At 43.9% G+C, this 144,179-nt stretch overlaps 2 protein-coding genes and 1 long non-coding RNA gene across 3 annotated transcripts; 1 reads left to right on the plus strand and 2 right to left on the minus strand.

Moving 5' to 3' along the window:
- Positions 1-7,393: 7,393 nt before the first annotated feature.
- On the minus strand, positions 7,394-15,561 carry CDCA4 (cell division cycle associated 4). The gene is given in 5 exon segments (XM_065839610.2): positions 7,394-9,364; positions 9,519-9,616; positions 9,619-9,796; positions 11,602-11,682; positions 15,435-15,561. Coding segments are annotated over 4 exon segments (1,071 nt in total). The 5' UTR covers positions 11,641-11,682; positions 15,435-15,561; the 3' UTR covers positions 7,394-8,608.
- A 15,075-nt stretch (positions 15,562-30,636) lies between these two features.
- Positions 30,637-111,836, minus strand: GPR132 (G protein-coupled receptor 132). The gene is made up of 2 exons (XM_071809721.1): positions 111,577-111,836; positions 30,637-32,026 (listed from the first exon to the last, which is right to left on the minus strand). The coding sequence occupies exon 2, from the start codon at positions 32,000-32,002 to the stop codon at positions 30,899-30,901; it is 1,104 nt and encodes a 367-aa protein (XP_071665822.1). The 5' UTR covers positions 32,003-32,026; positions 111,577-111,836; the 3' UTR covers positions 30,637-30,898.
- On the plus strand, positions 45,533-75,628 carry LOC139828030 (uncharacterized). The gene is made up of 3 exons (XR_011739198.1): positions 45,533-45,606; positions 72,944-73,138; positions 74,444-75,628. It is a non-coding gene; the product is annotated as an uncharacterized lncRNA (long non-coding RNA).
- Positions 111,837-144,179: the final 32,343 nt, after the last annotated feature.

Below are 144,179 nucleotides of genomic sequence, written 5' to 3' on the forward strand. Positions count from 1 at the left end.
ACGGGGCGGCACGCGCCGCCACCCGCGGGCAGGGAACGGCACGGCCCGGACACCCCCGCGGGGACAGCGGCCAGCACCGAACCCCCGCCCTTGCGTTTTGAGCTTTAAACTCGGAAATTGCCACATTTAAAGAAGAGGAGTCGCGAGGGCCTCCGTACAGCCGCATTCCTGCGCTTCCCGTTTCCAGGGCAGTTGGGAAACAAGGCACACACGTCTCTGAACCAGCGATAAAGCCACATCAAACATTGCACAATTCTTCCACCTGATTTTTTTTCTTGCTTTCTTTAAAGAAACCTCTAGTATTTGCTTTTCACGGGTGTTTGCGTAATCAAGCTATATTGGCACAAAAGCTTCTGCAAACCAGATTTCAAAATCTGACATTCAAGTAATTGTAAAGATTGATTCTGAGCCTTTGTGGAACCCTACCATGGGTTACCTGATGAATCCACCAAAAAGCTGATCAGGTCTCTCAGAGATGGGTTTAGATTAATTCCTAGGACAGTAAAAACAAACAGAAGTCGAGCACATTTGCATAGACAATGTTTTTTCTACACTGAATGCCAGCACAGACCAAATTCACACACAGATGTTGGTCCAATAAATACTTCAGGAACACCTGCAGTTGTCCGCTGGAGGTAAACTACAACTTAGATGAAACTTGAGTTGCTTTTTGCAGTTACCCAACTGAAGGAAACTGATGGTTTTACAAAGCCCTCCAGGTCCAACAGATTTTAACCCTTGTGTCTCTCGAGTGGCATTTGTGAAGGGGTAGGAGCACACAAGACCCATGACCTGAAGGAAGAGGTGAGGAGCAGAGGTGCAGAAAGCTGTGTCTGGCCCCGGCAGGATCTGTGGGGTGCAGGGACGTCTCTCCTGGCCCCCTCTCTCCTTGCTGCCACCGATTTCTGGGCCACAGCTGTGCCCTGACCTTGCTGCCAGGGGTCGTGGAGCACAGAAGGGGAGCGAGCGCAGCCGCAAGGAGCACTAATGAATCCTTTTTGACACGCTGCCAAGGCTGTGTCAGATGGAGGGGGTGCCTGCCCGAATGGCGGAGGGGTGACACCTCTATCCCCATGGCCCATCTGCTGCACCACACGTGAGCGACAGAGCGGTGGCAGCATTCAGGGGGAGTGGACCAAGTGTCATAGAATCATTTTGGTTGGAAGACACCCTTAAGATCATCAAGCCCAATCATTAACCTAACTCTAGCACTAAATCATGTCCCTAAGAACCTCATCTACATGTCTTTTAAACAGCTCAAGGGATCGTGACTCACCACTGCCCTGGGCAGCCTGTTTCAATGCTTCACAACCCTCTCTGTGAAAAATGTTTTCCTAATATCCAATCTAAACCTCCCCTGGCACAACTCGAGGCCATTTCCCCTTGTTCAATCACTTGCTAATTGTGAGAAGGGACCAGCCCTCTCCATGCTACAACCTCCTTTCAGGTAGTTGTAGACAGCAATATGGTCTCCCCTCAGCCTCCTTTTCTCCAGGCTGAACAGGCACCAGTTCCCTCAGCTGCTCCCCATCAGACTCCTGTGTCCCCCCATACCCCCTCCTTTCCCACCACACATTGTGGCTTAAGCAGAAGGGTAACTTGGAAGATGTTCAGGATTCTGCTGTCTGCCCAAGTCAGCCAGGGACACCCAGGGGTGTCACACCAGGACCGACCCCTGCCATATGCCAGAGATTATCTCTGAGGAATAGGAACAGGATAGGTTTACAAAGGCAGCTGCTGTACACGGGTCATATCTGGAAGGATAATGTCTAATGCAGCATATAAAGAAGTAATTTAACCAGCACCACCAGCAAAATGTTGTAATAACTTGAGCAAAACTTTGTTTTAGAGTTGACCCCAGTTGGCCAAAACTGTATGTTCTCCATGCAGTCCTGTAGCATGTGCACAGTGGACAATTCACACGTCTCTACAGCTGCAGAGAGTTGATGCAAGACCTGAGCCACCTGCCTTTCTCCTCCCATTGAGCAGACACCCATCACCCTGCTTTCCCCACTCGTTCTTAACTTATTAACCTAACAGCTGTTTTGTAATCAATTTTTGTTTTGTTCAACAGAAAAAGGGCGAGCGTGCTTTCTACAGCAAGCGTTTTTAGAAAGATCAGTTGTGTTTCATACATGCTCTGACAAGATCTATAAAAAAAATTAGCATGGAGTTGTTTAAAGGCACACATCAGAACTTTGGATTTATGGCCTAATATTTGGAGAATAGAAATTTCATGAAGTACACAGATGATTTGCAAAGGTTTTTGTCACTTTTTCACTTGTGTTAAGTATCAGCGGTGGGATTCATAAAAGAGAACTGAAATCTAATTCAGTTTAGCAGTGTTTATGTGCTGTGCAACTCACACCTTAAGCTAGAGGAGCTGTGTTTGTCTCACAGGATTTATTAAGAATTCAGAGGTCTGAGCTCGTTATATAACATCTTTTTTGACAAAAACTTTCTTTAAAAGGCCCTTACTGTCTCAAATGAGGTTGTGTTCTAGGAGTCTGTAATGCTCTCCCATTTTGCCCTAAACTAACCTCCAGGCAAACAGTGGACTTAACAATTTGATTTTTTTAAGATTTAAGCATGGTCTTTCAGTATGATTATACTCACCGCAAGAAGCCAGGATACCATTCTCAGGAGCAGCATTTTGCTTTTGCAGTAAATTTCACATGAACCAGAAAAAAACCCTGAACCTCAAAACCAATCGGGGTCTCTATATAACTCATCTGAAACAATTACTGGAGGTCTGCTACTCCTACTTACCTTTGTACCAGGCATCTATTCAAAACCATGATTCCAGGAACACAGGAACTAATGAAGACTGCTTTCCTATGGATTTATGCCTGTCATTAATTACCTCTGTATACAAGGTACAAGCTCTAATTGAAGCTGGTTTTATGTCTGAAATCTTATAAATGGTTCTGCCTTATCTGGATTACTGAATAGCAGTACAGAATGGAGTTTTCTTCTATGTTCTTCTCTTTCACCTGCAAACTTAATTAAAAAACAAACAAACAAAAAACACACCTAAAAATGTAGTGACTAAGATCTGCCCGATTTGATTAAAGTTAATTAGCTGTTCTCAAGCTGAATAACAGAATGACCATGTATGTTGTATTTTCATAGGAAGGGGAGAAAGGATAGTGCTTACTGCATCAAGCCTCGGTTGGTTTTACCAGCTCTTTTTGGTGGTAAAGCCTCTGTGAAGTACTAACTAATCCTACACTTACTCAAGTTTCTTTTTAAAAAAAAACCCAACCAACCAACCACATTATTGAGCACTTGTCAGAGTACTACACAAGCCATTATTCTATTTTGTCAAAAGAATCACAATTCACAAGAAAAATAACTTTCTCCTCATACCTTTCAAACAAAGCAGAGACACAAAAGCAAACTACGTTACTGGGCTTCAATTAAAGCAAATAACCATTCAACAATTTTATCTTCTGTCAGCTCACTGGACAAAAAAAACCCAAAAATCCTAACACCCAGTACTTCCCGTATCTGGCATTTCTCTCAGTGATGAGCTCAAAACACAGAAAAGTAAATTTGTTGTAAGTACTGTTTTTCTCCTCTGAGTATTAAACACCCCCTATAACTGGCACATGAAAAATACGATACGCCGTTCCTTTGTTGTAACATTTTACTATTGCAGTACTTACTTGCCCCTTCCCATATGCTCCTAGGAGAGTTCCAAATACAGAAGATATGTGGATACAATTTCTTTTTAATTCTATTTTTGCAAGAAGTCATGTAATCACCTGTATCTTCAATCGTTCGTCTCTAAAAAGATGACAGTTGAAATTACTGAACGTTTTCGCTGCAACAGAAAGTCGCCTCTGGATTTGTATCTCCCTGTTGACATGTTGGTCATGCATCACCCCTTACCTCAGTAATGTTTCAGGTTAGAAAACACTCAGTTTGGGGGAATCCTGGTTAAGCAACGGAGTAACTGCTGAGATATACATACATACATACATGTACTTAAGCTACCATACAAACTTACAAAAATCATGTCAAATAATGAAATTTCAGTACTCTTAGAAAAAAAAGTCAAATCACCACAGACATCTGAAGTATCTTTCCTGACAACTTAAATCATTCAGCGGGATTTCATCTCTTTGTGGAACTTCTTTGAAAAAATAGAAAAATTTATCTTAACTGTTGGTTTTGCAAAAGACACCAAAAGGAGCTTAGAGGATCCTTGTGAAAGCTCATAGTTATCGAGCCAAATTGACGAAAACATGTATTTTCCTGAGATGTATATTTCATTTCTTTGCAACTTGGTGGTTTTGTACTTTTAGTATTAGTCAGATAGTGCGAAATCACACTCATTTAGGAGTTGATGAGCAATCCAAATTTGTCATGATCAGTCATTTTTTTTGCATATGGGACTATACATCCTAGGCCTCAGACATAAACATACTTTCACTTTGAACAAGAGTCACTTTTGAAAGCACTTTTATTTGTCTTATCCTAGACATCAGCAAATAGTTGGATTCTTTTTTCATCCTTGCTTTTGACAGTTAGTTTGGTTATATGGGAATACGGAACATGCTGCAAACTGCAAAGCAGTCATGCATTCAAATCAATATTCTGAGGCACAAGACATCCATAATGGTCTGATAATTAAAATATAAAACTGTACTATCAGCTAATTCGCAGTAACACTTTTTAAAATGCCTACTAAAGCAGTCCAGACATACCTGAGACTTAAAAACCAGTCTAAGGACAGCTTTGAAAAGTAGGTAATTGCTGGTGTGCATGAAGCCCTAACCTGCTCAAGGCCGAACCCCCTCAGTGCTGTGTCTCTGAGCCAGTCTGGAAAGGTGCTTTTCACCCAAAGAAACGGCTTCCTCTTCATTTACCAGATTTGTCCTTTAGGCAAATAGGGCTCCATTCATAGAGACACACAACATCTTTTGCTAGATCAACTCAGAGCTACAGAAGAGAGAGTAGATTAAAAAAAGCCCACAACAACGAACGGAACGGGGAAGCGATCAGCAGATGAGCCATTGTTCACTCAGCTGGATCCTCGGGCTCCTGCCTCTGCTGAAGGGCCAAGATCCAGAAGCTTCACATTTTGGATTTTCTTGCAAGAGAGAAGAAATAAAACCACAGGTATAGAGGCAGAAGCGGACAGATAGTCAAGGTTACCTGAGAAGGAAGCAGATTTGATGTTAGCTGTTTGCTTGGAAGTACTCTCTTTTGTGTAAGTGTACAGCTGAGTTATATCATTCGGATCAATGGCCTCGTTTCAGACACGGTGCTGAGTGCCATACAAGTTTCACCACTCTTTTCCCTAGGAGCACATAAAAGAAAAAAGGCTGCTAGAAGTGGGAGCAAAAGCTGACAGAAGCCTTTCCTAATTTAACAGGTTAAATTATTTCCCATTTATATGTAGAAATTAAGAAAATCATCACCAGCAATTAGCATCTCTTGCCGTTTGTAGCAACAGTTCACAAAATAAATAATTCAAAATTCACCATCTAACAGGTACCCTCTAATTTCTGATGTCTCTCAGTAACTTATAGGAATACATGGAGGAGAAATATACTGTATTAACCTTTAAGTGATACATATTTAATGACAACATGAGTTACAAAATAAAGCTCCTTTAAAAACCAAACCAGCCAAAAAAAAAAAAGAAACAACAAAAACCACCACAACAACAAAACCAGGAGAAACTACCAGGAATGAGCAGCTGAATTAGAGTGAGACACACCAATAAAGCAGTAGGGACACAAGCTGATTTTACACTGACTGGTTCTTGCAGAGTCAGACCAGCTCCAGTCACACATCAGTTCTGTGCAGTGACACTGCAAGTTTCAGCAATACAAATTCTTACATCTGCTGAAAACTTGAGCCAAGATAGCAGGCATGTAAAAGCACATAGGATTTGGCATTAAGTTGTAACAACATAATAAACCAGGATATTTCTGTTTAAATGCTTAATTTAAAAAAATGCATACTTACCTAATACCTTTTCTGTTAAGCCACGTAGTCTCTACAGATGGCTCTAACTAGGCACAGCTTCCTCAGAATGCACCCAGCTAGATACAGATATAAATGCACACAGGTGCATTTTACATATAGTTTAAGAGTTACGAAGAAATTATACTAATTCCTACCTGTAACATGGAGACTGATGCACACTAAGGAGGTGGGGGAGAACATCTTTTTAAATATCTTAACATGCGTTTCCTCACTTAATGAAAATGGAGGGTGAAGCAGGGCACAGAGGGGAACACCCAGTTGTTCAAAACTGTGGGTTTTTAATGACAGTTCAGAGTAGTTTTGGGGAACTTCCACAGAGGGAAAGAAGATACTTAGTTTTAACTGCCCATCTTTCTGCTTTACTCTACAGCATCTCCTGTCCCATTCAGCAGACCTATTTACACACAGAAAAGCATCAAGAAAATTCTACCATGCATTTATGATTTTGAAGGAACCTCTAATAGTACAACAAACACTGCCAAATAAAACATACTGTTATTTCACTGTGAGATATGACTGTTCACATCAATATTTGTCTCCTCCCAAAGCAGGATGTACTACTGCAACACCTTTTGAGTGATTTCTCTATACATTAAGACATCAAGCATTGGTTTGTTTCTGTGGTCCAGCTATATCATATTGACTGAACCTAGAAGCCATCTATATGGTATTTCATTCTTTAATATGAAGTTATAAATCAAACTTTGATTGAGGAAGTAATGTGTAACTACAACAGAATCTATGGATTCTCTCATGCCAAGTTTAACACAAGAAACATTTTCAAATTCACTAAAGATGCCAACTGCATGGTTTCATGTGACTGAGCTAATACGCATTCAACTATTGAGTTTGAAAAATTTAGCAAAGTGATATGATTTTTCCCCAAACCAGATGCTTCTAACGCATTTGTTGAAATCATAAGCTCAGTGGTCTCTTTTTGTGGAGGTGACACTGGAATGTCTCTAACACCTCCCTGCCCCCACCCTCCCCATTTTAGGGGTTTGAGAATCTGAAAAGGATAGTGTGTAGTAGGTAATGTCACTTGTGGGCTGGCAGAGTCTGTCAGATGCAGAAATGTTCTGTTTTCACATTCAGGGACTTGCTCGGTTCAAGTCTACAGAAAACTGAGTTACTGGCACGTGTCTTCCCCTGGCACAACTGATGCCAACACTTTCCCAAAACCAAAACATATTTTCCTCCTCTTTTTCCCTGCTAGTTTAGAGCTCTTCCCAGTACCAGCTTGTGAAGGTAAATGTTTGTCATTTTATAACAAAATCGTGCACCATACTTGATCTATCTCTCCCCCCCAACGAAGTTGCATAGAATTAAGCTTAATTACATACAATCTAAAACAAAAGTGAAGACTTGAAGAAAAGAACACCATCCCACATTGTATTATCTTTTGTTATTAAAAAAAGCCAAGAGGAAATCCTTGGTAAGAGCGGAGCATATTAGTTATGACAAGACATCATGACATACCAGTTGAGAATTAAAGGCAGCTAATAACACTTTTTGTAGTAATTAGTGCAAGAGAGTTATCCCATATAAACAAATATTTGATGGTAGACTTCACTGATAAACAATTCACTTGATGACATTTACATATAAATACACATAAATAAAAACCTACGTAATTTAGGTTTGTAGTTAACAAAACAATGTGGTCTGAAATGAATTAGATGTAACTGTATCTATCTGGATCAAAGCTCTTCTAATGATACTCAAGTATACGGGATATGAAAAGCGTAATTGTACAATTCTCAATTTAGTAAAGTACTACTCTATAAAACAGAATCATGAAAACAGCTCTTACATTTTAATGTAAAGTATAAAATAGTATATTTACATTTACATACACTTTACTGAACTACATTGGGTAGCTCACAGTAAAAAAGATCCCTTTTTGAAAATCTTTCAAAAAATACATCAACTGCAGGTACTATCAAAGGTTCCTAAGTTAGCAGCTGACATAACATCTGTAGTAAAAATATATTTTAGGAAAATACCTGGAAAAATCTAAACACCAATAAACACTTTAAAACTATTTTTGAAGTAAAAATTGTAGCAAAAAACAGAATAAGCTAGCTAGGATAACAGGAACTATTGCATACTGCTCTTTAAGAGCCATGTAGCGACTTAGAACAGAAGCAGCAGATATGGTAAGAGTTATGTGGTATAACAGTGGAAACTGGTGTGAAATAGGAAACCAGTTATCCAACTTCTCTCTGTGTTTATTACCATTTTTACTGTGAGAAGTATAAGAAAAAGATGAGAGACTCCCTCTCAGTGAACATATCCTCCATCAAAGGCTAAAACAAATTGGTAAAAGGAACCCAATTTCAAGAGCCTTGGACCCCAAACTTAAAAACATTTACCATATGTACTTACAGTTCAATGGACAATAAATCGTATTATTACACTACAAGTTGCAGGTTAACTTTAAGAGTTAACACTATTTTGCAATATGAAGTGCTTTTTTAATATATATATCTATATAATATATAGATATTTGTAAAATACACGTGCAGATTTGATAAACTGTGGAAATAGCTTTCTCGAGTCTTTTTTCCCCATTAACAGATCTTTATCTCCTATGCAAGGAGTTTCAGGATTCAACAAGAATTTCTACAATATGATCAAGCTCATTAAGATCAGATTTACAATTAGAATTAGAAGTTGTAGCTGATGGAGAAGAAAACGTTTCAAGCCCATCACAGTGTCCCATTTTTGTGTTGCTCATCATGCCTGTTAACATAGTATCAAGATCATAATAAGAGTTGTCAACTTCTGAAAAAAGCTCTTCAACCGAATTAGGACTTTTATTGTCCAGCGTCTCAAATATTTGATCTAATGATTTTTGAAAGTTTCCTTTATTTTCTTGCGGATTCTCCATTTCCCACACATTGCTCTGCAGGTTTCTTGGAGCTTGCACTGAAGAGGCTGTTGACATAGTTTCTGAATTATCTTGTGCCTGATCACCCTCGAAGTCTTTATTGAAAGTACTATAGCCTGGAACATGCTTTCCCTCAGCTTGTTCCCTAGATGAACGACACAGGATATCTGTTGAAACAAGACGATCCAGGGATGCCTGCCCTGTACTCTGTGTATTTATCATCTGCCAAGTCCCATCTTGAGTCATTTCCTCTTGGATCTGCCGTACCGTGTTGGCTATAAGTACCGAACGACACAGGTTAGGTTCAACCAGCATGTGACACAGCTGAAGTTTAACCAAGGACATGTCTAAAAGTGACTGCCGCTGAAGATTATATGAAGGAATAGCCTTAATACCAGCTAGAGTTCCTTCAATATCTTCTTCACCATCAAAACATTTTCTTTTCAATCCTCGCACAAACATCGTGTCCTGTTTAAAAAAAAAAAAAAAAAAAAATCTTGTACAAAGTAAACAGCTCAAGAAGGAGGTGGGAAAAAAAAAGACTAAGCCAGAAAACAAAATAAATTTAATCTTAAATTTATACAGCAAATTCTTTAATAAAGAAACATCAGAATTGTCATACCAGGTTATAGAATGGCCAGTGTGGTACAACAGGGGTCAGGAACATATGGACCGGGTCCCAAAGACGGCACTCGGGAACCAGGCGTGAGCAGATCCACAAGCCGTGGCATCTGAGAGAGGCAGGGGCTCCCAGCTCTCGGCTCCCATCAGGCTCCACACTTGATGGAAGTCAGGAGCCGCTGCTTCACACAGAAGCAAACATCTCAACAGCCGTATTTCTCCTACTGGAGAGGCAGTTTCTCCTCGCTCCTCCCGAGTTTCTACTGGCATGCTTAACCTCTAATTTTGGAAATAAAAATACAACCTGGCATACCATCTTTAAAAGATTTGACCCCTCCAGAACATCAACATGTCTAACAAAGTAACACACACAAAAAATACCATGGGCAGCGTACTTAAAAAGGTTGCCTTATTTTGGCTACAGGGAGAGTAAGATCTAGATTTGTTCCCTACAACTTGAGACATTCAGCTGAGGTCCCTAAAGCAGTCTGTCCGGTTCCCTTACTCAGGTGACTAACTGAACTGTGTCATTCCAATATGAATTGTGCAAGTCCAGTAAGGACAGGCACAGTCATCCTCTGTATGGGCTTCTATGCATCCTTCCTAGTTGACTATAAGAAAGCCAAATTCCCATATTCCTTGTTTAAATTCACCGGTTAAAAATAAGTGGGGTGCATCAAGGCTGCTTGTGATTTACATTGAAAAATCACTTGCTGAATTTTCCAAGGTATGACTTTCAAACACTAGCCTCCAGATCATCTTCTGAATTGCACCAATTTTGACCATAGTGCTTCACGCAAATATCACAGCTGAGCTCTTAAAATACAGAGAAACTTTTTTTTTAAATCCAGTAGATGCCACTTTTTTAGTCTTATAAAAACTGGGGTACAGATGAAAGCTAGTACCTGATCTTCACATTTATGCAACTTTGTTATGTCCCTTCAAGTCTTCTGTCCTTAGAATTCCTGTTTGCCCAATATTTGGGCATTTTTTTAACGCAGTGACCCAAACAAAGTTTTTCAACTAAAAGCTGATAAAACCAAAATACTGTTGCAGTGTCTTTATCATTTTCCATTTCCCTTGGTAAGCCTTAACCTCTGCCTTGCTTTTCTGGTTGCTATGGAATGTTCCACATTTTCACAGAGCTCTCTCTCACCTTTTTCAGAACCACTAAAATTCCAAAGTGCAACATTGTTCCTTTCAAAATACATTACATACTTATCTGCTCTGAAAACCTGGGGATAGCACAGTAGCTAGATAAACATTTGGTCTGACTTTGTACAACACTTCTTACATTGCTGTATATATCCATGAAATAACCTTTTTTTAGAACTCTTTAGACATCATAATATGCAGAGGCTACAATATAGAATATATGAACTTGGTCTTGTGGTCATTTTTCATAGAACACAAAAGCTATCCATTGATTACTGACATATAAAATGCTTCGGAAGTTTCTTTTAAAACTTTCTCCTGTAACCTAACAATTTGCATTATTCCCACCAAATCAAATACAAGTTTTTCCTTGATAGTGTCTTTTCCAGATTTTAAATACTCTTGCAGCTTCATATTGGAGGATATACCATTTAATTTTTCCTACAAAGTTGTATGTACAGTAATTTCTAAACACATATTCCTCGTGTGAAACTTGACCTTTAAAGACATCTTTTGGGACTACTCATCAACCATGGATGATTATGTCACCAAACATTAAACACTCTGTGCAGAGTTTGAAGCTTCTTTTATTTCAACTTATATTCTTGTGAAGAATAATTTTAACTTCAATTGCAGGTTAACCTGCTTTCCATACATCTACTATTCCAAGGCACAGCAATAGAAGAATAGAAGGCAGCAGAAAACCTGAAAACCTCAATACATCACACACGCCTGGGTGTGTGGAAGCACAGGAAAAAATGTTTACAGATTTCTAAAGGTAAACCTTTCACAGCATTCACTGGATTTTTTTTCTGTAACACTTACTTAACAATAAGTATCTTACATCATAAAAACAGTTGTCACTCTGCTCCCAAGACTGCACAAAATACTACATTACAGTTTCATTTAAGAAGCAAAAAATCACATACCAGTAATTGTGTTTGATGTATTCCTTCCTCTTCTCCCATGCTACTGAGCAAGAGTCCATACAGTAAAAGTTAGAGCACCACCTACCAAGTACCAGGAAGTAACATGTCAGCCAAGTACAGGAGATGCAGGACAAAATAATTCCCCATTTTAGAAACTTATACACATCTGTATTTTGTCACTTGCTTCAGTATCACTATCCTCACAACATAGAGCACAAAGGCGATTTGCCCAACAACACACAGAAAATCTGTGGCAGGAGAAGGAAACTGCCAGTTTAAGTCCAAGTCCTGGGCTACTGTCCTGACCTTTGGACCAGCCTCTCCCTTGTCCCTACGCCTTTGCTATCTAAAAAGCAAACAAAAATCTTTAGCGATCACCTACAAAATTTAAACATGCACAAAAGCATCCTGAAAGCAAATTGTCATTACTTTCATCACAAAACTACAGTTTTCACCTTTGTTGTACAAAACTGTGTATCTCTGTAGCATCTAGAGAAAAAGAGCAAGCATGCAGAAATACAAAACTGAAACATGGCAAAAACAGGGAAAATTTTTCTTTACCAACACAGAAACTTTATGACTAAGATTTATTTTGCGAGATGACAATAATGAAAGTAATGACAGTAATTACATGATTTTAACTCTTAAGGCTGATTTTTTACAACACATTTAAAGCAAAATAAGATCGGATATACCAAATACAAGTAGCAAACTAATGCAACAATTCCTTTAATTACTGAAACCTAAAAGAATGCTTGATTTTGAAAGGCTACAAAAACTTATATGATAAAATATGAAAACAATTCAGATACTTTTCTAGACATGTCTGTACAGTACAAGACACTTTGGTGTCTGTGACTTAAGTACATACCTAGAAAAGAAACAAGAGGATGCATACGGACATCTATTTTTGTTTTCTAGTGTGGCTGGTAATAAAAAGTTTTTGAAGAGTGGTTGCTCTCAAAATCGAGTGGGGAGAAGATGCTTGACAAAAGACCTGGGAGGTAACTGGGGGGACAGAAACATGTTTTCCTTAAGAAGCTGCAAACTTGTTAAAATACCACAACAGAAAAAAAAAGCCTACCTTAAACAGTCTCAAGCCAAAATATTTTTACTCAGTCCCAAAATATTCAGACTAAAATGCTGCCATGTCATAAAAACCGTATTTCAACCAGCTCAGAGTCTCGTTCTTATTTACAGATTGAGCTCACAGCAACATTCAAGACAGCGTTGTGAGGTATATGAACTACAGCTCCAGTGAGACACCACAATATCAAGTCAATAAAGTATTTCTTATTTCTGTCCAACACCTTATGGTACTATAGAAGTTCAGAAGTTTTTGCTCCCTGGGTATACTTTCAAAACACTCTATAAATGAAGGGCAATCTCTTTGAGAGCCTACATACAGTAACTATTTGAATCCCTGAATTCCTACTAGATACACTTTTAGTTTAGGGTAAGTGACAAGGGTGTAAAGTTTGTTTAAAGAAAATCCAACCAAAGGAAAACCCACAAAAACCCCCACAACAACTATACATAAAGATGAGGCAGTCATGAGAACAATATATGAAAATATTTTATTGTGCTATTTTGGATATCTGACAATTTTAGAGGAAGAGGCTTTGACCGTTTACCTCTCAAAATAGCAGACTGATACAGGAGAGGACCGTTGACGGGAATGCATGAGTTCTTGGTAAAATAGCCATTATCACATCCACAAACAAAAAGACATGGGGGATGTTGGCAGACCAGTCCAGTCTGTAATCTGTTAACATACTAAAGAAGGAAACAGTTTTCCCATGCAACATAATAATGCATGAAACCTGCTGCATGTGATTCTAGGTTCTTCCCTAGAGCGATAACAAACCTTGAGGATCTCTCTTAGCATAAATTTAAAGAATATGCCCAGCACAGAAATAATTTCTTCAGATGCTATTAACTGATATATAAGCATGCCTCAAAACCTAAGTTCTCAGTAAAAAAAATAACTTCATAGCCATTATCAGATGCAATTAAAACCTCGCAAATAAACAACCTTCCCCAGACTGCCCTGCACTATCTCCAACAAACACTCATCTCAAAAGAATACTAAATTTAAAACCAAATTAATTTAAAAGTAGGCACATTTCACTATTGATTTACATATTAACATACTCAAAAAGGTGCCAGTCATTGTGTAAAACCTCTTGGTACATGAGAGTAACACTACCACTGCTTTAGCATCAAGGTGTTCAAAATTTCCAGATAATTTCAAGCAACATCTGTCTCTGTCCAAGAGGCAATACCTAGACTAGCTGTATCATCTCCTCCTTCTTCCATTGCTATCTGAGTGTCAAGAGCCCAAATTTAGTGTGTTAAACATAATCACTGTTTGAAATAGCTGTACAAAGAGAACTGTCAAGGAGACAACAGCTAACTGTAGCATTGTGTTGTGGGTTCTGATGTGTGTGGTTTGGTGTGTTTTGGGGTTTTTTTTTGTTTTTTATTCCACCCCTCCCCCCCCAACAGTAGCACAGTATTATGTAATTCATTAAGAGTTTTGCTTTGGGGATATCCAAGTCTGCTTTACAAACAAGGTGCTTGAAATTTGATCCAACTCTTACCAGAGCATCAACTTACACATTCCAGATTCACACTTAATGCATATTCATACAGTAATATGCTGCCAAAGATATACTTAAGGGAAAAAGTTGCTTCCTCAGAGTTGGAGTAACAGTGCAGATAATCGATTTCAGGAGAAAGCAGACAAGAACTACCAAGGCCAGTGCTGGAGGTTCACTTCAGAAGAGTGCTTTTGCTTTTAGTACAGCCATAAGCATAGCGATGATGGTTAGCGTGGGCAGGTAAAAAGGTACTGTATCTCCTCTCTACCTCTCTAATCCTCTCCTCTCCAAAACTGTCCTTTATAACAACTGTGTAACGGTAAAAAGAAGATGGAAAGCCAGGTACTCCTCTTTTGGCATGTATATGCATGCATACGGTGATGCTGAGTGATAAAGGTGGGCTGCAGACAATAGCAAAGGGCTGGTAGGGCTAGAAAGATCCCCATTCAGAACGGGACAAAGGCACCTACAAAGCACTGGGGTTTGGTGCACCCTCCGGGCTCAGGGGGCTGCTAGGCACCTCTCCAGGAGGCGAGGGCTTCGAGAAGGATCAGTAGCTCCCGAGGAAGGGCAGGCTGGGAAGCTAAGGCAGCCGCACGCCCAGGGCAGGGGCCACGACAGGGGGTGCGAGGGGCAGAAGGATCGTGGAAACGCAAAGGACGGAGGCCGGGGAGGCTGAGCCGAGGCAGGCGGCCACCAGCGCCGGCGAGGAGAGGCGGGACCGGCGGGCGCGGCCGGGGCGGGGAGCGAGCCCCGGCGCACGCAGGTTGGGGATGCAGCGCGGCGGGGGCCGAGGCGGAGTTGAGCCGCGACGCGTCGGTTTGGGAGCCAGGGTCGGACCCCCAGCCACGGCGTGCGGCACAGCCCGGTGGGTGCCCGGGGGAGGAGATCTGGGCAGTGAGGGTGCACTGCCGAGAACGGGCCGAGCGGAGGAGGGGGACGCCCAGTGCCGAGAAACAACCTCCCCAGCCCGCCCGCCCCGGGCCCCGTCACCACTCCAGGGACGCGCGTGCTTGCGAACAACCCCGGGCGGCGGTTACTCATCGTCCCGGCAAACGGCCCGCCGCCATTTTGAATCGGCTCCCTCCTCCGCGGGCTCCCGGCGGCACCGGCTCCCCGCCCGCTCCGTCCCCACGCAAAGCCCCAGGAGGGGGGAGGCAGGCGGGCCCGGGGCTCCGCGCCGCGCCCGCTCCAGCCCCAGCCCAGCCCGCCCCAGCCTTCCCTACTCACCACCTCGCCGCTGCTGTCGTCGCCACCGCCTCCCAGCGCAGCAGTCCCCTCTCCCGCCTCACCGACCGCTCCGCGCTTGAGGGAAGGGGCGTGGCTAACCGTAAGAACCAGCCCCGCCTCCCCCCGCCCGCCATCTTATTGTCAAAGCCCACAAAGGAACTCGCTTCCTCCCTCCCGTCCCCGTCTTTCCCGCCTAGCCACGCCTCCAAGTGAGCGGGCGGCTGCTATTGGTCGACATGAAACCAGGCAGCCGCCGCTCACCGTTGCGATTGGCGGCGCCGTTGCCATGGCGCCCAGCCTCTCCCGCCCACCAGGCACCGCCCACGGGAGGCTGCGGGGTTGCCATGGCGCCCGAGCCCTCCCCTCGGCCGCCAGAGGCTGGCGGGAGGCGGAGCCCCGATTTCAAACGGCAGCCAAAGCCCCGCGGCGTGTCTGGGCTCTCAGCCACAGGCTCCGGCGAGAACAGGTTCAGACCTGGCCGCGCTGCAGCCCGCGGGGCGGCCGGGTGAGCCGCAAGGAGGAGGGAGAGGGAACGGCCACCCTGAGGCCGCGGCGCGGCGCGCCGCCCCCTCTCCCCCCGGCCCGGCTGCCTTCTGCAGTCGGGCGCCGTTTCCCTCAGGGCCGGGGAGCCCTCGGCGCCAACTGCTCCCGGACCCCCCCCCCGCCCCTCACAGTCGCTTCCCCTCCCCGGTGCTGCTGCCCCGCGGGGGTGCCAGGCCTCATGACTCCATTAGCAAGGCTTGTGGCATTTCCTGTTTGGGCCCGGCCTCCCAGCCCAGGCCTCGTAGTCAGAGTACGGGGAAGCCGCTTCCCTGGCCGGGGGGTGGGGAAGGGAAAGGGTGAAGCTTCGCACCCCTCAGGAAGCTGCTGTCCCAAAAGCTCCAGCAGCCCCGCTGAGCGCAAAAAAAAACAACCCCGAAAGCTTTGAAGGCTGTTGTGACTTCCAGCTTGGTGCCGCTGCACATCTGCAAGTACTTAGGCCAACCGAGCGTTTCTCGGTCGCTTTCCCGGTCTTGCAGCTACGTGCCGGCTGTCTCCAAAGGAGGCGGGGGAGCCGGGCTTGTCCTGGCTGCGGCTGCCGGGAAACAGCCGCCGAGACACGGCAGCTGCTGCCCCGGCCTGCGGCTCGGGCAGCGGGAGGATCTGCTGCCGCCTGGGGCGGGGAGGAGGGGAAAGGGAGCGAGGGTGGGCTGGGCAGCGGGAGGGGGCGTCAGCTGGGGCTGTGGTTCGGTAGGAAAGGCTGTAAACAACAGGGAGTAGGAGCTTGATACGAGAAAGCGGCAGGAAATATCATTTCCAGAGCAAAGCAAGGTAGCTTTTGGGACAGGACAAGTTACAAAGTGCAGTAGTTCTCCATGGTTTTTTTAACAGCTTCTTTCACCGTGCTTATGACCCCGTGGTGCAAAAAATACGAGTCAAAACTTTGAAAGAGCAACACGACAAAGAGAGGTGCTCTCAGATTCTGTTCAGCTTGACATTGGCTCCTTCTAGTCTAGCTGCAAAGAATTCAAATAGGTAATCCCACAATAAATCCTGCAGGAACCTTTGAGTCTGTCCCTTTTGAGGCAGCGTGGGTGCTGTTCCCTGCAGGATCACTGCTGGAAGAGTTTATTGGCATTGTTCTTTCTACTGATGGCATCATCTATATACTGAGGTACATAAGTCCCCTCTCCCTTTTTCTTTTTTTTTTTCTTTTTTTTTTTAAATTTTTTTAGGTACAATGGTCTTGACATTTTTAGTTTTGTTGTTGTTTTCCAATAAATTCTCCGATGAAATTAAAGTATGTCTGGCTTAAAAACTACATCACCTATGTTTCTGATTAAGCCACTGAAAGACAAATGGTGAAAGGTTCTCAGGACTCTGTCCTCTTTGAAAAGCTGAGAAACTATGTCTCGTCGAAGTATGACATGATTTCATTATTCTCAGGAGGAAACAACTCTCACATCACACATGTGAGAAACAAAACTTGAGAAGTCAAAATGAAGAAATCTGGAGAAACCTATGCAAAACAATATAGCCCGAAGAATTTTCTAGAAAGCAAACAATCCCTGATAGGACTGAAAGAACATTATAAATAATTTAATTGAATTGTAAACACAATGTGATAAAAAATTAACAAATTTTAGCCACATGCTGCAGTTTTTCATTGTCCTACTGGTTTCAGTAAATAACATTTTAACACCAGAGTTAAAAAGAACAAGTGAAAACCTGGTAATTTCCTAAACAGATTTTTATATATTGAGGAAGCTATCTCGGCCCATGAAACTTATACAGCTAAGATAATCTGCAAGCAAAAGCAGAAGTTGAAGTTCTAGGGGCAAAGCTTGGAGCAGAACTGGGAAGAAATGTCCGCAAAGCAACCTGATAGAGGAAGCTGAAATGAAGAAAATATCTTCATAAAAATAAAAAATGGGGGGGTGGGAGAATTGCTGGTTAGAAATGACAGGAGACTTAAATCGAAAGGTGATTCAGAATATGTCCTAAAGCTTCTAGACAACTGAGAGGAATTACACCTTGTGAGACACGGCAGAGCAACCTGCTTGCTGATGAACTGACAAATATGGGTGACCAGGAAGAAAATGATGCAACCAGCTCAGCAGATTTCTCCTGGGAAGATAGGTCACCAGTGGCACCTGGCAGAATCCAGAACGAGTGGCAGCCCTGAGGGGATTTAAAAGCACTGGCAGCTTTTATGAAAGTGTGATCACCAGAGAGGGGTGAATATGATGCATTTCTTGTGTGAAAACAGGAGGTACAGGGCTGGTTAAGAGGAGCCAGCATCACCTCAACCTCTCCGAGCAGGTCCAAGGTGCAGATCCATCCTTGGCACATCATGGGGCTTCTTTGGTCTGGAGCCAAGTGGAGCTGCCACCCTGAGCCCCTTCCCTGGGCTGGGCAGGGGTTTGTTAGTTCTCGGTGTGGGTGACGGAGAGGCCTGGCTTCCATCTGTGAGAGCTGCTGAGCGCAGAGGCTCCGGCAGCGGCTGCAGAGCTGCGCTGGCAGCTCCGGCTCCCCCCATACCGCAGCCAGCCTGCTCCGGCACAGAGCCGGCTCTCCCGGGAGTCCCGGCTTCTTCCTCCAGCGGTGGCTGGTACCGGGTGGTGTGACCTGCCTGCCATGCTCCCTGGAAATCAGCCACTGTTCCTTCCCTCCCCCTGTCCCTCCCAGCCCCCTTCCTTCCCTTCTGGAGCAAGCCTGTGCTGGGCTGTGCTTGATGCTTTTGCTGCTCCTTTCTCAGAGCTGCTCAGCCCCTGCTGAGCTGGCCAGACTTTTCACACATCAGCGGTGACGGGAAAGCTGGTTTAGAGTTGGATGGTGCTTGTAAAACCGCAGAAATTAATAGGAACTCAATGGCTGGGAGCAGGGCTGAAACTGCTCTTTTAAATTATTAAAAAAAAAAAAAAGATGGAATTTCCACTTTATTTCTGCAGTTTCAAGCTGCACAAACGATCTCAGTCTATGACATTTCCACATTACCAATGATAGTAGTAATACTGGGTTTTAATAGTTTTAAAGGGCTAAGGCAGGTAACCTTTATGTAGATGAATAAGACACAGAAATACATGCAGAGTGAAGTTCCTCACTTTCCACTGGATCCCTGCACTGGTATTATTTCCAGCCTGTGGCACGGTCTCTTGGAAGGAGTGTTTCTTGGGCTCTGACAGGCACTGTCTCTTACTCGATGTTTGTATGAGGCTTAGCACAGTGTTTCACAACCAGTGGCTTGCAAGCCCTCAGATAAAGAGGCTAGGAAGATTAGTCAGGAGGTTGCTTAAGCTTTGAAACAAATAGTTTCAACAAGATAGGATGGGAGTCCTGTCTCAATAACAATACTGAGTGGACAATGAGGCACTTTCCACTCTGCGCTCCTGCAGTGTGTTCTGTTTGAGGGCCCTGGGGTTTATGTAGCTGGGCAAATAGCTCAGCGTGTGCCCGTGCAGAGGCAGGAGAACGTGTGCTGGCGCTGCTGGTGCTTGGAGCCAACCAGACATGACTCAGCCCTGAGCTGGCAGCTGTAAGCAGTCGTCAGGGCAGAGCTGTGCTCTGGCCAAGCCAGGCTTAGTGAGAGACAAGGTGTGTTAGCTCAAGCTCTGTGCTGTACCAGCAGGACTGCCTGAGGTTTGGAAGAGTTTTGGCTGTGTTCCTGATGATTCAGAACAGGAGCAGAGTTTGCTTGCCTCTGCCTGGTAAAGGCAATGTGGACTTGCTCTGAGTCTGTATTATACAGTTTCCCTCGTAATTACCGTTTGATTAAAACATTTAAGATATGTTTGTCTTTTTAATTTGGCTCCAGTGTAGGGCAGGAGGCCCACTCGTAATGTACCTGTTTCCTTTAAGCCCAACCTGGCAAATTCTGATTACCTCTGAGATAAGCAACGTTATTAAACAGTCCTCAGTGCTTCTGCAGACGAGCACATTCCTGCAGCAGAGCTAGCCTAAAAAATCCAGAAGCAGATGGAAGAAAGGCTAAGGAGGGTCATTAAATGTGACTGTTCCCTAAGAACTAAGCCTGTTGCAACAGCTTGGCCGGGCCCCTGTAAGCCAGGTACAGGGTACAGTTGCATTGTGGGCAGTCTGCAGTCACAGCGCACTGAATTTGGGAGTGTTTTTGTATCCTTGTAGCGTGTTAATGTGTGGACCACCAAAGATGGCTGAAAATTCTGCTCAACCTTCAGTAAAGGTAAGCTTCTCCTTCGCTTCTCCGAGCCCAGAAAGGCTGTTTGGTTGTTGGAGGGGGCTGGACAAAGAACAGGGGGCATCTGGTGCTGGTAAAACAAACCAAAGCATTCATAGTAAATGAGTGAGTATTTGTGGGCTAACTGTAGCTTGATGTTAGATTGATAATGACACTGGCGTCAAATGTTAGCGGCTTACAAAATGAGAACAGCATAACCAGAGCACTCATCACACCAACTGATCTCTGCACCAGCTAATACATGTCTGAATATGGTAACAGTTGGCTGGCTGTGTTGGCTCTGCTGGGCATTTGTGCTGGCAAAAATCTGCAGAGCAGTAGTAAACAGGTGACGGAGGGCATGTGGCTGTCAGGACAACAGTGGCAATGCACATCTGTTCCTAGGCACAAATCCGTCTGCCTCAGGCCACCAACCTCAGGCCTTGGGTTTTATGGCTGTAGGTATCTGATCTATCTGCTGGGAGGCCAGGGGGATTAGGGATGACATGAACTAAGAAACAAGCAAACAATGGGCTAAAAAGAACCTGTTCAGACCAAGAAACCTTGTACGCTAAAACTAGCACCAGTGTGTTTATCCAGATCAGCTGGTGACTTTATGGAGCCAATAATTAATTGATAAGAAGGGGTATTAATATGTTTCAACTGCAGATACAGTGGAAGCAGGACACAGGAAAGCTGTTAGGCTTGTACTAGTCTGCAAACTCTTCCAAACACCTCATCTCCCCAAGGGAGCAAAGAGGCACAAGACAGAGAAGCCCAAAGGCCAACTGCGAAATGGCAGAACAGCAAAAAGCCATGACCCTAATGGAGTGGAACTCCTGGACATAACTAATGAGCAGAAAAATCCAAATGGAACTAACTGGCTGAAAAGCCATCTCAAATTATGTACAGAGCATGATGCTAATGGTAGGAAATATTTCATTGATCAGTCTGGATGTCGTTCTAAGGTGCTGTCTTGTTCTGTTCCCTCCCAGAGGCTATCTTGCACCTGCAGCTGGATGGCTGGAAAGTCCTTCGTTTCTCTGACAACAGCCAAGATAGCAGTGAGTTCTTACATTCTCTTCATACCAGCTCAAAAACACAGCTAGCTACTGAAAGAAAAAACTCTGTCCTAGGGAAGAGCAATGTTATTTCATTATTCTTAAAGATAATTTGAAACAAAAGACACTGCTAGCTGTGAAAGATGAAAAGTTTCTAACTGTATGAAGAAAATTAACTCCATCTCAGTCAAAACAGCACAGCTCCTCAACCACCAGGATGTGACAAAATAAAAAGAAAAGAAGTGGTTTTGGCAAGATTTACAGTTGCCAGCTGGTTCAGAGGAATATTCTCTGTGGTGGGCGATATGCAAAACTAAAAAAGCCAAAGAGGCTACGAAGCATGCTGGAGGAATTCCAGCCATGAAACCACAAATAATATGTATTGCACACTGGCAGACAAGGGCCAAGAGCCAGTGTGTGGCTTTGTGTTGGTGATGGCCATCTGTGGTAGGAACAAAGCCCAGATGATATGAAGTTAAGACTTTCAAACGGTACCTTACCAGATAAAAACTGCAACAGAAACCTCCGGTGGTAAAGCACTATGCGCTGTACCAAAAGCAAAAGTCTCCAGATTATGCAGTAACAGTCAGCAAAGATTTTAAAGTGCTGAATATTTTTGTGGTTTTATTTTAAGGCATCTAAGCCCTCTTCTGGATTATCATGATAGTTCTGGTTTATCTTTGTGAGGGACAAGATTGTTTTGTTGTTGCAGAAGTGTTGTGTTATAAAAGTTTTCTAATAACTAGAGGAACACATCTACTTCCTTCATAACAGGGATTTTCTTTTAAACATACGTTTTGGACACTTGAATGTCATGTCGTCTGGTGCTCCTTAAAATACGTGTTCCATATCTAAGCATAAATACCACAGGGTATGACAGTTGCTATAGCAACTAAGCATCTACTATTAAATAGCACCCGCAAGCTCAAAAAACATGTGCAGCCTGTCACTACACAAGGTATTCCTTTCTTTGCAACAAGCAAAGTACCATATTTTAATCTTGGGAGTTAGTCTGTTTCTGATGTATTTGTGCTGTGCATATGAAGGTCTCTTCTCCTTCACCAGTTCTATCTTCCTTTGAAAACTGCAGATACTGTAAGAGCAAAATAGCCTGAAGCGGTTGCAAGCTGAAGAAGTTAATGAATAATTCCTTTTTCATATATCCTTGAACATACATTAGAGTGTGGCTTTTAGATCTTTTAGGCCAGATTTGAGGCTTACACCTTTGCTGTTCCGCATCTTTTGATATTACAGTGTTCTGCTCTTGAAACCAGCCTTTTGGAAGGCATTGTGCTGTTTCCAGAAGTCGTATCCCTGAAAATTACAATACCAGTGAGAAACTAATTTCTGCAGTAGTAGCAAACTGGAGAGTTATAATTTAAAAGCACAGTTAAAGCTAACAAAACTTTTAAGAATATGTAGGTCAGTTGTTTAAGTTTACCTTAAAACTGTTAAGCGTTTGGACCATGAAAACCAGGGGGGGAAAGCAGAAAAATAAGAACACGTACTTCTAACACAGTAATTTAATTGTAGTGGTTGAGACTTTAGTAACAAGCCATTGACAGCATTAGTTGTTCTACATTTTTCGGAACAGAAATGTGGTTTTCCTTAGACCCATCATTAATAACTAGGAGAATAAAGTTAAGCATCAGTAAGAGAAATATGCTGGTGTGGAAGTTAACACTGTATCTGCAAGCTAAATTTACCCTCTATGCTCCTTGGAAGAGTAGACAAAGGCTGCGGTGGCTTGTTGGAGTGTTTGAATTGTTTCCAAATTCTGTTTTAGAGTCTGGTGAATTGATAGGTTAAACTGGAAAAGGTACTGTATCCACAAATTATTGCTGATATTGATTTGATTGCAACTTACCTGAATTACACAGTCTCTAAGAAAAAATAATAATAAATTATGGTAAGAACATAGCAATTACAGTTTAGGGATGACATCCAAAAATAAGCATAAGAAGTAGGTAAGCTAGGGCATGAAAAGGCATGTTAAAATGTGGGGGTTTTACCCTATTTTTTCCTAAGAGAACGATTGCTAGTGCCTGTCTGCCTTATCTGGTTAAAGGGTTAACCCAATTAGAAGCACGACTGTGAACACAGATAACAGGCTGTGTGCTGGTTTTGTTCTCTGCTCCCGTCCTGTGCCTTGATGGGAGTGACAGCTTTGACTTTGGTAGCAATAAAGGAATGTTCACTCATGTCTCCCAGTGCTCTGTCAGTAGCCAGCGGTTTCCCAGCAATCATTTCAACGTCTGATGTTAACAGAATAATAAATCTTTAATTGGCTTTCCTCAATCTGCCTAACCAATAGCATCAAATGCCAATGGACTTGGGATTAGGTCCATGGAGTTGCAGTGAGCAGCAGTGCAGGATGATGTACAGGGTGGTTTGCCAAGGTAGAGAGGGGCTCTTGAAGGAGTTGTTAAGGATTTCTGAGTGTTTCCATACTGCAGGGTCTGGCTCATTCCTTAGGTGGTGTATTTGCCTCCTGCCACTTACATCCTCTCCAGGGAGTTGCAAACAGATCCTGGCAAGTTCCATCATCCTCCGTTTTTCTTGTGTTTTGCAAGGGAATTGTTGCTCTCTTTTTCTCCCCACGATTTTTTTTTTTTTTTCTTGTTTTCAGTTCTGTTTGTTTGTTTGTTTTTCCCGTTTGTAGCCACTGTTTGAAAAAAGATTGCGTGTTTCTGCCATAGCTGGATCAACATCATAACCCAATCTTGTGTCTGCCTCAACAGCAGTCTGTATGGTAAGCATGAGCACACTTACACACACTCATCTGTACAGAGTGTTTTACTGAGCAGCACGAAGTCTTAAAAATTTGTGATTAGAGGCTGCAAACTTAAGAGATACGAGATACTAATAGTTTTTACCCACTGTGAAGTCCACCATAGCCAGCGGGAAAAATAGGCTGGAGTCTAGTGCCCTCTTGTGACCACGTTAAACTTCTGGAAAAACAGTATTCGGTGTCTTTAAAAGGGACCAGGGCTTGAATTACACTGAAAAACATACAAAAAAATATAGAAGACAAATGCTGGAAGTACAGAAAAGAGGATTTAATCTCTCAGAGTAATTTATGAAATTAAACTTCTGCTGTGTGGTTCAGAATAGAGACAGTAGGATCATGATTACAGTTGACTGGTGTGTTGCATATTTTAATGTTATGATCCTTTCATAAAAGCTTTTCTTCATGTTAGTCGATGAGATATATGATGCTGATGCACTGACAAGTCAGGATTATAAATTCATGTTGTTTTACATCATGGAAGGATATGTCCAAGCTATGGTTCTACAGCGAAAAAAGAAAAATAAAAAGAAAAAAATATTTTCTCCAAATTCTGGAGGTTTGAAGTTGCTATGATCTGAAACAGCAATAAAGTCCAGATTCACATTCAATCTTCCACCACCTTCATGGGAGGAGGGCTGCTTTAACTGCTTTGGTTTAACTTAAAGTTGATTTATTTGTAATGGTTTTCACTATCTCTGGAGAAAAAAAGATTATTTTCTGTGAAACTTCCTTCTACAGAATTATTTTTCACCTGGGAATTTGACTAAGAAACCGTTCTAGTATCTGAAACTGAATGCTAAGAAAACAAAAAGACAAACATTCAATATAATTTCCAGATCCTCCGCTCTCATGAGAGGTGAACATTTCTGGTCAGGAGAGGGAGTGACTTGTCCTCAGATGAAGCAGGGTCCACACAGCCTCTCATTGAGGAAAGCCCCTTGCTGAGTTATAAAATCACACATGCCTTTGCACTCTGCTTTTGTGGAGCACTGAAGTCACCTGCTGACCTTTCGTTTCACACCAAATCTTTGTTGTTATTACGTTACTCTCTGTATCTGCTGCGCACCCCTCGTGTACAAAGGAAGTTCCCCATTCACCCCCGTTTTCTCGTTTCTGACAGAAACTTGAGGTTTGTACTTGGCCTGGTTGGAATCTCCTGCCTGTTGTTGATGTGCCATTCCCACAGTAACAGTCAAGAAAGCAAGAAGTCAGTCAGAGTTCTGACTTCCCTTGTTATTTAATTTACGTTTTTCTTCCCTTTTGCACATTGCTGCGTCCAGTCCTGAGTTTGGTTTGAGCCTTGTGCATTTGTTATCTTTGGGATGCAGCTATTCCTGCAAGTGGTGCAGTTAAGTGCACCGTTCCATTGAGAGCTATGGACTGTTCATTTCCATAAGCCTTATTTAGGAAAGATTTGAACAAAGGAGTTAAAGGTGGACAGGAACCACACAGGCAGCTAAATGGAAAAAAGGCTGTTTTTTTTTTTTTTTTTAATAGCTTATCAAATGTCTTTTATCCAACATATAGTGTAATCACCTATAAGTGTAAAACATACAACAATAAAAGCTACCTGTAATGAGTAGTGTGGGCCCAGTCTTCTTGACTATATTTAAGAAAGACAAAAGTAATGCTAAGTCAACTGAATCAGTAAGTAGTAGTGCTGTTGCCTCAAGTGTATCAGATTCACACTGTCAGAGACCCATTCCAGAAATCTGATGCCAAGTGCTTCCCAACCCAAAAAAATTGTGCCAGAAAGGGAAGAGCTCGAGAAGCAGCGTCCACATAGGTAGGTCTCAAAGCACGAAGGATTTCAGAGATTATTACTGGTGGGCTGCTGTGTACAGAAGCTTAAACACCAAAAGCTATTGGTGTTACTGGTTTTCAGTCCTATACCTGGAGAGATACTATGAGCTTGTGAGTGCTTGTCCCTCAGTGTTTGCAGTCAGGAAGTCAGCTCTGTGCATCAGTAAGACTCTTACCTTTTGGAAGCAACAAAGCACCTTCAAACGCCAGAATATCCCTGTGAGGAAAAATCCCACTGAAGTCCACAAGCATCTAGTGCTCATGTTACCAGAAGGAGACCCAAAGTTAAATCTGCATACTTTTTTTTCTCTGATGCCCCAACCTAGATAGAAGCAAATGAAGTGCTTTGAATCTGATCGTGAAAGTGCTGACCCATTAGAATTTGTGCTTTACTACCTCATATTTGCCTCCATACCATTCACTGCTCCATTGCAGTAAGCTCTGAATATGCATACGATGCACCTGCTTACTCTTTCTAGTATCTCCTGCAAGGGCTTGTATTTTAAACTGAGAAGACAGACGATGCTCAAGGGAAGAAGTGTCCCATTTTACAGATGGGGAACTGTGATACAGACTGGTGCATTTCTAAGCAGCTTTCTGAACATGCAGGTATTTGCATAGTTGTTCAGAACATCTGCAACTTCAGGTTTATAAGGTTTTTCAGGACTTTGTATATCGTACAACACCCTTTTCCCACAGTATCTCTCTTCTCTTTGATTCTTTATCTCCCTCAAGAAAATATTACAATAAAGACAGACCTTTGAACATACAGGGGATGCTCTGTGATCATGGGCTGAAGTGTGTGGGCCCTGTCGCAAACTGAGGCTGCCAAACAGGACGGATCATTTCATGGTGTACTGAGAAGGCCTATTTTGACATGGCTTGTGTAGATGATATTCCTGTGAAGTTTTGTGAAATTATTACCGCATAGCTTCTCATCTCTCCTCAGCAGACTTTCCATCATTCTGCAAGGCTGGTTTTTGCCTCATTGTCTCTGAGCATTTCTTAAAGGACAGAGTAAACCCCTAGAAGTTATCAGCGGTCTGAATTCCAGCAATGAGACATAATGAGTTTAGAGTTCTACTCTTTCCTATCAGTGGTTCACAACGGCAGCAGCTAACATCTTTTACCAGAATGTCAGCATTAGTCTGATTTGGGATAACAGGTTTCTCTCTTTATGGTTCATATTGCTCAGCTGCAGATTACATGATGCCATGAGGCCACGCTGCATCCCAGATGCAAACAGAGTATAAGAACAACTCTCTCTTGTGCAAATGTTGATTGTGCAGGGGAAAGAGGGGGTGCAGCGGGATGCACAGTACTGGTAGGTATCACATCCTTGTCTCTAGACACTAGTTGCAGAAGACATGCTGGGAGATCCAGCTTTGGGGATGCTTCTATTTGCAGGCTTCCCTGCATCCAAAGAGGTTAATAAAATGATGCAATTCCCCGCCCCTTATTTTCTACCTTTTGTTTGTGCCAGTTTGAAAATAGGACAGGTATTCCAACCTATGAGGAAACTTCAGTGTCATTTCACTATCTAGAGAATGTTTCCTAAAAGATCTGTCCCACAGTGTGACCTGTAGGACAATAACATGCTCACGAAGAAAAGCTCTTAGATTATGGATGTTGTTGACAACCTGGTTCTGAGTTGAGTTTCATTACTCACTTCCCAACAGAAGTTTGTCATTGGGTTGTTTGTACATGACAGTAGGGACTAAATCGGACCAGCTACCAGGTTGCCAGCTGTAGATGAAACTTCATCACACATAGAGAGTCTGAGTTCATTCGTATCTGGTTTTGCCTGTTTCGTAGAACTATCCTCTTAAAGAAAAATCTAATACTGAACATGAAAGCATTTCCTAGACAGGAATAGAGTTTTATGAGTTACCCTAAACAATTATTTAAAAATGTAGTCTTTAGAAATGACTTAAAATTGATGAATAAACAAACAAATCAGATATATTGTCTGCAAAAACTAGTTTGGCCAGTTCTAGTTCATAGGCAGAAATCATTCACTTCATGCTTCACAGTCATACTTGAAATAATCAGCAGCCCACTTATCTCCCAGGTATATTATGAATGTCTGAGACACTTGTAAAAATAAAACAATGTTTTATTTATTAAATAGCCCACTCTTCTTTAAATCAAATTATGGAAGTTACACCTGAGCAAATACTGAATACAGAGGAGAGTAAAATATTTGAGTCTCGCCTCCATTACACTGGTGAGCGACTGACCCGCTCTGAGCCATCCCTGTGGAGACCTGGCCATCTAGAGATCAGACTGGGAAGCATGGCCCCTGTGTTCTCTCCAAGTCATCTTATAGCTTAAGCTGGGTTGAAAAAGTCGGGGAACAGAGCAAAACGACTGGACTGAGAACTGCAGATCTGATGTAGCCGTTCTTCACAGCATGAAACAGTCCCTGCGGGCTCACTGGTACTGTCCTTGCAGGAGGAAGGGATGGAGAGACCCACAAAATCAGTCTATCCACTCCTCAAATCTGCTCTGACCTGAGCAGTGTCCTTTGCTATGTCTCTAGCAAGTGCTCCAGTGCAGACACCCTTCCTTTGCCCATATGGCACATTCAGCTACTGAGTGACAAAACATCACATGCTTCAGTTTTTTGGATGAGAAACAGTCGATTGATCTGATGGGATATTTTGACAACTCATAAAAAGCATTTATATAGAGTGAGATATATATATAGATATATATATAATGTCCTGAGTTGGAAGGGACCCACAAGGATCATTGAGTCCAACTCCTGTCCCTGCATGATTTCTTGATGTCCTCGCTTAGACATAAAGCTGCTTTTTCATTTATCCATAGAAGCCAGGATTTGCATTTTTCCCATGTGGATACATTGCTTGGTACCTGGCTCCTAATCACTTCAGTAATCTGTCGCAGAATATTTTAGTTTGGAAAGCACTCTGGAAATCATCTATGTCATCTTTAAAGTTAGGTCAGGCTGCACAGTGCCTTGTCACCCCTAAGGCTTTTATTTCAGAATGCCTCTGAACAAAGAAGCTCCAAAGGTTTTCATTAAAAGAAATGATGCATAACGATATAGTAATTTAGAACAGCATGTAGATTAGGCAGGGCAAAAGAATTACAGATGTTGCATCAGACCCTGCTAATCTCTGTCCCCTGCACCTACGACACTGGGCTCCAATATTGGTTACTCTAAAGACACTCGCATTATATCAGAGGAAAAATACCAGTTCAGAAGTCTGTAAATTCACTGAATTCACAGAAGTCTAAATTCACTGATATTATTCACCCGAGTTCTACATTCAGACTATGAAAATCCTGAGGTTGGGGCAGTTTGCATATGTGTCTTCAGAGATTAATCACCCTGGCTGACTGGGCTGTTACGAGCAACGCCTGCAGCTGATTGTTTTAGTAATGGAAAGTTTGATTTTCGGCAAAGATATAGATATTCAGCCCTTTGCAGATGTCTCCTTGATACCTTCGAGCATTTGATCTCTGGGATGCATATGAAAATACAGAACCACAGTTTGTTAATTAGCATCACAAGAGAATTTCGCATTTTTTCCAATAAACATTCTCCTATTCAATTCAGTATTATGTGAACTACTTTTGAGGACACAAGCCTCTTGTAGGTAGATGCCAGAGGAGTCATTAAATAATACAAAAATTAAATATGTCATAAATACAGTAACTTGAGGAAATGCAATTTTGGCACAATGCTTTTTTTTTTTCAAAATGTATAAGAATAAAACATAATATACAGAAATACTTATGACAATTTGAAAACATTAACAAGATTGCATTTACATTAACATTGGCTAATGGTAATTTCATGCAGAAATGTCAAAATTAATGACAATCTGAAAATATTACAGAAATAGATCATATTAGATGAAGTAGAATGACAGTGTGAAACACTTTACAAATTTGTACTCAAATAAACACCCAGCTGGTTCATTATCTTTGTCTGTTTTACTTCGCTCACATAAAAATATGAAGAAGCTGTTTAAATAAATCTTGCCAGATTTGTATCGTGTTGTTTTTGGTTTTGTTTTTTAAATTTCTAGTTTAAAGGCACAGGAAACTACCATCAATAATTTATTCATAGTGGAAGTGGCAGCAGCAACAATGAAATCTGTCCCAGCATAGTCCCACGTGTCCCCACCAGCGTGTCGCAGGGAGGTCCCGTCTATGGGGAGAAGGGGCTGCGTTCTCTGTGCCACCAGCCCTTCCTTGTCAGTGAGGCATTCAATGCTTGTGCAGGCTCATACACACCAAAACATGGATCGATAACAAAAGGGAAGCGTTAGCTTCATCAGAAATGAAACACAACTTCAACACACATTTGGAGATGGTGTAAAGCCAGTCCATGACACCACTTGGAAATGTATAAATATTTTATATATTTCAGTGCATTCCAGATTTCACTGCAAAATAGGTAAAATCTACTAGCTGGAAAATATTAAGCGTTAGAATTGTATATTTTAAGAATTTCAGGATAGTTCAGGATCTGGACTAATACAGTAGAAGTACTGCTGGTCTGTGTTATCAAGTCACTTCTGTGCCCTTTAATTCTCCCCACAATGTGCAAGGTGGATAAAGCTGCATACTGAACTATTAGGAACATTTCCAAACCTCTTGTTGAAAGACTTCCTCATTTTTTTGTATTTTTCACTTGTTAACCACAACCGTTAAGAGCAGTACATGTATAAGAATCTGAACGTGTACCTCTGCAAGAACAAATAATTTCAACCTTAAGAATGGATCCTAGGCTGTTCTCCTCAGCAGGGTTTATTTTTTTTTTTTTCTGTCTAGCTCAGATGATAAAACTGGTTCTGAACTGAAAAGAGCAAAAGAACTAGTCTAAAAAATAAGCTGTTAAGATTTCAATTTGAGTCAAATTACCCAGTTTATTCCACATGCCCTTAGCAAAGCAATATTTTCACCAGTGATACTGATGGGCAAACTTTGTCATAGGAGACAAACAGAAACAAGAAATATCGCTCATGTAGTGTCCTCAAGGAGTTGCTGGCCCTGTGACAAAACTTCCTACAGACGTCAGCAAGCAAACACTTGTGTGCTGCAGCCTGCAGCCCCCGCATGGTATTGGGAACTTCTTATGTGCGTCAGGAGCTCGCTGCTAGCTGCCGCCTTCTTGGTCTTTGCTATTCTTACAGGCCTTTTGAATGTCAGATGCATCTGGTATTTCTTTGTTTTCTTCTCTTAGCCCTCCTTCCTGTGATTCTTTTGACATTTTCAATTTTATGCTGTCAGTCTTGTGATTAATGGATGAATTCAGGCTGCATGGGTTCAACCTCCATCTTCTCAGAGTCCTATAGAAATCTTTTCTGACGTTTTCACTAACCAGCACGTAGATGATTGGATCGGCAATACTGTTCGCAGTGGCTAAACACAGAAACACCGTAAAAATTGAATATATATCTTTTTCAAATGGGCATGAGGAATTCTGATGAAACATAAAGTATATGGATCTTATTATGAGTACCACATGGTAGGGAGCAAAGCAGATCAGGAAAATGACAATAATGGTGATCGCCAGATACTTCACTTTGGTTTTTTGACGGCAAGTCAAACTGCTGCTTGTTTTTGCACTTTGGAAAATCTTGTAGTTTGTGAAAATGAGGATTGCGAAAGGTATGGCAAATCCAAATAGGAATCTGGCAAAGCCAAAAATAGCCAGTTTTATGTCAAGGGGCAAAGCCTCAAAGCAAGTCTTCTTATTAGTATGTTCTGAATTATCTTCCATGGAAAATACTGGACTGTGGATTATTGCAACCACAGCAAAGAGAATACACACTATTATGATTGCCTTTTTCTGTCCTCTTCTCCCCCTTGATTCCAGAGCATACGCCAGCGCCACGTAACGGTCCACAGAAATGCAGCACAAAAGCAGAATGCTGATGTATATGTTGCAGAAAAAGATGAATCCTGTTATTCTGCAAGCCTTTACACCCATATTCCAGTGGTGGTCATTTTGCACGTAGATAATCCAGAGAGGCAAGGTGCTTAAATACATCAGCTCACACAATGATAAACTGAAAATGTAGATGGCAATTACTTTATTCCTTTGAATCTGTAGAAATGTGAGCACAGAAGTTAAACAATTGGCTGGAAGTCCTATGGCAAAAACGATGCTGTAAACAGCAACCAGAAGTGTCTTGCTGTCTTTGTAGGGAATCCCTGTGCAAGTGGAGCTGTTATTTGTGTCTGTACAATTTTCCATTATTCTTTTTCCAGCTGGTGTTTCCTGAGAATCAGAAGACAAGGAAGAAAGTTAGCGTTTGCATTACTCAAAAATGTTGTCAGTAAAGGTCCCATAGGTGTCAGAAGGTGTCAGGGGAACAAGTGGGATGCTTGTCTTGGGGAAGCATCTAAGATGGGCAGATTCTCCTGTAGTGTCCCCTGGGAGTTAGGTCTGATTTACTTCCAGGAAAAAGTGCCTTTCTTCACAAGGAATTTCTTGACTACAGCATTTCTATTCACTAAAACTGGGTATTGGGAACTGTCTCTACACCAGGCTGCTGTGTAAATGAAACAGAGCTGTTGATCAGTTACTGAAGTCACTTCCTAGAGAAAATTAAAGGCATTAGTCTTAAACTCTTTTTTTTTTTTTTTTTTTTTTTCCCAAACTGAGTAACCAAAAATGCAAACAGTAGAGACTTCAGAGGCAGACTTCCAAAAGAAGCTATCATTTATGGTTGGTCAGATGGGAGAACTGCCTGAAGCAGATGGTGGTAGTTGTGTCAGAGACTACCCAGTATACAGGAACCAGAATCTGACCTCTGGTGTGTACATCCACATTGTATTGCAACATAATGGTCTGGATCTAGCTAATTCATGCTTCTCTCCTCTCCCCTCTTAATGAATGAATAACTGCAGCTGAAGAACGTGATTTGTGGTTCTATATGACACCCACCATAGTAAGCCAGCAAAACTGCCTACCACATCTGTTCGATGCCTGTGCTAAACAACAAGAAATAAGGGTAGCTAGAGGAAGTGGATGAGAACAAAGAGAAGAACATACACACATTTAATAAATTGAGGTGAAGAGAATTAATGCTCTTTGAACGGGAGTGATTACGAAAACCTCCACCTTCCCAAGATGACCGCACACAGAAGCAGACCTGGCATTTGGTTCATATTAAGTAGTGCCGGGAGAAGCATTTCTTGCAAAACCACTTGATGATTTCCATGCAGAAATCTTCTCCAAGTGAAGAGAGGAGTATGGAGATGGGTGCACCTTAATGGTGTTGTGTGCCCTTCCAAATTGTACTTTGCTGTATTTATGAATTGAAGGGTCCACTGTATAACATCCTTGATAACAAAAAAGATGTTGTCTGACCTAGTCTTTTGGGCATTCTCTTGCGGGGTGGACACCTTGCTCCAGGCAACAGCCAGCTAACTCGAGGAGGAGATGTGTTGGCAGAGGTTGAGTCCCTTCAGACAGAGCACAGGCATGAGCTTTCCTGGTCCACACTATGCACGAGCAATTCCTTTAACCCTGAGCTCATGCAGGGGAGAAGATAGCTTTTAGCAGCCTCTGAATATTTGTTTGTTGCTTTTTTTGGGCCCATCTCAAGCAGATCAAGGGGAAGCAGTGGAATTGTACTCATAGAATCATTTTGGCTGGAAAAGACCTTTAAGATCATTGAGTACAACCATTAACCTTAACACTGTCAAGTGCACCTCTAAACCATGTCCCTAAGAATCTCATCTATACATCTTTTAGACATCTCCAGGGATGGTGATTCCACCACTTCCCTGAGCAGCCTGTTCCAATGCCTGACAACCCTTTGGGTGAAGAAATTTTTCCTCATATCTTCTGCATTTCTGGGAGGGTAACAAGCTGGTGGGGCCATTCCTTTCTTTCCGTGTGGGCAAGAACAGTCCCTGGGGTGGCACAAGCAGCTCTACCCTGAATGCCTAACAAAGCACATGCCATGCAAGATCCCAAGAGCTTGAAGGGCAGTCAGGTCCCCTGACTTAGTTTAGTTACCAGATGATAACAGTATAAGAAAATGAATACAGGTTGCCCCAGGCTGTCAGACCCTCACAGCAGTGCAGTGCTTACCACAGCCATAAACAACAAGAGAGGATCTTCTGGCCCATGCTGAGAGATATTCATGTCCATCAAGAAAAAAAGGCTCTTGGGAGAACTTATTGCAGCCTTTCCATACTTAAAAGGGAGCTGATAAGGAAGATGGGGACAGACTTTAGCAGGGCCTGTTATGATAGGACAAGGGGTCATGGTTTTAAACTAAAGGAGGGGACATTCAGGCTGGATATGAGAAAGAAGTTGTAGAAGGGAACAGGTTTCCCAGAGAGGTGGTTGATGCCACATCCCTGGAATCATTCAAGATCAGGCTGGATGGGGCTCTGAGCAACCTTATCTGGGTGAAGATGTCCCAGCTCATGGCAGGGGTTGGACTGGATGAGCTTTGAAGGTCCCTTCCAGTCCAAACTATTCTGTGATTCTGATTGCCCCAAGGCAATCAGAGCCTGCATCTGAGTGAAGACATACTGACAAACAAGCATATGGGACTGAGGCAGCGGTACCTGCTGTCCCCATCCCTGCCGGCAGCATAAAATGTTCCCTGGGGCGAGGATAATTGGAAGGTGCCTCCACAGACAGAGGAACTGAGAAAGCGCTGTGTGTAAGCACACTCAAGGGTGCAACTGTTCTCAGCCAGTACTTTCCACTTCCCGCAGCAGCAAACCGTGCTCCGCTGGTGTGCTGAAATACTGTCGAGCGTGGGCAGGCAGCAGTCCCTGTGCTGCTTGGGTCAAAGTATCTTGTCAGAGGGCCACATCCCTCTAGGTCTGACAATGGGACTGGAGTCTGGTGGGTATGTTGAAGCCCTCTCAAGGGAGATATGAAGTTTCCTTTAGTTTCAAATGTCCTGTCTTAAGAATGACTGGAGAAGAGGATCCTCAGTGCTGTGTGGGGCAGACAACATGGTGCTCAGCAGGGTTTTTGTGTGAGACGGTGTATATTTACTTTGCTTCTTTCCTGGCAGTGAAAGTGTACTGATAGCCAGTGTTAAATTAAAAAACAACAGCTGTGGCAAGGCCCATGTGACTGGAGTTTTCTGCTGCCTCCGGACATCTGCCACCCTTGGTGAATTAGGTGGGGTCTTCTCTAGGCCACCTATTGTACTTCCATGTAGAAGGGATGAAACCGGTGCTTGGTTTCAGGATGAACACCTGGGATGTGACATATGGGAGCTTGTCCTCCACTAAGATGTGTCTGACCAACGTGAGAGCTGCTGTATGCCACAGAGCAGTCTTGGAGACCTCCCCTTCTAAGCTAAAGCACAGCAGGTGAACACAGCTTGTGCATGAGGCGGGTGGTGACAGCCCAGGCAAGGATGTGGTACAGTCGCACACCATCTCGGTTACGCAGTGGCTGTCTACCTCACGTGCCTTAGCATTAAAACCGTGAAGAGTGGTTGAAGGTGTGCTCTCCGCCCCTTGGGCTTTGTGTACTCCTCTTGACCCTGTGTTTGTCTGAATATCCTCCTTTCTGCATGGCCCACGCCTATGTTTGCTGCTCATTGTGTGAAGGCAAGCTTCCCCCCCAGGCACTTGTCAGACAGCGAGAAGCTGGTAATGGTGCAGACAGGAAGGAAGTGGTGGAAGAGTTGTAGACACGTGGGTCCCAAAGTTTCTTTCACCTCTTTCCTTCACCTCCTCCCTTCCTGTTCTGCTCCAAGTCTCCTCACACTTAGCAGTCATGAGTGAGCCTCAAGAAGGAGGTGCCTGTGACTTTTTAAGCTGCCTGCATGGGGTATGGTTTTTTTGTGGCTTTCGGTGTAGGGCTTAAGCCACAGGGCTGACAATGAGCTGGAGAACTTCACCCTTAAATGACTGCCAACTGCCAAGCGCAAAACCTCACCTGGCAAAGTGCAACCATAGATGTGAATTTACACTCATAGAGAAAAGTCATGTTCTGGATGCTTCTGCTGAAGGTCTGGCCTGTCATCTCAGGAGCCTGGATTCTTCCCAGCAGTAATGCTGTCTCAGCCCATTTCAGGAAGGAATAGAGGAGAACATCCATTTGCTTCTCTCCCTCACCTTCTCCTGGCTCTCTACCTTGTCCAGGGAAGAGTCCTCTGGCCCTGGCCACTGCATCCAGCCCCAGTTCTGAGCTTCACTTGTCTCTGCTCAGGTCTCCAGACATGCAGAGGGGTTTCCTCCTTAAATTGAAGATCAGAAAGCAGCACTCAACAGACAATTTATTAAATTTCTCCCTGGGACATTGCCCCTCTCCAACTGAATGCACATTTTCACCCTTTAGAGTCTGCTGTTCTGATAATGGGCTCATCCCAGAAGATTTCCAGTTCTGTCACCTTCTGTGGTGGCTGGGCTGTGATAGATGCATTCCCACACCTCTTGAATGTGGCATTCATAACTGTACTGCTTTATCTAAAGAGGCAGCTGGTTACCTGTGAGCACTCTGTTGTCCCACACTGGTGCAGAACTGATGCAGGCTAACCTGCATCTCACGTAGTCATTCAAATAAATAAATTAATATCAATGTCAATGTCAATGTCAATGTCAATGTCAATGTCAATGTCAATATCTATATCTATATCTATATCTATATCTATATCTATATCTATATCTATATCTATATCTATATCTATATCAATAATAACATAACTGAAAAAATACACTATTTCAAGGTTCATTTTCTGCTAATATTTGATGAGCAATTTTAGTGATAGAAGCGTTAGAAGAGAACAATTATCACATCCAGCAATTTTGAAGCACTTCTAAAGGATCAAAAGTATCTATGATGCAAATGATGAGTGATATCAAAGAACGCGTTTGTGAGAGACAAACTGTTTCAATGCATTAGGTTTCTTGACTGTCTTCTTGTAGCTTTCAGTTGAGTAAAACATGTCCAAAGTAGCTTTCTCAGCTTTCTGTGACTTACCCTGTTCTTCTAGGGCTCACCAACCATTGCTAGGTGCTACGTCAGCTCCTGGCTGTGTTTTGCATCAACAACTCAATGTATATTTATCAGCTCTCTGAGTTTTCTTGCTTCATGAAAAACCACAGTGAACATGTTCATGTTTCTCACATTCAAGATGTGAAACATCTCATCTTCCAGGACAGAGACATTACCTCTGGCTCAGGAAGCCCGTAAGCACAAATCACTGGAAGATGTCATAATCCACTAAGGAAGATTTGCAATGTGCCTGCCCTGTGTTTATACTCTTTCCTGGACATTTGTTCTTGGCCTAGGTTATAGCCACAGTATTGGGTTAAGTAGGCTTAACATTCCTAATGTTGTATTATGTTCACACTGTTAGATGAATGGATAATTACATTTCCTACTCCTAAAATGGAGTGCCTACATGCTCTAATGCATTGCGACCTCATGGAGAGAAAACCCTGGAAAAGGGCAAGGCATCTGGAGATGCCTGAGTAAACAGTTGTGGATGGAAGAGGCATGATGGACATGAAATCACATTTTCTGGATTGTGCTGAGAAAGCAACAGAAGTGTCTTGCTGCAGATCTACCAAGCAAGGCTGAGAAACCAGATCAAGATCGACTGCTCTTTCCTCACCTTCTCTTTGACCCAGTGCACCTTGCATTCCTTCATGGCAGGTGGCCTGGATTTACTAAGAGGAATGGGAAGGTGCTCTTTCTCAGGCTTTCCTAGAAACTGGAAGAATTCAAATACTAAAGTGAGGTCTGGTCTAGAAATCAGATCCTTCATCTTTTGAGCAGGGGCGAAACCACTGCTTTGTTGTGCAGAAGAGCCTGTCAGGTCATCTGTCAGATCATCTGTCCTCTCCCGTATCCAGCCTAAGGGAGCACTGAACTGTACTACAGAGGTGCCCTCCCAGCTCATGGGAGATGAGACCATGAATGTAGGATGCTGTGAGGATGCGATTTCACATCACAGCCGCACCAGAATAACATCCTGCCTGTCACCTTTTTGCTCTCTGCCTTGTCCCTGACCACCGGGTCGCCTGACCCTGAAGTAAATGCACGCAGAGTGTTAAGGTGACAAAAAACTTGTCTCATTTTTATGTCTGGGTCTGTTGTCCACCAGATGACCTTTCTGAAGTGACTCACCAGGGACAAAGCAGCACCAGGGCTGACACAAGGGCATTAACAGTAAGTAGCACGTGGCCAGGAGTGGAGCAGCCAGAGGCAGGTGGAGGGAGGGTTGTGAGGAGAACAATGGGACCATAGTGTGACCTGCACCCTCCATCTTCTCCAGAGGTACTTCCCATTTCTCCTGACTATTTTGAGGTCTTTGCAATCACATTACCCAACCAGGCACCTTCTCTGTGGATACAACAAGTGCCAAGCAGAGCACTTTGGATCAGCGGTGCTTCTGGGTGTTGGAGTCACCTAGAGGTGGACGGCAGCTCTAACCACATCACTCTCTTCAGCTCTTTTGCCTTGAAAATGTAACTGCTGAGCCCTGAAAAGTGTGTGGACATTTGTGAGCCTGTTGGCCTAGAGCTTATCACTTCAGAGTGAATGTTAAAATCTTAATTGGAGCCTGACCCTTAAATGAAGCAGAAAAGGGTCCTGGGAGGTGCAGAGACTTGACTGGTGGCTGCTGCTGCTGCTCATTCAGGCCAGTTGCATTAATGTCTGCTCTTCCCTCAAGAGATGAAGTGTTTTTGCAAACACTGAGATGTAAAGAGGGAAGTGAAAGCAAAGGGGAAAGCAAAAGGCTTTATTTTGCCCTCTTTTTTTATTTTTCTTTGTTTGTCTATGAACTGCTGATGTAAAACTGTTTCCATTTCTAATAGAGAAGTTGGAGTGACCAAAATAACGCCTATAAGGAAAGGTAAAAAACAAAATTGCAGACACAGTTACAGGGAAGAGAGGGAGAATTCAAAAAAAGCACAATAGTTGAGCAGAGCTTCACCTGAGATACGGAGGGACAGAAGAGAAAAAAGACACAGTGAAATCCATCACATGAATACAATTAGATCAGCAGAGTGCATCATTTAATGTACTTTTCATTTTCTAATAATTTTCTGATCATCTTTCTATGCCAAGGATTATTGCTAGTTCTGAAAATTTTGTGGGATTTATGTGGATACTAAGAATAATTTTTTAAAAGTGCCAATAGTTAAAATAAAACCAAACCATCCTTTCACACCATCCTTCCTGCTCCCGATATTTAGAAAGGATGACAACCTTCGTGTTTTAAAGCATAAACTTCAGTGGAACAGGACCTGAGTTTCTCCTGAGGGGTTTTGTACTTTCCTTAGTGGTACCGTAACTGTGTGACACAAGATTACACTAACAGCATGTTGGTCTGACCACTCATATCTAGTATCGTAAGACATCAATTCCCAGATCTGACAGATACGCCACCTACAATACTCATCACCAGCAATATCAAATATCACTCCTCTTCTGAACCTGGCCTTCTCTTTCTCATGCAGAACCTACATTACTTGTCTGTAAATATTATGAACTACTAAACTTCCCAGCTATTAGCTTTTGTGTCTGTTAATTTTAATAGAAAGTAAGAAATTGCCGAGGATTATTTGCTCTGCTGTTCTTGAAAGCAGGAAAAAAATATTTGTGGTATCTTTGGGGATAAAAATAGATTATGACCCACTGGCCAGCAAGCCAGTGAACTGGTTTATTTTTTTTCCATTAGTAATAAACAAATTAGTAGATGAAGTCACTCCTATAAGCAAGTCTCAACATACAAAAGAAAAGCAGCAATGGCTCCACTTAGTTACCCAGCAGACCAATCATTTTTACTGACACACACAAGATAGCAGGATTTGAAACTACACAGTTTCAAATTTGAATATATGAATAGAATAGAATAATATATGATTTTAAAACTATATAACTTCAAAGCTGTGTAGAGAAAAAAGGGTACTTTAAAGCTACAGGACTGTGCTGGGAATCCAGCCTGAGCACAACTCCATCTTAAAATTTCTGCCTCCATCCTAGCTTGCTCAGAAGGAAACCACCGATGGGATTTGAATGCAGAGACAGATAAACACCGTACAAAGCAGCTTTAATGCCTAATAAGGAAAAAATCCCCACATGATTCCTGAAAGATGAAAGTGGCAAGTTTATTGTATTTGCTAGGTTTTGGTTGGAGTTTTACCCTCTGTTGAACACTCCTTGACTGCTGCAGCTGTGGAAAAGACTCTCAGGAAACAAGACAGACCTTCTTCTGAACCGAGGCATGGCATATGCTTTCTTTCGGCCAGCAAATGCAGTCATCTGAAGTTCGGGCAGGCTTTTTGCTACAAGTAACCACTTCCGCATGGATGGTTACATCTCCAGCTGTGATACATGGGCCAGAAAGTGCTGTGGTTGAAAGCAGATCATTCACCTGTTGACCAGTGCTGGTTAAACCGAGCTATGGAACATTTGTAGGCTGAAAATAGCTGCTGTAAGGAAGTAGCAGGACCTTGAGATCAGTCATAAAGCCTTAATATTCATCTCTATATTGCAGATATAAGCCATCTTATTAAAAAAAAAAATTTTGTTGGAAGATATTAATCACCTGCTATTCAGGAGAGAGACTCAGCAATTTCTGATGAGAAGAAGATGTTTGATTGATCTCATGATACACTGTTCATAGATGTGAACTCTCAGCAACTAGAGATTTTAAAAACTTGTGTGTAGGTGTTTATGTAGACCCACGCCTCCTCTTCCTCCTTCCCACAATCTACGACTAAACATACTCTTTTGCTAAAAGAAGCAGCTGTGAGTGAACTATCACATAATTCAGGGTTGAAAAAGGACCTGCCTTAAAACTGTGATCCTTCCATAAACTGGGTGTCTTAATGCCATGTTACACTGCCTGGTGAGGGGCTACAGAGGAGAGAAGAATGCCAGGCAGGTAAGAGAGAAATGTGTAAAGTAAATCTCCTGCTATTTAAATGCATCTTAATTAAACACATGTAAAAGTAGGTAAAACTGCATACATGTCATATGGAGTAGATAGGGGAAGTTCACAGGTGAAAAACAGACGCCCAAATCTCCCCATACCAGTGGACTTTTTTCCCCAGTCTCATGATTCAGAGGCCATGACTCATGACGTTGGGACTTTTGGACCTGGCAAAATTTCTCAGTCTTTTCTGAAAGCATCAGAAAGCAGCTGTTGCAGGGCAGATTTACTCCCTGATACCTACCAGCTTGTCTAGAAAAGGTCTCGCAGCCAGAGGAATGGCTCTCCTGCAGCATCAGTACTAAAGAGGTTGCCAGGGAAAACAGTAAAAAGATGTCAAAAATAATGTAATGATCTGTCAGACTGGGGCTCACTGACGTGCTGCTTGTCACTGAGAAGTCTAGTTTGTCTTCAAAATTATTTTTTGGCTAAAGTGAATGTGTCTCAGCAGGTGGGATCTGCAAAGCCTTGTGAAAAGCACAGTGCCGCCTTTACTTGAAACAAGACTGTTTTAAACAGAGCAGTTAAATATGGTATTTACAAGTGCTCTGAACTCAGACATCAATATTTCCTCCTTTTCCATTTAGCATGAAACTGAATTTCTTTGTTCCTTCTTGTGCTATGATTCACTCTCAACTAATTGGAGAGCTACCATTTTCCTTTCTTTTGCCATCTGGGTCACCTAGTTAGCTCACATACCAGTGGCAGGGTTTTCCCCTTAATACGTTACCTACACCAGCAAAAACTGTGAAGTGCAAAGATATGTCCATGCAACCACATGTGTCTCTGACATCTCTGTGACCCCTCTTATGTCTGCTGAATCTCCTGTGGTGTCTTGTCCAAATCCTCAGCTGTGATCTCTTCCAGCTGTGTGTTCAACAACCACAATGAGCATCTCATTCTTGGTTGAGACCCTTAGAATCTACAGTGGAAGATATTGATGTTAAAATCCCACCTACCAGATGTTCTCCGAAGTGTCCTTCTTTTGGGATATCAAAGTCATACATTGTTTCTGATAGACCCTGTTCTGAATTTCCCACTTCTCTTGGACTTTTCCACTCCAGTCAGCCACTGCTCACCTGTGCAGTGATACAACCCACTTCACTTTCCACTTGAGTTTCAGTACTGAACTCTGTGTTTATGGGCTTCAAGACTGCTGCGGGATGTTTGGTTCTTGGAGAATGTTTCTGTCACACACTCTGCTCCACCACCAGCAGCAGCCAGGTCTGAGCCTTAGATGTATTTGGCAGAGTGGATCTGCACTAAATACTCTGCTTTAAAAATAGCCTTGATTCATGAAAGCAGGTAAGATCAAAGTAGCAGCAGTCTGAGAGACAGAAGCTGTCAAGCCTGACGTGCTTTACAGAAAGCAGCTGTGAAGATGATGGGATTTCTGCCAGTATGGTGAGATCCTTGACTAGCTCGTCCTCCACTGCTCCGTTATAGCCGCAGCGTAGGAGGCAGGGCTAAGCGAAAATAGCTATTTCCCCATCTACATTGGCCCCAAAAGGGTTCAGTTTAAAGCTGTGATTTTCACACAGCAAGGTACACCCCGCTCAGGAGGAAATAACATGTGGCAGAGGGATGTCAGAAGGTATCCTGTCTGCTAAACCCTACCAGACCTGCCCTGGCTCCGTGCATGAGACACGCACAGCAACCCCAGAGCCAGGAGCCCTGTGAAGATGTCAAAATGTTTTTGGACAGGGATTTGAGTCTGCACAGGGAGGGAAAATGGATGAAAGGAGAAAAAATCACCCCAAGTGGAAATGGGGCATCACTAGTTTCAGCACTGAACTGCTCATTTCTAATTACACCACATGGCGCACTGAGAACACAGTAGGTTTTCACTGAGTATCAGGGAAAGGCAAGCAACACCTGAGCTTGTGCTGAGCTCAGGCCAGATGTAGATACACAAAGTCACAGAGAGCAGCCCCAGACTCCTGTCCTCATGTTGTGTGTCGCAGCAGTTACTGCAGTCGCGTTTCTGTTGGGTGGAGACGACAACTGCTAATGTGAGCGGTGGCACAGCCCTTTGCAACTGCAGCGATACTGCTCTCTGCTTCCCCGCTCCCAGCCCTTTCTGTTTTGGGAACCACTGATGTACATGCACCTTTATAGCCTCTTGTATACAAAAATAAAGGAAACTGTCTAGGAGGGCAAAATTATTCTGTACAAAGCTGTGAAATATCCATTTCAGCTCCCAAGTGACACTGAGCTTTGTTAGGGCAGCCTGAGAGAGTTGAAATGCTACCCTCGGGCACTTCTACTTCGACAGCAATGCTATTTGTGCGATCACGATGAGGATATAAGATTGATGTCTCACCAAGAGGCATGGGAAATGCTGAACCTGAAAGATCTATACACAGCTTCAGGCAGAAATCTGTACAGAGTAGGTGCTCAATTTAGTGAGTTTTTGTTTAAATGGAGTGTCCTGTGGACAGAACTGTTGAAAAGTCCTCAAAAGAAAATCAGCCAGAGAAATAAGTCAGCTCCCACCCCCCCCAAAAATCTTTACACTCTCCACATTTCTGAGTGCCAGAGATCAGCAGTACTGTGCAAATAAAAGATGGAGGAAAAGAAATATACTGTATCCAATTAGTCACTATAGACCAGCAGGTAAACATCACAATAAAATGCCTGTCTTGCTTTTCCAGCAGAATCAGAATGAGAGGAAAGGCTGGATGTGAATTCTCCTTATGGTCTACCAAAGGAAGCCTAGCATTTGTGATTCTAATATAATTCTGTATTCATGCCTCGTGCTCTGCAGTGATAATTAAATCTAACCTCACAGCAACATGCGTCCTGCGAAAATCCTTCAATCCTAATTATCATCTCTCCCTGACTGGAACTAAAATTGTTTTGTAAGAAAGAAATATGTGTTTTATAGGAAAGACAATTTATAAGGAAGACAGGTAACAAAGACTCTATCGGCTGCAATGGACTCTAATACAGACCCAACAACGCTTTATGTCTGTTATATCAATCACAAGGAGATTTAGACTACAGCAAAGCAACAACAGTCGGCATTTCTGAAGCACAAATGCACAGTATGGAGAAAGAGTAACCAAAGCAGAACAAAGCAAAATACTGCCAAGTAGAAGTAACGTCTTGCCTCAGGGGCAGAAATCACTTACTTCTTTTTTCTCTGGCTTTTGTAAAGGAGAAGATACGAGTGCTCCAACTCGTGCTGTATTCACAGGCTGCTCTCTACACACTTCAGGAAGTTGCTAACGGTACTGTGTACAGTCATAAGTGGCGCGAGTTAGGAGAAAGTAGATTGCTCATTACTTCCTCAGGGTCCCCAAGTGTGTCACTTGTAGCTAGGAGCACACTTATAGACAGGAGGCTGCCTGGAATACCCCAGCCTTCAAAGTCTTAGTTTTGTCATCACTTGAGAAAGTAATTGTAAAAACGCATCTGTGGCAAGGAATAGCTGTGGGGAAGATCCGCTTCTGAAAACACACTGAGAGAGTGACAACAGGCAGAAGAAACTATTTACTAGTTACTGTAAGTAGAGGATAATCAGAAAGGGGAAAAAACAAATGGTTAGGACATGAACATGTGGAATTAGCAGGAACATAGAAGTAATAATCAGTACTGTGCTGGTGGGTCTGCGTGCAAGGGCAGCCCAGGGACTGAGGGCTGAAAGATTTCTACAGAGCAGAGCATGCAGGATATCAGAGTTTCTGCAACATTGCTGCAAAGTCAAAGATTTCAAAAAGCCATCTGAAACAGTCTGTTCTCATTTCTGACCTCTGTATTGCTTTCTGATACAAAATAGTGCCCATGCACAGGACTGCTCTTGCACACTGGACTTGATGTCAGCCATGCATGGCTGCTGCCCTTCGCAAGTCAGTGGCCCAGCACCCAGGGTGACGTTTTAGGAGAGGGCCTGTGAAAAAGGCCGTGCTTCTTGCCTCTCAGTGCCAAACCAGACAGCACAGCTTGGTTTGGCGGAGCTTGAGACATTGCTTTTTGGTTCCAGGCTCTGTTTAATTTATCCTTCGTGCTGTACCGGTACGGCTGTAAGACATGCATAGGTGTAGCTGTGGCACCATGAGCTGATGGAGGAAGCAGAGACTGACCAGTACAGTCAGAAAAGCAGCTAAGAGAAAAGAAAACCTTAACAAGGGAAGTGATTTCTTTCAGATTCTTTCACTTGCACAGGCATGAGAAGATGCATGTTCAGCTCTTCTAACTGCCAGACTCCATTTGTGACCAGACATTTCACCTCTTGGGTTCATGGTCTGAGTGTGCAACTTAATCATTGTGCTAACGTGCCATGGAGGGACAAGAGACAAACAAACTGTTCCAAACCTTACTGGCTTGGCCTACCAGGCTCTGGCAGAGCAATGAGATGCCTGCAGTAGATGCTTGATCTGTATTTATACAGTGGAGGTAATACCCACTCTGAGTGCCACACATATTGACTTGCATATGTATGAAATGGCTAAATATTTAAATGAATGAGGAACTGTATTAGAGCACAACTGAAGGGAGTCGTGACATGAGGGAAAGACCATTCTGGTGCCAATCATGCTAGAAAAGGCTGAGAATGCTAAAGAACATGAGGTGGTGGGTTAAACAGCTTCGAGAAGCAGCATAGATTTGCAGGAGTTCCTTAGTGGCAAAGAGCCTTGACACGAAGGAGTGTATGAGCTTTACCAAGTGCCCTAGCTCAGGCTTTAAGTGACAGATGAAGAACAGCCCAGTGTTACATCGCAAGTCTAGACTTTGTTTGTGAGACCTGTTCCACGTGTCATTCCAGATGCTATGTGTGACCCTGAAAAAGTCAGTTATGACCAGATTTATTATGTTTTCAGGCAACTTCTCAATCCACTTCCACCAGTTCCTGCTGCGGTGAGGTGCCTACAGCAGCCCATGAGGGTCTGTCAATGCTTGCAGAGTGCTGAGCACTAAGGTAGGACAGGGGGGGACTGGGTGGCAACCTAAGGCAAGCATTTAACTGAATTTACTTTTAATAGCTGCATCAAAAGTGAAACAGTTCCTCTGGAGAATTAAAGAACTGCTTGGCATGTACTTTCATTTTGGGGTGAAAAAGTTACTTTTGTTCAGTTCTGCTGGAGAGGGTTTCTGGGAAAGGGTCTTATTCTGAAGAGCAATTCATTCTCAGAGTCCAGAAGGAAATGGGAAAGAGGAGGCTGAAGACAGCTTGGTAGACATCATCTGCAGAGGAGAACAGGTCTGTACGAGATCAGCCGGGCCGGGCATAGTGCTGAGCTTAGTCTGTCCACTGCTCCAAATGCAGGATTTCATCTTTGCCTTCCTCTGTGTAGATATCAAACCCACAGGAAGCCATGAAGAAGGATGGGAATAATGTTTCTGAGATGGCTAGAACAAATTTCTCTATGTAATGACCAATCTTCATTCAGGGATGTGGGACAGAAGAGAGGACAGTGCTCTCTGTCTCAAAGAACTGGGGTTTCTGTAGAGATCAGTGGGCTCCTCTGTGGTATTTTTGATGTATCAGATCACAGTTTTCACTCGGTTGCAGTCAACTGTGCAGTCAAATACCTGCCTGATTATGCTCTCTGTGATGCTTACTTGCACACACTGGTATTGAGTTTAGGATATCCAGAGGCACATATGCATTCGTCAATTAGATTTTGTGGTGAAACATTGAAAATTGCATGGCCCTCTATAGAGGAATGGAAGACAACCCGTCTCTGTGCCCTTGAATCTTTTGGACAGACCTGAAAAACATTACTATTTAGAGTCACTGCTGCTTCTCTCAGTAATATGGCCCCAATCAACATCACCCACAATCATTGCCCTAGCAAACTGGAGACAGATGCCAGGATTTCACATTGGAGGACGCTTTCAAAAACTTTTGACAAGATGTTCTGTGACTGGAGATGAAAGCCGAGCTAGCACTTCCATGGGTGGCAAAAACAAACCAAACACTTCAAGTAAGTTTAGTCTGTGTTCAGTAGATATAATACAAGGAGTACAGCAATATAAATTTTGGCCTGAGTTGTATTGTACTGATGTCATATTCAGGCAGAAAAAAGATCAGACAGAGAACCATTTATAGCAGAAGGCAGAAGCCCTCTGGCCTCTGTCTACATCCAATTGAAGTAAATGGAAATGTTTCTTTGAGCCTCAGTGAGTTTAGTTGGGGCATTTTGACAAGCTTTCTTTCTGCCTTTTGGTTGCTGGGTGCTATTTAGGTAGTTACCTTTAAGGTAGCATGTTTAAGCAAGTTAAACTGCATATAAGTTATCTTCTCTGCCTTCTTAGTCATTTTCCTACTGGGGTACAGCGACTGTCCAAAGAATTAGGGAGAAAAGAGTTCAGCATTGTTTTAGTTCACTGCTGCATAACACAGACGTTTTTTGGGGATTTTCACAGCACTCTGATAGAGAAAATGCTGGTGCACCATTGACCAGTAAGCAGAAATAACCATGGAAAATGTGGAAATGAGAACAGCTCCCTGAAGTATGTGTCTCTGTAGGAAAAAGCCAAATGTCTGGCTTCTCTTGTTACCAGACATCACATTGTATAGGGACTGAGCTGCAGACCTGTCTGGGGAATGCAACATGTCCAGGATGGCAAGAAGGACTTTCCTAATCACTGAAGCATTTTGGTTGGGAAAGACTCTCAAGATCATTGAGTCTGTTAACCCAACACTGGCACTAAACCATGTCTCTAAAAACCTCATCTACATGTCTTTTAAACACCTCCAGGGATGGTGACTCCACCACTGCCCTGAGCAGCCTGTTCCAGTGCCTGACAATCTTTTCTGTGAAGAATTTTTTTCTAATACCCAATCTGAACCTTCCCTGGCACAACTTGAGGCCATTTTCTCTCATCCTATCACTGGCCATTTGTGGGAAGAGACCAACATTCTCCATCCCTCCATGCTACAACCTCCTTTCAGGTAGTTGTAGACAGTGATAAGGTCTCCCCTCAGCCTCCTTTTCTGCAGGCTGAACATCCTCAGTTCTCTCAACTGCTCCTCATCAGACTTGTGCTCCAGGCCCCTCACCAGCTTTGTTACTGATAAAAGCAAGCCAGAAAAGTCCTCAAGAGCCTTTCCAGAACAGCAATGGCCAGAGTGGGGCTAAAAAGCATTGAGAGCTGAAGTCTGCTGAGCTGTGTGTCCCTCTGACCAAGCACAGCATGGAAGTCTGTCCCTGTGCAAGGGCCCCTGCACTGGTATGCTATATGACTATGCCTAATAAAAGAGTCTCAATAGCTTGTGGTTCAACCTTGTTTGATCTGAGACAGTAGATGGTTGATGCTGTTGATCTGAGACAGGGACAAAAACCAACTGTGATATTTTTGCGGTTGATATCAGGATCAATCACAGGTCAGATACCTTAAGCTAGATAGTATGGGATGAGCTCTGTGCTAAAACCAAAGCTCACCTTCCTCCAGCAACTGCCTGCCTGCAGCGTCTTCCCTTTACCCATGCAGTGCAGCTCTGCTCCACCCCAGCAATCAGGCCAGCTGGGTGGCAAAACCATGTCGCTTAGCCCAGCACAGAGCTCACACGGCTTTCTGGCTTCCCATTCATGTCCAGTTCATAGCATGCAGTCTGCAGGGAATGCAGAAACCTTCCTGTTCTGCTGCTGGAAATGAAATGCAGAAGTGTCAGCTGCTGAAATTTTTGATGCATTTGCTTTTCTACATGTAGTGCATGCTGGGCTATCACAGGCCAGCAGGACACAATCAGATTCCTTTTGGTTTGTCAGGTTGCATAAATGCATACATCTCTGCTCTTGAAGGTCCACTTGCTTTTTTGCCCATTTTTCTGAATGGTGTGTAGAAATTGGGTCATCCTCAGTTTTCACTGATGCGGTGATGTACTGTGTCCCTCAGGGGTGGAAATCCATGAAGTCAAATATGTGATTGATCATTCCATCAACCAGGAAAGGTCTCTCACCTTAAAGATAGAAGCCTTATCATGTTTGACAGTCCTATCCCTTCATGCACTGAGATTAATATCTACCCTGCCAAGAGCTCCCTGGCATAGAGCAGCTGATGGTCACAGGGTGCATCTGAGAGACCTTTGACTGTACTGACTTCTCTGGGGCAACGGCAGATTTGTCTTCTGTCTGGTAAGAGTAAAGAAGTGGCAGTCTGTATGTTGGGGTCCTTGAAGTGAGGTATACATCTGTATTTTATCTAACACGAGACCCTGCTCCGCACCCACAGCCCAAGCTGAGACTGGTCCATGCTGCAACAACAGATTTGACTCCACACTTTGAACTCGATCTCTGAACATGCATGTCCCCAGACATCCCAACTCATCCACATCATTCTTTTGTTCAGCTCAAACTGCTGGAATAAAAGGCAACTGAAAACTACAAATAGACTTGGATAGCAGATGCCAATCACTGCCGTGCTGCATCACCGGCTCAGCTCTGCCGCTCAGTGTAGCTGGGGTTGTAGCCTTTTAACGGATGTGTTGCTTTTTTTTAAATAAAAGCTTCTCCTTGTACTAGGAAACTATAACACCCACAGAGTTTAAAAGGTTACAGCTGTTAGTGCAGGAGGGAGGAAAAGGGTGCGGTTCAAAAAGCACATGTTTCTGGTTTTTTTTTACAACCTTGAATTAGCAGCAGTGGTGGGTCAACACCTGAAGTCCGTTTAACCTTTTCCAACTCTGAGGGAAGAATCAATTGCACATCTATAGCATGGTCTACCTGAGCATAAAACTGAGCAACCAGTTTTATCCCGTGGTGCAAATATGTAGACATTCAAGCTGGCTTTGCACCTTCTACACACAGCATTTTGCTTTCAAGTCTGACTTTGTTTTTTAACTTGGAAGGCTTCCATAAAAGAGCCAAAAGCTGATGAAATTGCAGTATTTAAGAATGCATTAAGAGGGTGATTTACTGAGGAGAAGCACCTTTTTAATGTGGCTACCTAGAGCTCTGTGCTGCTGCCTGATTCTTTTGCTTCTGGCTGTTATACCTCAGGTTAATACAAAAACTGTGTCAACCATGGAAACAAGGTCATAAAGCTTGTCCTGTCATTCAAAATTGCCAGTGGGCTGAATGGCCGAAGGACTGGGAATTGGCATACAAAGAGTAAGTCACCATCCCTGGAGGTGTTTAAAAGTCATTTAGACGAGGTTCTTAGGAACATGGTTTAGTGCTAGAGTTAGGTTATGGTTGGACTCTATGATCCTGACAGTCTCTTCCAACTGAAATCATTCTATGATTCTAAATGCCTTGGACAAACTTGGGTTTTGGATCAACCAAATCCCACCCAAAAACCTCCGCCACATACCCAAAATTCTTTTTACTCTTACTCTTTTTCCTGCAATGGTCTGCTTTGCACCTGGGCTTGGCCAAGCTGATGCAGCAGAGATTCAAAGGGCTCTGGTGTTTACATTGCATCCTCCTAGTATGGTCAGGGAGCCTGGCTGCAAAGACCCCAACAGTCTGCCTTGGAGACCGCACTAAGCTGTCAGAAGGCGAGTGGATTTAGGAAGCTTGTGTTCTGCTGTGGGAAACTGCCACCGAAGTGGCAGGTGACCATGGGTTACCCCTGGCATGTCTGTGTGGAGACTTCATTGCTGACGGGCACCTTAGAGGAGTGCCGCAGACAGGAAAGCAGGAAACGTTTTGCAGAGCAGAGATAACATGGAAAATAACAGTCTGTAAGTGGTTTGATTTACTGATTCGCGTGTACAGGAGCTGCCATGTAAGCATCTCAGGAAAAGGAAATGGGACGGAGGAGGAATGGGAGGAAAAAGGCAGGACAACAACAAAACAGGTTGGCAGATTTCATTTGGGACAGGACTTAATGTCGTGGGTTTTCTACTGAGCACAATATGTTGTGGAGGTCTGTGGTCACACATGAGCATTGGGATTGTGAGTCCTTTGTTTTGAAAGGAACTGTCTGAATTTATTTAAACGGCATCGTCTTGGGATTCTCCTGCACCGGGAGTTCCCTCTTGTATACTGCTGGAATCACCCTGGGCATGCTGACTTTTACCTAGAGCAAACCAGTCCCTGAACCACTGATCTGAACTACAGCACCTTTGTGCAATGGAGAAGTGGTTGAGAGCAGCCATGTGCTGGTAGGGTTGTCACCCCTGTGCTCCATTTCTCAGATTTTCTCAAAAGCCCCTTTTGCAGAAAGACCTCAGTGGTCTGTGTGACTTCATGTGAGTCAAACCCCCCACATGATGTAAGCCTCAGCACACAATGGGAGGCGCACCTCCTGCCAGCAGCACATTGTCTCCATGACAGCATCAGGGAGAACCTGTCTGCACAACTTATTTTCTTGAGTCTTCCCCAGATATTTTGTGATCTACCTGACTGCATCTCAATGGAGGAGCTCACAGAGCTGCACAAGCTCTACTTTACAATTACTCATTTATTAATTTTGTTTTACATTCTTTGTGTCCCTGGCCTCCACTGGGGAAACTGAGGCTCATGTGTGGGTGATGATCTGGGTGATGATACCACTCTGCAGTAGCCAGGCCATGGAACCACCTGCTGCAGAGCTGGATGGTGCACACTGATGCCTTTCTTGAGGCATCTTCTCTGAGTCTTGAGGGATGCTGATATACATGAAAGGCCCTTCCAGTCTCTGCTGCTGTATTGTCATGAGCAGCTTAATGTTTTGGATGAAGTGCCTGATGAAGGTATGACATTCAGCCTTCAGTTAACATGAAAGATTTAGTGGGGCACATATCTTGAGATATTTACTTCACCTTTTCTCAAATAAATTCCTGGATACAGTCTGAAAAATTAAGTATAGTCTTCCTTGAGATGTCTAGATATGTATACACACTGAGGGGAAAAACTCCAAGTTTTTTACCATCCTTTCCCATCAGTTTTTCAGATCCTCTTACTCCATCATAAAGATGGAACCGACAACAAAAACTCTACTGGAATTCACCCTTGAAAACACTGACACTTGAGCTCTGGCACGGTTTTCTCAGTATAAGTAGATCTTCCTATGAATTTGTCTTCCTATAAACACCTGGGATTTTGGCTTGTGCTCAGCAGTTTCCATTCACTTAAACAATGAATTTACAGCATAATTTTCCAAACACTGTTTCCATGCCCAACTTGGTGATGGGAATGTATTTTTTTGGAAAGCAACCATACTAATTGGAAAGATTCTTGAACATGAAAAGATGTTCCTTCCACCATCTTTTCTTCTGGCACTATAGCAGCTTCAAACATTGTATAAAAAGAGCTAATCGTGGAAAGATATGTGGTGTATCTTTACCTGGTGCTGGTGTATTACAGACACATTTTAGCACATGAGACTGGAGATGGGAAGTCTGTCTGCCCTGCAGTCTGTGGTGTCTGAGAGTGATACCCAAGTTAGCTTTTCTAGAGCAAGTTTGCGGAGTGGAAGCAGGTGAACCCTAACACCACAAAGCTCTTTATACTTCAGGTTACCCAGATGTGGGATGTTTTTGCACAAAAATTCAGTGCAGGGAAACCTGCAGGCTCCAAAGTTTTAAGAAATGCAAATAATTTTCGGCCAGCTTTGGTAGAGTACTTGGCCAAATAATGGGAAGGAAACAGATGCAACTCAGTTCTGGACTGATCTTGTGGGCTCTTTTCATTAATATCATCTCTGTCTGAGTTTTTGTTTTCTCTGTTTAAGAAGGCAGCTGTAATGTCCACTTCCTTTGAAGATATTTTGAGATGAAGTGGCTAAAAGATACTGTATGAGACCCAGGTATTATCATAAATTTAAAAAATTATAGATACCTACATGTAATGAGCATGCACAAAGTTCACAGAACTCTAGAGAACCAAATGCCAAGACTACTCCTGACCTGACTGGGCAGAAGTGTCATGGTGTGCTGTGCCATCACGGCTCAGATCCCAGGGAAACAGAACCCAGCTTGGAAGGAGAAAGGCAGGTCTCAGTCCATGTGCACCCTGGAGCTTCAGCTTATGGAATATGTACAACAGATTTATGGGTGAAAATAAAGCATGTCTTCCTAGGCTCCAAAGTACTAGATAGCCAAAAAAAACACTAATACAAGCACACCTGTAAAATCTAACCTCCATTTCTCTGCAAATGCCCTTTCTGGTCCCATTGCCTTGGGTGACATCCCAGCACTTTCAGAAGCAGGAGGCAAGAGCTGTGAGGACAAAAGAAGATGGTCTGGAAAGGATGCAGTGTCTTTGCTCTGCTTGATTTCAAGATGCTTGAGATACCCAGATGTCTGCAGACAGATGAACATGAGTATCTGCAGGTACCTGTAGGAGCAGCCATTGATATCCTATTAATACATTTTTTTGGATGCCCTGGAGAAACCTGACACAAAATTACTACAGCCAGGCAGTCCTTTTGCGCAGGACTTCTTTAAAGACCAAGAAAGCAGCAGCCACAGCAGAAGTGTTGCTCATCACCCTCTTGTTACCCACCTCAGGAGGTTCTCGTTTCCTATATTTTGCTTTGTGTGGAAACAGGCGCCTGTGCTCTCAGTTTGCTCCCCTGCAGACCTCCTGCAACAGCCACTTAGGCCAGCAGTTTCTACTGAGCCCAGTCTGCAATATTTTTATTTGCACTGTTGCAGCTGATACCATGCCCTATGGACCAGACGCCCTCTCTTACAGACACATGCAAAACCAGCATGAAGGGAAACCAGAATACTGTCAGCTGCGATTTCACGTAGCATCTAAATAACTGCTCGAGGGCACAGTTCCAGGAGGCAGGGCAAGCCAGCATCACAGTCCATCTCTATCCAAAGGAGAAGGTCCAGCTCTCCTTGAAAAATAAACAATAGGATCGTTTTCTGCCATTTTAATGGGAAGAATTGGCCCAACCAAGGCTCTGACAAACGCCAGAGATGGTACAAAGGTCATTGGCAGCAAACTGCTGTGTTGGCTCAGCTGCCTGCAGAGCTGCATCTTGTATCAGTCTGAAGCCTGTTCTTAAAAATCTTTTAGCTCTTATTACTAGACCTGAGCTATGAACTTAGATCTGGGCTACTTTAGTAAGTGGATCTCTGTTAGAATAGCATCAGGGTCCCAGTGGCTGTTCCTATTGGCACATGGCAGCACAACTTAAAAAATGTTCTGCTTCTGTCTGCTGACTGGTGAAATAGCAGCCAGGGATGTAGCAGCTAATTGTGTTGCTTTGAATTTTTATTAAAATAAGTATTTAATAAAATGAAACTATTTTAATTACGTAAAATAAATTTGTTAATAAAATGCACATGGTAGATAGCAGGCCTCTTTCCCTAGAAAGCTTCTTAGTAATTCAAAGGCATAAAAAAGGGAGGAAAGAATTAAGGCTGGCATATTATTTATAAAAATGATGTCTTCTGGTGTTTCCTGTGATTATTCTGTGGTTCCCCAATAGTGGTTTGTTGTAGCAAATTATGAGTATGTCATGGTGATTTAAAATTTGTGTACCTATTCCTAGCAATACTGTTTTCTGTTAGGATACCGTCTTTTATCTCCCTGTCAGAGGGGGTCTTATTAGAAACATCAGTGGTAGGACAACAAAACAATAGTTGATCATCTTATGATACCAAGATCTGTTTGTAAAATGCTAGCAGCATGCTGCTATTTACTCTTCAAAGTCTAATCCATTATTTGGGAATGAAGAGAAGCACTCTCTTGTAGTTAAAAACCTTATCACACTCAATCACAAAATCAAATGAAAAGCTGTATTCAAATGCAACATGCTTTATAAGGTGAATTATTACCTCATTGAATAAGAAATTCAAAATAGTCTAAAATGAAAAATCAGATTCTATCTGCTCTCGGTCTCATTTTGGTAACCACCAGATTACAATAGTCCCTACTTCCATGTCTGCTGTTGAATTTCAGTTCACTTTACTTTAGCATATTTAAGGGGAGTTGATTTACAGTATAACTAAAGGGAATTTCCAGATGGAATGGAGTTAGTACATACAAAGCCAGACTATGAGCTTTTCTTCTAAGCTCTGTTTTTTTTCCTGAGAAGGGAAAAACAAGACAACAACAGTTCCCTTTAACTGGTGCTTTTTCATCTGCCTTTGTAGGTGGTATGTTGAAATAATAGTTTGGTGGAGATTAAAGAAGTTTGACTGCTATATAACTTGCTTCAGAAGGGGGAATCCCAGCTCTCCACAGAGCATGTGCAACTAGGCATGCGTACTGCTTTTTAATGGTTCAAAAGGAAAAACAGCCAAAACAATCTCCTTGTCCTAAAACCTCCCTTAGATATCCAGTATGAGCAGAAGTGGGCCAGGCCCTGGGCTGGGGAGACTTCTGCTGGCACTGGTGTGTGGTTGCTGAGCCTGGCTCTGAGTCTCACCCCAGTTTCACCCTCTTGCTCTGTGTTGAGTCTGAAGGTGTCCCGCTGGGTTAAAGCATCTCCTGCAGAGATGTGCAGCCTTGCTCTGGTGATGCAAAGAACAGAGACCTCACCAGTCCCTGTCTGTGTTTGGTCACTTCCCATGGTATTTTATCCTGGTTGTCAAAGAGCATGGCTGAAAACTGACTCCTTTCTTCCAGGCTCCATGTGTCTGGACTCAGCAGAAGCCAGCGCATCATTTATATTCAAGGAATACACCTGTTCAATATAGAAGTAACACATCTATTTCAACCTTCTAACCTAAAGTAAAACAGTCTTTAGTTCCTGTTATTTCCTTCCATGTAAATTCAAGGTACAAAAAAAAAGGCATAACTACCGGAAGCCATTCTTAGTAGAACAACAGACACTTAACATGAACCCCCCTTTCTGTTTAGCCCAAATCTAACCCACAATCTGTTTCCTCTCCTTAGAAATCATGCTTTTTAGCACCTGTGGCCCCTAGATACGTTCATCTGAGTCTTCCCACGTGCCCAGAGCAGGGCAGTGAAGCACCTAATCTGGTGTGGATTCAAAAATGTGCTGAAATCGTGATCCTTCTCCCCAAGAGTCTCAGAACAGCAGATCTGCACTGTGGACAACCACCTCACATCAACAGGTCCTTCCAGAAAATGCTGCTGCACACAGGATTTACTTTTAAAATCCTGTTATTATCTTTAGTATACGGCAATCCAGCAGCTGTAGTCCTTGACTTCCCCACCCAATGACAGGTACCAGTCTGTGCCTGTCAGTTCCTATGAGGATCTTGGATGCCCTGGATAAACGATGTGATGTAGAGAGGAGGGGTGGAAAACAGTGAGGTCTGTACCTTTCCCACCAAAAGCAGGCCAATTATATGGAAAATACATTTAAGTTTCGGAAGAAAAGTGATTGGGGAACTGACCTGGTGACTGGGGAACTTGACTCTCAGAAGGAAGTACCAGTCCCTGCTGCCAGGGCTATTTTTGTCTTTTAACAGAAAGCTGGAGTGGATCTAATGCAGAAACAGTCCTGATAGCTGTGTCCAAAACACAACTGTTGCCCACGCAATCTGCCAAAGGTCATGCTCATGGCCAGACCTGTGCTGGCCAGGCTGTAGTAATAGCTAGGAATTCAAGAAACGAGTCTTTTGTGCAAATATTTGTGCAATTAGCCTGCGCGTGGTCGCCGGAGACTGAGAAGTGATTTAATGTGATGAAAAAGGACCAAAGCAAATAAAAGACTGAAAAGCAGAGAGAGCCCTGAACTTCATTGCATGGAGGACCTTTGAAGTTCCCTTTCAACCCAAACTATTCTATGATTCACACAGAATGATGTTTGCTGTGGTTTTTGAGCTGTTGCAGGTAGTTCAGAGTTTCTTTTTTTTCAGATTGCTTTGAAGAGTGCACACATGGGAAGTGTGCGGACAAGATAAGTCAAAAAGAGTGGTATATTGAAGGACCAAACATCTGTGTAGCTGGAGAGCTGATGCCCAGTGGCGGCTCAAAGCAGTCCCTGGGGAAAGCAGTGCAACAGAGGCAGCACATGGAATCCTCTCCCACGGCTTCTCCCTGAGTCCACGAGTCTGCAGGTCAGGGCTGTTTCAGCATTGATCTCTCTACTGCTGTGCATGAATGTGCAAAGATAAAATAATTTCCCTAAGTTTCTGTCTACATGTAACGCTATATACACACTCTCAGTTGCTCTATTTCCTTATGTTATAGGACCGTACTGGGACCCTATGCTGTGGTGATTAATTTGTATTCATTTCGCCAGCTCTCATATCAGTCATGAGATAATTTTCAGTGTTTTACGGGACATGTTTTTGCTTCCTGGTACAGCATCCAATGCCTTGGAAAACTTTGAATCCATTATGTCTGGGCCAGATTCATAAAGGCTGAAACTCAGCCTGGCAAATAAACCTTGTTGTTCCTTGAAAGATGCTTGCTAGCATTTGCGACTCTCCCACCCTGAGCTCCCAGTTTGCATCTGTCACTTCTATTTGACTGTACTCACCCAGTTTGTCCTCTTTACCCTTTTTGAGTTTTGATGCACTATAAGTACTTCTTCAAATGGAAGTAGGAGAGAAATCAAGTTATCTCTTTCATAAATACTACTTAGACAGAATGCTCATTTTAAATATTTTTCCTTAGTAGATCTAGTTTATCATCCTCCTGATGCAACTGAGCAAAAAAGTCCATCAGCAGCCCCATGTTATACATGCACACAATCTGTCTTCTTTGTGAATACAGAAAAATATTTATTAAGTAATCTCCTTTTTTATGTTACTGTTAATTTTACTACCTCTCTCTAGTGACAGTCCTGCAGTATTGTTAAGCTACTTTTGTTCTTAGTAGATGTTAAAATACTTTCTTTGCTTTGTTCTGAGGTGTTTGCAGATTGTTCTCATTTCATTTACTCATTTCTCACACTTAGTTACTTCTATTTCATATTAATTGGCAGCCATTTCCCCCTTTCACATCTATGATAAGTTGCTTTCCTGTTTCACGGTCACTGAACCAGGATGAGATTTTTAGCATGATTTTTGTACTCTTGACTTGGAAAATCTGACATTTTGACCATCTGATAAACTCTTCACCAAATGACTCAACTTTCATTCAGATTTTTCTACCCACATTTTTTCTGCCAACAAATCTGGATAGTAACTTTAGACAAGTTAGAGAACTTACCTTTTTAATGCTGAGTGTTTAGGTCAGTCAACACTACAAATAATCAGGTCACAATCATGAGGGTTGGTTTTCAGAGAGCAACAACCAGCAACTAGTTCACCATGGTATGTTGTAATGAATGAACTCAACTTGAGTGTCATACCTGATGTGTTAAAGAATTCACTTATATCACTTAAATGCTATTTTTTTTATTGGCTGTGTACATCTCTAGCATATGTGTCCCACTCTGAAGCCCTTCATGCATACAGAACTTTTCTTTCCACAAATTGGCTGAGAGTTTAATGACTAATGGGTTTGAGGAATGTCCTATCCTGCTTTTTTGTTTCTGACTCTGTCTGATGATCTGTAGCAGATCATTCTGCAGATATTCCTCCTCTTGTGCTCAGCATCTCATAGATCTGACTTACCACCTCACAAGCTGATATGATGATATAGAGAACCACTGCCACTCTGCCTTTCATAATCAACAGCTTTATTACAGTAATCGGGAAAGTCATCTCATCAGGGTCCTGTGGCATTAATTACGTCAAGTTCCTTCGCAAGTAACAAAACTTCCTGTTCCTCTCGTTTGTTATTGGCCTTTCTAGCACCAACACAAATGACTGCGGTTCTTGCTTTTTCTCATGCAGTCTTGTTGAGTAGCTGTCTGCATTTGGAGTTGCATGACACTCACTTTCCACCTACACCTTATTCCAAAGTTGTTCTGTTTTGCCTTGATATGTCAGGATATCAGTCAAATACAAATCTTTTACTTTCTGTTCAGGCTGTTATTTCATGTCAGCTCTAGCTGGATGAAAACATGAAAGACCTGGATTCTCGTAAGAAAATATTTAGTTTTAGGAGGTTGCGAGATCAGTTTTGCTGATCTGTCAGTGTTCACATGAACGTTGATAGGTGAGACTGACTCTAAACTGCTGTTGCAGCAATAAAAAATGGAACATCATCTGTAATGTCTGGGTCAAGGGAAGGTGCTTGTGAGACAGGCTGTTGTGGTGGGGGTGAGGGAAGAGAGCACGAGACAGAAATGGCAAGTGAGTGCGTATTTGAGAAAGTGAGAAATGTCGTGAGCCACAGTGTATCCCATGTTGGGAGCTGCTGCAATATGTGACAGGACCACATAGTGCCCACCAACATAGTCACAGCTCCCAATTCCCACCTCCTGCCCCATAGCAGGGTGGCCAGGTTCTCCCAGGACTTGCCCAGGTGGAGGAGATGCCCTTGTTCCTGGTTGCAGAGGCTAGAATGGGTTGAAGGAATATAAATCTTGAGCCCAACGAAGGCACCTTCTCCATAAAGACAGAGGGCTACCAAGGCAGGTAGATGCTACAATCCCTTGTAGTGTGAGGAAGGTTGGAGGGAGCCTCCTGAGAGTGGTAAGGAATGTAAGGATGGAAAAGAGTCATCGTTTTGTCAAGTCTATTAGGTCAGGAGAGGCCTTGAAGGCATTACAGTCAGAACAGGCGCAAAAAAGAAAAGTCAGGAAGAGTGCGTTCATGCAGGGAGAGCATGGGGGATTCTATAGCGGTTGCATTTTGGATAGGAAATCAGGGGAGAAGAATTTGTGCTGTTGAAGGTAGGGGATGGTGAAGAAGATATGGGAAAGAGATTTTACTGTAAGCAAGATGAGAAAAACCCCAGAGTCTGGTGATGCTGTCAACAAAGGCAGAAGGCACTGGGAACTGCAGGGAGAGGCTTTAAAGTTGGCATAGGGGATGGAATGGTCCAGGTACAGTTCCATTTCGCCACCTAATTAGCAGTGCAGCTACCATATTTTACCTGTATTTTCACCAATTTGCAGGGAGAGAATAAGAAGACAGGAGAAGAAAAGGAGAGTGAATTTGGCATGAATGTGGAGGAGGGAGTGAGAATGAGAATGGGTCTAAAAGAAAGGGTTATTGTAGGAAGAGCTGGTGAGAGGTCAGACTAACAGTACAGATGATAATATCCTTCTCAGAAAAATGGTTTCTGTGGTAAGTTTGCCAGGGGAGGGACTCTGCAAATGGTGATCTCTGCAAGGCCTGCAGACATGGCTTGTAGTACAGACACCAAGGGGTTAAAGTCCAGCTCCTGGAGCAGACAGGGCTGAAGGTTCACCAGGGAGGATGTGGATGGAGTCAGCTGTACCACCACCAGGTCCGTTAGCTTCTTCTCAGAGATGCAAGCATAAGGAGAAGCTCAGGAGCAGAGAGTGGGCAGATGAGCAGGCAACATCAGTTCTCCTGAGAGGTGAAGCATGAAGCCACCACTTTTCTGAAATGAGACTTGGCTACAAGAGAGCTGAGAACAGCAGCCCAAAATAGGGAAAAATACTGGAGACCTATTCCAGGGATTTAAGGAAGAGAACCCTGGAGTTCCCACCAGGGGCAAGCAAGGAGGGGATCCAGTGATGACCCAGAGAATCACTGGGTTTTCCCTCAGTCCCTTGTGCTGGTGGTACCTCGGTGCCTTCCCATTGACTCAAAAAATTTCCTCAGGCTGTGCTGGAAGTCCTCTCTCTGCAGGCATCAAAACTGCTTTCTGGGGTTTTTTTGGGGGGGCAGGAAGTGAGTCAAAATGTACATGAGGCTTTCTAACTCTTCTCTGTCTGTCTGACTGGGAAATAGAGTAAGTCCCTGGGAAAGCATGTGTCAGAGGGGGAACTGGGTTGCCTGTGTGTTTGCCTACTTGTCTGTCCCCAGACAGGACCTCCTGGATGGCTGGACAGATGGCTAGGGGTGCAGAATCATAACTGCTACAGACAGAGCCGTCACTGCCTGGGCACCCCACCAGGGTCACAACTCCAGGTCCAGAAGCTGACATGAGAGGTGATCTGAATGCAGTCCTGGTTTTGATAGGAAAGGTAATGTTTAATTCTTAAAAGTAAAAAGTTTAACTTTTACTTCTTAAAAGCAAAAGTTTTACTCTAGTTCTTAACTGCTTTGCTATTTCTGTACTGCTCATGGATAGCTGCTGCAGCCCCTCTCTCAGATGCAGGTGCCTCTTTCCTTGTGGACACACATTTCCACGTGTCTGAAGGACGGAGCCTAGACACCCGTGGGCGGAGGAGTACAACTCTGCCTATGAAACCACTGGGGAAGAAGCCTCATGCTGGGCCAGGAGCAGCTCAACAGAGCTCCCTGCTGCTGATACCAAGCTGCTTTTGAATTTTCTACTTGGACATTTATTACAGAGACCTTGGTGAGCAGCCCATGCACGCTCTCTGTGTGTCAGCACTTAGTGCTCATTTACATTTTGCCTGTGTTGTGTTAGGCTGGGTACCTCGATAAATACCTTCAAACACATGTTGCCCATGCAGAAATCTTCTTGTTCTTGCATGATGGAAGAGCCCTCACATGCTTTCACGCAGAGGACGAAGAGGTGGCACAGAAAAGCCACCACAGTTTAGTGATCTGAAGAGAACCTTGCAAAGCTTATGCAGTCAGGGATACCTGCTTGCTTTATTTTTTTCTTTTTCTGGGTCACTCATCATAAAACTATTTGAGTTACTCAGGGACGGAGAAAATTATCAAAGAGTTTTAAAGAGGCAAATTCAGACATGCCTTGGCTGTGCAAGCTGCACATCCAACCTCTTTGCTCGAAGAAGGAATGCAGCTGTTTCCACGTTGTAAAAAATAACATGAGTAAGATGTAGTTAATTTGAATAATAAAGAAACCCAGTCTAGGCCCCACTGAGTGTTAAAGCAAGACTCAGCTTGTAACGTGAGGCTTTGAAGTATGTTGTACCTCTAACTGATAGGTGATTTTTTGTCTGAACCTCTCAAACCAGGGGAATTCAGGAATGGCCCAGGCTGACTCTATAGATACTGGTCCTGCAGAAGGGATGTCATCCTCGGGGCATGGGGCATGACTCTGTTCTCACTGAGATGCTAGTCTGTTCTCCTGCTCCACTCCCCACGGCTGTAACTCCTCTTGGCTACATCTGGTTGGATGACCCTGGTCTTGGAAACTGCTCAAGACTTGGCAGGGAAAACATCTGAGAAAACTGTGGGTACAATAAACAAAGCTGGAGAGGCCTTTTTGAGCATGGGAGCACAAAAGTGGGGTAGAGAAGAAAGGTTTCACATGCTTCTGTGGTTGTCACTTGAGCCAATGATGACAAAAATGTTAGGAAGAGGAGTGCCAGCATTTAGACTTCGAGACTATTGTAATTCTGACCAGGTGCTTTGAAAATTATGGATAACACTTGGATTCACTGCTTGGGGCATAACTTTTTTTCATTAGTGTTTTGGAGAATACCAAAATATAACGGACACAAACTTAAAAAAAAACCCAACAACACAAAGCTGCAAATGATTATAGGAGGCCACTTTCAGCTGCCATTAAAAGGTTTTTGAACAGATGTTCCTCATCCCTGGAGAACAGTAGCTTCAGCTAAGTGACACTGGTCATATTAAAAATGTGGATCAGTGGGGACTCCATCTCCAAGACTGGAGACTGTTCCCCTGCCCCATGGATGAGCTTTAAAATCATAACCATGCATTGTCTTCCTGTGGTTTATCCTAGGTTTTTCTATGCAGAGCTGGTAGGTGGTCTTATCCCACCTAACATTTTATAGAGACTTGATTTTTGCCAACTCAATTGATGTATTTTCTCCTGAATCACCAATATAAATAAATAAATAGATAAATAACATTCCTGCATCCCAAAACCAAATCAATTATTCATGGTGCTTCCTGGGTACATAAGCTCTGGAGCAGTGACATTTAGGATGCTGTGGATCAGCTACTTTGCAGTGTCATGAAAATTTCATGCTCGCTTGGCAAGGAAGTTGGTGAGTCAGGCGAACGAGCTCTTGTGCCGTCTGCTTGACCTGGATGCCAACACACACAGTTTCAGATTACTGATGTGGGTGTAAAGCTCAGAAAGAGAGAGAGACCCAAGTGCTTTTAGGCCTTTGACATCCACATCCAAGGGGACTGAGTTTCAGATGTACAACACCCTCAGGGATATTTTTCTTTTAATTTCAGCCCTGGTGATGCTCAAATGTACCAACCTTACAGGTGGATTATTGGCTTCTAAATGTAAAAGTTCGAGTAATGCACAGAACATCCATTTGAGATAACTTCAATGCTCTGCTAGGACTTGGTCCTGCTGTGGGCCACTCCTGCTCCAGCCAGCAGCACTGTCCCACTACTGTCTTTCATCTGACCTCTGAAGGGTGGCCGGAGAGGGCAGAAAACAGGAAAGAGAAACTCTCTCAACTGGTTGCTGAAATTTGAAAGGATCAAAAAAACCAAGAGTGGGGAAAATGAGGGAAAAGAAAGAATAAAAAAACCAGTAGACCCAGCAGACAGATTTAGCCACAGCAGAACCAATTAATATAAAGTGAGAATCTAGACTTTTGAGTTGCTTACAGTTGTATTACACCAAGTTTTCTATACTCAACTGCTTTATTTGCTGCAGTCCTGCCTGTGTTCCTGCCTGTCACACTCCCACTCTCTCCTGGAAAACATCAGGACCAGCTCATTCACCTCCCTAATCTTTTCTGCTTCTCTGATGGGCTCCTGGCAGCCCAGGGATGCTCCAGCCTTGAGCTGAAGGACTCGTACCAGCTTTCACCAGACGGTGTCACACTAATCCCACAGATGCTCTGCAGCCAGGAGCACTGCAGTGGAGGATGCCTTTCACCCTGCGTTAATGCTTTGTCAAGCTCTCCTTCTTTGTACCAATCATGCAGTACAGAAGGCACCATTAAGGCTTTAAAATTTAATGAGCTCTAATAAAGTCTCTCCCTGTGATATACAACCTAAGCAAAGGCTATGCTGCAGGAAGGTCGCATTTGTGGATGCCTGTACATCTTTCCCTCCTCCTTGTTTTAGCTATGTGTTCCCGATCACTTATATAGGATTTCTGCCACTTTATGTTGTGGAGTTGTTGCAGATTAACTCCATAAAGGTAGGCAGGTATCTAATTGCCACTTTGAGCCTAACTCTAACCCAGGGGTATCTGCCCCATCTAGCTGCAGTGTTTGCATTTCTGACATGTCAATATATGCAAACCTGCCTAAATCTTGTCTTGGGTGAAAAGATCGTGCCTAAATCCTGCCTGATGGCTTCCCAGCCCACAGAAACAAATGGGAAGTCTGTCCTCTTTCCTGATTTGACTAAGATTTCATGATCTAAATTTACATGGCACAAGAAGCTCTATACATGGCTATACCCTTTAAGCTTTCTCAGCGCACCAGTAATCTGCACTGAAAAAAGATGCCACTGGGTTAAGCCTTCTCCCACGCTGTTGGAAACCCCTACTGAACCTCTATTTCCAATGGTTTATGCAGAGCTTCTCATGTCCTGAAAAAGTACTGTGAGCATCCAGCCGATAGATCCTCTGGGGTTTAGTCTCAAAGTCTCCTGTTGAAGCTGTTCCATGTTGTATAAATAATTAAACACTCGTTGGCCCAAAGAGAAGAGGTGGAAGAATAGTCCCGTAGTCAGGACACTCATGTGTGATGTGGGAAAGCCAGGTTATAGGTTCCTGCTCCAGTGAACAGCTAACTAGTGGCACAAACTGGACCAGCTCCAGCAGCAGAGGCTGAGATCCCCCTTCACAAGACCATCCAGAGCTTGTCTGGGCATTTTCCTGAAATAAGGGAGAAAGGAAATCAAGAACCGCCTGCAAAACCTGGAATCATTTTAACTGCTGACATAAGAGCTGCGATGTCTCTGTGGGGAGAACCTGAGGTAACTCGCATGAAGTCTAAAACATGAGCTGGATCAGAAGGATCCATCCAGCTCCATGTCTGTCTCCAGCCTTGGCTGAAGGCAGTTTGCTTGTGAAAGAGCAAAAACACAGGGTAAATCCTTAATGATATAATACCCCCCAGGACACACACTGGGTTACCGTCAGTGAGGACTTTCCCGAGTGGATATAAACACCTGATCATCTCTTCTGATTCCCCATGGGTTATTCTTATGCCTTATCCAGTTATCTCGTTTCTTAATGATCTTAAGCCCCTCATTTTTCTTATTCCCCGTGGAGGAGGGATGGACACCTGACTCTGAGCTGGGAGAGCCCCAGGGTGGATGTGTTCCTCAGAGGTGGGCACAGCATCTTGTCTGCAGGTTTACTGCTGTGCAGCACCAAACATCGAGCACTTCCGAAGCCCACAGGCACTACTGTAGCACACACAAGTGCTGGTTATCTGCTTCACCACCATAATTGACACCAGCTTCTGTTATTTTTCACCTGATACTTTCCTTTAATGGCCTGGTTTTGTAAGAGCATCTGGGATGATTATTTTTAGTCTCAGGTTGGGTTTGTTTATTTTGCAAATGGAAAGGATGAAATAAAAACTGTTCCTTTTTAGAAAAGCTTCTGAATATTTAGTAGTTAACTTTAATGCACCATCAAAAGATCTTTAAATTCCTTGGTCTGTTGCATCAATTTTAATGTGGAGGCAAGGTGTGGAAAGAGAGTAATCTTTTCTAAGTCCCTCTGATATATTTGGACAGAAAGGCAAATGTCCGGGCCTTGACTGGTCTGAAACAGAAAACTCCAGGCTAAGTTTAGGAACTTCTATCTCAGACCTGAAAAAGAGTGGGAGTATCTGAATTTGTCCAGATCAGTAGATGAGCTAATGAAAAATATTCTTCTGCAGACCTTTTCCAAAGGATGTCCTTATATGACCTCAGCTGGTAGTGAGACTCAGCTGGAATGGAGCTGCATGGATGTTAAAATTCAACAGTAAACGGAGACCAAGGTTCTTGTACAGGCTCCTCCTTAAGAAGGTTTTTAAGGACCTTTAAACGTGTTTGCAGTTCCCCTGAATTCAAGTCAAGCTCCGTGTTTAGCACATTAAAAGGTGGAATGACTTAGCTTTGGAAGCCCTGGAGACTTCAGGGAGAAGTTGTTTGACCTCCTTGTGTCTCAATCCATCCAGAACATGAGAGTGAAAAATAAACAGCACCTCATTAAAAAAGAAATAGATAGTGTGACTGACCTGATCTTGCCTTGGTAAATAAATTACAAAGCCATAAAACTGCTTGAGGAGCTGCTTTGCCCCTTTGAAACAACACCCACTTTAGACACTCTCTAAACACATCACGCTGGAGGTGACACAGGGTAACTACCAAGGAGCTGTTATCATTATCTATTTGTCAAACCCCCACACATTCTCCCCAGGCTCATGTATGAGCGAAGGAGAAAGTGCAAACCAGGGATGAGAGGTCCCAGTAAACACTAAAAGAGAACAATTTACCTATGAGCTTTCCCAGCTGTTTTTGCCACACGGAAGTGTCCCAAGCCCAAATTAATACCCGTGTCCTTCTCCATAGCCAAATGACTCACCTCAACAGTTCTGCTGCCCTGGGCATTTAGATGCTGCTGCTCTCAACTCTGCTTGCTGGGATGACCCATATTTCCTTGGTAAATAGTGGGGTTTGTGAGACCGGCATGAAAAGAGTCAAGGACTGCTGGGAGACATGTCAGAGGAGTGATCTGGGATCTTGAAGATGAAAATAAACAGCCAATAAGGCAAAGTTTGGTTCTGATACAAGTTGATTTAAACACTGAGATGACAGAGTTGGTCTGAAGGAAAGTCATTGCCTCTGTTTTGGCGAAAAATCTGAATGCAGAATGAAAAAGTCTCATGGGTGCAAAAGGACAACGTGTGTCTAGAAATGCATTTACAGGGAGCTCACCACAGATGGTGACTGATACTAATATAACAGGATTCAAAGTGGAGAAAGACTCCATATATCACACGACCAGATGAAGCACTATCCCCTAGCACCACAATGCTTCAGAAGCAAACCAAATGCACAGCATCTCATCAACCACAGTGAGTCTTCAGCCCTTTCCCTTCAGCCTGCATGGATTACCTGCCCAGGACCTGAAATTCTCATCCTGCTCATTCTCTCACCCCATGAGAGCTACTGTCTTTGAGAATGCAACCTGCCATTTGAACCACAACAACTGTCCCTGTGCTGTGTCCTGTAGACAGGTGGGATGGCAATAGGATGTTTCCTCCTGTGTGTAAACAAAAACCTTCCTGGTAGAACATTGTCCTGCCAAAAAGAATGTGCAAACTTGCTTTTCAGTAGTTGCAGGATTAGTGCTTAACGTGGAACTGGCGAGAAAAGGTAAAGTTTCTTGGCATAACCTTTCTACGCTACCTTTAAATTCTTGTGTAATTAAAAAGAAGCAAGGAAAAAAACCCTAAACCACAACAAGCACCACTTTTTATTGCTGCCTCTCTGCCTAATGAAGTCCTAAAGAGTAGAGAACTGCACAGACAAGACTCCTGAGCATGGCAGATCAGAGCTTATGAGCTGTATCCAGTCTGCTGCTGGCACAGCACACAGCCAATTGCTGTAGCATACGACTGCAAGAGATCTGTGGGCGATTCAGGTCACTTATTATCCAGGACTGCAATGCTTTGGTACAGTGAGTGAAGAAAAACAACTGTGGCACTTACATTAGGTACCCAAGTGCCCTTTGTCTTGAACAGGAGGTGTGACTTTTTGTGTGTCTTGTCAGCGTTCCTCCCTTCTGCTTAGTTGTGTGAAAAGCTCCATTGCCACCAGATCCTGTAAGATGAGGATGGACTTTTATCTTCATTTTTAAATAGCTAAGCAGCTGTATCGTGCCTCTGAATGAGATGAGTTTGAGATGCATTTGAAAAGCAGCTAAGTGGTAATCTCTGCTGGGCAGGATTGTTCGAGGGGAATCACGTTTACTGTTTAATTTTACTACTTAGCATTACTTGATGGTGTTCATCTTTAGGTGGAAATTTATTAAGAGAAGGCAGCAAAAGCACAGCAATCCAAACCCAGTCAGTTATATTTACATGCCATAAATATTCTATTACGCACAGCGCAGTGAAGGAGCTGTTTGCTCAGGATGAGCTGACGCATTTTGCTGGCCTCCTGTCACGGCAGCTCATCCTGGGCCAGACCCTGTGGGCTTCTGCTCAGCCTCTTGATGCTATCAGTAGCAACAACATACCTGCAGAGTTCTTACAGACACAAACCTCCTTGGCTAAGCCACTCCAGGAACCCTTGGAGTTACCCTGACACACACGGTTTTCCAGCTAAGGCTCTTTGAGCAATCTGGATGACTTTACGGGCAGATTTCCTCAGGCTTATACATGCTGAGCTGTATTTAACTAATGGGTCATCTTGGAGAGTAAGAGGCTATTCAGTGTAAGTAGGGACTCAGGGCTGACCGTGGTTTGGAAATGTTGTGTACAGTTAAGATCTGCATGATCCATTGAGATAGTTAATGCAGTTAAGATCAATGGGCTGTGCTAATTTACCTCAGCTGAAGCCCTCAGTGTCTACATTTCACGTGGCTTTTCAGTGCTTCCTTTAAACTCTATTAATTCTAATGTTTAATTGCAAACAAACTGGCTGATGGATCAGTTAAAGAAAAATCAACTGTAAAAGGTCAAGGATTTAACCTGTGCTATCTCTGTTACTCCCAAGCAGATCTTTCAGTCTGGTTATTTGCATATGTTAAAATCTAATTTGAGTTGTTCATCACATAGAACTAGGTAAGACTTTTTTTCTTTTGTCTAATGAGAGATGTAACTTCAGGGCACTATTAAATTCTAATTAAAAATCAGTCAAAAGCACCCTTCTTTTAGTGTTTGTGCCTGCAGCAACACTTCCACTATGGTATAAAAGCTCAGTTCATTACTTCTTAATTAATTTTGCCTTGAGAAGCTCTAAGTTCTCAGAGGACCTGTTGGATTTTCAGAGCATTGTCTACATAGCGTTGGCTCGTATGCAGCAGTCGCTGCCAAGTGACATTCAGATCAGGAATTCTTACCCATGTAATCCAATTTGATACAACGGCTGCAACCAGTGAGCTTTTGGGAGTCTGAAAGACCCTTGAAGCTCACAACACAGAGGATATCCCGCCTGGAGCTACTGATCTTGCAGGGATTTTCCCATCTCCCTATTCCCAGTGTGCATATTTGGCAGTTGAAAAGGCTGGTCTATAGGTCGTTTGGGTTGGATTTTTAATTTGTTGTTGTTTTGGTTTGGTTTTGTTTTTTTGGTGAAGAAATAAGAATAAGAAACTATACTTATTCATGACCCCAGAAAATCTCGTTTCCAAGTCTTTGAGTTGGCCAAGATTTGCCCCGCCAGGCTCCTGAAGATGTGCACGTTCGTTTTCAAGATAAGAATCCTGCAATCGTGATCTCCCACTGAAAATGATTCATTTCCCCTCTTGGCCCAACTGCGCTCACGTGTGTCTGAGGGTGGTGAGCTGGGGGCTGACCAGGGCCCTGAAACAAAGAAAGGAAAAGAAGGGAAGGGGGTGGAGGAGAATAACCTACACAGTTCCCCAGGGAACAGTTTCACTGTTCCAAGGCATTTTCATCTGAACATTTTTTGTGATGAACAGAGCATAAAAGGGCCCTTGGTGTCTGGAAACTCTACAAGATGGGTTTGGCCAAAGAGGGGAATTAAAGTTGTCCCTCCAATCTGGGTTGAGCAGGACCTCTGTAGCTGCTGTCCAAGCCAGGAGAGACCTAAATGGTATAAACTTTCACTAGAAACCTTTGTATTTACAAACACATGCTGTAACTATCAAAGGCCGTAGTTCAAGTCTACCTTCATGTGTGTCCAAGTCTTCTTGCTGCAAGGCAAAGATGGGTGTGACTGGGGGAGCTATGGATGAAAAAAGTAGAGATGGGGAATGGAGAAGGCTTAAAATGAGGTTTCAAGGCAATGTTAGCTTTCTGATTTCCTCTTGGAGAAAGTGCACAGAGAAAGGGAAAAAAAAATAGAAGGAGAAGAAACTTTGGTGAGTGGTTGGGGGCAAGATATTTTGAACTCTGGGGAAAACCCCCTCCTTTCCTTGGAGTATCCTGTCTTTTACTTCAGCAACACTTTAGATAAAGCTTGCCTCTCCTTTTCTCAGACGCTGATTTGAGGGCAACTGGATGTTTTGTTCCTTCTCCCCTCTACTAGGGATAGTGAGGGAACTGAACAAGAAAACAGATCAAGTATTTTAAGGGGAGCAATGTGTGAATTATCTGATCAGTTCTCTTTTCTCAGAGCTTGTCCACACTGGAGCCAACAGAAGCAGACGTCAGGGCTGAGGTCCTGAGCCACATGCCTGCCCCTTCCTTGTTCCCAGAGCGACACTTAACAGCAGGCTTTAGTGATGGATGGATGACTGGCTGGTTGGCTGGCTGGATGGGTGGATAGCTCCATAAAGCTCAGTTAGTCTCATTTACATGTTGTGTAGGCCAGAAGAGGTTGAAATCAATCCCAGGTTTGGTCCATATGCTCTAGAATTTGATGGTCCTGCTATGTCATATAGCATCAACACCCACTAGTTAACAGATAAGACAATCATCCAGTGGAGCTGAGAGAGCTGCAACCCAGCCTGGGTAAGGGGAGCTGGACATATTTCTTGCTGTCCTCAGAGAAGAGTCAAAAACTCAACCTGCTTGATTCTACAGATTTAAATGTGCTAAGGCAGTGTGTACCCTTCAACTGTGGCCACAACTATGTTGTGCCAATATAGTCATGTCAGTCCTAGAGAGAAGAATCTGAAAGTCTTCGGTTTTGATTTTTTTTGTTCATTCAATTTGACCTACTTCTTTTTATTACTGAAAGGCAGCAGACTCGATCTCAATGCACCCCAGAGATGTCTTCATTCAAGGGTCAAAGACCACAGAGACTGTGGAGCTTAGATAGGAGAAGAGAATGGGGAAGGAGGGTTGGGTTCTTACCTGAGATGCAGGAACTGGCTTGGTTTTCCATGAAGGAAAACACACAGCACAAGAGTGTGCGAAGGCCACAGCGGTATAGAGATTGCAAATTTGCAGGAGAAACAGGGAGTCTCTTTCCTACTCCACAGAGCAGGATAGGACCATTTCTCCTGATATGCTCTGAGATCTCACAGATGAACTTTTCCAGACCAGATGTTTCCCTTCTGCACTGAGTGCTCATGAGATGGGAAATATTGTCTGGTCAGGGAGCCTTGGAAGATGTTAGCCAAAGTTTTGAGTGGGGAGGTGGGTAAGGCTGCAGGCTAGTTTTAGCAGGAATCCCCTGTATATTTGACTCTACCCCCTTCTCTTTATCTGTTGAGAACACTTGGGTACGAGGCCCTAGCTGCAGTCTGTGCAAGACCTCCTGACAGGGAAAGCAAGTCACTTGTGAAAGACTTCCTAAGGGAAATGCTTACATCCATGTTGCAGCATACTGGAAAATGTAGAAAAAGGAAAAATTCTTGTGTAGGGCAGACTCTTTTTTTTCCAACTGAAACGATTCTATGATTCTATGATAATAATTGCTCTCTGATTCACTTGTCTAAGGACCATAACTTATGTTTTCATTTAAATCACAAGTAAAGGCCTCAAGCTGAGCCAGGGAAGGTTCAGATTGGATATTAGGAAAAATTTCCTTATGGGAAGGGTTGTGAAGCCCTGGAACAGGGTACCTAGGGAAATGGTGGAGTTGGCATCGCTGGAGGGTTTTAAAAGACATGTAGATGAGGTTCTCAGGGACATGGTTTAGTGCTGTAGTTAGGTTATGGTCGGACTTGATGATCTTAAGGATCTCTTCCAACCAAAATGATTCTATGATTCTGTGGATGGCCTGGATAAGATAAGCAATCTCATCAGACTCTCAGAGCCTATCTGTTTATTTACACCACGTTGCACTGAGCAAGGGTATATTGGCATCCTTCCAGTCTGTACCTCCTCACTTGCATCTGGGCAGAAACCCATCAAAGAGGCTGAGCCCAGCTGCAGAGCTGAGAAAGCAAGCGGACCTTCTCCCTCACCTCCTGCTCCCTTTCCAGCCCTTCTCCTTCGCTCGCCTCCCTGCCACCCCTTCCACCAGCTGGCACCAGGTAGATCATGACCCTTGGCGTACGTGCCTCTGGCCACCCTGCCTCCAACCCATTCCAATGCCGAGTGCTTGCTGCTCCGGGATTGCTGGGAGTAAGTTTCCAAGGAATTCATTTGTCATTGCTTGCTAAATAAATGGAGGCTGATAAGAATCTGCATTCTGCTTCCATAAAAACCTATAGGTGCTCTGTCTGGTGTCTAAGTAGTTTCTCACAAGAACGCACGAGTCACTCATTCTTCTCCATAAAAGCCGGAAAAGGCTGCCTGGATCAGCTGCTGTGGTGAGTGTTGGGAAGGAGGCCTCTGCGCTCTCATTATCAGCAGTCACCACGAAGTGTTGGACAGGGAGGGCTCGGCAGCACAGCAGGAAAAGGGTTTCATATCTGGAAATAATCTTACAGAAGTCTCTCATAGGGCTGAAATTCTTGGCAGGAACCTTTCATCCGAATCCCCTGAGACAGCAAGGCAACGGGCTCTCGTCCTTTGGTAAACCCTGGCAGGTTTTACACGTTTTTGAAAAGCAATTTTATTATTTTTTAAACTACATATGACAGGAACCAGAAAAAAAATAATACATCTAGTCCGCTTTTATGATGGACATAAAGCAACATATTCCACAAGTGGCATCTGGGCATCTGGATATTTTTAGAGGGACAGGTCTGGTTCACATCTCTAGAGCACCTGAAGACCAGATCTTTAGATGCCTAATTACTGCTGAAGTCAGTGTGATTGAGTTAGCGACTGAAATACCTTTTCAAATCAAGCCTGTTCTGCCTTGCATGTGTTAATACATGTATCCTCGCAAAATCTCTGTGAAGCAGAGGGCTGGGGGACAGGGACAGAGTAACTGATGGTCACATTTTCTGAAGAGCTTGGAGTAAATCGTAACAGTTTGAAAACTCCACTCCTGCAATTGGTCCAGACTCTGGGAGAGGGTCTGGGAGTAATGCTCACATCTCCAGCTTCCAAACCTGGACTTCATGGGACCGGGCAGGCATCAGCTTGAGCTTGTTAGCTCCAGTAGTCTTGTACTTTTCTATTATTATTTATACTTTTTCCATCATAGAAACATCAGGCATTTGGGAGGATGGGGTAGGGAAGACTTTTGTGCTTCAAATAGGGCTTCACAAAAGGGCTAAAAAAAGTCCCACAGAACACCCAAGATAACATTGTCATCCATAATATTAGTAATGCACCCAAAATGGAAAACATTCTTGTTGTGAAACTCTCAGGTCTCTGTTTTGTTTGCTCCTTATTAAGAGTTAATAAACAAAACCGTTTGGGTTAATTCTGTCATGTGTACTACGAGTTGCTAAGTAACATGGCTCCACTCTGCCTGAAGTCTGTGTAGTGAGACAACTGAGAGAGGCATTAAAGTGCTATAAAATAAATGGGATGGATTACGTTATACTGTACCAGACACTGGCCTGGCACTTGGAGTATTGATTTTTCTTTTTTTTCTTTCTGTCTTTTAGGTGGAGAAAAAACAAAGACATGGAGCCCACCTGATGTATGAAGGGCAAAGAGCAGGTTATGGTGTTGGCAGGTGGGATGCTGTGCAACTCTTGCTGGGAGATGATGCCTGCAGATCTGTGCCCGTTGCTGAAAACGTTGCTGAGATGGGGGTGACGTGCACCAGGAGGGCAGACACTGAAGAGCTAAGGAGAACAGTGAGGAAATTGTCTTGATTGTCCCAAGACCTGGGGAGTTTACACCCAAGATTTTTGATCAGCAACAGGCAGAGGGCTTGTTGTCTCTGGAAGGTCCTACATAGTGGCCCATCACAGCAGGGAAGGCATGTAGCATGCTCTGTGTGTGTGTGGTGCTATGGAGGCTACAGCCCTGCAAGATTTCCCTGCTGCTTTCCAAAGCAAAGCATCCCTGGGATGGCTTTTAGCTCCTTGCAGCATCAGGCAGGCCAGGTTGGACACAGTTTCAGGAGCAGGACTGGGAGAAGCAAAAAGCTCCATTAAGTGATGACTGCGCGGGATACTCGGAGCAGAAACCTTTCCGTCTTAGTGGGATGGGGGAACGCAGTGATTTTGTTGCAGCTTTTAGACAAATGGATTTATCTTTAAAATGATGACTATCACTATCATATGAATGTAAACTGAGAATTATTTTTTGCAGACAAGTACAAAAATAAGGACTGTGTGTAAGGTCTAATTTCATACTGAAAGCAGCTAGCAGAGAACAATAGCAATAGAGCTTTTAATAGCAATAGAGATGGAGAGTGTTGCTGGGCTAGGAGTTACTGGGGAACACTCCAGAAGGTTTTTTTCACATCTTTTTTAGGTTTAGTTTGTGGGCATTGTTCAGCTTTTGAAGAAAACCTAATTTGGATATGAGGATTTCTGTCTTTCAAAGGGGTGCTAGCAGCAGCATAGTTTGACTCAGTCTCCTTCTAGGACAGTTTTCTCTCAAGAAAGAGGCATTTGCGTCTGGGATGAGTATCCTGAAGGAAGAATCGCATACATGTTGCTTAGGACCCTTCCTGTTTCAGGACTGGAGGTGCAGTCTGAATAAAGCAAATCATTCTAGAAAAGTCATGCATTGCTCCATTTGTATGGTGAGCCACATGCTTTCAGGGTATGTCGCAGCTTTCAGAATTGTTATTTTGATGCAAAGACTAGTAGTCTCAGGATACAGTTTTTCGAATGCGAAATTTTTCCCTGAATTCAGTGACTTTAAATACTATCAATTATGCTGCAAATCAGGAAGGGGTTAGGGGAAAGGAGAGAGAAACAAAATCCAGGAATACCAGTCAAGGCGGATGCTCAGTGAAAGATTCAAACTTTCAGGGTTTCCTACATGTCTCAGGGCTAAACTAACAGTTGTCAGTATGAAAAACAGTAACAACCCGACAACAACAAAAGAGAAAAGAAAAAACAGACACCCAAGAACTCAAAAGCTTTCAATTTTTTTGATGAGTGAATGGTAACTGCTGGTTTTAGCAATGAAATGATCTCTTCCAGGACATACCTAAAGCTACTTCCAGTAGCCAGCCAGCCCAACTCCAAGTGCCTGAAGACAAGACAAGATAGCTCCTGGCACCATCTGCGGTTGCAGTTGTAAACACCAGGTTAGCATTCCCAAGAACCTACCAAGATCCTACCAAGAATGTTTTAAAGGATACATGGAGTTAATTTATGGTTTCTGCGAACAGAAGTTGGGCAGGATGCATTTCATATGGCTTACGTGTAGAATGCATATAGACCGTGCATATACAGTCTATTGTATCTTGCCTGCAGTGCCTGGGATAGTACTGTCTGACAATGAATCACACTGATTCAAACAGTTCAGTGTGCCACAGATTTAAACATATAAGTGCTGCTTCCTATTGTCCCCAGTCCAAGTGGTTGGTGGAACACCATTTTAAAATAATAGGGCTGCTATTAATAAAGGCGGCAGAGTCTGTGTTCAGCACTGCTGCATGACAAAACACATCCGTGGGGCAGAGGTTCTCATATGCTGACACAGACAGCTGAACCCAGCCGTGCTGGAACTGGAAACACGCTTCTCAGTCTCACTAGAGGCCCTTTAAAAATACTGAGATGATTAAGACAAGACAGAACAATACTAGTTATGCAAACCAGGAACTGACACTGCTTCTTAGAAATGCTGTTGTGTGCATTTCTGCTGGTGGAAGGCCGGCTAAATCACTGGCACTGTGTCAACTGGTCGCGCTATATGCATGAAGTTTGCTATGCCAAATGGATACCTGCTCTAGGGAATATATGGGCACCTTCAGATCTCCGGAGGAGGGGAGATGGGGGACACCTATTTTGAACAGGAGTATCTTGGGAAAGTAGCAGCCACAGCAGGTTTAGGCAGTGGGGTGTCAGGGCATGGACAACAGACCTGCCAGAGGGGAAAGTGTGAGTGACAAAATGCAGCACAGCCTGAGGGTTATCTGCATGCTGTTAGTCAACTGGAGGTGTCAGGTGGATTATAGATACTTGTGATTGCACATTGTGAGAGTATTTTAAAATTAAGTATTTTCTGACTTGGGAAGATTTGGTGCCATGAGTCTGCAAGGCTGAACTTCCTCAGACAGGCCACAGATATGGGAGGGACGAGCACTTGCTGGACCAGCCAGCAAGAACCCAAAAAAAGCCCTTGGTGAGAACCTGAGGTCCAGATTAATTTCCCCTGGCTGTAGTGACTTAAATAATGTGCCTAAGTGCCACAGATTCTTCCAAGGAAGGAGCTTGTGGGACAGGAGCAGAGCCACAGCAAAAGGAAAGGTATTGGGCAACATATAATCACGCCCTGAGTTGTACTTTGGGGAGGTCTGGCTCCTTCTGCGTTGCTTTTTGGTGCTTGGCACTGCGCGGGGAATGAATCCAGGACTGAGAAGCACCCAAACTCAAACCACAAAGGTTTCTCTCCTCCTCTGGGAATGTGGTCATTTCCTTGGAAATTGTCTTCTACCACTTTTCTACCCATCTTGACTTTCACTGCATCCTAACCCTGCTCTTTGCTGGAACTCGTGACACCCGGTCTTCCTCCCAGAATGCTAACTCAGGAGTGCTAACACTGAGCCTTTGAAACTCTGAAATTGGTTTTTCCCTCACCACCAATCACAGAGAAAGTCAATAGCTGCCTCATCCCTCTGATTATTTGATTCTCAAGGAAGAAAAGCAATCCGCTGCTCTATTTGTCCACCCTGTCCTCATCTTTGCTTCCCACTGCAGATGATCCCACCCGCCCAGTGGAGGTAGGTCATATATGCACAAACCTATTTAAATTAGGGCTCAAGCAATACTTTTACGTGACATGTAGCCCTCTCAAGGGTCCTTCTGAGACCAACTGCATTTCAGTTCATTGAGGGAGAAGTCTCTCTCTCGGAGCAAATGAGAGAATTGAATGGGGCTCTTCTCTGCTACACAGTGCTGAGGTTGATATGGCAACAAAGGTTCTAAAAATGATGAAACACAAATTATATTCTCCTGCTATATAAATAGCTGTGTCAAGTTGTTATGGAAACTGTCAAGTAAACTGGGTTAGGAAGGGCTGCTTTTTCTGCTCTCTTCTGCCAAGGCTTTCTGAAACAGTTTGTACCTGCACAGTACAAGAATGACGACCTACCAAAACTGGGAGATGCGTTGGTCAGAGGGTATCTACAAATGAGGAGTGATGGCATTACAGCTTCTGTCCTCTTGAGAGGCTGGGACTTTGAAAGGAGTGCTGTACCTCCTCCGTTCCTATGATATATTAGTGGAAGGAATGATGTGGTCTCAGCAGAATCCTCCCCTGGAGACTTTGGGCATGGTGCTCTGTGGAGACACTGTCGTGTTGGTATACTTCTTTTCTTTTCTGGAGGCCCAGAGCAAACAGGTGGGCGAACACCAGATGGAACTGCAGTCACAGCTGTGCATACAGTAAACTACTTTTGGGGCAGACAGTTGGAAGAAGCTTCCATCAAGATTAAAAGTGTAATTCAGTGGGTTTTGAAACCAACATACCAGCTGTGAATTGGAGGGGACATCATGTATTCTTTGATGGAAATATAAAAAAGGTGAATATCAAAGCAAAAATGTTGAATTGCACCTTGGGCACCAATCTTGGTCTTAAAGATATTCCAAAGTAGACAGACTCAAAACATCCAAATCCTCTCTGAAGGATCATTCTGTTCCTCAGCCGAGAGATCTCTTTGACATCTTGTTCTCAATCACAGTCTCTTTTGTGAGCTGCACAAAGGCGTCGCTTAAATTAACCTCTCCTTGTGAGATGCCCACTGTGCTGCATTGTTGGATGAGTGATTTTTGAGATAATGCACTTGTTCTTGATTCATTTTAGGCCTTTAGGAATTTTCCAGTATTGAAATGCAACTTGATCTCTTTGAATGATACCAACCACTCAGACTATTAATGCTGTCCTGTTATTGTCACTGCATCTGTCCAAGAACATAATTCAAGCAATATAACTGTTTATGGTATGCACAGCCTTCTTATCTTTGTTTCCACCGATATAGTTATCTGGCACCTATCCCTCTCAACACAATCACGGTTAGAGTCAGAGGGAATGAGGCTGTTGAAAGGTTTTCCTTTCATATTTCCAAAGACATGATAGCAAAGAGAATTTTAAAAGGGTATTACTGTGTTGATGTACAGTGGGTATTCAATTTCTATAAAAAGCTCTCTGTCATACATTTGATTCACCTTTCTGGAGCTTAGCAGTTGGCATGCAGAGTTATGCCACAAGGGGTTAGTGGAATGTACTTTGTTCCTGTGTATAAATAGCTAGCTTTTATTAACGAACATTCAAAACTACGCAGAAGTGAACAGGATGTCAAGACTGAGAAATCCTTTTCCTCTGGAGCTGTGCAAAAAAAAAAAAAATATTAAAAAAATCACACATACAGAGGAAAAAAAGTAAAACACAGTGAGTTGGTTTGGTGCCAGTGTTACAAAAATGGCAAAAAAAGGACAAGAAAAGTTCCCCTTTCTCTCTGGGAGCAAATTTTTGCTTTTATCCCTTCACGGAAGAAAAATTGCCATTTTCTTGTCAAAAGAATAGTAGGTATGCACAATGGAGAAAGGCTGCGACTCAGGGATCAAACAGTAAAAACTGTGCCCTGCAAATCATTTCTGAAAGCTGAGTGAGGTGCACCATGCTCACGCTGGGATGCAGCTTCCCTGGAGAGGGACCCGATGCAGCTCCAGGCCAGGAGGACAGTGCTGCAGGGTGGCTCAGGGAAGAGAGAGGACTCCTTCTTGGTGCTTGCTTGTGAAGCAAGAGATATTGTTCATGTCACACTCACTGAACTACCACGTGGCAGGCTGGGGAAACCACAGTCAGGGGCAAGGAGGACACTCGTGGTCCAGACAAGGCGTGCAGACATGGTGGTCAGTCCCTCTGCACCCCAGATCTCCATCTGTTTTGGTCATTTCAATTGTAAAGTCCTCAGATGATGGGCTGTTTCTCCTTGTGGACTTGGCACAATCAGGGCATGTTTCTGGTAGTGATCTCCAAGTCCTATATTGTATAAGTACATGAATAAGTAATGAGAACCAAAGTGATAAGGAAGAGGATGTGATGCTGGAGAGATGGGCTGAAGTAAAAAGACCTGAGATATATTAGTAATGCAAATATTTCTACTGAGTAGTAAATGCTTCAGAAGGAGGAGAGAATAAAGCAGGAGTACGAATCAAGCACACAAGTGGGAGAAGGAAAGGCTCCTGGTAAATGGCTCCCAGCCAGGAAAATATTCAGACAAAGAAAGAAGAGCAATATGCGGTCACGGGGGCAGCAGTGCTAGGTGTTTTGAGGTACATTTTATATGACAGAATTTGGGATCAAAATAAATCCACAGAGGAGGTATCACCCTCTTAATTTGCTGGAAAATGCAATGTCTGTCCCCTTCAGGCGGCTACAGTCCTGCCAGGGGCAAGGGACGTAACTCTTCTGTCTGCACCGTTCATGGCCACCCAGAACTGGTTTCAGGGGCTGGTGGCTGTCCCCCCATCTCCTGGAGCTGGGTCCATTTGCCCCTCTGCTACCTTGTGCACAACAGGCTTGCAGGACAGGAGCAGAGCCACAGCAAAAGGCCCGCATGAAATAGTGTACCTTTTTTTCTTGTCTTTCTGCTGATGTGGTAAAGGGCTAGGATAATACTGAATCCAACCTTTCTGAAGGCATGAATATGTTTGAGCTAGTCTTCAACTTCATATTCATCTACCTTACATCTCTAGGATGAGCTCCATGTGGGATTTTAGGCACAGGTGATAAATGGCATGAGAAATGCTGAGGTCTTTTAGCGTTTATAGTATGACGTTGGAGTGGAAACCAGCAGGAAGGAGTTGGATGATCTTGTAGTCCTGAGACCTGATGAATCAAGACTGACTCCACGGTGCTTTGGACTGGGGATCTGCTTTCAGGAGTAAACCATGCTGATATTGGAAGTACCTGCAGGATTATGTCCAACAGGTGGACACTTCAAAGCTCTGTATACCAAGGCTGCAAGTTTCTGTTTTGAAGGGGTCTCACTGTCTGAGACTTATTCCTGACTATAAATATGGGAAGACTGTTAGAATTGGTGACATACCTCTAACTTGGGACAACTAAGCGCAAAGCAGAAGCAGAACTACTGAACTGAACTGAACATTCCTGTTTCCTGTGTTTTTTCAGATCATTTTAAAGGAGACCTCAGAAGTCAGATATCTCTTAAGCAGCTCCTGGGTGAAAGAATAAATCAAAACACCTCCTGCATCCCAGGGCACTGTGTGGTGATTTTCCAGTCCTTACCAATTGCTTCACATTGCGTGGGCTGAGCAGTGATTGGGAGCTCTTACATTTTAATACCAAGTTTCAGAAAGATCTTTCTCAATGTCTACTCCACCTTTGTTTCCTCTTTTCTTTGTGGTTTGGGCCCACCCAGACTCACAAGCCAAAGAAAAGTGGATTGACTAATTCACTAAACTTTGCACTTGAACAGCTTCAGATATTTTTCAGTCATTCTAATCCTCCTTAGAGGCATTCATAACATTTTTGCTATTTTTTTTCCACAACCTTACATGTATATACATTGCACTATCAGATAGGGCAATAATAAGCATTAAGGTAGGAGTGTGCTTGCTCACGTCTTCTGGGTGATGTAAGACAGAAATGTAGCCCACAGCTCTGCTTTCTGTAGGTCTGCAGCCACTCAGAGACTGCCCACACCAATGTCCCTCCTGCTCCCTGAGCTCTGTCCATTTCTTAATTCCATGTTCTTCCTGATACCACTGTTTCTGCCTGAGATCAGGATGCACATCCCTGTTTCCTACTGCTTTTATTCCCACTTAGCTTGTCTCATTTTAGCATTTTATTTCTGAATTGAAGCAATGATTTGGTATGTTCTCAAGCATGCTTTGTGGTCATCCCTGAAAATGTGATCTACTATCCAATAAACCTAGGGAAAGTTAGTCCTAGAGAGCAGACTCGTAATCCTTGGTGTTTTCTTGCCTGATAGAAGCTAAAAATTCCTCATAAAGTCCTCCTGGGAGATACAGTACCTTTCAGAAATCTCCTGCCCTTTTTCCTTTTTCCTAACAGTAGAAATGCTTTAAATACTTTGCAGATGTGTAAGGCTGTTACGTAAAGCATCACATGAAGGCAAGGGTTCTTGCAAATAATAAAACTGCAGGCCAGTTGAAACCGGCCCCCTGATTTCATTTTCCTTAACAAAGTGTAAATCTACACCCACATGATCTATGCATGCTCTGAGCAAAACAGTATTCCACATTCCGCGGTGGAGAGGGAGCCAGCCTCGTCGAGGGGCAGCCACTTCACCACGCTTCTTCTCCACTGAGCTTGTACTTGGTTCCACACAAGATTCAGTCAACCTGGGTGCATGGGTGCTGGTGGAGGCACTGAGGTGAGGAAGTGGCCCATCCATAACTCACCGGGCTCTTCCTCGAGGATCTGCCCACTCTCATGGGCTTTGCAGATGTGGGCTGGAAAGTGCTCAGCCCACTTTCCTTCAAGTGGTCTTTCACATGTCCGGGAAAACTTCCCACTGGATGCACTAGTGCTGACATGGGCATGAGCGTAAGGAACAGGAGGGGAGTGTCTGTCCAGCCGATGTTCATCCTGGACCTTCTCCATTTCAGCAGCGTGGGTCTTGTGCTTTCTTTCCTCCTAGTTCTCACTGGAGTTCTCTCACTTTCACACTAGCTTGCTTCTCCACCACCCCTGGGTCTGGTTTAAATATGGAATAATGATAATAACCCTAAAAACCACAGAAATCTAGGAGCAATGTCTCGGTGGGCATCTCAAAATCCCTGTCACAAAATCACTGCCAAAGAAGGAACCAAGTCACAGGATAACCTGCAGGATGAGACATTTCTCAATGTGATATCCCAGGAAACTGCTTAACATGACTAGCTTCAATCAAATTAATTGTCTATTATTCAATAGAAAATAAGGAAGTAAAGACAAAACCTTATTTCTTTCTGTCATCAGCCTATGTAATCTGCAGTTTAATGAAGCTGATGGGTTGTCTTCACATGAATAAAGAATTTTTCCTCAGGCCGTCTTCTCCAGTCGTCACTGGGGGATGGGGAAATCTCAGCTCCATTAACAAAGGAGCAGTCCAAAGGTGCTGCTTTGCAGATGGGACAGGACAATTCCCCATTGCTATTAAAGTACCTTAACTGGAAAGGGTGCATTTAGGCTTGCAGAGGGACAATATACCCCATTTTCTAAGAGCAATGACTTCCTTTTCTCACATGTCTTTTGTCACAATTCATTTCCCCTCCTCTTCCCAGAGGTGACTTGTTTTATATGCAGTCATGTCGTAAGTCACTGTCAGGTCCCAGGAGCTGCAGTGTGGACAAAGACACAAGCTTGTGAAGAAATCCTTCCACTGAGCACTGGTTCACTGGCTCAAACCCACTCTCCAGGAAAACTGCACAGAAACCCTGAGCCTTTTGCTCTGTGGAGAGCCTGGAAAGGGAAGGTAGGCTGCCTGCAAGCTACTTCTCTGTTTCTCCCACCTTTGGATGCCGACTCAAGGCCAGATTTAGTTTTCCTGAAGTTATACCCCTTGAGGCAAACTTAGAGAGCCTCATCTGCATGGTTGTGCCCCATGTAAACACCAGCCAGGTCCCTTTCTCCAGCAAAGAGCATGATATAAACTCCTTCTCCATGTTTCCTGCACCTAAACACAATGTTTTTTCTAGTCCCATCAGAGAAGATGAAGTCCAACAAATGGTCAGATAAATTTGACTTGAAAAGGTGCAGCCAGTTGGAACAGGAAGGATGAGGAAAGGCTTTAGTGCAGATCAGGGAATCCCAAGAAATTCAGACACTGATGGAGTTTGCAGTGGCTGTTGCAGTATTGCTGCGCTAGTGGAGCTCAGAAATAGGTGTCCCAGGGTCACCAGTCCCAAGAGTCTCTCCTGCAGTTTGGTCTCACTTCTGAGTCTAACCTTCACTTCTGCACCTTCAATCATTTGCTCACATAAATGTGCACATGCACATTTCATTACATACTTGCTGTGGGTGCCGGTTCCCCATGCTGGTAACCCCCTGTTAATCATGTGGACCATCCTGCAACCATCTCTGGTTTGTGGAAGCCCTTGGGTCAAAAAAGTCATCCTAAATCCTTCATGATGCTAAAGCAAAGCTGCAGCATTAACAGACTCTTGCATGACAGCCCCAGCCTTCCTGGGGATCCATCCTACCTTCATCAGCCTTGTCTAATGTTACTGCTGAGCTGCAGCTAGTGTGACACTGGCACCTTTGTACAACTGTGAGGCTTTTGCACAGCAGCCAAAAGTGCAGTGCTAAACCCATCAGGATAATAAGCAACCAATGGTTAACATGCTGTTTCTGAAAAGGGGGTTGTCTGCTATTGCATAAGTTTTTGCAAGTGTGTGTTTGTGGCTGGGGTGCATCAGAGGCAAGGTAGGCTCATCCTGGGGATCGGTGTCCTGGCCCATTCAAACCCAAATGGCCATGCAGCACTGGACACTGGGCTTTGCGAGCAGTTGATGGAGAAGTCCTGCTTGCCAGCTGGGAGATTTATACTGGTGTATAGTGGGATCTGGTCACTGCAGTACTTCTGCCTCCTGTGCCTTCACCATCCCTGGCTCTGTCCCTGCCTGACACAAGCAGTGAAAACCAACATTTTCACTGGGATATTGTGGAAAGGGGAAGAGCTGAGCTGTGGTGACTCAGAGACTCCTTTTTCTGAGACAAGTTGTTCTGGTGGGATCTGAAAGCTCCTTTCCCTTGTCAGAAATCTTCTACGCCACTGTGGCTCCCAGCAGGGTGGATCCTGGAAACTGGGAAGCGCTTCCACTTGGACCTCCAGGATGACCCTGGGCTGATGCAGTTAGAGCTGTAGGAGGGACTGGGTGTTTCTTTTCCATCACCCACAAAATAAATCAGAAAGAAGGCAAAACAAATGAAAAAATGTGGAGGTGTGGAGGGGTTGCTCATGAGACCAGGCTCCAGGTCTGAGGAGAGAGGTCAGAGGATTCTCCATTGAAGCAATCAGAAATTAAGGGAGCTGTTGATAAAGTGGCCAATGTTCCTTTAAGTCAGCATCCAGCTTTGCTTGGCTGCCCAGCCAGCTCTCCAGCATTTGAAGCACTGTGCAAATAAAGATAACGTGACATGACATCCTGTTAGGAAGCCCACTAATTGGCCAAGGAGCAGTCAGGATGAAGCACTGCGAGTGGGTTTGGGTGTTGGAAATGCCATCAGCGAAGGTGGCCGGTGCTGCAGGCAGGGAGCATCTCCCCATATCTGTGGTGCAGGGTTTGTACCAGCTGCCGGTGGGGTGGGCAAGTTCTGACCATCACACCTCAACCTTCCTGGGTGTTTGATGTGTGGCTGAGGGGCAGCTCAGGGACCCTGCTGGGCTCAGGGCTGCTGCAAGAGGGAAAGGTGCAGAACAGCCCCAGTTTTGGAGATTTCTGGCATCCAGGAACAAAATCCCTTCCCTGCAGCCAGTTGTTATGGATGGCGATGGCAGTGGCTGGGTCTGCAAGCCCTTCTGCATGCCCACCACCATGCACGGTGTTTCTCCTTTATAAAGCGGCAGGGTCCTGATTCAGAAACAAGGCTATTTTAAATGGAAATACGTTGTAGTCACAAGCTCATCTCTCTCAGTCTTTTCTGGAAGCTACTCTGAGATGTATCTTCTGGGTTCCTCTGTGTGGTGGTCAACAGAAATTCCGATTTTAGGTTGCACATCTGAGAAAACATTTCCCCATCTTTTAACCAAAGGAGAAGGCTGGTTAAAGTTGTCAGTCAAGAACGGCAGCTCCAAATGCCTTGCGCCCTGGACAACTCCAGTTATCATATCCAACTCCAACATCAGCCCTTGGTGTAACCCATGAATCGCAGCAACCCAAGCAGCACAGCAGAGAAAGATTTAGGCTGCATAATGCCAGATCATTTCTGCTTGTTTCCAGTTTGCTGTGATCATGACTGCCTCCTCTACCAATCACCTGACTACTGTAATTTTGGTCTAAAGCATGTGACTCCGCTTATGTTCTCTGGATTAAGACATATATTGCAAAATTTAACATTTTTGTATGGCCTAGAAAAGCATATTCTTGTCTGGGTATGACTTGACACCTTTCTGGATGGCATGACTACCTTTCTATTAGTTTGCCCCATGGGATATGTATATTACCTGTAAGTCAGCATGACATATCAAATTCTGCTCCCTGAGTACAGCATATTAAAATGCCATTTTTACATCCCAAATTATATTTCATTATGCAGTCAGTTACAATTTTGACAGCAGCAGTGCACTGAATGCATTTCATATGCTAACTAAAACAGACTTTTTTGGCTAAGTTGCCAAAAAAATATTATGTATATCTAGGACATAATGTTTCTGGAGTGAAAAGAACAGCAGCATCAGGGATGTAGTCTGTGATCTTTGTTTTGGGTGCTGATTGTAATTGTACACTCCATTCAAAATGAAGTGGCAGACATTTCACCCAGTATTGCTGAAGAACCATCCCATTTTATTATTTTTTTGGTCTACTTTTAAGAATTTATACACAACTCTGCAAAAATGCTTGCTTGTCTATCTAACAGGCAGTTGGACTAGATGGTTGTAGATGCCTTCAAACTAAACTATTCTTTTCCACAAAAAAAAATTTGCTAATTCAATAGGTTATTTTCATAGATGACACATTTTTCCATCTGGCTTTTAAAATGATTGAGCATTTCTTTCAAAAAAGAGAAGAAAAGGTGAAACTAGGGTTGTAGTTTGCTCGGGATTGGACTAGATGATCTTTCAAGGTCCCTTCCAATCCCTAACATTCTGTGATTCTGTGATGCTGAAAACCTTTTTGTCTGCAGAGGTGCATGTAGGGCTTAGAACAGAGCAGAGCAGAGACCATTTCTCTTGACACATAGGAGAGATTGCATTAACTTTATTTTCTTGAGCAGGTTTCATGGCCTGTGTTGTTTGCTGACTCAGCGAGGTACAAAGTGCCATCACATGTCTTGCTATGGCCTGTAGCAGGATGAGCTGTGGCAGAAGGGAAGTGACACCTTATTGCCACCTAATTTACAATGCTGTTTTTCTGTTGGCAGCCAGCTCAGCTGGAAGTGGGTATAACTTGCATGCAGATCCCACAAATGCTGCTTCCTACAACCACTGGGGACAAAATCAGGAGCCGTGTTGTTCTTCAGGTGCCTCCCAGGCTTTTGCTTTTAAAACTGCTCTCTGGACCCTGCCTACAGCCCTCCCTGAAATGACTTCCATATGTTATCTGTCCCTGCACACTTGTCCATAGTTTGGCCTGAAGGCACCTCAGCAGGAGCTCATGTGCCTCTTTGGGTGTCCATCAAGCACTTCATTCCTGGTGCTATTGCCTCTTCCATCTACCTCCTGCTCCTGGCTTTTAAACATCACTTTGACACTGATTGTTAGAGCAGAATAGATTGAAGAGCTCTTTAAAAAGTAGTGTTATATTAATATATCACTGATAGGGATGGTGGGTAGTGTGCAGGAGGTTCCAGGTATATGACAAGGCTCAGAGGACACTGAAAACCAGCGCCTGTGTGTCTGTGCTCTGCAGAGGAGCCCGGAGGTTCCCTCTCCCTGGGCACCAGCACAAAGCCTGTTGGCAGCACTGCATTCATTTTGACTCGTGTCAGGCCAGCAAAACATGATAGGAGATAATTAGTGATTAAATTGCAACTTTTTATCTTGCTAAATGAGTTACTTCCTTACAAGCTACCTACATTGTCAATGGGTGTTCAATGAGCTTAACAAATCTATTTACTCAGATCCTGAACAAAGACCTGAGAGAAGCTTCCCAGTCCTTAGGTAAGGCAGGATGGCAGATTCCAGTGAGAAGTTTTGCTGGAAATGGGTGCACACCCTGGCCACCCTCCTCGCATGGGGCCGCGTAGCAGCAGAGGGCAGCAGCTCAACATGATGCCTCCTCTACTGCAGGCGACTACTTTTCATCTCATGACAGCTTTTCTTACAGGTTTTTTTTAGCCTCCAGGTAACTGTGCATGCTATTAACATCAGTCATGCCTTTTAAAATAAATCTGAATGTCGTCTGCAGGAAAGGAGGAGTGCTTGCCTGTACTCCCAGCCTCTTGGAGGGCACCCACGGGCAGCAACAGGTACAGGCAGCTGACTCACTGCCACAGGGGACTTAGTGCTTCTCCATCAGCCTGGGAGGTGGAGGTGACATCAGGGAATTAAGGCACCGTGTGGGATGTGTAGAGTGGAGCAAGCACCCTGGAAACTGAGGCTGAAGAGTCAGGGTGGTTGTTATTGCTCATTAGGTTCTCCTTTGCAATGGATTTGGATCCCACATGAGAAGGCAGAAGACTGTCTATACGATGAAAGTCAGGCTTTCAGCAAAACCTATGTGGTAACCAGAAGTCCTCAGCCAGTGCTGGCTTCTGCAGAGTCCTGCATGTCAGTTTTTGGCAATAAAACCAATTCCTATCCTTTTCAAGGGTAATTTCTATGTGCCCTGTTTCCCCAAAAACAAGACAGGGTATTGTATTAATTTTTGCTCCAAACCTTATTTTTATTATTTTTTTTACATGTACAGCTGCCTGGACACTATTTAAATTGACATTTTTAATGAACTGTAACTAGGGATTATTTTTGGAGTAGGGCTTATATTTTGAGCATCCTCAAAAATCCTGAAAAATCATGTTAGGGCTTATTTTCGGGGTAGCTCTTATTTTTGGGGAAACAGGGTAGTTCAGAGCACTGAGACTTTGTCTCAGCAGCATGAAAGAAACCTATTTACAGACTTCTTCCTTATGGAAACTGCAGAGTGACCCTAAAGCCAAAGACACTTAGGACATAGCCTCAGCTAGAAAAACAGGCAGAGGCACAAAAATATGGTTCCCACTATCAGTCTCAAAAGCGTCTTCAGAGGTTTCAGAAACCCCAGCAAAGAGAAGGGAAATAAATCATGGAAACCTGTGATGAACCCCACCCTGAAAATACCAGCGTATACGCTGTTGGGGTAGAGAGTAATAAAACCAATGCACATGCAGCAACATGGCAGGCGGGTGCTCACAGCCACATTTTACACGATCCAGTGCAGGTATGTCAGTTATTGCCTAGTGCACTCCTTCCTCTCCCAGACACAGGCAAAGAGCTGCACCAACACGTTGAGGGAGATGCAGGTTATATCTTTACCTGCTTTGGCAAGCTCAGCTCAGCCACGAGCTGGGTGAAAGCTTTGCCCCACCGCAGGTCCCGGGAGCTGCACCCAGCCCAGGCAGTGCCTGCTCTGTGGATGCTGGTGCATAGACTTGTTTCCCAGTGCGGCTCGGTGAGCTGTAGCTCATCCTCATGGCTCATGCAAGGCCACGGCGCTGGCTGCCACTTCGTACAGAGTCGTGCAGGGAAATGGGAACCTCCAGCACAGAGCAGCATGTTTCCCTCTTCTCTTCAGTGTCTGGTTGCTCTTCAGGCCCAGGCAGACCCACAGGAGGGCTGGCACTTATTAACTTCCCCCCATTTTCCGCAGGGCTGGAGAAATCATAGGCTGTGCTTGCTGCAGCCTCTCAAGAGTTCGGCTTTTCCGTGTCTGCAAACGCCTTTGCTGTGTGCCCTGCCACCGGTCTGCACGCTGAACCTATAACCTTGCACCAGACCTTGGTCTTTCCTGCCTGCTGCCATCCCAGGAAGCAAACACAACAGGAAGGAGAAGGCCATCACGCTGGAGAGGTTCTTCCTCACTGCTGCAGGGGAACACCCGGCGACAGCCCCATCCCTGTGACAAACTTCCCTGCGCTGCCGTTCCCTCGGCAGGCTGGTCCATACGCTTTGCATCCAGACTGTCCGGCTGCAGCCACTTGCACCACATACAGAAATGCAGCATTTATTTTTAACCTAAAGGGTGTCACCCAGGGTAGGGTTTCATACAGAGATCTTTAGAGCATTCAGGCTGGATCAGATTTTTAAAGATGTTAGCACATTATAAATCAATACATTCCCCATCTGCTTTCTTCACTTCTGTTGAAAGTGAAGGTCCATCCAGCACCTTGTATTCCAGATATAGTTTAAGTACTATCAGGATTTGTTAAAGGTCCTTTTTTTGCAATGCCTAAACCACCAGAAGTAAATGGGTTCCCATCAGCCTGATTGTCTCAAGGGTTTCTTGTTCACTTCTTGGGCCTTGGCATGAACAATACTTAGCTTTGAACACCTAACTCAGAACCTACTGAAAACAATATAACAATTTAGGATCACCCCAGGCAATCTTTTCCTCCTTTATGGGAGAACATCACAGCTCTGCCCTTTCTCAGAGGGCCACTGGGGTGAAGTGATGTGGCTGAGGGCATGCAGGAGCTCAGTGGCAGAGACTCCAGTTCCCTTGTGCCACACTGGGAGAACTGGTGTGCAGAAAAATCTTCCCGAACAGATCACCATTGATGCCACAAGAATATTTCTGAGCCTCACAGGGCTGAAGGAGAGACAGAAGTCTTGGGCAATGAGGATGAAGAATCAAAGCATGAAGTGAGGATAAGACAGGAAGAGATCACTTGCTTGATGGCCCAGAAACTCCTAGAACTGAGACTTGGCTTTTGATCTCTGGTCAGAAGCCCAGAGACTTGAATCTCCCTGATACTGAAACAGCCTATGGCACAGACCTGCAGCAAAGCCATCTGGATTGCTGCTCTTATGGTGATGGCTTCAAGGACAATCTTGGAGAGAAAACCAGTAGTCCCAGCTGCCACCAGTACCTATCAGAGCTGGAGAAGGTACTGATCACAAAGATTTAAAGAGGAGGATTTGGAATTATCTGGTTGTTAGTAATCCCCAGGCAGTACCTGTTGCTTGCTCTGTAGGTGGCAGCACAAGGAAACCAACCAACTTAGTGAACTTTGTGCAAGGCAAATACAGACGCCTGTCATTAACAGTCAGTGGAGGGAGTTATTTCACTTGAGACTTGAGCCACTTTCAGTTTTTAACAGCAATGAGTTGGGAAAACAAGAAAGAACCCACAGCTGCAAACAAGTAATAAAGGTAACTTGCAAAGAAAGAGAGGTCCTGTGTCATGTAGAGATAGCCTTCAGCTCATACAAACCCCAGTCGTTACCGCATAATTGCAGATCGAGAGAAGAAAGCCACCTGAATAGATTTATGGTCACAAACCTAACCTTTATTCTGTGTTTAAATAGCAAAGAGAGACTCATCTTGATCCCTAAATGTTTTTGCAAAAGTGGCTGATATGGCAAAATTTATCCAAACACAACATGTTCCAAAGCGCTTGGTATTTCCACTTGAAAAATGTGGGTAGTTAATAGTTCTCAATCACATCCTCTGTGTATCTGCCCTGAAATCATTTGGTTGCTTTGTGATAAAGCTTGGCTTTGCAATTTAAAGCCATAAATATGCCCTCCCTTAGAAATACAGGGCTTTTGTTTACCCTTCCATGAAGTGCATTTGAGAAGGAGCCTGGAGGAACCTTCATCTCGTGAACTCCCAGGGCTGCTATTTCTGAGCACCGATTTCCTACTTGGGATGTAGATCTTGACCTCCGTGCCCCCAGCTGACTGGTTTGCATAAACAAAAGAGCATCGCAAAGAACTCAAAGCCGGATGTACCTACAGCAAATAAATCTCTTCCTCTCTGACAAACAGAGAATGAATTGACCTCTTGCACGTCATGTCTGGTTGTCTGACCAAAACTGTCAGTCACAACTATCCCTCTGGAAGCCTTGGATGAGACAGGGGATAAAAGGGACATAAAAGTGACATCAGTAAAACTAAAACAATGAATGACAGGATTTCCTCTACCATCTCCATTACTTGATTCCTACAAGTTTTCCAATCACGGCCGGTCAGATCCCAGACAGTGTCTGTGTGCATCTGATTCACCCATGGTGGACTAATAAACCATCTCCTGTCACTCCCTCCCTGGGTCCCAGCCCCATTTTTGCATTCATTTTTCTGGAAATAGTCCAGCAAACAAGCTCACCAGCACAAACATTTGGGCTGGCGTGAATTTTAAATAAAACATCTGGGATCTCTGCAAACAGGAAACCCCACACTTGTGGGCTGGAAACATTTGTAGCTGAGATCCGGGTCCTTTCTGTGCTCAGGCTGTGAGATGCCTGGGAGACGCCCTGTGATCCACACGTCCAATCCAGCCCTCACGGTTCTCCTCAGATTTCAGATGGTGAATCCTAGAAGCACAACACTAGGAGTCATGCCACGAATTAGCAGGAATTATTATAGTGTGAGTCATGGGAAATTAATCTGTTGGTACTGGACATTGCTCCTGAATAATTTGACCATGTCCAGACTAGGAGGGGACGTGAACCCCAAAGCAGCACTTCTCTCGTCTCCAACCTCCTGGAGGGGGTCCTTCCCATGGTGAACTGGGGAAAGGTGGAATCGTGCGTGGACAGCCTTTGTCCCAGCATAGATTTGGGGATCAGGAGGAGAGCGCTTGTCACTCCCATGCTGGCCTTGTGAGCAATGATGTGGCTGCTTGATTGGATGATTAGGCATGAGTTATTTGATCAGTTTTACTAACAATGTGACAAAACGTTGCTGGTGGTTCCCTCCCAATAAGATTTTGAGCCTCAGTCACGTGGAGTCATATTTTCTGGCATACAACAGCTGGCCCTATTGGACCTGCACAGATTTATGCCAGCTAAGGCTCTGGCCCAGTAATCTCCATAGGATATATATATGTATATAGGCATGTATATAGATACAGATGATACAGATATGAATATCAATCACAAAGCTGCTGTTGACCCCCAGTTTGCAGGGTCAATATGCAGGGCAGCCTGTAGTGAGAAGCAGTCTCATGTGGGTCACGAAATGATGTGAGATGTACAAGCACTGCCCTTTGATTACTAGCCAATGTGGTGGGACCCTCTCCCAGCCTTCCAGTTACCTGTGAGATGTAAAAATACAGAGGACAAACTTCTCTCCATAGACACAGCACAGGATTAACCAAAACCTCCCTCCAGACCACCCTGGGAATGGGGAAACTGAGGTAGCGGCTGCCTCTGCAGAGAAGACCATGTCAACAGGGTCTGCTCAGGATCCTTTCCCATCTCTTTCATACTGGGTTCATCCAAGTCATGCAGAGGTACTGGGGGAGTGTGCCTGGGCTCCTGGGTGTACACTGAGCTCTCTTCTCAATTCTGGGCTGACCTATTGTGCTGGTGTAAATCCAGGCTAATTTGGTCCTTGTTGGTTCATGTGGGAATGATGCCTGGAATGCACATCTGTATTATTTTTGTCCTTTTTAAAGCCATGTCAGATTCCAGGCTTGTGAAGAAATGGCATGTCAGGCAGGAAAGCTCTGCACCATTGACTGAAGAGAGCACTGACATACTGCTGAGAGATGCTAAGTTGTCTTTGTTTTCCCGTGCAACTTGGATACAGGGGCTCTTTCCTCAGGCACCAGAGGTTAAACTGGGAACCACACCAGAACCTCTGAAGTTCACATCTGAAAAGCTCTGCACCTACTTCTGGAAATGATGTGCCTTTCTGTGAAAGAAAAAGAAATAAAATAAAAATTGCAATTCAAATTAGAAGGTAATGGGGCAAGTCAGTTCCTGGTGGCCTCAGTTTCTTGATGTCTCAGAGGAATGTAGCCCATGCATTTATTTCTGCCCTTCCCATTCCCCCTGTGCTTCAAGACCTAATATCTTGCCTTTGGAAACACTATAGGTAAAGCAAAACAAAGCAACATTCCCTGCAGTGCTTGGCATGTTTCTGCAGGAAATTCAGTGAAGGAGAAGGGTGCAGGTCGCTGTTGAGCTGGTCACAGACCTTTCCTCCACAGACCTTTCCTCCATTTCAAATCTGGAAGAGTGAAGCTCAGCTCTGTGTGGGTGCTAACCAGGACCAGACCTAGTTGTTGGGTGCAGAAGACCCACAGGCTGTGGTCAGTTCCCTGGAAAGTTCCCAGGTGTGTCCTTTGGACTCCACATGCAACCTGGTCCTACTCCTGCCCTCCAGCCCCTGCTGTCCTTGCTGAAATGAGAAGGGGGGGAGAGGAGGAGGAAGGGAAAAATATAAAGGCACCATGAAGGCTCCACCCTAATTCCAGCTAAGCTACGTCAGCAGCCTTCTGTTTTTATGGATCTTGAAAAGAAGAATTCCTCTCACTGTTGCAGAGGTTTCTGGTGTGAAACAGCAACACACAGGCTGGAGGAAATAAAGTCTCCTTGTGCCTCCATTCCATTAGCCAGTGCTCCATGAAGACTTTCTCTGGCAGCTGTAAGCACTGGGTAAGGATTAGGAAGGATTCAGATGGTTGGGAAGTGTCTCACTCATTTGTTCCTTGGCTTGATTGTTGTTTTAAGAGCAATCCAGTCTCTTGTTCTGCTGCCCCAGCAGCCAGCTCCCAGTGCCAGCCTCAGGTTTACTCCATCAGAAAGGCTTGGAGTATACACCCTCAGGCACCCCCTATTTATCTACACAACACGGCTGTGGGAAGGGAAGCGCTGTTAACTCTTAAAAAAATAAATTGACATAGAGTGACTGACAGGCAGATGAAGGCTGAGAACCCCAAAAGGACTGAGATAAAAACCAAAAGGAGGTGAGGAACAGGGCTGCGTGACTTTGCCGGGATGGCACAGGTAGGACACGATTCCCAACAGCCTGGTGGTCCCTGGTGGATGTGCCAGTCCCCAGGCAGCCCACTGTCCAGGGTGTGAAGCACTCTGGAAAGACCCCTGAGAAGACCAGAGGCTGGCACACGAGAGAAGCCAGCCATTCTCCCGTGTATCTTAGGATGCAGCTCAGCTAATATCATATCACGCCAGGCTAAAAATCACATTTGCTTGCTAAATTCCCAAGATAAAGCAGCGTATAATATCTCGGTAATTTTCCATCCATCCATTCAGTCTCATACACTCAGCATTTACTATCATCAACTTTATTGTCTCTTCCAATGCAAACAGCCCCGCAGTGCAGCCTTTATCTTCTTCTCCTTATCTCCAGGCTTCCAGGCTGGGGGAGCCCTCTGGAAAAAGTGAGATTTTTCTCAAAGAGAAACACGATTGCAGGCAGTTCACTTCAGATAGGTCCTACTACTTCTCACTCTTGTAGTGGGGAGGCAACCCCGTTAGGAACCCATTTGTTTAAGTGGAATATTTCAACAGCCGGGGAAAAAACCCACCCTGCTGCCGAAAGTGTGGGAGATTCACATGACTCCAGACAGCAGAAACCAGTGGAGCCGTGTCCCCCTGACAAAACAAACCTTTCTCTGCATTGCCTGGTGTTTTTTCTGAGCAGGGTTTTCTGATAGGGACTTTCCCTGATCAGATGCTCCCTTCCCGATGGTGCTACACACCAGCGACCAGAATATGAGAGGACATCACACATTTTTTCCATATAAAAGTAGACACCAGGGCAGATAGGACCAGGAAATGTTTCTAGAAGATGCAGGAAAAGGGAGCAGAAGCTCCTTTGGACCACTTCTGGTGGCAAAGAGGGTGCAGGGGAGGATGGCAGGGTGCTCAGAGCAAGACTCACTGGGCGTGATGCTCATGGTGCGGAGTTTTTCACTGCTCTACATGCTGGAAATTGTATCAAACAGTCTATCCACTTAGTTCAATTTCTTTAAAAAGTATTCAGAGGAGCTGAAAGAAGCCTTGACTTGGAAGAGAAAGTGTGGATTGAAATCCTAAATGCTTTCAATACGTTAAGTCCACATGTGAAGCGTGATTTAAACTGAGATATGTGTTGCCTAACTCAAATGCTTGTAATGACAGTTACATTAACCTCTCTGGCACCAGAGAGAAGATCACATCCCACTAATACCAGCTCTAAACAACAAAATACATGCCAGTTGAAAAGTTAACACGCAACTGGCATTATCTCTGTTTTTCTATCCAAGGCTGTGCCAAGATAGTATTTTCTTACAAAGACATGATCCAGCTCAATTTGGCAAAAAAAAAAAAAAATCAATTCTCCAGTTCTGAATCCTAGCACTTGGCAAACTGTGCCCTGGTGAGTACACTTGTTTAAGCAGGACATGTCTTGTTTGCTGGAAAAGCTTAAAAACCAACACCTCAGGGTGCGTTGTTGCAGGAGCTTTTCATCATGAGGGAGCAGTTTCCTGAAGTCACGCGGTGAAAAGGGTGCGGGAAGGTACAGAGTTTTTGTTCAATTTTACCCCAGTGAAAATACTTTCTGCAGGGGCAAGATTATTCCTTTGCAGACTGGACTTGAGCTGCTCCTCTCTTGTTCTGCAGACATAAAGTGTCTTGAAGTACAAATGAAATTCAAGGGAAGTGAGCCACTTGATACCCTGTTGGAGGGGACACTTTGGCTGGTTCCAGTATTTGGAAAAACCATGATTAAGCAGAGCTTGAAGGCTGAGTACATCCTCAAGGTCTAGAGTGCGGCAGCACCTCTAGGATCAGACCCTGCAGAAGCAGAGCTGCCATAATATGACGCCAAGAGGTGCTATACAAATATGTCATTCCCAGTGAATCACTCTTCCCACAGATTCTTGTCTGTGCCATGTTTCTATTAGCGTTATAAGCAATTTGTGGGTGAGACGGTGTTTTACCAAGGACAATATCTGTGATTCAACACTTTCTCCCGTTCTGTTGGTTTGAGAGTGCATAAAAGAGACGTTTGGAATCAAGACATGTTTTGTGGTTCCTCCATATGCTGGAGGCTGTGATCGCTGAATTCTCACTTCCACAACCCAAACCTTTTTTGCTTATATCTACCATGGCTCAACCTAGAAGCTCCAGCAGAAGCTCAGGTGGTGGTTGTGGTGGGTGCCATATGCAAAGATGCCCCAAATGAAACCCTGGCAAGAGCAGGGACCAGGTTAATGCGTGTTTGCAAACTCTTCTTCTCTCTCTATCACACCACCCGCATCACTTTTTTTGGAGAAAGCATCCCTGGTTTTCGTCCCCCACACTCCCAAATGAGAACTATTGAAATTGCCTGACTGTGCAGCTCCAGATGAAGCTGTTGCTTTGAGCAAGTAAAGACAGACAGAGTGATTGCCATAGCAACAGAAGTTATGTGTGAAATCCCTGGGAACCAGTCCTCCTCCTCCTCCCCCACCCATTCAGGTCCCTTTTCAGATTTCTCTCTTTTTTTTTCTTTTTTTTCCCAAGGTGGCAGTATCAATTCATTCCTTAGGCTGAACACCTAGGGAGGTGCTTTGAAAACAGCCTGTTGGGTTACGATAGCATGGCACCAATTACTGCAGTGGCAGGTCAACTTTGTGGAGCATCATATTGGAAAAACACATCCTACTGGGTCTCACAAAAGTCCTAATAAGGCAAATTGAAAAGGAGCAGATAGTGGGAGGGTTGCTGCCTGCATTTAGGACCTCAAGGGCATATCCCACATTTGTTCCTGATCAAATCTGCACTGAACCATTTACTTTTCGAGGTACTAAGTCAACAGATGTGCATCAAAACAAATTAAAGCCGTTTAACATCAAGCTGCTAATGGTTAGAACCACACAAAACAATGCAGATTATTAACCCCGTAATAAGGAGCTCATTAAAATGTGAATTACCAATTAGGTTACTTAGGAGTTCCATTAGGAGCAACACAAGCAACAGAAAAACCACTGAATATTTGCCAATTGCTGGGTGCAACACACTGCAAAGATCATTGGCCGGGGAGATGTGTCCAGCTGCTGCAGACTGGCAGAATTGCCGACGGCTGCAACACAACCAAACTGTCTGAAACCAGAACAGGATCAAGTTCAAACATCTCATGGACTCGACTTGGACCTTGAGGAGGAACATTTTATGCAGTGAGTGCTGGGAGTCTCATCAGTGTTCCAAGTTATGGATACCAATACTACTACTCATATTTGAGTTTGCATTGACAGTTAGCTTCACTTGGTAAGTGATGATTCCTTCAGGTCAAAAACGTCATGTTTAAATGCCTCTGGACTGGACAGTCAGCCCAAAACTTACTCAAAGGTTTTTATGTTGTAGATTCTGGCAAGAGGGATGTTTAATGGGACAGCTAAAAGCAGTATGACCTTTCAAACAGGTATCCTCAAACTGCTCTGGAGAAGAGTTTTAGTACTCAACTCTATGCCCTGCATTTTACTATTTCACACAGCTCTAGGGTTTTAACTTATTCTTTCCAGGCACTAGCAGTTTTATGTCATCTAGAGGGAGCTGGCAGCCTCCCAGAGCTTGCTTTGCTTTATATATGTAAAAATATATTTTCCCCAACACGCTGAAAATGGCATGCACAGAGGTGACCTTTAAGCTTTATTTTATTGCTGCATAAAAGCAGCAGAGCAACGTGCTCATGTTGAAATCAGTAGTTCCCAAGTGGCATCCTTCTTGCTTTCCCACTCACACTTCAGCTGATTTCAGATATCACCAGAAAATCTGAAAAGCAGCAAGTGCACTGCCTGGCAGACAAGCTGAGGGTATAGAAAGATAGAAACAGAAATGTGTATCAGCTCTGTTTCACTCGTACACTTAACTCTCACAAACCCCTGACTTGATCTGAATGTTCCAAAACAGACTTTTAAAGATATCAAGAACGGGACAGAGATTTAAATGTTTCCACATTAAGAAAAATGCTTGAAAAACAAAAAATAAATCCAAATTTTATATTCTGAAGGCAGGGAAAGTCCCATAGTGGCAGGTACTTGTACTCATGGAAGAAGGAAGAAGTAAGATGCTCCAGGAAATGCTGGGGTGATGCCTGGGTGCACAAGGAGGGGTCTGTGGCAGGCACAGTTTCTGAACCTCTCAGGAAGCATCCAAAAGGCAAGTCTGAACTTAGGAAAGGAGACACTGTTGACCCTAGAAGGACAACAGCTGTGAGACAGCCTTTCTGTTGCACAGATGAAGCTCTGTACCTCATGGTCACACCACCCTGGGACATCCATTGTCATGAACCCAAATGACAGTTTTCTCACAATAATTGAACTTTCAGTAGGAGGGACATTTAGTCAAGTAAACCACTTTCCACTTTGATGACACCCATCTTTATTCATGCCTCAGTTTTGTCACCTCACATTTGCTTTATGTTCTTGTTCAGTCTTTCTGGTTTTATTGAGGTACCCAGTTACTGTCCATGTTTTCTGTTAATTCAATAAACAGAACACATTAAAGAACAACCCAGCTGAGTATAATCCCTGTATAGGCTGTGGCTGGCTGTGGGGCCAAAGAGCAGTGATGGTTACCTGTAGGCTCCCAGAACACACAGAACAGGTGCTGTACAACTGAGCTGGGCAATGGCAGCCCCACTGCAGGTTTATACTGCACTGCCAGTGCTGGGGTGGGCTCCATGGGGAAAGGGCTTTTGCTATACTGCAACACCACTCCTGCAGCTGGGATAGATTCAGGAAAGCTCCGTTTCAGCCTCTGCTTAGGCCAGCTCACAGTCCTCCTTGAAAGCCCTGCTCACAATGCTTGGTTTCACTCATGGTATCAGCAACCATCCCAAAAGCACCCGGGCAATGTGAACCCAGGATGGGGAAGAATACATAAGAGTTAGCTGCTCCATCCCAAAACACTGTTAGTCCCTGACAGGCCCTCATGGCCCCCAACACCCCATGGGGAACATCAGGGTGTGGAGATGAGAGACCACACAAGGCACTGCTGAAACAAGGCAACTCCAGGCAAGTACAAAGCTCTGCGAAGCAGTGTTTTATACGTGGACTTGAGATCAATGTCCATATACTTCTTTCTGGTATAACTAGACGGACACTTCAAGGGAAGGAATTAGTATCTTTAGTAGTATCACTATTAGTATCAGTAGTGTCTTCATGCAGCCCAAGGTGAATATTTGCAAGTTTTTTAATAGGCAAAACTGCTTTGAACAGGCAGCAAATCGAGGTAATCTCTTTCAAGAAAATCACAAAGAACAACAATGTGTTAAATCAGTATGGTCATATGTTTACAGTGAATAATTTAAGCAGCACCAGAGTTGAAGCCGAAAAGATTTGTTTCAATGCCGTGAATTTAGCACTGTTTTCAGATCCACTTAAAATGGTAAATTATGTTCTTCTATCCCACTAGTTTTAGGAATGTCAGTCTTTCACATCATGACTTTATAAAGAATATATGCCTTAAAGATTGAGTGGGTGACAGCCCCTGTTCTCTTTTATCTTCCTCAAGATATTAACTTTTACCCATACACTTTACTGAGGACAGAAACTGAGATAGAACAGGTGTCTTCTCTGCATTGTTCACGAAAACATTAAAAAGATGAGAAGTATATTTTAAACAAGAACTGTGCTGTAATCTCAGCCGGTATAAACTGACATAAATCCAATAGTATAAAGAACCTGTGCCAACTTAGATCAGCTGGCCACAGCATAAGATGTTGAAACCAGTTAGAAAAACTCATCTGATATTTAAAAGCAACATACGGGAGCAGCAGAGACTCCAGGAAGACATTCCATTTAGGATATTTTGAAAACAATTTATATCTTACTGTAGGGTAGAAGGAGGTGTATTAACTTGCATCTATGTCCTATGGACAGTAATTATAAATTAAATCTTACTAATATCACTTCACATCTTACTTAACACTCATTGTCATGACCTTTTGGAGGAAATGAGTAGAAAGTGAATGTTGCATTGCCACATGTGTGTTTAGGCAAAACAAATTTTAAATGAGCCAACAGAAATGCTCGTCCTGGCAGGACTTGCTTTTGCAACTGAAATGCTACTGCTCATACAGAGTATGTATAAAATGTTGAGATTCAGAGAGCTGACAAATTTGAAGAAACAAGTATTCAGTGGCCACGGTGGTTATGCTTTGCAAATAGACTGGTCACTGTGAATTGTCCCATCTACGTGTGGAAGTACTGAATATGTTCAGCACACTCATGTTCAGCAAAGTAACCTCAACAGGACATCAGTGTAACCCGGGCAACTTTACTCAGCCAGGGTCTGTCTCACCTTTACTTTACATGAGTCTTCAGTCTGCAAGTTTGTTGATGCTCCAATGCACAAACGGTGCTGTTTGTAGAATAGACACTATGAAAGGATGGCACAGATAAACATGGGAGAGGCGTCTGTTTTCTTACTCTCTCTTGGCAGCAGGTTTAATTGCACAGTGCATATTTTGTAGTGATTCAGCATTTGGCTATCTAAAGAAAATAAATCAATATTTCCAAACGTGTTCCCCTTACATCCTTTTACTTCTTTAAAGAAGCTGCAGTGATGAAAGCATTATTGTAAAGATTAGTCTCATCTATAAAAGCAAAGTAAGTCTGTGGGCTTTTTTATAAAATATGACCCTCCTATTGCTACAGAGATTATGAAGGAAGATTAAGTTAGACTGAGTGAAAAATTCAGATGGCGCATAATGTTAAAAGGTATTCCATCGATTGAAGTAATATTGACGCAGTTCAAAATTTGGCATGGCTTTCCCAGCTTAACTGAAAAATCTCATTCCTTGGCAATATACCCAGCATTTACATGCATAGACCTGCTCCAAAACCCACAAGTTTCAGCGTGGTTTGTGTCAGGTCAGTTACGACTGTTAAGAAAAGAAACAGAAAGCAATATGTAGCAAACATAAATTGAAAGCGGGACATCAATATAGCCAAGAACTCCTGGTTTGCAAACACTAACACCTCCCTTTCCATCCCTTTTATTCAAATACACTCATGCAGGCATGAGTAAGAAACACTGAAACTGAAATTTAAAAATTTCCTTCCCTATTAGCTTGCAGGAGATGTAGGAGGATTATTCTCTGCAGCTCAGTCCCTGGAGAAGGATGAATACAAAGGCACAGGAGATACCTAAGCACATACTTTAGGCTTCTCTTTCTGGATTTGAAAGACAGGCTCCATAGATCACTATCAGGCTGTTTCCTTGTAACTGTACAAATTCCAGGGCAGCTGAACATTAAACTTGAGAGGTGCAGGGGCAGTTACGTGCGAACCCCTTTGCACTCTTGCAGAATTTTCTCTCTTACCAGACCATACCATTGTGAAAAGTTCTCCAGCAAGAAGGGTTAGTTGCTCTGCTGATTTGGCAACATTGGATATTCTCCATGATCTTACAATAACCGTGGAAGAGTCATTTGCAGAACTGTTCTGCAGACACTACAATGCCTATCATAGATATAGCTCCTGCCTTTCAGGCTTCTGAGGTTGTATGAGATGACTTCAGGCCTGAATGTAGCCCTAAGTGTCTTCAGACACTTTGGAGAAAAAGCCAAACAACCCAACCAGGCAGCAGAGCCTGCTCACCACCACCAGCACTGACTGGGTCCACAGCACACAAATGCTGTGCTATTAGCCTTAGAGGGGTAGAAACATTAAATTTAAAAGGCAAATAATATGCATTATGTACAACAAAATGGCTGGTTTGTACCATTATGTTTTGATTTCCTCAGGAAAACTAGGACAATTAAAGGCAGGAAGGAAGATCATAAATTTGAAAGAAGACAAGGGGATAACCACTCACCTGAATAGGCAGTTTTAAATGGCCTATCATTGATTCACCATGATTTGGAAAACATTATACCTTACACTTTTGCTTGCTAAACACAGAATAGATATTATACTATGAATTAAAATAGACTTGCATGGTTTGATCAAATACCTACATTAGTTTTAATTATATGTGTTACCCCTTCATGGCACAGACATACAGTGAATAATAACTAGTTCTGGGATCCTTTCCATGAAAACAAACTGCTAGTCTTCAGCCTTTCAGTCACTCTTCATCACAAGTCTTGGCCCCTTTGTAAACCACTCAGTCTCTAACACATTCCCCACACCTAGACAGATACATATACCTTTTAAAATCAGAGAAACAGACCTGTGTAATATCTACTTAGCCATACTCTGTAACAGTTGTTTCCTGTAATAGTCTTCCTTTGTATAAGAGAATATGGTGGGACAGATGAAATTCATTTAAATAACACTAATGTATGTGTCCTCAATCAAGATCAGGTGTTCCACTGTGCAGGAGGTTCCATGTCTCTATATTAAGTCTTTTCTCCAGCTCCTCCCATTATTTAATAGAAATAGAAGAAGGGTAGAGAAAGGTAATATTATCCTTATCTCCTGGTAGGGAACTGTTGGACGTAAGGGTAGGACAATTAAATAACTCGAGTTCAGGAAGTCTGGGCTAGAACTGAGAACTGGCCCTGGACTACTTGTCCCACCAGCTCAACCACGAGCTGGGACTTCCTCTCATTTAGTAAAACCAAAGTGGATACAATGTGAAGATAAGACAATGTAACATTTCCTTTGAAAACATAATCATTTTTTGGTCCTTGATGACTAGCCCCAAATCCAACAATTGTTCACATATCTGCGTATTCTCTTTGTGATTGTTTCTCTGAAACAATGTGTATGTATGCACCACATTTTCCAGTCAGAGTATCAGCCATGGAGCCTTGGAGTCAGTTCCCCTTAAAAGATATTTTCAACAGCTCATAGTTATTTTGCACACATGGTGTTTGTGAGGGGCCTGGAGCACGAGTCTTATGAGGAGTGGTTGAGGGAACTGGAGCTCTTTAGCTTGAGAGAAGGAGGCTGAGGGGAGACCTCATCACCCTCTACAACCACCTGAAAGGAGGTTGTAGCATGGAGGGTGTTGGTCTCTACTCCTAAGAGGCAAGTTATAGTTCAAGGGGAAATGGCCTCAAGTTGTGCCAGGGGTGGTTCAGGTTGGATATTAGGAAAAAAGTCTTCCCAGGAAGGGTTGTCAGGCATTGGAACAGGCTGCTCAGGGAACTGATAGAGTCATCATCCCTGGAGGTGTTTAAAAGGCATTTAAATGAGGTTCTTAGGAACATGGTTTAGTGCTGGAGTTAGATTATGGTTGGACTCAATGATTCTAAGTGTTTCTAACAACCAAAGTGATTCTAGGATTCTACAGTCTTTCCCTGATAACCACTTTCAAAATGTATCTAACTCAGACAGCACTTGAACAAGATGGTACTATGGCTTCTGTGGAGCCAAACAATGCTTCTGAAGCCAGCACGGTAACCAGAGATGAGCAGATCCCAAATATTTTGATAGGCATAGCCCCACAAAACATCAAGTTAGAAACTCAGCAGCCAACAGATACCCATGACTTCAGCATCTGCTTCAACCTGTATTTAAGCAGTAACCCACATGAATCAAGTGGTGGGAGTGATTTGTCATTCCCTTCCCTCAGAGCTTCCGTTAAGTGTTGCTACAGTCACTGTTATGGGCACTCAAGTGATGCCATATGATTATAACGCGCTGTCACCCTCCCAAACATGTAGGCGGATTACATATCGCTTACGTATAGTGAAAGCCTTTCCACCCGGAAGAATTGCCAGGAATTCCTTAGCCTACTGAGGGCAGTGCTGCCTGAGCAGTGAGGTGAAGAGCTGCCACTTCTGGTGAAGATCAGATAAGAACAAGTAGTGTCACTATCAGTGCAAATTCAAGAGCAGAGGACCTGCTGCAGACACATCCTGCCATAGGCTCCTGAAATCCTTGCTTTAATAAAGGCTCAGAGAAGACGTGTATGAAAACCAGGAAGAATTGTCTAGCTATGTGCTTTTTGAGGTTTCTGGATCATAACCTGTGCGGTGAATCCCAACCAGAAATCAGTGGGCAGCCAACACAGAGAAATGGTGTCACAGGTGAAACAAGCATTTCAGTTGTATTGTAAGGTAATCACTGAAATTCCCAATATATTCTCTCATCTTTTTCCAGATTGGGTGGTAATGTCCACAAAGGAAGCAGACACTGGGAGATAGTGGACAAAACTGGGATTCAAGTGTAGCATTAATCTCCCACCTGTGGTGAAAGTCTAGTTGAGGTTGTGAGCTAACAGGAGTTAAGACCTTGAGATGTGGCAGTGCAGGGTAGCGTTCTCCCAGTTTCCACAATGGTGAACCATGATACTACCACAGGGATATTAAGAAATACGTGAGATTCCTCTCTCCTCTGGCCCATGTGGACTATTCTCCAAGGAAGAGGAATAAATAACACCACTGCAAAGAACATTTGCAATCCTCATGCTGGGACTGGGCTTCTCCATGTGATAATTCATGCTTTTTTCTTTACCTGCCACACTTTTGTCTTGCCCATCCATGGCTGTACACACCTGGAGTGATCTTACCCTATGCAGGTGGGATTTTCCACCTCTTCTGCAGAGACTTTCCTTCTACTCATTGTGACACTTTCCCAGTATTCAAGCTCTGTTGATTTTACTTCCATTTTCATCTCTACTGACCCAAGGAAGATTTCTGAAAATTTATCTGTAAACGTACCATGAACTTAGAGGCAGCCAACTGTTGTCTCCATGCAGGTGGAGAACCAAACACAGGACCAGCATGTATGGTGGTTTTAAACCCCATTCTTCTGGACAATGGAGACCTTTCCAAGATAAACCTGCTGGAGATCTTGTCAAGTCATCAGATGATCACTCCCTTTCCCAGTCTGAGTGGGGCCCTGTGCGTGTATCCCCACCATGGCTAACTGATGAACCCTGGTTCTGCCTCCCACTCAGTGACATTGCTTCATGGGGAGGTTTGTCTCTATATCAGACTATACCTTGCTGCCTCCCTTTTTTTACCAGCCTAAGTATGTGTTTATTTCCTTTGATCTTCCTAGTAAATAGGTCATTCCTTCCACTCTCTTCTGTACATCAGTTAATCTATAACATTACCTGTTTGCCTGCACTCTTTTCAGTAGGCCCTGCCCCAAGTGGTATTGCTATTAGCACTTCAAAAGTGGATTGATCTGGGCTTTTTTAAAACAAATTGTCAGTTGTAGTATTCAATCAACATTTGCATCCAAGGCTATTTACTGAATTACTACTTTCCACAGCCTCTGGCTTACTGTCTTGACCTCTCTTTTGTGAGCGTTGTTACTCTGTGGATGTTTCTGCACATAGGTTTGTTCAATTTATTGGTATTCCCATTACATCACACTCTTCATTTACTGAAATCCCTTTAGGATGGTGCTTCTAATGAACGATTTACAATTCAAGCTCCAGCTGGGTGTTACCTTTGAGTATGATTGATGTATTTTTCTTCTCCTTCCTTGATGCTACTGCAGATGAATATAATGTCCAACACAGCAGGAGTCCCTGAGGACCCCAGCTGAACATGACAATATTTACAAGCATAATCCACTTTCTGTTGTAGGGGCAGATTTTAATCTCTTTCATTGTTATTCTCCATAACCACGCTACATCTTTCATGTTCTGGTTCGGGCTCATTCCAACCACTGTTGAAGTCAACCGAGTCTGCATAGAATCCTTTAGGGATGGATCAGGATCTACAGGAATATTATGTCTGAAGAAACTGAATAAAATAACTTACTGAAATCAAGGAGCTCTCAGTACAACCAGTTATCTTGTCAATGAGTGAAACGCTTAAGGGCAAATGTACTGAGTGACTCAAGGGACTGTATTCTCCTTCTCGTCCCTCCAGCATGGCCTACTATGGTGTATACTCCATCCCACATGATGAATAGGCAGCTGCTTATTCTTCACTGTCCCCACCCAACACACATACCCTCTGGTTTTCCTCCTCCCATCAACACTGTGAGTATAATCTGACCGCAGTCAATCACATAGATACAACTGCTCTTCTTAATGTGACCTGTCTTTTTGTGTAACACATTTTTGTTTTGTACTTCCTGCAGAACATCTACTAATAGTTTCTGATTAGTAGAGACCAAGTTTCACCTGGAAACAATGTTAAGTTACTTGATCTATAATTCTCATTTTGGAAAAGGAGCGTGATTTTTTCTCTCTGCCAGTCATCAGGGCTTCCTCAGTTCTTCAGGAGCACTTGAATATAATGGATAATGGGCCTAAGAGTTTTTCAGCTAATTCCTTTAATACCCTTGGGTATGTACCATCTGTCCCTCTGCGCTGATTTGAATGCATTGTGCTCTTAATATTTCTTTGCTCTTTCTTTAATGATTTTGCTAACTTACCTCTCGGCTTCTTGGCTTTTCTTTGATTGCTCATTGCACATACTGTTTTTAAAGGAAATTTAGAAAACTGAAATAGGTGATGATTTTTTCAGCTCACTGTATCCACAGGAGAGATGATCTCACTTTTAAAATTCACCTTTCATCAAAAAGCATTGAGTCTTAAAAGTCTGAGCTGCAACTATTATCTTTTACCCTATACAAACAAGTCTGCATCTACAGAACATTTTCTGCTGTTTGAAAGGTCCCATGCAAGATAATTTCATTTTAGTCTAACACCCTATATCTGAATCTTGTCAATACTCATAGGGAATTTTCCCTTCTTCTTATCATGTCCTTTTTTCTTTCTCTCCAAGCACATTTATGTGACCCTGCTTACATCCTTCAGATGCTTGTAGACTCATGTCTGCTATTTTCTTATCTCTTTGCAAGCTTATATCTAAGCATCACTTAATCTTCGTAAATGAAACCCACACCAAATGATCTGATCATGTCTCTACTCTTCTTTGAGGCCTCTGATTTTACAGCGTTTGGCAATGAGATGACAAGAAATTAACAGAAACCTTCCAGCTGTATCTAAGCCAGGCTGGTTAGTGTGGTGCCCATTGAGAATTGCATGGGTCTTTTGCAATCCAAGTTGGCTGCCAAAAGTTACATCCATATTTTCCTCCTATATCACCTCCCGTCCCTTCCTTACATGGCTGCTTCTGAGAGTCCTTCCTTTAGGGATATTTTTTCTGAGTGTTGTTAGCTTATATTATTCCAGTTTAATTATGTTATTTCCTGGCCACATTACTAATCTCTGTAGGTGCCACAGGGTAATTTCTCTGTTCAGTAAACTCCTCCCATTTTAGCACCACAACCATCTTGCTGTGCTGTGCATTTCCTCTGCTTGCTTATACGTGACATGCTTTCATTTCTTTCCAACCTTTCCTTCCTATTCTCCCACATTATTTTCCTGTATTTTTTTTTTTTTTTTTTTTTGGAATAAAGTCTTCTTTCTGCATATGCACATTAGACATTACTATCTCTGGTCACCTTGAAACAGTTAGAGACAATGATGGGTTTACCTGCATGCTGAAAGATGTGGTAAAAGGCAAAAGTGCAATCATTAGCTGAAACAGAAAGTAGGCAACACATCTAATAGGGCACGCTTGCAGAATGGTTTCAATTTGGATGTGAATAATTTCCTGTACATTCCTGTCCTTCTTGCTTTCAGGTGGCACTGGATGAGAAAGCTCCTGCCATATCTCAGGTCAGACCAGATAGAAGGACTGTTCCGGAGCATTTCCGCACTTTCCTCAGCTCCTGCAAGGGTGGGGAGACGGGAGCAGATCAGTTCAGCCTCCTGAACCCTACCATCTTTGATGACATTGACACTGTTGGCTAAGGGTATTCCCAAGGCTGCTCTCTGGACCAGGCTTGCCTCCCTCCTGCAGGACACATGCCCAAGCATAGCCATAGAGTGCCAAGGAGGGATACCCAGGCCCCACATACCTCTGCAGCCACAAACTTAGGGTCCTGACAAAGATGCAGGGAGCCCCTAGGCCCTGTGCGCAGCATTACAGAGGAGATCCTTGGGTGATGAACAGCTCAGATGGCCTTCAGGCAAATCGAGAAGCTGCTTTCAGTGCCATACAGACATCAACTTAAAGCCCAGTTATTGTGGTTGACTAGCCATGGTCTCCAGCTCTCCATTCCCTTGCATAACCAGTGAGGTGGTGTCTGGATATGGACCAGTCCACATCTGTTGAAATGCTGGATGGGAGACAGAGCAGGAGGGGACACTGGATAACTTCCCTGAGCCTTCAGGCTCCAAAGAAGAATTGACCCTTTTATTCTCCTAGAAAATGAAAGATTTGCAGAGACAATAAACAAAGGGCTCCATTAAAGCCTCTGTTTGCAGGAGATCATGAAGATTTTGGTGATATCGTACTCCCCTGCAGGAGGAGGGATTATGAGTGTTACAGGACAGATTTACAAACTGTGGAAAGAAAAAGTATCCAACGGAAATCTTTGGCAATCCCCTTCCCTTCCTCTTCTGGGTCTCACCCTGACTTCTGGTAATACTTAGAACAAAACCACCAGCTCTTGCTTATTTTATTGTATTCTCTACTGTGCCCTGAACTCAAATGAAATATCAAAGATCTGGCTCAAGCACTTGCAAGTAAATTAGCTGTAAAGCCAGTATATTTAAGGCCCTTGAATGATATCTCTGAAATAACTCATCCTAAACCCATGAGAGAGGAATGGTGTTGTTTGTTAAAGGAATGTGTGTTGTGCTGTTAGTGAAGAGTACTGACATGTAAAGAGTAATGAGTGATACTTCAAAATGAAAGGAAGGTGAGAAAAAGAGCATGAAGACTGCATTGCACTGTGTTGTGGAAAAGAAGCAAAATAAATTTAAGATGAAAGTTAGTGTTGAGCTGCCTTTATTTTCTCTTCCGCTCTTATCCTTCTCTTCCCTTCTTAGAATTCTAGATTTGAATGTGTCTTTCTTGGTGCATGAGAATATGGTACCTTGTGGTGCACTTGTGGTACGTGGGAGTGTTGCCCTCTCTCTCTTTCAGAGTACTGTAATTAGTTTATTACCATCCAGGACTGATTTTCTGTGACATCTGTCTATTTTTGAGGTAAGATAAATCAAGACTATTAAAGCATCAGACACATCCCATGTAGTCCCTTCTCATCAGCCTTTTGTCTCTATTAATTTGTATTTAAACAAAACTCCATGCTTTCTACTCTCTGTCAATACAAACTTCTGCCTTATATTCCTTTGCTTTGCAAGTAAATAATGTTTTCTCTTTCCATTTTCTAGTAACAAAGTAAATGCAGCTTTTTAGTCATTATTCGTCACTGTATTTCTCACCGAGCTCCAGAAACTTGGGCAAGGATAGCTCAAGCTGTTGCAATAGCATTGACAGGTGGAATTTTCTCAAAGAGATCAGTATAGGTCCTGTCTTCCTCTAATCTGATGTTTTTCATCAACGTTTTTCAGCAAATGGTTCCCAAATGCAATATTTCTGAATAATCTTCCTCAGATATGATGGAAGGGTGCCACAGGGTATTCCATAGGTTCCTGTCCATCTTGACAGACAACTTATGAAATCTCTCCAGTTGTGAAGGAGGCTCTCTTTTACAGAATGGTACTCAAAAAAAGTTGGAAATTATACTCAATTTTAAGCACAGACTCACATCCTTCAAATGCTGCTACATGGAGAAACACATTGAAGTTAGTGTAGCCTCATGGCTCACCAGTGAGGAACATAAACATGTCCATATGGAGCAGATGCAGGTTTTAAATCACTCTATGAGCAGTACAGAGTCACATTAGCTGAGCCAGAAAAGAGGAGAATGATGGGTCAAAAATACAAAGGGACAAATGCTGGAAGGTGTGAAAAAACAGACCTATGCCTTGCAGCCCTCGAGGCTGCTCTATTAACATGAGGCCTTGCTGCGCTTATTTAAGCAGGATGAACAAGATAAAAAGCGCTTGTTGGTGTTGGATGCTGAGGCAGTGTTTAAGACATCCCTGACTCACAGCTCACAAGCTGGGACTCGTTTTACAAGTTCAGTCCCTGTTCAGATAGGATCAGGGAATGTCTTTGGGCTGGATTGCGAAGGATGCAGGGTCTTGCCAAATATGCTCTGCCCACAGCACCGTCCAGACCCGTCAGATGATATTTCTTCTAATTTTACTAATGTATGCTTGGCCTCGGTTCCATGCTACCTGAGGCTACAGCTGTAATGAAAACACGGCACACATGCTGTGGGTGGGTGCATGCAGCTGGTGGGAGTTGAGGCACGTGAAAACGAAAAACACAACCCTTTCTTAATTACAACATAGAAATCAAGAAATAATATTCTTCTTATTCCCTGGCTTCTCCCTGTCTCTGTGGTGCACCATCACCCATTGTCCTGTCAGTTGCCAGAGATGACAACAGGTTTCCTCCCTGCATAGGTTGCTCCATACCCTGAGCAAGGCTTGCATTTTCAGGAGGCAGAAGTGGGCCTGTATGCCACACACAGCTTGTGTTCAGCTGTGGCTTCTATGCTAGGATCATCCCACATACCCACCTTGTGGGTTGCACTGGTGTATGAGGTGTTGGTGGTCTGATCCCAGCCTGAGGTTGAAACCATCAGACTACTGTCCTGTCACAGTTGTGCAAGTTGACCACCATTCATGAAGTGAAAGAGCCTTAAACGAGCCCTTGTCTTCTACACATGAGCTGCTTCTCTGTGGTAGGTGGGCTGTATTGCAGCTTTGGGCTGTGTGAAAATCTCTCCGAGGAGCTCATGGATATGGAAAGGTTGGACTTCTTTGGGCCATGAGCCTTCCTGAATATGCAACTTATTACAATATCACCATTGTGTCTGTAGAAAAGAAATTAAACCTGAGACACAAGAGAAGACACTGGTTTGATGGGGAAAAGCAAAGCTAGTGCTAGCATCCATGGGACTTGGGGAACATATTGGCTTTAACCAAGAAACAATGCTGAGCCTTGGACTGGGCGTTTGGTTGCTTCTGGGCCAGCTGTGCTGCCTTGGTGAGGGTGTTCACCCTGAGGGTAAATACCTCCAGCTACTGGTTCTGACCCTCATCCTGAAAGGGAAGGGGCAGAAAGGAACTTCTTGGTGCAACCTTTTTTCTGGTCTTGAGATGTAAACACAGGCATTAGAGGAATACTCCACCAAAGGACCAGAACATGCTGAGGTGCAAATATCATGTTTACCACTGAAAGCAGCTAGCCATTGCAGCTCTTGACCTCTCTGTTGCATTGATCCATTAACACATACTACTGATAGGGACCACCTTGTTCTCCAACAGCTTTTCCTGTTGGAATCCCTTGCAGAAAGAATCAGCATGGGTTAGAGGAATCCAAGGGCAGTGCTGTGAAGGTTGTTTATGTTCTGGGAAGCTTGGAGTTTCTATGGACCTGTAGAAGTTTCTGACATGAGACTAAATCCTTATTTCAAAGTGCATAGTGAGCATTGCCAGTATCACGAGTACTACAGTCTAAATATATTATTTATCACACATAGCATGGCCTATTTTTGTTGATTTTCAATAACAGCATTTTATTTACTGGCATCATGCTTTGCTGGCTGATATTTAGCAACACTACCTGCTGATGCCCAACCCTGCAGGAAGATATGCAAGTAAAGATGATGCAAGAAATAGAAAATGGCCACTTCCTTCTTCCACTTCTTCTTCTGAGTGATTTCACACAGTTAGTATAAATGAATGATTGCTTTTTCACTGGTCTGTACTGTCATTTGTTTCAGGCACATTTTAAACACTTGCCCAAGCAATGCACTGTCATATGTGAAGAGTTTCTTTTCCTCACTCTCTTCAGGGGAACCTCCACCCCTCCCTAGGCAGAACACATGAGATGCTAAACCTTGAAATTTATGGAGCCTGATTTAAAAACCAGGACATCTCCTGGTCTCAAGGGAAGGGAAATGACCCTTCGCTTATTTTGCAGTCACTCCTTTTCAGAGAAGGAAGTGCTAATAAGAGCTCACTTGAGGCACAGCAGCTTATGACAAATGAAGGCCAAAAAGCAGCCGGGTAATTGCTGTGACTGGGAATAAAGAGAAGCCAAGGAGAACACGTGAGACGTTTCCCTTGTGAGTGGTGCTCTGCAAGCGATACACATTGGCAGTCACGCTAATGTCTAAGGAGGGAGCTAGCGAACATCCCGAGCTGCCCGGGGGCTGCTTCTCCTCCCAGAACAGCTCAGCTGGAGCCCATTGCAGGAGCTGGGTGGTGGGGACGGGTCCATAGTTGCAGTGGGGGAGAGGAAACAGAAGGAAGAGGCAGCACTGGGAAAACGAAATGTGTAAAAACCACTGCAGATGTTGGTAGGAGTTAGCCATGGAGAGAGTTCATCGCACACCCTGTAGATACGTGAGCACTTCAGCAGTTTGAGAACAGCTCTGAAACCTGGTCAAGCTCACCTGGTGAAGCCTTAGGTGAGATGTCAAAGCACAGCATCCTCAGGCTCTCAAGAACCCTCCTGGGGATGTGTCAGCGGACTGGCTCCAGCTGTGCCCAGCGCCTTCCCCTTGTGATGAGCCTTCCCATAGGCTCCAGGCTGTCCCCAGACCTGTCCCCTTGGCTGTGTCACTTCTGAGTGGCCCAGCCACAGGTGCCCCTCTGTGCACCCCAAAAGTGACCATGTTCCAGGTGCTATGGGGCACCACACAGAGCAACACGGACCCAGTGCATGATGCAGCTAGAAGTCAGAAGCGGACATTAGTATTTCTTACCTGGCTTGGCAATCACAGGCCATCAGATTTCACCCGAGTACTGAGTCCGGTGGCTTGGCTGGGCAAAATATTGCAGTCCTTTCAAGACTATAGAGTCTTGGTCAAAAGTCTGGGAATAGAATAGGCTGATCCTGCTGTTGTCTGATGCCTCGTCAGTGCCAGGGAAGGGCTTGCACCTCCATGATATCAGCAGGCAACCAGCAACCCACTACTGCAGAAGAAGGCAAAAAGAATCCAGGTCCTTGCTTTCCAATCTGAGGAAAAAACAGTTTTGAACCTCAAACACAGTAATCACTTTTGACCCTCAGTGAGCTAAAGTCAAGAGTCAAAAGGGGGTGTGGCAACGCTGCCATGTACAACTGTTGCACCACTTTTCTTGTTGCACTTCCACTTATTGCTCAAGCACTGATCGTGACCCTTCTGGCCAGAATTTGCCAGTGTTATACTGAATAAAAGTTCAGGATGATAGTGCATAACATCCTCATTAACAACTGTTAATGCTTCCCAAACAATGTTTTACATGAATATAAGTAATTTCTTAATGAATGAATTGATGCACACAAAATCTTGTGCATACCATTTGAATATTGTAAATAGCTTATAAGAAAAGAAATTATCAGGCAGTAAATCTAGGAGTCCTCAACAATAAATTCTTTTATGTTTCTCATCTGTATGGCCTTTTCTTGCTGTTACATACTATAAAGCCTCAGAAGGGGATCTGGTGTCATGTAAACACACATTCCATCAGATCTTTCAGAGAAGATGCCCCTCTGTAGTGTCCTTATCTTACAGGAGTGATGAAATGGCATCATGTTAGATTCTCCCAACAAGTAATTAATCAATCAATCAAAATGATTGTCCTGTTCTATTTAGCACTGGTGTGGCCTCACTTTGAGTACTGTGTGCACTTCTGGGCCCTGCAATGTAACAAGGATGTGAAGGTCTTTGAATGCATCCAGGGGAGGACAACAAAGCTGGTGAAAGGCCTGGATTGAAAAATGTTCTACAAGGAGTGACCGAGGACTTTGGTCTTGTCTAGTTTGGAGAAAAGGAGGCTGAGGGGCAATGCCATTGCTCTCTACAGCTTCCTCAGGAGGGGAAGTGAAGAGGGAGGTGCTGAGCCCTTCTCCCTGGTATCCAGTGACAGAACGCGTGGGAATGGGTCAAAGCCGTGCCAGGGGACGTTCAGACTGGACATTAGGAAACATTTCCTTACCAAGAGGGTGGTCAAACACTGAAACAGGCCTCCCAGAGAAGTGGCCAATGTCTCAAGCTTGTCAGTATTTAAGAGGCATTTGGATAATGCCCTTAATCACATGCTTTAACTTTTGGTCAGCCATGAAGTGGTCAGGCATTTGGACTAGACTGTCATTGTGGGTCCCTCCCAACTGAAATATTCTATTCTATTCTATTCTATTCTATTCTATTCTATTCTATTCTATTCTATTCTATTCTATTCTATTCTATTCTATTCTATTCTATTCTTTGCCAGAGACCTTTCCCCTTAGCCCTGAGCTACTGGCAAAGGCCACTGCTTGCATTCCACAAGTCACGAAGTCCATCTCCCCTGGGGGACAGGTTGCTCAAACCGAGTCCATGAGAGAGAACTGCTGAAACACAATCCTCTCTCTCTGTGCCCTGGTTTGGTGAGTGTGTTACCTGCCAGCTCTACTGCCTACGCTCATGTTCTCTCTTTGGGAAATGACACGTTTCCAGTAAGGGCTGCATCCTTTCACTGGCTGCTTCTAGGAACTCCCAGGTGAATCACACAGCCCTCTGCAGATATAGGAGCATTTCCTACTGTTTGCCTCTGTCTTTGGAGTAACCAATCTGTGTGCACCCTATGAGGTATGCCAGCAAGGTCAATCAGACAGGTATCAGCCAGGCAGAAGAGTATTTTCAGGAACATTTCAATTTGCAGATCTGTCCCTTTTGCAGTCACTGGAACTGGAAGCATCGTGAGCCTCCAGAGGAAGGTGGTAAATAAACAAAAAATATATTCTTAGAATGTACCTACTCCTGTATGAGCTATGAGCTTGTACTGCTGTCATATTCTGAAGATAGAGCCACTTATGTGTTAACCATATTGAGGACAATTGCAGCTGGCCTTCTTATCCATAACATCCAGGAAGAGCGAGAAGCAGGAGTTGAATTCGGAGATAAGAGTATCCCTCACACCATGCAATCTTGCTCTATTGCACCTACTTCACTGAGGAGTATTCCTAGTAGCTGGTTGAAAACACATCATGCCGAAAAACATCCTTTCTTGCTACAACAAAGTGGGAAGGTGAGATGTCACCCATCTCCTTACTGCAAGGCTGGGTTTGCCAAGCTTCATGTTGTGTGATCATGTTGTGCCTTCACCAGCAAGACTGAAAAGCCTCTCCAGTTCCCCTCTGTCAGATCCCTTCCAGGTGGAATCACCCACCCACAGTGGTAAAGTCACTTCTCAATCAAGCAAAAAGCATTCTGGTCCTCAAACCACAAAGCCCATTTTCCGGCTTCAACCTCAGTTCACTGATCTTCCTTTACACTCTCCTGTGCCTTCATGTCCTCTTGCTGCCCTAGCACAAGCCATTCTTGTAACAGATGCAATATTGTTTGCCTGATTGCATGTCAGTTCACCTTCCATCTCTCTGTGAAAGGACAAGACTTTTCTTGTCACCCCACTGCACAGGGAGCATCTCTTGACATCATTTGCACTGCTTCCCAAAGCAGTCTCCCACCCTGTAGGTAGACTTGGGGTTTGCTTTAGGTGGAGAGCTTGCAGCTGCGCCAGGCTTTCCAGAAAGCATTTGTTAGAGCATGTGCAGTTTAAGTAAGGAACAGGCTGACTAGTCCTACCTCTCACTAGCCAAGTTCTGCACATGTTCCCAAGTAAAATTCTCAAGCGAGGTCAAGGCATTTAACTCATTATTATCATAGAGTTCCCCCCAGACTGAAGGGTGTCCAGACAGATGACAAACATTTTATCTAAGTAATACAGATCACCAAAATCCGCTGCTGCAACACAGCTGCTTTGGACTGGAACACAGCAGCTATCCTAAGCCAGGAGTGTTATACAACGATTGCCTAGAAAGGAGGGAATCAACAAAAATCACTGCAGAAAATGAAGTAAGTTAAAACTGGGCTTGGACAGTGACACCCAGACTCCAACATCTGGGAATGGGAGATCATGGTGGTTCTAGTGGCCACAAGCCACCAGGAAATGAAAAGTAGCTTTCTATTTGTGAGGCTGGAGGCCAGCAGCTCCGTGGCCCCTACCAGCACTGAATTAGTCCTAGGCTGACCCAGCCTGACAGCACTTCCTGCAACATCTGTATTTTCTTTGGATGTCTCTGCCAAGTTGCAGCTTGTTCCAAGCTTGCTGAGTACATGAGACCTGAAAACAGACAGCTGTCTGAGAGCTGGCTGTATCATAGGCAAGAACTGTGCTTATAGAACCTGGTTATCCATTTGCCAGCAATCACGTGGGCATCTGCACAGACCAGGCATAGACTCTTGGGAATGGCCTTGGCTTCACTTGCATTAGCAGCCCCACCAATGTGTAGTGAGGTTGCACATGGACAGCCAAGACCCATCTTCATCCCTGAGAGCTTTGCCCAGTGTGGCTGCACACACAGAGCAGCCTACCTTCAAGCAAGCTCCGATAGGAGTCGCTCACGGGGTGGAATTTGCCCACTGTTACAGAAGCTGATGGCATAGGAGCGTGAGTCGTGGCACCTAGGAGGGCAGCGGAGCAAAGAGGGCTCCCCCCAGAGAGACGCATCTCCATGTCCATGTCCATCTCCATGACCATGTCCGCGTCCATGTCCATGTCCATCTCCATCTCCATCATCTCCATCTCCCCTGTCCATTCTCTGCAGCCTCTTGGGCCAAGCTTGTCCACAGGCACTAACTTCAGCTGAGTATTCTTCATCTCTTGTGAAAACTTCCACCCAAGCATGGTGCTTTTCCACTTAAAATGTTGATCCACTTAAAATGTTGATGCCCCCTGCCAACCACAGGGTGTCTGTGTTGTACCAAAACAACAGATACGGTTTGCAAAAACTTACCCTGTGTCAGGATGGCCTTACAGGGCACACAGATGTATAAGGGCATAGGCCTATGACCCATGGTGGTGGATCACGATGGCTGGTGGAGCCAGTCAGGCGGTGGCACGGTGGCCAACACACATTACAGGTGTTTCCTCCACGACGCAGCTGCTTGGGCTGAGCTGGATTTTTGAAGAAGAAAGCAAAGCCCTGCTGCAGTGTTTTTGTGCACGTGGAGGGTGCGCGACGGAGCCAGAGTGTCTGGGACAGCCGCGGTCAGAGGAAGCCGCTGCTGTTCACGGACAAGGAAGTCGGTGTCCCCAGGCTGGAGGCAGGGTGAGTGCTGGTTTTTCCTGGAGAGGAGATATCTGCGGGGGGGAGCTGGAGAAGGGAGCCCAGCCTAAGAAAAGAGCACGGAAGGAAGAGGCTCAAAGAGAGTGCTGCTGATGTGGGTGTAGAGGAGAAAGCTGGGAAAGGGGTTTGTCCCTGTGGAGAGGAGGACACAGATTCTGTGAGATGTGAGAGAAAGGGCTGAGGTTTTGAGCTGGAGGGAGTAGGAGGAGCAGGGACAGGTCGGGCAGACACGGCTGGGGGAGGAGGAGAACTACTTCCAAGTGGAAAATAAGCCAGGAAACCGTGGTCGTAACTGGAGGGTAGAAACTGAGTGGACTAGGAGAGAGGGAAACCGGCACTAGTTACTGAAAGTCACCATTCAGTGCTGCCATAGAGGCCCAGGCTGAAATGTGCGTGAGCTGAGAGGCATCCTGGAGCAGGCAAGATGAATAAAAAACATTGCTTTGCCCTCAGGTGTCTGTAGCCAACACGCAATCAGTCTTACCTTGTGTACCCATGGCTTCACTTCACCACCGTTTTTGTTTCGTTCAGTTAAAACCCTTAAGCTTTACCTGGCACCATTTGAATCTGATGAAAGGGAGCACAAGAGCAGGAAAGGGGCATATATTTTTGGCTGGAAAATCCCCATGTGCCTGCACAGAAGCAGAGAGCAGACCAAGGTCAGACAGTCAGGAACAGCCTAGAAACATCCAGCAGTATGTGGGGCTGGTCATCAGCATGCACTGTAGGCATCTCCTTCCACTGCATGGAGAAGCCAAGCCAGCAAATATTAGGGTATGGAGACCCCAGGGCAATGATGGATAGCCACGAGGCAATGCCAGAGCAGGATTTCTAGGGAGCTGGGGCAGGAGAAGAGGTCTGCTGTGTTCCAGCCACACAGGACAGCTCCCCAGAAGTGGGTTAGAAAATGGTGCTTTCTGGGTATCAGTTTTACTAGTCAGTTCTGATGAAGCAGACCCAAATGCTTCTCACTCGGCCCATCCCAAGACTAAAAACTGTGTCTGCTGTTGGATCCTAACACCTATATGCCTTTGAGTGTACCATAGAGATGTCCTTAGCAACTACTAATTGAGTAAACTCCTTACTCCAGGGCAGCACAGCATTTAGGAACAGTCTGCAGTGCAACTGACAGCATCCAGAGTCTTTACTCTCCAGTGCATAGCAATCCCTTGCTTTATTCTGCTCAGTCCCTAGCGCTCACTGTCATAAAGGGGTTTGCAGAGGTTGAGATGGGAGTTGAGTGATGCTAAAGCTCAGCAGCGTCAGGATGGATCTGCAGAAACCTTGTGTTTGGCTCAAACTGTCTGGAGTTCTGCAAAGTGATGTTCAAGTGAAGAAGCGTGTCTTGCTGGTGCGGTTCATAACTTGTGGGCTGTGTGATGGGTTTCTAATGTTGGCATCTGATGTGTATCCAGTGAGGTTTTAAAAGAAGTCGGTTCAAGAGCAGCCAAAGAGGCAGAGCTGAGCTGCCCAGGGCTGTGTGTCTTGTGACTGGAGACTCTGGTGTCTAATAAAACACGAGATGCGGCTGTGGCTGGGCTGTTACAACATCTGTAGACACCCTTTGTGCCTGCTGTACTTGAGGTAATTTTACAGCTTTTCCCTGCAATCTAATGAGGTTTCTCCTTAAAGCAGAGACAAGTATTCACAAAAATATTAGGAGTGTAGCATATCTGAGAACCCGCCTCTTCTGCCAAATATTTGTTTCAAGTGGCCAAAATGGTCAAAAGTTGACCTGGAGGGAAAATGAATGAAGCAAACATGTTTGCAAATCCTGACTAGAGAAACAGCATGAAACAAGGCTATAAAATTGTAACTTCTTTTTTTTTTTTTTTTTTTTTTTTAAATTAAATAGAGTTTTACTAAGGAGTGGTGTGTATTGTGGCTATCACATACAGAATTTGGATGTATTAAATACTTCTAAAATTATATGGCACCCTGTTGTGTGTTATTATATGTCTATTTGGGGTTTTTAGTTGCAACAACCCTAACAATTAAGTCTGTATAATTCTTGCTAAACTATCCTGCAGGGTCAGAATTGTGGTCTGCGCTTCAGCAAAGAGATGAGGTTCATGAAGAACTACTTGTCAAGCTGGAAAACATGTAGCATTCTTCCATTACAGATACTGGTTTTTTACACCATCATGTTTTCTGGACAGTCTCTTCAATACCTGTTCTGAATACTGGCAGTCTGTGAGAAGAGGTGACAATGCCCCAGGCACTGGAGTAACTTGTAATAACATGGAGCTGGCAATGGAAAGTGTCCAAAAATGCCTCTACAAACAAGAACTAAATTCACCATTTGTGCTCCTGATAAGCAACACCTTAAGCAGTTTTGGATACCTTCATGATTTTTAAGTGTGACTTGGAGAGTGTTAATGTTAATTACACGTACCCAGAGCTTCGCAGGTTCTGCTGATTTGGATGGAAAAGCAAAGTACATCATGTCTCTCTTCATGATTCAGCCCTGCAATTGGTGGTTTCAGTTATGATGGCAAAAATCACCATGGCAGTAGAGATGCAGGAATAGTAAGCTGCTGTTCAGATTCCCAGCCTGATCTTTACAGTCTGAGTTGTAAACCTGAAACCTGCACAAAATAAAAGCTGTATCATCTTTCTTAGCAGACAGGGAATTTATAGAGCACAATATACAATTACCCTATAACATATATTCTTTCCTTTAGGAAGAATAAAGTCTTTCACTAGAACTTTCCATTAAGTATGGAAAATGTAGTTTAAATGGATTAAATATTTGTCACAGAAAAAAATCTTGGCACATGCATATGCATATATGTGCAGATACATGTAAATATGTGCATGCACACATATATACATACATAAAAATCCACATACATATTTTAATGAGCTGGCTATTTCTCACTACAAAGGCCTTCTGCTAGTGCTTGGTGCAAGTATTTGCCTGCTAAAAATAGTACATGCGTGATGTTCAGGCAACAGTTCTTATCAACCCTGTCTGCCAGTGGCTGCATCCCCCCAAGTATTACCAAGCTTTTACAACCTGCCTGAATAGCTGAAAAGAAAGACCTTAATTAATAAAACTCAAGTTGGTCAGCTTGGTCTTAGGTACTTTTGCCCCTGTTTTGAAGTCTGAAGTCTGAAACCAGCTTTCTACAAAGCAGGGAGGAAAATCCCAGTGAGAGATTGGTAAAGGATGAGGAATGCACTCAATACAGAGATCCAAAGGGAAATAAAGGTGTGGTTTGTGTTTCATCTTTAAGCATGAGATAAGAGTGTGGCCATGAAATACCTCAAATAGAGACATTATCAAAACCTGAGCCATGTTTTCTGTTAGAGCAGCCTTTGTTCAGGGAACCTGACAGTAAGGTCTAGAAATCAGAGTGATGCTGAATATATCCCAGAAGGGGATTTTTATACCTGTAGAGTCAATGCACAGGAACAACAGTGAGCACCTACATGATCTATAGATTTAAAAACTATCGTCAGGTTTTGCGCAGGTGCAATAGAGAACCACAGAAATGAGCAGCAAGCTTCCCAAAAAGCCTGTTCTGTTTCACTCAAGGAAGACTGTGTGGTCACTTGGCGAGGGGAAAAGGCATTTTCATGCAGAGGTTTGGAGCCAGGAGGGACTGAGGCACAGGATGGTGTAAACCCATCATCTCAGATCTGGAAGCTTCCCTGGGCCAGCACATCCATTTTGAGGTTTGATCCCACTGCAGCAAGGTTGGTTCCATATGCACCCACCCTTACCAGTTGTGCCTTAGCAGTAAGAGCGCTTATTCACTGGACCAAACTGGGCAGGGAGCCATTAGCATCTATGTCTTTGGTCTGTCTGGAAGGTTTGCTGTAGCCCCAACACAAGTTATAGGGCTCAACTCAGGGGTCACTGGATGAAATACCACGACCTGTAACATGCAGGAGGTCGGTCTGGGTGACCTAACTGTCCCCTTTGGCCTTACGCTCTATGAATACTCCTGCAAGACCAACTGCCTTAATCCCTTACCAAAGAGATGGGGGGATACTGATCTTCTCTCGTAAGACTTTCCATCTCCATTACGGTGCACACTCTTAAGCAGCTCACGTTCACCCATATGGTCAAGCACATAGTTTGCATTTGTCTTCTGCTCTGGTGTTAATGATCCTACCAGATGCATTCACATATGACTGCAGGAAATTCAGCCAGCATGTGCAGTCATTTTGGAATAGTGCATGGAGTAAGAGATACCGGCTTTCAGGGGGGTGAGTGGGGAGAGCTCTTATTGACTCATTCCAGAAATTTTCAGAGAGTGAAAGACAAATAAGGGAATTCTCTTCTTTCTGGAAAAGTTTCCTGCCACCAACACAGGTGTCTCTTCAAACAAAGGATTTTCCCCCTCCTCAGATGTCCTTAGACACTGAATTTGTAATATCTGATAACACACATTTCCATAGCAACAAACAGTGATGACCCAAACACAGGATTATGTGACTTCACTCAGAGTCGAGCAGAATATTAACAAGGATACTGATAGCTAATACTTTCCACTTCTGTGGCACCTCCCTGCAGAGGATTTCAGGGAGCTTTATGCACATCATCCCCAATTTGCAGATGGAGAAATTAAAAGGAGAAGAAGATCGAGACCTATTCTGAGATCAAGAGAAGAGGCTGGGCTCAGAGCACCCAGGAGGGAGGGAGAAGAGTAGCAAAGACCAGATCTTCTGGACTGTGAGAAGCACATGATGCTGATAAGGTTGGGCTCTCCCAGATCCCTAAGAGCTCCTTTTTCTGGGACAACACATCCACCTGACTGCTTCCCATCCCCTCTCTCTGTTCCCTCAGAAGGTTCTCTGAATTAAAATGGGAGTTGTAGGTCCAGCTGCACTTTGTTAGCATGCAGTGGTCCTGACTTCCCCCTCCCAAACGATCCCTGGGCTGCTGGACCTGTTTTAACCAGGCCCAAATGTACGGAGGTTTCCTTCATTCAAAGTGATTTACTTTAAGTGATGCAAGAGCAGAGACAGTTTACAAATACAAGGTGCCTGGCCTCAGACCTGAAATACATGTAATGCAAATCCAGCTTAAACTTCAGCAAAGGGTTGTTAAGGAAGCAACTGGATGAACAAGCACCATGCAATGCTCTGCTGGAGTTGAGGGAGTGGGGAGAGATCCCAGTGTCTGAACTTCTACAACACATTGTGGAAAACAACCTGTATCTCCCTGATGGCAAGTTAAAAAGACTGTTACATCTTCAGAAAGTCAAGTAGACTTTTAATTTCAAAAGAAATTTAATGAAAATGATAAAAGGAATACATCCCTATCTCTCCTCCCTCAGATAATTGGGTGTAAATACCAGCTTCTTTTCATGCATCAAACCTTTTATCTGTAATTAGAATTGGCTTCATCCAGATCCACTGGTATCCCATGCAAAAAGAGTTCTGATGGTGTAATAAAATGCCATGTGATTATTTATTTATTATTATTATACATGTCAGAACAACTTCCAGAGGTTTGTCTGGGTTTAGAAATGAAGCTCCGAAAGGCTGGTCTAAACTGAAGCCCACGAAGAGGTCCTTTCACATGTCTCTGCGATACTGTGGTATAATGGTTGTCTGTTCCCCGCGTTCAAAGAACAGGGGGAATTTATCCAGTGGAGCACTTGGACATGCATTTACCTCCAAATGTTGTAGAAAGTACCTTTAGAAACCAGAAGAAGTTAACCACATGTTTAAAACATGCTTGAAATAACCTTAATTTTTTTGTTTGCTGGAAGTTTCAGAAAACCAATAAAGCTTTAAAAAAGCAGATCAAATAAAATGTTTATTTCAAGCCTAATGATCTGTTTCACGTCGGACTACCTGAAGACCTTTTGTTACAGGAAAGCAAAAGGATAATATGGGGTGAAAAGGGGTCAGAGTCACAGAGGTCTTTGGAAGTGTGTGTAGGATAGGGAAGCAGGGAACGGATACTACCTTTATGCCACCTTTACTCTTTTCTCTCTCACATTTGAGATAGATTTGTTGGGTTTGGTTTGTTGTTTGTTTTTTTTTTTTTTTTAATTTTAATTTTAATATTTTTTTAAATTTATTTTTTAAAAAAGTACTCTGTTTCTCTCAGGGCCTTTTAGAGGGAACTAATAATATTCTGTGACAAAAGATCTAGTTGGATTTAGGGTGGAATTTCTGAGCAGCAGACCTCGCCAAGGATTTGAGGCAATCCCATATCCAATTGCCATCCTGGTTCAGGAAATGCTGTCTATGTGTAACAAAAAAAGGTGCAGCGTAAACCAACCAAGTGTTAAAGTTCTAAGCGAGCTCATAAATTAACGTACACTATGAAAGAAAATACGTGTACGTTACTGTGCACAGTTATTGTACTTCTCTGCTGGAGAACAGCTGCAAAATCCCTGAAAAGCTACTGGAGCTGCAGTCTCCACTACCCAAATCAAAGAGGTTTTGGCCATGGCTCACATACCTTCTAGAGGGTCATACTTGGCTTTGGAAAAACAAACACACACAAACAACAACAAAAAAACCCAAAATCAACAACCTAATTCATAGAAAAACAGCCTTTCCTTGGACTTCCTGCTTGTGGCTTAAGGAGTCGGCCTACCAAAGGAGAATTGCTTTGGATTATAATTGCAAAGCACATTTTCCTATGTCTTGTTCTAAAGAAGAGACATTTGTTATTTTTTTAAAGACACAGGTTGTTGATGGAATTTGTAGAACATTTTGGTCATAATGGACAAATGGTGCTGTTTCCAACACAGATCATGTCACGTTTGTATGCTAAAATGTCTCCAAACTTCCAAATGAATTCAGGGACAGAGTTATTTTGTGCAGGAACTTTTCTCCTCTCAGATTTGTGAGACCTCTCTCCTGCCACACTCTTTCTATGAAAGCCACCCTAAAAAAAATGAAGGGAATAGGGATTTTGTATCAGAGCAAAACTGAAGGACAAAGAATACCTTTCAAATCAGTTAAACCCAGTAGTTAGAAGTGACTTGGAAGACCAAGTGAATGACATGGACACCAAAAGCAAGCTGCAGTGCATCCTGCATCATACCCTAAGATGATTGCAGTAGCCTCACAAACTCCCACCACCACCACCAGACCTGTTACAAGCAAGAGGCCTACCTGGAAACCCAAGTGTATCTCTGTGTCCTCGAGGTACATGGACCAAAGCAGCTGTCTTGATTCCTGGAGTGAGGCAGGTAGATATTGGCCACATCCCCCACCACAGTAGCCCCCAGAGCATTCGGACCCTGTTGGCAGACCTGTTACTCATTGTTTTCTTCAAATAAAAAGCAGGATATGATGGGCTGAATTTTGCCCTGAATTCTGTGGATAGGATGACTCAGAAACTGGGATATTTGAGGCAGAGAGCAGGCTGTGTGCTTGCTGGGAGAACCATGGTCCTTGCAATGAGGAAGCTGATGCAATTAGCACTGGCTGTTAGAAAGCCTGGGTAGCCTGTGTTTGGCTGCGGGGGCTGCCAGGCAGTTCTGCTCCTCATCACATCACTGCAGACATTTCTCTGTCTAACTCAGTGAAGAAACACTGCAAGGGAAATGACTTTGATGTTTCCGGCAGGCAAGTAAATATAGACCAGCCAGTGCCTCGTGCTTTACGCGCATGGCCAGGTCAGGGTGGATATTACACACAGACACGCAAGAGCTGTAATACAATGGACGTGTCTGTGACCGAGGGAGGGACCAGACCCTCAGATGCTTCCGTCCCACCCTGCCCCAGTAGTGTCATGCATATACACTGCTTCTTCCCCTTCCTAAAGTGTGTGGCCATCTCTAAATCCAGGCAGTGCTCGCCAAGGGCTCAGCTCCAGGTTGACTACCCTGCACCATGCTTGATTTCCACCACTTGCATTATATACAGTGTTCCTTGTTACTACTGTTTCTGTGAGATGGAAGAGAAAATTACTTTGGAAGCCCCACACCACTTAGGTCATCTGAAAAAAAACCAAAGAAACAAACCAACGAAACCAGTGTTCGATATCTTTGCCAGTTACCTCAGCCCTTAAGAAAAACCTCGGAAGGAGGGGACTGTGAAAAGAGGTTGAGAATGGAATGAAAAAATGGTGTTTCTAAACAAAATGCTAAAACAAAAAAAATTCAAAATTTTTTAAATCTCATTTGATTTTTAAACCCTTCTTCAACCTCTTGCCCCCTTCTTCTATGCCACACGCCTGTACTGTTCCTATTTGTGCAGGCCAAAACTTTTGGCAAATTCTACCTGTTTTCATGAGTAGCACCTGTTTCTCCAAAACTCTGTGGGATTTTTTTGAGTGGACTGGTTTGCACAGAAACTCCATTCAGCTCTAACACTTGAGTCAGCAGGAAACTATAGGTACATCTTTCTTTCCTAAAGTGATTATTAAAGACTTTTTCTGTCAAATCCTCCTGGGAGTAGAGTCTAAGGAAAGGCTCAAATATGGGCTGAGCTGCAACATCTCTATTGCTCAGCAGGGACTCTTGTCCCCAAGGTAACTCACACTGGATAAGTTTGTTTGCCATAAAAGTAAACACTGCTATAGTAACCTGCCCTGTGCAGAATGGCCCATGCCAGCAAACCTAATCCTTCACTGCCTTCACAGAAGTAACTGCAGGGCAGATGCACCCAAACTGCCTTTAAATGACTCACTTTGGAGCAGCACGTTGCTCAGTGCACGTTATTTTTCGAAGCTTATTCTGTTGTCTCCAGTTCTTGCCTGAAGCCTGGCCCAAACAGCCCAGCTGCTCTTCTCCCAGCTCTCCATCTAGATGGTTTATCTCTTCCTCCATTTTTCCATTTTTTTCTGACTTAGTTGACAATTAATCCGAGTTTCATTATTCTTGGAGTCTTCACCCAGGCTTTGTACTTTTTCCACCTTGTGGCTGCAGCCACTGAGGCTTCTATTTTGCACCAGGGCTCTTCCTCAGACCCACTTCTCCTCTGCACCCCCACCGCCATTTTGTGGCCTGTTCCAACCTTGTCCAAGCAGCCACCTCAACCTCTAGAAAGAGCATCTTTTCCCAGGACAAATATCTTCCAACTCTGTCTGCCAACGGCTCCCTGACTCTCTACAAGTCCCCTGCTCATGCTCTTCCTGGAAATCCTTGCTGCAGGGTGTTGGAGAGGTTAGATGTTTTCATGGAGTTAATGCCAGATCACAACAGAAGAAATTATTGAGGGCTACATGGGTACAAGTTCTGGACTGGGAAATAAGAGTGCCATATAGTCCCAGAGGCTAGCAACATTCCAGCAACCTACATAACTGCCATACTTTTCTCTTTCTACAAGCACCACAACTGGTAGGTCAAAGCTAAGAGAGAGGCTTCCAGGCAAGATGGATCTGATGACTGAAGTGGTACAACTATTCTTATGTTTTGATGAAGTTCTCCTCCACATCTCCCCTTCCAGAACCAGTTTTCAGTCCTCAGCACTAAAGTCAGATGGACACCTCCTTCATGCCACCCATGTCCAGCTGATAAGGGAAGGGACAGGGTGAGGCACTTCAGCCACTCGGAAGGTTGGCTCTGCCGTAGATCTGGGCACCAGCTTGTCCAGACCTCTCCTTGGTGGGCTTGCTCTTCTGTACCAAGCACCAGTGCAATTGTGGGGCTTGTCTTCTCTGTGCTGCTATTCCTGTCCTTGTGCTCTCCTGGTTGTGGAGGCTGCTGACATTTTCTCTCCTGGTGGTCTTTCCATCTGCTGAAAATTCCCACAGCAGCAGCTCAGAAAGACTGAGACATTTCAGACTCAATTCTCTGGGATTTGGGACCACCTCTGCTGTCATTTAAGCATCTCTAAAGAAGCAGATAAGGCCTGGGGAAAGCTGCAGACACTGTAAACATACCCAGCAGTGGGCACTTACCTTTACTTTTACTGATCATCCTACACAGCCATGGTCTGTGTAGCTTTTAAGCCATCCCTTCCCATGCATCTATAAATTGAGTCCTCAGCCATTCAAATTTGGAATTTGGATCCCTGGAGAGACAATCAATTCCTCCCCCCCGCACCTCGTGCGCACAAAAAGTATCACTACATTAGGACACTTCCTAAATAAAACATATGCCAGAAGTTTTCCTTGCATCAGACACAGTAAACAAATGCATTCAGCCCTGTTTGAGTGAGGAGACCTATGTACCAATCAGTGCCTCAGGAAATCATGTTTATACCTGCACAGAAATTGCTCAAGAACAGTATGTCCTTGTGAAACTATTACCTCTGTCCCCTCCCTCTCTCCCGCAACCCCACCACGACCAAGGCCTGGAAAAGCCAGGGCTGTTTGGCCACAGGGTTGAAACTGCACAAGTTCAGCACACCTGGATGCCACAGATCTGTTTGTTCAGTGGCTCTGAGCCCTCTTCTCATTCCTCCTCCTTCCCGGTTGTTCTTTGCTTGCTTTCATTCTCTCCTGGTCCCAGATTGCAGTGGACTCCTCAGAAAAGCCAGATAAGCCTTGAGGCCCAGAAAATGGCCTTTTGGAGAAGGCAGGGAGTGCCTACCCCACACAGGGTCCAGACTCCTCTCCCATCCAGCATCCACTCGGCAGCACAGATGAGCTGCTCGCAGATGACAGCTTGCTCCTGGCATCGGTCCCTGGTGAATTATGACAGGAGCAAGGAAGGAAACAGGGAGATTGCTGGAAATGTGGTTGCTTCCCTTGGAGTGAACCAGCAGCAATGACTCAGAGGCATGCCATGGGCAGACCCCGGGAGGTTGGCTGGCACTTAACGAGCCCATGAATCCCAGCTCTGCCTGCTGTAAAGGTCAGAACAGCCACACAGGTCTTCTTCTGCTAGAAACCATCTTTGCCCAAAGTCTTCTGAAACCTCTTCATTCAAAGTGCACAGAGCAGAAGGGCATTGCTGCACCTGGGTCATGACATGTCGCGCCTGGAAAGGGTCCAAAAGACAAGATAGCGGTGCAGACAAATACAAGAGCAGTGCTTTAACTCTTCACAGAGTGAGCTGTGCATCCTCTGTACAGAAATGGGAAGTAGACTTATTTTTCAATAGTCTCTTATTTTGGGGGAATGGGTGTGGACTCACCTCTGTGGTCCTTCATCCTTATTTTCTGACTTTTATTTTTCCTGCTGCGATCAGCCATAATGAAGGGGTATATTGAAAGGGCTGAGAAAAACACCAAGTGCAGCAGTTGACCTCTTTATAAAGTATCAACACAGAAATCCTGTCCAAAACATGCATGTTTTTGTGTACTAAACTCCAGCAGCCTGAAGGAGGACCACAGTTGCATCCACTTCAAAAGTATGGATCATCACTGATGGCAAACAATGGCTGGGAAGAGGTGAAGATGGATGCAACTGGCTAAAACTAGAGAAATCTCACTGCTCTCCCTCATTCTCTTTTTTGGGAAAGATAGCAGCCTCAATTAGTTTTATTTCTTTCTGTTTTTCACTCCTGATCTGAATTGTGGCAGTTCATGGTGGAACATGGGGGATACTGAGCATCATCATTTCCCCTCTGTGTCTGAGGGATCACTCAACAGCTCCTTTGCAACAAAATATTTCAGAGCAGAGACATCACATGTAAGGACCTCTTCGTATCAAGGAGAGACTTGTCCATGTGCACAGAAGAGCCAGAGCCAAGCTGAACCCTCGGCAGGGCTGGCAGGTCCCGTGATGCACCCCTGGAAAGAGGACACTTTGCTCAAGCGAGGCAGGTGATCAAATACTGAAGAATCCATGAAAATGAAGGGGGTGCTTTCATTATTATTTGTAAGAAAGCAGCGATGATAATAGCTTCCTCTGTTCACTTCATGACAGAGAACAAACATACGGCACCAGTTTATCACTTGCACAAAAACAGAGGCTGATGTGAAATGAGAGGACACCATCTTTCCTGGGACAGCCTGTGGGAACAGCATGAGCTGTCACAGACCTCTCTAAGTTGAAGCCGCTTCATATTACAGCTGCTGAACTCTTACTCTGTTTAGTAGCTCACTTGCAAAACTTGGAGTTATTAGTCCTTGGGTAATTCAGCTGATCTCATAGAAATGTATATAAAAACATGCCTACAATAGTACATTGCTTTCTCCGATCAAGAGAAAAACTGTAACTTATAAGCAGGATTTGTTTACATGGTGCTGCTGGCCATCAGGTATGTCTTTTAGTCTCTAATTATTTAATATTTAAAAATTGGGCTATACAGAGAAATGTCAATGGAAGTAAGACTAATTGATTCCATTAAAATCTGGAAGATTTGCAAAATCAAGCAGAAAAGTTGATGAAAAAAACTCTTCCACCTTTCTGAGAATAAAGTAATTTGCATTTTTCACTATAAGCAGCTTCTCATTTTGATATTATATTATAACATGGATCATACTGTTAAAGAATCTTCATACAACATACTGCAAAATGAAAACATTGAAAAATCAAAATCAATCAGATCAATAGATTGATATTACTATAACCCATGTTCGTTTGTTTTTTTGTTTTCCCTTACAGTAATTTTGAAATTTCAGGTTTTCAGTTCCATTCAGAACAAAGACAAACTCTGGAAATCTTCCTGGGGCAGAACATCAACATTCGGCAGGACCTTCCAAGATTTCTTTTGCTGACCCATCTTGTATTACCAGGAGACACAGTGTAACTGCATCACATACGGAGCTCTTGTCATTAGTGTATACACATCTACATCTGGGGTCTCTGCCAGTGCAGCCACTCCAGCAGACCCTCTGTAGGAGAAACTAGCCCTCCATCGTTGCTTATGCAGGCTGTTCCTGTTTAGCTTCATATCTCTACACTGGCTCAAAAATGTACATTATTCTAAAATAAAATTTGAGCTTTGGGGTTTACCTGACTTGTGAAATTTGGTCCTATCCACTTGTATTTTGTTTGATTTCTATATACGTATATGCATACACATATAGATATGTGCATTCACATATGCACAGGAACATACACAGTGAAAGATTGGATATAGGTCTTTTCCAACGTTTTCCAGGTGGTTTTCAGCCCCAACAGCTGAGATATATTTTTTTTCTTTCCAAAGTACTAAGTGGATAAATATTGCCATTTAAAAAATAAACTTCCTCTAAATTGTCCTCTCTGTTCTGAAAGATCTTCTTGTTCTTTAGATGATTTATTACATCAATATGTAACTACACATGTATTGTTCAGAGTGTTCGGCAAACAAGACGTGAGTGTTTGAAATACTTCAGGGCAGGAAGACACACAAAGTACTAAAACAGTCTCCCAGTTCCAGTACAGACACTTGAAATTCAGCATCTTCTTTCCCCTTAATACATCTCATGTTGTCATTGCCTCTTCACAGTGACATAAATGAACGCTGACGTGTCAGCTAGAGCAAAGCATTTGCTGTAAAGAGGCCAAAACCAGTTTAAGCTGGGTATATCCTCCACTTTTTAGTGTTAGACGATGGGCCAGATGGGCCAACCTTGTTTGATATTTTTTTGAATGAATCCTTACTTGATGCCTGTTGCAGAATGGAATTTTACACAGCCAAAATTTCTACCAAATCTTTGCAAGCTTCCCATACTGCAGCTGGCAATATGGAGACACAGGGCAAGCAAAATGCAAAAGCATGATGAATGTCAGGAATTTGGTGCACAATGAGCATGGAAACCATCATTTGGTGGCAAGGTTGGGCCAGACCTTTCCTGGGCCAGTTAGACCCCAGGGGCTCCCACAGGAGGGAGAGTGCTGCCCAAGGAAACCAGTGTTTCTCTTTCAAGTAACTGCGACTGGAAAATCTCCAGGGAGAAAAGCAATTAGTCTGAAATGACATGAGACCTGAGAGTATTATGGGAATCTTGAAGGCCACAGGCTGAGGGTGGCTGGTCAAGAGGGGGGAGCAAACCCATCTTCCTGCAAGACCAGCCACATTAGGGAGAAAGCAAGCCAGATGAGAAGAAGAAAGAGAAAGAGAAGCAAAAGGAAGAGCTGGTAACTCAGAGGAGCAAGGAATAGTTTATGCTGGTCCAGAGACCACTCAGTCCAACTTGAAGGTCAGCTTGCTCAGGGACTTGTCCAATCCAGCCTTGAACACCCCTGAGGACGGGAAATCCCACAACCTCTCTGGGTGACTTGGACTACATTTGCCCATCGTCATGGTAAAGAACGTTTTGGTCTTAGATGTAACTGAAATTTTCCATGTTCCAAGTTGTGACATAAGAGGGCACATCCCTGTTTGCTTCTTTTGTTTATGAATTTGTCTAATCCCCCTTGGCCCTGCTGACACGCCTTGTCTCCTGAAGCAACAAGCTCCTCAAACTGGCTACCAGCTGTGCAAGAAGGGTCCTGGCTCAAAGGCTAATCGTGGGGGAATGGCCTTGGGGTAGTGGTGAGGAAACAAACAGATAAGTCCCTCTTCATATACCTTCACCCTCCATTATGACTCATTTTTACTTCATAACCTATTTTCTAGGTTGGAGCTCTGGGACTAACAGTTCCACAAGCATTTGATTTGCATGGAGAATACTCTAAAGCTTATTAATTGCATCAGTGACTGATTTGCATAAATTTGTTCAGTCACCAAAGTCTGAATGAGCTACACATCTAATATTATATCTCACACACATTATGTATGTATTATCTGTGTGCACACGTACGCACACATACATTCATCACCTTGATACATCCTTTCGTGTCAGGTATGCGAATTATTTTGTTTATAAGAGACAAAGTTCCCTCCCTGTGCCAGGATTCAGAAGACCTACATTCCTTTCCTGGCTCTCCCAGGGATCCCATGTGATCCAGCCAAGTCATTTCATGTCTCTGTGCCTCTGCCTCCCATTTGGAGAACAGGAGCAGCACTTGAGAAGAAACATCACAGTTCATTCTCGTTGGAGCTGCATCCTGGAGATGCTGAGTGGGAGGAGCGGGGATGTGTCACTGTCAGAAGAACAATGGCAGTTCTGACATTTGTAATGGCATGGCAATATGCATATTCAAAATACCAGGGCCTTTGTTAGAGATCCTGATTAATCAGTGATTAATATCGCTGTCATTTCCTGTAAGCTTAGAATAACCTGTGCTATGCTCTTATCTGAAGAAAAGGGAAAGAGAGAGAGGGGAAAAAGTAAGCGCTTGAACATACCGGTACATGGACTGCAATCATGTCTATAAACAAAGGCAGGAGACCCGTTTAATAAAAAATGCTGGTTCCCAAACTGGCCTTATTCCTGTGACATTTATGCTGCTCATACTCATGTACTTAACACTCACTCCAGTAACCCTCCCTGAATCTCAAGTGGTGCTGGTGTAAAGTGTCAAATCCACCAAACTCTGGGATGAAAATTACACACTGCAGCTATTTTCATCTTTCTCTTGCAAACACACTTTGCCCCTCGGCTGATGCATCTTGGCAAAACCCTGCTCTGAGCCACAGAGCACAGGGATGGTCTGCATAAAAAAACCCTGCCACCAATTAAATTGCTTCAGCAAGAATACATTTTTGAAGGAAACACACATTTTAGTGGAAAAATAAGTTATTAAACACAGTGTTTGGAATGTTTCTGTTTCACTAGAACATCTGAAGCTGGCTTTACCATCAAAGCATACATATCATGTAATTGCACCCAAGCAGCTGGCCATGGTACATCTCCAACACTTCTGTCACCATTGTGTGGCTCAGAAGAATTTTACCCTCAAATTCTTGTTTTGTACACATATAGTGCATATTTTCTTAGTTAACAAAGCTTAACTGTATACCGTTGCTCCACGATGAATTACACCCCTAGGATTTAACTACAAAGGCCCATTTAGAAACTATAAAGGCAAGACAGACCCCAAAGGACAAATCCTACACTTTCATCAAGGCAAAACATAGACACTACTTAATTATAACCAAACATGGGCAAGAGCACTAGCAACATTTATCCAGAAAAGGTCCAAATTTGACAGACAGACACATTTACTTCAATCAAGGAGCTAAGAAAATAATCTAGTCTAGTGGCTGAAATAATCAAATGGAAGAGCTGGGGGGCAAATTTCATTCATACCTGAGCTCTGTAAATTAAGTTGCATATGAAGATGTGTGTTTCTAAGAGGACACTTAAGCAAAGATAAGCAGCTAAGTACTCACAGCTTTGCTTGTGTCAATGCTATCTGTAGAAATTCTTTTTCCATAACACTCTGAGTGACTTTTCAATGTATAGATAATACATTCCTTACATGTAGCTCATATACATGCACTGCAAATGGCTATACCACTAATAATGTGCATGTTGTGTGCTTAAATGAAAATATTATCCCTTGCAGGATTCTTCTTTCTGATTTTTTTTTTTGATGAAGCTTCTTTAAATTTGCTAAATTATTTCAGCAATAGCTTTCTCCATTACTACTGCACTAGTCTGACCTGTCTGCTGAGAAAGGTGGTGGCTCCATTTTGGTAGCAAGGAGAGAAGTTTTTTTGCCAGAACTCTCACACTTGTAATTCTTAAAAAGGGCAGGGATGGGGACTACAGGGGAATAGACTAAATTTTAAAAAGATGCAGACTTTGTTTCCCTGTTAACAACTGTGAGATCTCTCTGTGTTCTCCAGGCAAGGAAGGTCCTGGTGTCCGAGAGAAATTCTCATGTCCTGGTTGCTCATGTTTTGATTCATGAGGTCTCTCTACCTGTGACAGCCAAAGCTAAACTCCCTATTTTCACTCCTAGTCCATGTTTTTTCCCATCTTCCTCCACTACTCTTGGTAAATTCTCCATCTATCCTGTTCTTAGTGCCCTACTGACCATGTTTCCTTCCACTTTTCACATACAATCCCAACTCTGCCCTCTTGCACTTCTGTAAACCCAACCTTCAAGCCCACCCCTGTTCCAGGTTTCTCCAAACCATGTTCACTTTCCCCATCTATGATGAAAAATGCTGCCAGAACCAACTCCTTCCTAAGGCCCTTCTGGCCACCTCCTTTCAAAGGGTGACAGCTGGCAGGATGGGAAAGGAGGAGGGAGGATGGGAACATCCCCACAGGATTTGATGGCAGTGGGATGCAGTGTGCTCACACTGCTGCCGTGGAGTGAGGGGATCGTCACATTGCAGGGCTCCTGAATCCAGCAGTCCTCTTCTGTACCAAGGGGCTTCTGTTCCAAGTATTAAATCTCACTTGCAAGCGATTCAAGACTGTTGCTTTTCTTCCCTCATCTCAGCTGCATCCAAGCACTGACTATTTTCTCAATATCTGATGTTAGTTGAATGGGTGTTGCAAACACAGGCTAAACAAATATATAATGCACAAGTAATCTCAAATATCATGGCAGCAAAACCAGCAGTAGATTTTTTGTTTGTTTGTTTTTCTCTTAATTTAATCACATTGCTTCTAGCATCTAAAAATTTCAACAAGAGCTGCAGTAAGCCCTATATAAAGATGTATATGTAGAGGAATATATCCTAGTTCAAGGAAATTAAAGCCAAAGTATGGAAGAAAGGAAAAGCACACCGCGATGATGGGAAATTGAGAAATGGGAGAAACGCAGGCACTTATCAAGGTCACACAGGAAGTTTGTGGCAGAGTGTGGTGTAGGCTGCACAATGCTCAGGCACCAGCCCAGGCCTTCACCAAGCAACTATCCAGCTTTTTAAAATATTCATGGAAGAAACACAGGCTTGTGCAATGATCCACAAATAAGGCAGAACAAATGAAAAGTCATTACCCTATATTAGTGCGTCAGACAGAAGAAACTGAATCTGAAGAGTTATTATCTGCTGGTAGAAAGTTGTAGATATTGCCAAATACTAATTTTAAAATTGTCTGTTTTACTGTGCTTAGAAAAAGTGAGAAATCTTATTCTCAGCCTTAAGCACTGCAGCAAATTCAGTCCAGAAGAGTTAAGCTGGCAATGTTTGCAATCCAGAATTTATATGTCAGTGCTTTATCAGATTTCCAGAGACATATAATGTCTCTTTCTGTTGCCAATAAAACCAGATGCAGAAGTATCTTTGTGTGCTTATTTAGCACAAGGCTGTTTAATGCCTGGGAGTAGCATACACTGGGGTGTGGTTTCCATGTCTTGCACACAGAAATCAGTGCTAAGAGACCAAAATTAAAACAGACTGAAGCAGAAGTGTAACAGACTGACCTTGGAGCCAGCAGAGTGGGAAAAAGGTTATGAAAATCTAGACACAGCAGCAGGGTTTAGGATAATTTTTACCCCTTGAAATTCAAAGGTACTTGATATGAAGACTTAATATAAATAAGCTCTTTGCTTCCCATTTCCTTAAGGAAACAAATTTTCAGGCTGCAGGCAGTCATTTTTATCTCAACTTGAAGGCAAGAAAGAAAATCCTGTGTTGGCCTTTTCAGTGAAGAACTTTTTGCATAATTTCATTAAGACAAAACAAGATGTCATTATAGGTTAAAATAAGGACTTCAGTTAAACAGGAGGTTGAACAAACTTCTAAACACAGTCCCCGCTTCAGGTGCTAATCCTGATTTCCTAACAGGTTGGAGGTGTAGTCGTCTTCTCACGGCTCTGCATGGTCTGTACATCACTGGTTGTAAAACACTCTGGCACCTGCAGTGTAAACCTTGGGCTGGAGTGTTGCTCCAGGATGCCTTAGGTGAGAAAAGTATGGTCTTAGTGGTGTTACCTCCTCTCCCATCCTTGCAAAACTCTTCATCAAAAGGCAATGCACCCTAAGTTGTCCTGTAGCATGCAACTCTGGGAGCATGGAGGATCAAAAGTGCCCAGCAGAAAGGTTGTCACATTATCCCACTTACAACACTGCGTTTTGCTCTTCTTTGATGTTAGGAAGGCAGCCCCATGCCCTGCTAAGTCTTTGGCTGGGAGCAATGGTGCGATTGTCCCTGACCACATTTGCAAAGCAGTTCCAGCCTTGCTGAGGGCTCAAAATGGGGTTGAAGCCAGTGTAAATCATTGCAAAGGTGAGAGCTGAGGTGCCTGTTCCAGGATAGGGTGAAGGCAGAAGAGCAGCTGGCACACCAAGACCAAATCTGGAAAAATAAAACCAAAACCAAAACAACAAACAAACAAAACCCCAAAAACTTATTTGCACAGAAAATGCCCATGTCAACAAAGTCAGCATCTTTACCAGTGTTAAAATCATATTTAAAGCAAAAAGAAATCCTCACTCTGTCTCTGAAGAAGAAGCAGCAACCTCTGATAAGTGGCGAGGGAGGAGAAGAGCAGTTTATGTTCTCATGGCTCCTTGGCTCACTCCAGCCGTGTTTGATTAACTGGGAGCAAGATTTATGTGCTATGAAGTGCTCTTGGGAGGTTGCTGATGCCAAAGCTTTGCACCTGGGTTTTGAAAGCTTCTCTAAAGTGACGAGAATATCTGTATATTCTCATCTAGGAAAAGAAAGGCGCCCTGAAAACCAAAAATGACTACTGCTTTTTGGCAGAAGAATGGGAGAGTACAATTTCACCTAGAAGGGAGATTTGCAAAGATACCAACAACCACTAAATGCTTTGGGCCCACAGAAATTGGATGTAAGCTAGCATTTCATGTCCATTTACCCCTGAGGAGAGGTGTCCCCTTACCCCTGATTAGTTTGGATTCTTCCACACAAGGAAGATTAAAGAAATATCCCATTAAAAGATTTCAGGATTGTTATTTTTTTTTTTAAATCTTAAATTATTCTACTCAGTATAATCCCATGGAAACTTGCTTCAGAAGACAAAGGATCTCAGTGTCTCTTAATGATTAGCAAAGTCACATTCTTATGTGACATCTGCCTCTAATATGATTACTTGAGATTGAGCATGCCAGCAGGACTAGCAGAGCAACCAGGGATGTTATCAGCCTCTTAACAGACTCGGAAACTGATTTTCATCAAGTATTGTTTAAAACTGTATTGTGCTCAGCGTTGAAATTGGCCTGTCTTACGAATAATTACGCTGTGCTGATGATGTTTTCACCCCCCTCCAGAAGCCATCAACAGTCTTCAATATTTGGGTGTTGTGTGGTTTTTGTCTGGAAATCGCATCCAGTCTGCACGACTTCTGCAAGCTCTGACCAGGAGGAGGCTTCTTGAGGCGATGTGTTAGCACCAATTCCCAACGAGCAAGGTTTATTTCAGAAATGTGCTGCTGCCTACCACCAGTTAACACCACATGTGTCCTCATTTGATTTGATTCGTGTTTCAGGCCTGAGTGCGATGGCCTGGGCTCAATTCTACAGCCTACAAGAGCTGTGGTGACTGCAGATGAACAATGAATGAGATGGGAAAGGAGAAGAGGTGTCTGCACCTCAACAAATGGGAGAAACAGCAGAAGTGAAACAACAGAAGTGAAACAGCCTTGGCTCATCTCATCTCATCTCTACCACTGCAGAGACCAAGACGACTTTGGCAAACTCTGGAGGGCAGTGGCCTTGGGCAGAGAGAGAGAAGGGGCAGATGATACTTTGAATGGAAGAGATGCATCCCAGGGCTTTCCTTGCCCTCTCAGTCACGTCTCTGCCTCTGTGCCTCCATGGCACTGGTCAGTATTACAATTTTAGCATCCCATGCCTCGGTGGCTGTGGGGCATAGCCTGTCCTCATGCGCTCCAGGAGTGAAGATGGCACCCAAGGACATGGCTGTTGAGTGCCAGAGTCCTGAGAGAGGCAGAGGGTTCAAGACATGAGAAGATGCCTTGGGAGAGTTAAGGGCCTTTGAATTTGTGGTGGAAAACAGAAGTACTTTTTAAAAATCATTTGGGGTGTCACTTCTGGCCCTGCAGTGTCTCAGGCAGTCCTCAGACTATGAAAACAAATCCTGCAATGGCGACCAGCAAGACTTTTTTCCTTCTATACTTTTTGTGGCAAGGCGCTGCCATTACTTGCTGTTGATCCCTCAGACAGACAGGCAGTGGTGCCCTATGTACCTCTCACCTCCATACTCAGGAGAAGCCCTTCAACCACACAAGGTACATGCACAAAACTTGCAATCAGTCTTTGAAGCAAAAACAGTATCTCAAGGGCTGCATGTGGACCAGGTCATCAGACTCCTCCTGTTGGACAGGAGCTCTCTGAATAAATGCAAGGAAGAAAATGTTTTGTCTGACTTTGAAAGAAGTCAAGAGCCATGTTATCTAACTCCTACTTGATCCCTCCAATTCCTCAACCTGGTTCAAACATAGAGAGGACTCGAGGAAAAGAGAGGCTATGATTCTGCATGCAAACTGAAGAGACCCTCAGTTCAAACCAAGAGGTGTTTGAAAAAGTCAGCATGGCGATACGGCTGGTCCACCAACACCTGCAGTGTCTATCTTGTTTCTGGGTGTCCAGGCTCTCTGGGACTCGATGTTCATGTTAACAATGAGTACACAAATTCTTCAAATGCCAGGCACTTCCTGGCACTTACATGTACTGGATACCTTGTCCTCACTGGTCACTGCACAGCTCACTGCTAAACAATGCTTATACCTTTGGAAATGTCTGCAGCCACCTCCAGCCTATTATCCAAAGGCCTCATAGTCACCTCACCTGTCATCTGAAATAATTTCCTGCAGAGGTGGTTCACCATTGTTCACAGGCATGATGGAGGAGAAAAGAGAACCATGTTTACCACAAGTAGCTCAAGACCTTTGCAAGTTCTCCTCCTAAGAGCAGAGCTGAATTAGCTGCAGTATCACAAGTACTGATAGACTCCATGGAAAAAAAATCACAGCCTTGTTAACACTGGCACTGCTGTTTTATTTTCGATCCAAAATGGTTCTCCAGCACAGAGCTTGTTCTCCAGACTTTGGAGGTATCAACTGTCCTCTTTCTGATCTTGAAGAAAGGCTGATTTTTTAATTTCTTATGGTGCTGCAGGTATATGTCAGGACCATTTTTACACATAAGTGGTCCATCTCATTTTGAAATTCAAAGCAGGTAACTGTACATGCAGAAGAACTTTTCTAGGTTCATATGTAACCAGCTGCTAAACTGCAATGATCCAATACAACACTATGCCATAACCATGAAGTATGAGGAGTTAAACATGCTTTAAGAGATGACTGATCTGGAGAACAGACATTTCTGATGATGAGCTGATGGAGCCTGTAGGCCAATTTGGGCCTATGACGCTCTTCTTCCGTCAACATATTAGTCATAAAACTGTATCCACATCCATACACACACTTTAGGACATGTACGTGTATTAATCTCCCATTTGGTCCGTAAAAGGGGTGTAGCTACTATCTAAAAATGGGACATAGTGCATACTGAGGAGTGCAGGGATTTTATCTGGAGGCTTATTTCTAAAATGCTGACATTTAAATTAAATGCGCTTCTTGTTTTTTGTAATCTGGATCCCCAGCTGGGGACAGATTGTAGTGGTACTGCTGATGGCAATGGAGCTGCAGCAGCACAGATCAGCAGAGGACCCAACCCATGCAGAATAATAGGAACATCAATTCCTTTGTTTTCTTGTTTCCTTGTGAACATTGGTGTGATTTCTCTCTATGATGAAGTGGCAAACCCATCTTCCAGGATACCAGCTGGAGTACTGTAAGTCTGTACATTGTTCTCCCTTGATGGTAATTTATGAAACTTTCACAGGAGGGGTTTTAGCTTGTGCTGGAGACTTTGATTTCTTGAAGTTCAAATAAAATCTACACGCATCCAGAGAAGGCAGGCTATAAATAATTCTTATAGTGTTTTATAAACTATTCTAAGTAGCAAATATCATCTGTTAACCTTATTTGCAATTGGTACATCATGCAGCTAAGGGAAACAAATGAACTGCTGCTGAATTAATTTGCAGCCCATCCAGAAACTTTTTTGCACTTTGTCTGGAGATCTTCCAGGCAGTGGAGCAGCTGGCATGCAAAGAGTGAGTGGCTTCCTAGGAAAGGGGTTTGGCTTTTTTTTTCTTTTAATATAATTTGTTTATAAAAATAGCCACCTCTGGTCAGATTTAATTCTGCCAACCTGCCTGGAAGAGACAATTTTAGAAGGAACACGTTGAGTCAAACTTTGTCTATCTCTGATGGGGCAACCCATCTTTCTCCTCTGCCACATATGAGACCTAAGCAACTCCTTTAAACTAAGTGCTTGAGTTTTTCATAGTCCCTGGGAGAGTGGGGGATTGAATGGTACTTTTGGGGGTTGCTGGTGGCTGAAGGTGAAGCTGGACTCAGCGTGTCTCTCCCATGGCCCAGCGGTCAAACCTTTTCTGGGCTACAGGCAGAGGTAAATCTCTCTAGGGGAGAGATTTATAAGTAAACTCCCTTTTTTCTAGGAACCTGCCCAGCTTCTTATGCCAGCTGCTCCACCGTGTTTGGGTTCATTTCTGAGGTGGATGGGAAGGATTTGCCCCCCTGACACATGTCCCCAGAGGCAGAGAAGTGCCAGGCTGAGCCCTGGTCTCATGACACCCACAGCAGTGAGAAGTGTGTAAGAGAAATAACAAATTTTTTTTCCAACTCCTTTCCAAAAAACCACTTCTTCCAAAAATGCAGCTGCCAGAAACGCTCCTTCATATCTCCCATGTGGGGTTGTTTGCTGTTGCTGGTCTGGGCGCAGGCTGCAGGATGTCGCCCGGATCCTTTCTGCTTCCATGGCCCTCAGCTCACGTGTGTTCCAGCGATAATAACAATGCTGCCAATAAGGATAATGACTGCAGAGCTGTAAGAGTATATCTGATGTTTTCACAGGTGATGTAACTTTTCATGATATGGAGATACTGCTCAAAACCCTTCAGCTATACTTTTTATTACACTCCATTTTCTTTTATCCCTCATCCCTCCTTTTTTTTTTTTTTCCTTTAAATACCCTTTTGATTCTGGTGTAAAACAGCTGACACACATAGACAAGTTTCCACAAGCAATTTAAACTAGATGCAGACACTAGTGTCCTATAAATGACATTTTTTTTGAGGAAGGGAGGAAACACAATGGGAAAGAAACTGTTTTAACTTTTAAAACAACAACAATAAAAGTTTGAAGTAATTTCCGAGAAGAGAAAACAATTAAAAGCCAAATCACCACATTAAATGCGATATAAATCCTTCATCAGTAATAAAAATCAAACAAAATATCTTGAAAACCCTGGGAGACTAAACAGACCCTCAGCTGTGTGAGGATGAAGATGGTGCCAGAGGGAAGAAGGCGCGGTTGCCATGCGTGATCCTCCCCCTGGTGCCAAGGTGCGCTGCAGCCTTGCCATTGAGGCTGCTTGGAAATGTGTTAGGCTAAAGTGTGATCTCAGTTACAGCAGCACAGAGCTGGAGCAGCTCCATTGATTTCAGCTACAAATGCTACTCCAAAATTTCTCGAGCAGGAGCCCATACTGTAACACATCACCTGCTGCCTCTAAAGAAATAAGAGGAAAATGCACGTTCTGTAAGTTTTTATGAATGCTGATGAGACACCGCTTTTTGTGACCTCATGAAGTCAAAGCTTAGGATATTTGATCAAAAACGTTTGCACTGAGATCTTTCACTTTCAAAATTGGAAACAAAACAAAATCCTTATTCTGTCACCTATAGAAATATGCTCCCGAGGAGCTGCTGGAGGGAGTAACACAGAGTAGAATCCCCCCCGGTTTGGACCCAGGGGTAAGGCTGAAGTGGCCACTCTGGCACTAGCAAGATGATTCCATGTCATCCTAGGATGAAGGAGAGCCAGCTTGGAGCTGCAGCCTGCTGAGATGTCCACCAAGGCGGCTGGCCTTGGGTCTGTACCTCCGAGCCCGAGCCTCTTTGGGGACGTGCCACACACCTTTCATAGAACCATAGAATCATTTCAGTTGGAAAAGACCCTCAGAATCACCAAGTCCAAACATAACCTGACTCTAGCACTAAACCATGTCCCTAAGAACCTTGTCTAAACACCTTTTAGACACCTCCAGGGACCGTGACTCTACCACTTCCCTGGGCAGCCTGTTCCAATGCCTGACAACCCTTTCCAGGAAGAATTTTTTCCTGATACCCATCTGAACCTTCCCTGGCACAACTTGAGGTCATTTCCTCTCATCCTATCTCTTGCTACTTGGGAGAAGAGTCCATCACCCGTGAGCCCCAGGGGATTGCACCCACTGTTTGGCACCATTGCTGGTGCTTGCAGGAAGTGCTCGAGACAGCGTGGGCAGACGGCACGGGCCAGCACGGGAGGGAAGGTATGGCCCCCACAGAAAGGGCTGGAAAGGTGCCCCGGCATGTTGGGCCTGGGCATGCCGGCTCCCTGCCGGGCTGGGGCTTGCTGGGGACCGTGGGGGCTCCCGGGAAACCCCATGGGAAGTGCTACAACACCACACCATGCTGGACCAAAGCAACCATATGTTCAACCTCCCCCCTTCCATGGAGGGGGACATTTAACAGCTTTGCATGGTGCTGTGCCTGTTCACAAAAGCCTGATTCTTTCCCTGGTTCAGTGTTCACCCCAGGTACAGCCTGGGCATTGCAGCCATTGCAATGAGCCGAGCATAGGCAACCCATGTCCCTGCCTCACCAAGGGACGCCGTGGCCATCCCTTGGACATCATGTCACCCCACACCAGCATGTGCAACTGCTACCAGCGTTGCTTGGGCCTCCCTCAGAAGCAGTCAAACCTGTGCCCTGAGGGAGCCCATTCCTCCTGTGAGCTCCAGCCAGCTGAGTAACCCTGCAGGAATCAGGCACCGGGATGTCGGCAGAGCTGCTGGGCACGCGCCGGTGCCCCGCCAGCACCGCGGTGTGCAGGGCCCCTCCCCGGCACCCAAGAGCTGCGGAGAGGATGTCCCCACAGGAGCCAAGAGCGAATACCAGAGGCATGAATCCTGTCCTAACAGCTCCGGGTTTGCAGAGCTTAATTAAAATGATAAAACGTCTGCAAGGCCGGGCAGGTTCGCTGGCAGGCGGCTGGCAGCAGTGTCGGAGTGATTGGCTTGGCTGGTTTCTCGCCGCCAAGGGGTGAGAGTTGGAGAAGGTCTGCTTGTGCCTGCTCCTCTGCTGTGCATGTCTCTGGAAGAAGCTCATCTCCCAGTGACAGAGAAGGGTTCACCCGGTGCTCAGTTCTCAAACTTGCCCAGAGCTCGTCTGAACAGATATGATGCGTTTAGCCCTGTTTATATAAATACATCTTTGCTCACATGCACATCTATTTGGGAGATCCACTGTGATCTTCACCAAGGAACACCATTGTAATTTTTCTCTTCACCTTAGGAATGGCCAACTTTTGATGTTGCAGGCTCAGGCCGTTGTTGTGGAGGACAAAGCATCTGAGGAATTTGCCTTTTTGGTAACCCAACACCCACAGCTCCGCTGACTGAAGGGATTCGGCTCATCTCCCCTTGGTTTAGAAAAGCCTGAAGATCCATCTCTTCCCTTCCACCAAACGCATCTGCTACACTCACAGAGATCCTACCCTTACACACTGTGACTCCAGTTCCCCAGGAGAGACCCCTTCCCTGGCCATGGCCTCCACAGCCAGGAGCAGCTCCTCTGAAGTTCGATGGTTCTCCCACACCCGAGCTTAAACTCACAGCCTGTTGCATGCACAAATACTTCTGTCCACACAAAATACCCACAAAGTAGTCCCAAGGATGAGAAACCTTTCACAGATCTGGGTGCACATTGCCACCAGGTGAAGGTGCTCCACCTTTCCCACAGGAACTCCCCTCCCCTCTCCTCATCCACACTCATTCATAGGTTTAGGAAATCAGGAGTAAATGCCATAGGAAGCTTGCTCATGTGGCCAGAATATCTCTGTGAGCCCTCAGTGACTGCTCTCTTTGTTATTAACATGCAGGTGATTTACAAAGAGCCTGAATTGTTACTCATTTTGTGTCTGGATCCTTAGCTGTTCTTACAACTTGGCTGTCTTTCTAACATCTAGCAAGATGTCACAGGAACCACAAAAGCACATATTTCAGTTTCCTGGAACTCACTGGCTCTTACAGTGCCGTCAGATATTCTCGCTGATCTTCCTCCTCAGGGACATAGCTGAGCTGCTTCAAGGACAAAGATTCCAATTATAGATAAAGTGGAGAGCTCTGAGAGGCAGGTGTTAACATTTAGCTTATAGCTCCGGCTTTTCCAGTGCCTCTTTGGAGTTTTTTAGGCAGCAGATATAATCCCCTCCAATTTCTGTCTGCAGGTCTCCTGGTGTTCTGAGCACACATAACTGTCACCTCCTGGTAAAATGGGAAACACCCAAATCACCCCTCTGCAACATGAGACAGGAGACAGAGACATGATAGGTGTGTGGAGCACCCCAAATTCATGGGACATCAGGGGTGGTCACCCCAAAACCAGCCACCAGCTGAACTAATGATAGGATTGCAAAGCTGGCGGCTGGGGAGAGCAGCCAGGGGACTCGCTCTTCGTGTCCTGCTCAGCTGCCACAGAACATCCCTGCAGCACTGGTCTCCACTCTGCCACAGATGAGGTGAAATACCATGCATTTAGCACTCCTACCTATGGGACAGCAATAGGATCTATTAATGCATCAAGCACTGTTGCAATGAATCTCCCATCCTCTGCAGGTAACTACCGTTTCTCAGTGGCAGAAGAGAGAAAATCAAAATGGTATAAACATGTTTTCATGGAGCAGAGAAGCATAAGGATTAGTTCCTCTATAATAACTACTTCTGTAAACAGGCATCAAGTAAAAGCCATTATCAGTAATCAGTAACATTCTGTTCTGCCATATTTTTCAGTTAACTTTTTCCATAGCCAGGAATAACAGAGCATCAGAACTGAGTGGACAAAGTATCAGACAGGGAATGGGAGATCAAGAGAGCCAGTTGCAATTTTAATGCTATGACCTCAGGTAAATCTCTTATCTGCCCCACTGTTTACCCTTCCACACTTTGTCTGTCTGTCTGTCCAGACTCCAAGTGCTTTGGGAAAGACACCACCTCTCAAAATGTGTTTGCAACGATTTCCCTTGGAGGGCAATGAAGAACATAATAAGTGCTTAGTATACCATAAAAATATTTAGTAAATAACAGGCAATTGTGAGTCACTGGCCTGTAACTCTGTGTCTGGTTCTTGGTAAGTATTTTTATACACAATTAAGAGATGTAAGGACCTACACCTCATCTTCAAAAGAAGTAACCTAAGAGTCTTGACTCACGTGGAGTTAAAAGTGCAACGGCTGAGGCAGACAGACATCCCGCTCAGCCTCCGCAGCAGGAACACCTCTCTTGGATGTGGAACATGAAGAGGACAGTGGGGAACAGTTCCTGGCTTCAGGGGTCCCATTGTGTAATGGTAACCACAAGGCTCTGAGCTCACATTATCTCAATCTTTCGAGTCATTTCTGAAAACAAAAACTTCATTTCTTGACACTTAAGAATTTACTGGTCTCTTGGCATTAAAATATGTACTTATTTTGATGTGGTTTTTTTCTCATTGGTTCTTTAC

Source organism: Patagioenas fasciata, chromosome 5 (genome assembly GCF_037038585.1).
Source record: "Patagioenas fasciata isolate bPatFas1 chromosome 5, bPatFas1.hap1, whole genome shotgun sequence".
NCBI classification, from domain to species: domain Eukaryota; kingdom Metazoa; phylum Chordata; class Aves; order Columbiformes; family Columbidae; genus Patagioenas; species Patagioenas fasciata.

Excerpts from the sequence above, each read along its gene's own strand:
- GPR132 (XM_071809721.1), bottom strand. The coding sequence starts at position 32,002 with ATGGAAAATTGTACAGACACAAATAACAGCTCCACTTGCACAGGGATT.